General features: G+C 40.2%; 2 protein-coding genes across 8 annotated transcripts in view; both read left to right on the plus strand.

Moving 5' to 3' along the window:
* Positions 1 to 5950: 5950 nt before the first annotated feature.
* On the plus strand, positions 5951 to 114287 carry PUM2 (pumilio RNA binding family member 2). 7 transcript variants are annotated; one of them, XM_047782571.1, is made up of 21 exons: positions 5951 to 6098; positions 34466 to 34534; positions 43180 to 43288; positions 47913 to 48100; positions 48671 to 48840; positions 51962 to 52232; positions 52477 to 52570; positions 59612 to 59737; positions 62272 to 62414; positions 64696 to 64825; positions 73520 to 73663; positions 73783 to 74070; positions 78183 to 78419; positions 98318 to 98585; positions 100523 to 100652; positions 102186 to 102320; positions 105481 to 105618; positions 106250 to 106375; positions 106614 to 106735; positions 108979 to 109171; positions 111276 to 114287. In XM_047782571.1, exons 2-21 carry the CDS (start codon positions 34484 to 34486, stop codon positions 111405 to 111407), a joined length of 3195 nt encoding a protein of 1064 aa, XP_047638527.1. In that variant the 5' UTR covers positions 5951 to 6098; positions 34466 to 34483; the 3' UTR covers positions 111408 to 114287. The 7 variants fall into 7 exon arrangements, with proteins under 7 accessions (XP_047638527.1, XP_047638530.1, XP_047638531.1 ...); XM_047782574.1 differs by having other exon boundaries at positions 102186 to 102314; XM_047782575.1 differs by having other exon boundaries at positions 62326 to 62414.
* A 22355-nt stretch (positions 114288 to 136642) lies between these two features.
* Positions 136643 to 144179, plus strand: part of SDC1 (syndecan 1) — a 24532-nt gene continuing 16995 nt past the window's right edge. The window contains exon 1 of the mRNA XM_047782579.1: positions 136643 to 137006. Within this exon, the coding sequence (XP_047638535.1) occupies positions 136941 to 137006 (66 nt within the window). The 5' untranslated portion in view covers positions 136643 to 136940. The remainder of the gene's footprint in view (positions 137007 to 144179) is intronic.

A 144179-nucleotide genomic window follows, 5' to 3' on the forward strand; every position in this document is an offset into this window, starting at 1 on the left:
GCTGATTTGATCCTTGGCACTGGAACTTCCATATGCTGCAAGTGTAACTGACAAAGAAAAAAATTTGTAATAAAAATAAACAAAAATTAAGATGCAAGGTGTTCCCGCTGTGGCACAAGGGGAACAGTGGTGTCTCTGCAATGCCAGGATGCAGGTTCTTTTTTTTCTTTCTTTTTTTTTTTTTGTCTTTTTGCCATTTCTTGGGCCAATCCCTCAGCATATGGAGGTTCCCAGGCTAGGGGTCCAATCAGAGCTGTAACCGCCAGCCTACACCAGAGCCACAGCAATGCAGCATTGAGCCGCGTCTGCAACCTATACCACAGCTCACAGGAACGCCGGATCCTTAACCCACTGAGCGAGGCCAGGGATCCAACCCGCAACCTCATGATTCCTAGTCGGATTCGTTAACCACTGAGCCACGACGGGAACTCCAGGATGCAGGTTCTATTCTTGGCCTGATACAGTGAATTAAAGATCTGGTATGCCACAGCTGTGGTATAGATCAAAACTGTGGCTCAGATCTGACCCCTGACTCGGGAACTCCATATTCCACTCGGTGACCAAAAAAAATTAGATGCAGGAAAAAAAAAATGACAAGAAGGCATGGGAAGTTGTTTTTTTCTTTAATTTTTATGTCCGCACCCACAGCATATGGAAGTTCCTGGGCCAGGGATTAAATCTGAGCCAAAGCTGTGACCCATTCCACTGGGGACAGAACCCACACCTTGGCAGTGACCCAAGCCACTGCAGTTGGATTCTAAACTCACTTTGCAATGTTGGGAACTCAAGATTTTTTTTTAAGTCGCGTTTCCTGCAAATGCTTATACCAAATATACTTTCATGACATGACTTCAATAAATTCTAGACGATGATGCATCAGTTCAGGTCCAATCAAGAAAACAGAGATGACATTAATAATATATTTTTTCTTTTTTAGGACCGCACTTGTGGCATATGCAAGCTCCTGGGCTTGGGGTGGAATCAGCCAACCTATGCCACAGCCAGAGCAATGCCGGATCTGAGCCATGTCTTTGACCTACACCACAGCTCACGGCAACTCTGGACCCTTAGTCCACTGAGTGAGGCCAGGGATCAAACCAGCAACCTCATGGTTCCTAGTCGGATTCATTAACCACTGAGCCACGACGGGAACTCCTCACATTAATAATTTTAACAGATAATTCAACAGAGAGAATTTGGCATTCAAGAGCTGACAAAGCAAAGGCTTAGTGACATGGCAGAGTTAGTAACATCACCCTTGGGGAAATAAAGGAAAGAGGCAAAAGTTAGCTGAACTTAGAAACAGAAACAGTCCCACAAAGTGGGGCCTCAGTCAGCTTTGAAAAGTATACCTTGGTGGCTCCTACTAGAGAAGTCTAGAAAAGCAGCCTTGGGACCTGGGCCTTGGACCTCTGGGTCTTAGACCACAAAAAACAAAAAACAACAAAGTTACGAAAAGAGTTTACAAGAAGTTTCATGAGCAATCCTAGGGGAAAAGCAATACTGAAATGGCATTATGCTGTAAAATGTGATTTAAGCTGGTATTTCTCAATGGCTACATAGTATAACCACTGAGGAACTTTTATAAAATGTGTCCAGAAGTTTCCTGGTGATGGGGGTGGGTGGGTTTTTAAGGATCCAGCATTGTTGCTGCTGTGGCTCAGGTTCCACCTCTGGCCTGGAAACTTCAGCATGCTGCAGGGACAGCCCGGGGGTGGGGTGGGGGGGAATGTGTCCAGACTTCTGCCCAAATCCATTAAATCAAAATCTTTGTGGCATTCCCACTGTGATTTAGCAGATTAAGAATCTGACACAGTGTCTGTGAGGATGCAGGTTCAATCCCTGGCCTCACTCAGAGGGTTGAGAATCCAGTGTTGCCACAAGCTGTGGCATAGGTTGCAGATACAGCTTGGACTCAGTGTGGCCATGGCTGTGGCATAGGCCTGCAGCTGCAATTCAACACCTTGCCCAGGAGCTTCCATAGGCCAAAGGTGTGGCCATTTAAAAAAACCAAACAACAACAACGACAAAAACACCTCTAGGAGGGGGCCTGGAAATTGATATCTTTAAAATGTTGCCCAAGTGATTCTGATATGCAACTCTGGTTGAAAACCACTTGTCTCAACAGGCCTTATAGACACATTCCTAACATAATGTGTGTTGCTGCAAAGTCTAGGGCACTCACTTCCACCCTATGCTTCTTCCATCCCATGGGAACATCCACTGGTCCTATTACTCAGGAAGAGGAGAATGAACACTCTGGGTAGGCTCCTGGCAGTCTTGGCCACAATCTAGGTTCACTTGTGGTCACAAGATGTTTGACAGCAGGAACTGAGGCAGTGTGCTGTCTTGCAGCCTTGTTTACATCCAGGAGAGACTGGCTTTTTTCCTCCCAGATGCTCTGAGCTGGCACCTTGGTGTTTCACTGGCTCAAAATGGATGGCACACCCATTACAGAAACAGTCCCTATCAAGATGGAATTATTGTGATTGGCTCACCAATGCTTCTTAAACTTTATTGTGTAGAGGAACTGCCTGGGAATCTCAAGTTTCTGATTCAGAAAGACTGGAGTGGGGCCAAAAGTATGCATTTCTAATAAGCTCCCAGGTGATGAAAATGGCTGTCTGGCGTCAATGTCAATGGCATTTATAATACCCACCTTAAACATCAAGTTACACCTGATATTTATAGTAGCTGAGGAGTGCATTCTTTCCTGGTAGGTAAATCTACAAGAGAAGCCAATTATAACAGGAAGATGTTTAATGATCAAGGTTAGATCGCAAAGCATACCTGAAGGTACAGAGGAAAGAAACCACTCACCATGCATAGGGGATCACGAGCTGGAGATACACAGAGTCAAATCACTAAAGGGTTGGGCTTCAGTCTTGAGTTCTGCAAAGCACAAACCCTCTAAAAGATCTGCCACGAAAAAAATGTCTTCTAGAATCAGATTTGCTCGGGAAATGTTACATACCATGTCCCTCACTTGGATATTTGCAAAGCATATTGTTATTTTATTTTTGGGGGGCGGCACCTTCAGCATATAGAAGTTCCCAGGCCAGGGTTCTAATCAGAGCTGTCGCCGCCAGCCTACGCCACAGCAATGCTGGATCTGCCATCTTCGACCTACAGCATAGCTCATGGCAACACCACATCCTCACGGAGTGAGGCCAGGGATTGAACCGGAGTCCTCGTGGACACTAGTTGGGTTCGTTACCCCTGAGCCATGATGGGAACTCCACATATTTTGATTTGAAAGGTGCTAAGCAGTCTGGTAGTAAAGCCTTTTGTTAAACAGAGATAATCCCTCATAGACGGGATAGGTTATATAATTTGTGGAGCCCAGTGCAAAATGAAAATGAGGGAGCCCTCTTTTCCAAAAACTAATACTTTCTCAATGGCGGAGTTGTGGCACCACGGGTTATGAATCTGACTGCAGCCGCTAGGGTCGCCTCAGAGGCCAGTGTCCAATCCCCAACCCAATGCAGTGGGTTAAAGGTTGCAACATGGGTTGTAGCTGTGGCTCAGATTCAATCTCTGGCCCAGGAGCTTCCATATGCCTTGGGTGCAGTCATTAAAAAAGGAGAGAGAGAGAGGGAGACTCTAAATGGCAAGGACAAAGCATTAAACCAATTGCAGCCCTGTCTAAAGCTTGAGGCCTTGTGGGACTGCACAGGTCACATGTCCATGAGTCTGTTCTGTTTTATGGGGATATTAAATGAGACATGGAAAATGCTTTAGAGCTTGCATATTGAAAGCACTAAATAAATAATAACTATGGTATACATATGGCTTTTAGTTAGAACTCTTGGTTGTAATAGAAACTCTTTATTTAGCTTAAGCAAAAAAGCAGCAGTATACGAATCAAGGCATTTGTTTCACAACCCAAGGAAAGAGGCTGCCAACAAACTACAGGAACAAAGGGAAAGAGAAATATCAGAGCTTTCTTCTCTCTCAACTCCACTCTGTAGGTTTTCTGTCCATATGGTGGGACAAGTCAGCTCAGAGAGCCCAGGTTTAAGAGACTTCTCAAGGGGGGACTGGGGTTTCCTAGTCCTAATTCCAAATTCTGAGGGAGTGCCTCTGACCAGTACACCTATTTTCATGTGGACTAAGCAACAGTAAAGACTCTTGCTATTATCAGCCCAATGGGAGAAGGCAGACAGTATGTACCTCAGTGACTTCCATACTTGATTACGGGATATTTCTTTTTCTTTTTGCCTTTTCTAGGGCTGCTCCCAGGGCTTATGGAGGTTCCCAGGCTAGGGGTTGAATCGGAGCTGTAGCTGCCGGCCTACACCAGAGCCACAGCAACCTAGGATCAGAGCCGCGTCTGCAACCTACACCACAGCTCACGGCAACACCAGATCCTTAACCCACTGAGCAAGGCCAGGGATCGAACCCGCAACCTCATGGTTCCTAGTCAGATTCATTAACCACTGTGCCACGACGGGATCTCCTACGGGATATTTCTTAGAGGAACACCTATTCTTACTGAACAGAACACACCTGGACATTGCAGTGTGGGTAACAGCGTGAAGCTGAAAGCCAGGGTGAGTGCCAGGAAGGAGATTTTCATTTTAGATGGCAGTCACCAGCTGGAGGTAGTGAGACTGAACACAGTCTCAGGAAGTCTACATAAAAGCCTGCTACAGAAATCCAGACCTGCGGGGTTCCCCGCCTTGCTCAGCGAAAGGAATGTGACTGGCATCCATGAGGACGCAGGTTCGATCCCTGGCCTCGCTCAATCTGTTAGGACTCCAGCATTGCCCTGAGCTGTGGTATAGGTCGCAGATGTGGCTCAGATCCCGTGTTGCTGTGGCTCTGGCGTAAGCCCGCGGCTACAGGCGGGTGCGGCCCTAAAAAGACACACACACACACACACATCCCGACCTGGGTAGCAGCGCACACACACACACACACACCCCGACCTGGGTAGCAGCACACACACACACACACACACACACACCCCGACCTGGGTAGCAGCACACACACACACACACACACACACACCCCGACCTGGGTAGCAGCACACACACACACACACACACACCCCGACCTGGGTAGCAGCACACACACACACACACACACCCCGACCTGGGTAGCAGCACACACACACACACACACACACACCACACCCCGACCTGGGTAGCAGCACACACACACACACACACACATCCCGACCTGGGTAGCAGCCAGAGTGAGCATCACTGGCCTACAGAACCACCTGAGCTTACTTTGTTTACCGGGCCAGGCACCTAGGGGTGGCAAGCTGCTGAGCTAGTTCCACTTGCCCTCGGAGCAGTCCTCTTAAGGGGTTCACTTTTCCTCCCCAATGCGTCTCCACCGTCATGGTGCGGGGAGAGGGTAAGGATGAAACCTAAAGGCCTAGATTACTGAGCCATTCTTGTGAATGCCAGCACCCGGAAAGCGAACTGCGAGTACACCACGAGCGAGGACGCCGACACCGCACAGTTAGGGGAGAACAATGAGCTGTGGCCCAGGAAGCTGAGGGTAAGCGAGTTCAGAAGATGAGGCCCCACGCGGTAACACAGAGACCGAAGCAGCGTAGATCGGAAACACCACTCCCGCGCTGCCCTAGCCCGGCGCGCGCTCCCGCCTGGCACCGCCCCGATGTCAGAGCCGGCTGCATGCCCGCAAGGTGAGGGCGGTGGAGCGCAAGCCGAAGGGACGGCCGAAACGCGCGAGCGTAGAGAGCGTGCGCACGCGCAGTGTTCTAGCTGGCCGGCGTGCAGAGCGCGGGAGAAGCGTCCGAAGCCTCAGCGAGGAGCCGCACCTCGGTGAGCGCCCCCCCTTTCTCCCGGAGTGCTTTGCGCGCGCCCGGTGGGCGGGGGGGAGGGGAGGGGAGGTGGCGGTGGCAGCCATGTTGTTGTGAGACTGTGTCTCACCCTCGGTACTTCGGTGGTTCGGAGGAGGAGGGGGAGGAGAAGGAGGTGGGGTGGGGGGGAGGGAGGTAGGTGGAGAAAGAAGATATTGCCGCCACCGAAGGCGGAGGAGGGGAGGACGGCCAAGAGCGACGCCGCCGTGTGCCCAACGGTCGGTGTCCCCGGCTGAGGCAGCGCGGCCGCAGCAGCCCCGTAAGTCAGTCGCGTTTGCACCCTCTCCCGTGCTCTGACGCCGCGGGGCTGGCTCCCCGGGTATTGTGTGACGGCCTTGGCGGGGGCAGCCCTCCGGTTGGAGGGCGGACGGGGCCTGCGGGGTGCCTCGGACGGCTGCGGCCTGGGGCCCGCTCACACAATGCAGGGGGAGGGGTGCCGGAAGGGGGTGTGCGCCCAGCGGGGGGGTTGCTCTCGGCTTTCCCGCTTCCTTTCCTCCCCCACGTCTCAGCCTCGCGGCGCTGAGGGGGCCCGCCCGGCTCTTGCTCGGTTTCCGCGCGTGTGGGTTTAGAGACCGAGCTGTTCGTCCTCCCAGCCCTTGGGTTCGGGACCGGGAGAGAGGCCGGGTGGATCCGGAGGAGGTGCGAGTTGCAAGTGGGCGAAGAGGAAGGAGTGGGTTTATGAAAACAAGTGTGGGAATTCTAGAGGACCCGAGTGTGTCCAGGAAGAGCTTCCGGTAGACAGGTGTGCTTATGAAAGAAACGGCGGCTTGGGTTTAATGTATTAGGTGCCATTAGTAAGGAATGTTTTGTTTTTGTTGTTATTGGAGCCGATTTTGATACTCGGGAAGATATGTAAATTAAAACTAAAGAATAGATTAGAGGCTTCACACATTTTTAGCGTTCGTTTTGTATCTGAACTGGGTCAAATTTGGGGAAAATAAATTTGTTAGAGTTTTATGCTCAAACACGCGTATAAAAGTTAGTGTTAATTCTGAGAATATAGCTAGGGAAACCGACCTAGCTTTTCATTATAACACATTTAAGCATTTGGGTGGGACATATTTGATGTGTAATAAGACAATCATGTTAAAATCTGGACTTAGTACTTTCTGAGATTTTTAACTTAAGAAAACTAGTTACAGACTTTTGAAATAAAGGGGTTTTTTAGGGAAAGCTTAATTAGAAAAATACTTTTAAATACGTAAGAGAAATATAATACTTGTAAAGGTATCATATGTAAAGTTTTAATAAAGGGTGTTACCTAAGGATTTTAAAAGCTTGTTTACTGCTTAGATTCCTGTTTAATAGGTGACTCTTCACCATGTGACCTGGAGCATTGGAAGATGATTTAAGGATTTCTGGCTAGGGATCAGATTTAAAACACACAAAAGTTTTAATTGGCTAAGCTTCTTTTCTTAGTCTTTAATATCTTGCTTTTAAAAAAATGATTTGCTTTATCTGCACAGTTGTCATAAGTAGTTGTCTGCATTTCCTTTATTTCAAGAATGTCTTTAAAGTCCAATTTTTGGTAAAATTGAGTTATTTAGATTTGTCTTTTCGTATCCTTGAGGGTGGTTTTTATATGCAGAAAACTTCTTTGAAAATTGAAGTTATTTTCAGAATTCTGATTCTTAAGTTTTTAAAGTTCAGCTTTTTTGTAAAGTTCATTTTTGTTTGCTCGAGTCAAAAGCTTTTATCTTTGAGTTAGACTTGCTATTAACAAACTTAAACACTTCAATTTAAACTTAAATACATGGTTTTCTTAATTTGAGTCTAAAGTTCCGTTAGATGTTTCAATATTTTAATAAGATTTCAGATTTTTAAAAAGTCTAATTACTGCCATGTTTAAATTGGTCTTACAAGGTTGTCACTTTAACAGGCTAGTTTTTCTTAAGCATATGCATACAAGCTAAACAATACAGTCTGAACACAGATACTAATAGTAGGATTTTGTTTAAACTTTCCATGCTTTTTTATAAATCATTTTAGTGTTGAAAGATAGTATGTCTTCCTGTGTAAGTACTTATCCTAGTTTGCAGAAAAAAATTATGGTTAGAGATTCGGGCCAGATATGACATCCAAAGCCTATCTTCTCAGTGACCAGACTGTCTCCTGAACTCAAGTTCTTTGTAATTTCTAATCAACAACCTTTGAATACGTTGGGCTTCTACGATAGGGAAATTCTGTATTTTTTTATGTTCTTAAGACTTACGGTTATGTTATTTAAATATCTGAATGTTTGTACTTCATGTCTCTGTCTGGCTTGCATTCACAGTTTGAGGCCATTTTACTGACAGGTGTGATTAAGATTAAAAAAATACTTGGAACAATGTAAATTGGTTAGTGACAGACTTTTTGCTGTTTTGAAGAAGACATGAAAATAGTCTGACTTGCTCCTATTGTTCCATCTCCACACTCTTCCCGTTGATGAATTTGTAAAAAGGAACTGGTCAAGCCCCTTTCCTCTCTCTTTGGGAGTCTGCCCCCTGCAGAAAGCATTTGCTCTGCTACTTCTTGAGACCACCAGAGATAAACTCTGCCCCTTTCTGGAGGAGGACCATAGTTGTCTTGTGCCACCTGTGACTAGATTAGGATAATTTATGGGGTGTGGTGTTAGGAGGCCCTGTTGGCCTAGATGTAGATTATGCTTCCCTATAGTGGGAAGCATTTCAGTAATAAAAGAGCTATTTGGATTACCATCAGGCTGACTCCTATGTTTCTCATTCCTAAATTTTGATGTTGGAAAAGGTTTCTTCAAACACTATCATTTAGAAGCTAATATTTAGTGATTTCTATATTTAGAAGAGTTTTTTAAGTTTGACACTTTTATAATGGAAAAGGTGAGTTTACAGAGAAATATTGTCACGCTTTTCCAGTGAAACATAAAATTACATTATAGATTACAAAGCATACAGGATATATGCTTGCTTGCTTTTTTTTTTTTTTGCTTTTTAGGGCCACATTTGTGACATATGGAGCTTCCCTGACTGAGGGTCAAATCAGAGCTACAAGCTGCCAGCCTACACCACAGCGACAGCAGGGCAGGATCCATCCGATCCCTGTCTGCGACCTACACCACAGCTCATGGTAATGCTGGATCCCTGACCCACAGAGCAAGGCCAGGGATTGATTCTGCATCCTCGTGGATACTAGTCCAATTCTGCTGCTCCATAAAGGGGACTCCCAGATGTATGCTTTTTCACTCAGAATTTCATGTAGCAGTATGCTTAGAGACATAAGGTTAAGGATAATTTTTTTCCTTAGTGACCTTTCCTTTTAGTAACTCAAAAGATTCAGTAACTTTTTTTTTTTCTTTTTTTTGGCTGTGCCCATGGCTTATGGAAGTTTCCAGGCCGGGAATTGAACCCATACCACAGCAGCAGCCAAATCTGCTTGAGCGAGTACACCAGATCCTTAAACAATGCACCACAATAGAACCCCCCCAACTTATTTATAAATGAAAAATTAAGACTTGCCTAGGAATTTCTCTGTAGCTCAGTATGTTAAGGATCTGGTGTTGTTACTGCAGCAGCTCAGGTCACTGCTGTGGTGTGGGTTTGATCCCTGGCCCCGGGAACTTAGACATGGCTGCAGGTGCAGCCAAAAAGACCAAAAAAAAAAGAGGCTTGCCTAATTGAACAGAAGTGTCGCTTTCCAGATAGTCATTTTATTTTTTTATTTTTTTGGTTTTTAGGACTGCACCCATGGCATATGGACATTCCCAGGCTAGGGGTTGAATCGTCAGATAGTAATTTTAATTTTTAATGAAATTGCAGCAACTTTGTTGACTTTTTTTAAATGAAAATTTTATTTGGCCTTTCCTTGGTTCATTTTTATATTTTTCTAAAGTAGATTAGGAGTTCCCATTGTGGCTCAGTGGTAATGAACCCAACTAGGATCCATGAGGACTCAATTCTATCTCAGGGATTGAACTCAGGCCCTGCTCAGTGGGTTAAGGATCCGGTGCTGCTGTGAGCTGTGGTGTAGGTCCAAGATGTGGCTTGGATCAGGTGTGGCTGTGGCATAGGTCGGCAGTTGTAGCTCTGATTTCAACCCCTAACCTGGGCACTTCTATATGACGTGGGTATGGCCCTTAAAAAAAAAAAAAAGGAATGGTTATTCAAGTATGTGGGCAAGAGAATTTCTTTAGTATGGTCTCACCTCTGCAAATAGAGCTTCTGTAATCCCATCCATTTTTACTTTACATATTACTGGTTTTCACTTACTCTCTTACTATTTTTCTTGTGAAGAGAGAAAGGATTTTAGAGTACTAGAAAAATCCAGATGTGTACACACCTTATGTGCATATCCCAGAATTCATTGTAGCTGTCAAATACAAAAAGGGGAGAAATGTGAAGGAAAAAGGTGTGGCTAGAGTGTCAGAATATTTTGATTGACTGCAAGTGGCACAGGAAAAAAGACAATCATTATCTCCTCCCTGTGTGTGTGTGTGTGTGTGTGTGTGTGTGTGTGTGTGTGTGTGTGTTTGGACCACAGAAATCTGCTTCCTGGAAGGGATTTGCTGAAATTGAGTATAAAAGGTACACCAGGAGTTCCCGTCGTGGCTCTGGGGTAAATGAATCTGACTAGGAACCATGATGTTGCAGGTTCGATCCCTGGCCTCACTCAGTGGGTTGAGGATCCGGCGTTGCCGTGAGCTGTGGTGTAGGTTGCAGACACGGCTGGGATCCTGCATTGCTATGGCTCTGGGGTAGGCCAGCAGCTACAGCTCCAATTAGACCCCTCGCCTGGGAACCTCCATATGCCGCAGGAGTGGCCCTACAAAAGGCAAAAAGACACACACACACTCGAAAAAGTAGACTAGTTGAGAGAAATCTTTGTGGTTTCTGTTGTACTGGACATTTTATGTCAAGAATAATGAGTTCTATATCAAAGTGGTAATTTCTGATTTTAGGCACTGTTTCTGAAAGGCATATTAGGGATGAGTGGGAGATAGTCTTAACTATGTAAGATGGTTTTATTCATTCAGATATTAAAAGAAGGTAAATGAGTGGTGGAGGCAGGCTAACCCTAAGTGTAGGTCTTTGCTAAGCAGTCAAATGAGGCAAATTGTAGGTATAGAAAAATATAGACTATGTTGTATGATTTTGTTAAATATCAAGAAAGAATTGTATGCAGATAGGAGTTACTTGTGTCTTTCATTTTGGTGACCAGATCATTTATTTCACATCTACATAGTATTTTATCAGCACTTTCAGCATGATTATATATAAAACTTTTGCACTGTCTTTGGCAAAACCTGAATCATTTAAAACATAAACAAAATTAAGATTTGAAATTTAGAGAGGATATCTCCAGGTTTTGCATTTTCTTGGACTGCCTTGCATTTGAGATATAAGTGAGTGCTTTTTCATCCAAAGGTGCCTTCATTTTATCTCTAAATTATGTGGCTCTTACACTAGCGAAAATAAGATTACTCAAGCATCTTGCCAGAGATAAGCTAATTTTTATTGTAGGTCTGGTTGAGAAGATATTCATGGGTTATTATTTGGCATTCAGTCCATTTGTTAATCTGGCTGTTCTAAATTGTATCATTTCATCAATCTAGACTACAAGAAGTTTGTACTTATTTGAGCTTTGCAGGCCTGTTATGTCCGACTGTCCTTAGATGTTGGTGGTATAGTGATCCTTGTTCTCATAGTTTTGGTATAACTGTAAGCTTGTGTTTATAGTGGAGAGAAAGATGATTAAAGTTGTGTTTACAGTGCATACACCAAGTACCACTGGAGGCAGTGTTACAAAAGTGCTGTGGACTCTTGTGGGTAGACGCTGTAAGAGGTCAGGAAAAGCTTTCCAGGAGAGGTAAAGTTGACTCTAAAGTTAATTTAGTCGAGATGGATGAAATGGCATTTAGCCAGAGGGTTAGTAGGTGTAATGACCCCCGGTAGAAAAGAACTTAAAGTGGAGATAGGGAGGAGAAGAGATATGATATATAGGGGTCCACTAGATTTAAGAGCCTTTTCTAATACAGGACAATTCTGAAGAAGACTTCAAAGATCTAAGATTATAACTTGGGAAGATTTAGACCATATTGTCCAGGAACCTTGACCATAATTATTGTGAATTACTTTCCCTGGATTGTGTTAGAGGAATTAAGCATGACTTTCCTTGAGGGATTAACTCTAAATTTGAGATTATGAAACCTCGCATCTGTTCAGTGTCATTGAATGTATTTTCTATTACATTAGTGTCCTCTGTGATATTCCATATAAAAATTTTCTTTTAGGAGTTTCCGTTGCACAGTGGTAACAAACCTGACTGGTATCCATGAGGACTTGGGTTCAATCCCTGGCCTTGCTCAGTGGTTTAAGGACCCAGCATTGCCGTGAACTGTGGTGTAGGTCGCAGACATGGCTTGGATCTGGTGTTGCTGTGGCTCTGGTATTGGCCGGCGGCCATAGCTCCAAGTCGACCCCTAGACTGGGAACTTATATATGCAGTGGGTGCAGCCCTAAAAAAAAAAGACAAAAAAATTTTTTCTTTTAAAGCTTAGTGCCAGAAATAAGGTTGTCTCCAAGGAATTGGATAGTGAGAATTTATGCAATTTACTGTGTTCACCACTCCCCCTCCCCTGTCCCTCAGCCAATCTTTGTGTCTTCATAAGTTAAATTCAGGAGTTGCCGCTGTGGTGCAGCAAGTTAAGGCTCTGGCATTGTGTCTGCAGCAGCTGGGGTTGCTTCAGAGGGGTGGGTTTGATCTCCAGCCCCACACAGTGGTTTAAGGATCTGGTGTTGCCACAGCTTATGGCATATGTCTCACCTGTCCCTCAAATTTGACTCCTGGCCCAGGAACTTCCATATGCAGTGGATGCAGCCCAGAAAAGAAGTTACTCTTTATCATTTTTGTTATTTAATATTTGCTTAATTATTTTCCTAAGATTAATTTTTCTTTTATTGTGTATATATTTCCTATGAATTAGTGTCCCTTCCACACATTTTTAAGTGAATATAAATTTCATTTAAATTATTGACTGTTTCTACTGCAGACACTTTTGGTGTATAACTGAATGCTCCTTGAAACTAACACATATTTGGTTTCTCTTTTAAGACACTGCAGTCTAAGGGTTTGGTTTTTTGGGGTTTTTTAATTGTTTTCTAAGAAACTACTTAGGTTTTTTTTAAATCTATATTCAGGAAATTGATTTGGTCATCTCACTTTAAAGTCATTGGGAAATAGATCACCAATTGAAGTTTGTTTTTTTCCTTTAAATCTGGCTGCCCTGTGGCATATGGAGTTCCCAGGCCAGGGATTAGATCTGAGCTGCAGTTTTGACCTAGGCCACAGCTGTGGAAATGCTGCATCTTTTAACCCACTATGCTGGGCTAGTGATTGAACCTGCATCCTGGTGCTGCAGAGCTGCCGCTAATCTCATTGCACTGCAGTGTTAACTCCTCAAGGCTTGTTCTTGAATGTTTGCGGAATTTTTTTTTTTTTTTTGTCTTTTTAGGGCACACAGAGGTTCCCAGGCTAGGGATGGAATTGGAACTGCAGCTGCCGGCCTACACCACAGCCACAGCCACATGGGATCCGAGCCACATCTGCTACCTACACGACAACACTGGATCCTTAATCCACTGAGTGTGGCCAGGGATTGAACCTGCATCCTCATGGATGATAGTCAGATTCGTTTCTGCTGAGCCACGGCAGGAACTCCTATTTGAGGAACTTTAAAAAAAAAAAAAAATCACAATTCTTACTCATCACTTAAAAGATTTCCTCAGTTATTTAATTCAGAGATTTGTACTGCTTATATTTTGCTTACTATTCATATGATAATACTAATAAACTAAACATTTTAAAAACTTAACTGTCACAGGTTATGACTCTTCCTAGATAAAGGTTGAGAACTCAAGTTGAAGTATATAAATTATTTTTCCTGTTCTTGGAAATGACTAGAAATGACTGCTTCTCAAAATAATCATCTTTTGTGTTAACATATTTACAGAAAGTTACAATAATACTGAGTTAAAGTTAAGCAGTTTTAGTTGTGAGACTTCTTGGAGCCTTTACTATGCTAATGACAGAAAATGAATTCCAGAATTGACCATGTGCTCAGCCTGCAAAAGAAAAGTGGGTGCTGGGTTAGCAGCATATCTGAAACGTATTGGACAAGAAGTCTCTTTATTTTAAAGAAGGCTTAAAGTTGGTGATTAAAGTACATAGTTTGGAAAACTTTTGTCTAAAGAAGAGAATCTTTTAAAAACTGCTATGTAAAATGGTTTTTATTTTTTACAATTGTGTCAGACCAGAAATTCAAACGATTTCCTTCAGCTCTCTGTTACAACGTAATTAACATTTCTTAAGTTATTTCTTCTTTGTGCTATATTGATTCTAATTGATAATGTGTAACAATTGAAAATTACTAGTTAGCCATTTGAGACAGGTCTTGGATTGTTTTGCATTCAATCTAGTACTAATATGAACTGAAAAATAGCACAAGATTGCTTGTACTCTTCTATGATAAAGCCTCTTACCTGTAACACATTTAATCTATTCATGTAAGACCCTTTTTTAAAAAAAACCAAACTATTTTGCTAATGTCAGTAAGCCCTTACAACATAGAGAAATACAAAGTTGAAACCAACAGTACCTCCTCTCCTATTTATTTATTTTTTATGTTCACGCCCATGGCATATGGACATTCTGGATCAGGGGTTGAATCCAAGCCACAGCTGCAACCTATGACTTACATTGCAGCTGTGGCAACACCGGATCCTTTAACCCACTGCACTGGGCAGGGGATTGAACCCAAGCCTCCACAGTGACCCCTGATGCTACAGTCAGATTCTTAATCCATTGTGCCACATTGGGAACTCCCATTTTTTTCATACTCCGCAAAACATTTCTTTCTCTCTTTTTTTTGGGGGGGGGTCTTTTTTTTAGGGCCACATCCACAGCATATGGAAGTTCCCAGGCCAGGGTTCAAATTGGAGCTATAGCTGCCAGCCTACGCCACAGCCACAGCATCACCAGATCCCAGCCATGTTGCTGCGACCTACACCACAGCTCATGGCAATGCTGGAACCCACTGAGTGAGGCCAGGGATCGAACCTGCAACTCATGGTTACTAGTCAGATTTGTTTCCACTGAGCCATGACAGGACCTCCTGGCACAAAACATTTTTTGTTAAACCAAATTGGGCAAATTATGCATCTTAGGCAACGTGGTATTTTTATTTAATATGGACATTTTATTGTGTTAGTACATATAACTTTAATTTTAATAACAATACTTAATGCGTGGCTTTTTATTTTGTTGAATTTAGGTTGTTTACTTTCTATTTTTAAACATTACAAGCAATGCTGCAGTAAATGTCATCATTCAGTCTATTTTTTTATGTTGGTATTATTGTTTATGTGAGGTAAAGTAAATTCCTAGAGGAGAAGTTACTAAGTCAAAGGATTTTATATTGAGTCTCAAACAGAATAAAAAATATGTTCACTTATTATGGTGAGTTAATACTTTACAAAAGACTTACATTGCAATTTCACATGTTATCTAATTTTACTCTTCACAATAACTCTCCGAAGGAAGGAGCATTGTTATTCTCAACTTGCAAAAGAGAAAACGGGACCAGAGTTCAAGTGGTCTGAGTTCATTCAGCTAGAGGCAAACACGGTACCACATTCTAGATCTTTTGATTCTGGTTTCTGTTTTTGTTACACCATGATGAATGATAGAAATTTTTTTAGTTGGAAAACCATTAGGGTGTTTGTGAATATATTCCTTGGGTAGTATGATGTGTATAAGGGTCTCAGTTCTGTCTGCACAGGAAAGCATTACCTGGAGAGCTTTAAAAAATACTAATAAAAATCTATGCCATTTTCCTTGCCCACACTAATTCAGATAAGTCTTTTTTTTTTTTTTAATTAAAAAAATTTTAAACCACTTCACCTCTTTTTCCCTAACCTATCATCAAAGAATATTTACAAAGCAAAGAACAATACTGTGGGAGTTCCCATTGTGGCTCAGCAGTTAACTAACCCAACTAGTATCCATGATGACGTGGGTTCAGTCCCTGGCCTTGCTCAGTGGGTTAAGGATCCTGTGTTGCTCTGGCTGTGGTGTAGGCAGACAGCTCCAGCTTCAGTTGGATCCCTAGCCTGGGAACTTTCCTATGCTGGGAATGCATAAAAGTCCTAAAAAAGACCAAAAAAACCAGTACTTTGAAAGCTAGAAATATGTAATTCATGTTTATTATAGCATATTGTCAAATCTTATTGTTTAAATATATGATTTGGTTGGCTCCATTAAAAATTTTTATTGAAGTATGGTTGACTTATAATGTTGCTTCAGTTTCTACTGTACAGCAAAGAGACCCAGCCATACATTTTTTTTTCATACTATCTTCCATCATGTTCTAACCCAAGAAACTGGATGCAATTCTCTGTGCTGTACAGTAGGATCCCATTATTAAACCTGTTCTAAATGTAATAGTTTGCATCTACCAACCCCAGACTCTCCATCCATCTCTCTTACCCCCTGGAAAACAAGTCTACTCTCCAGGTCCGTGATCTGTTTTTGATAGATGGGATCATTTGTGCCATAGTTTGGATTCCACATATAAGTGATATCATATGGTATTTGTCTTTTTCTTTCTGACTTACTTTGCCTAGTATGAAGTATGAGAATCCCTAGTTCCATCCATGTTGCTACAAATGGCATTATTTTGTCCTTTTTATGGCTGTGTAGTATTCCATTGTATATATGTACCACATCTTAATCCATTTATCTGTCAAACATTTTGGTTGTTTCCATGTCTTGGTTATTGTGAATAGTGCTTCAGTGAACATAGAGGTGCATGTACCTTTTTGAATGAAAGTTTTGTCTGGACATATGCCCAGGAGAGGGATTGCTGGACCATATGGTAGTTCTATATTTAGTTTTCTGAGGAACTGCCGTACTGTTTTTCATAGTGGTTGTACCAATTTACATTCCCACCAGCAGCAAAGGAGGGTTCCCTTTTCTCCACATCTTCTCCAGTGTTTGTTATTTGTTGACTTGTTAATGGTGGCTAGTTGGCTTTACTTATTTATTTTTTTAGCACTTTGAGGAGTATATCAAAGAGTAGGGTATAGAACTAACCTAGGTTTAAAAAACTTGTGCTAACCACAAGCACAGTTTCTTTAAGTCAAGTGATGAGAGAATATTTAGATCTGCAAATTGGATTTTGCTTTTTTTAAAACCCAAAGTTTCATGAAGGTGTGGCTAGAGATATTTACTATAGTAGGTAATAGGTATACATGTAAATTCCTTTATATCATCTTGAACACCCAGAGTTCCCTTGTGGTTCAGTGGGTTAAGTATCCTACTTTGTCACTGCTGCAGCTCTGGTTACAGCTATGGTGTGGGTTTGATCCCTGGCCCCAGATTTTCCACATGCTGTGAGCATGGCCAAAAAATAGGGAATTTTTTCATTTAATACGTATTGAGCATTTTGATGGCTGAGACACAGTTCCTAGCCTCTCTGAGTCCAAAGCTTAATTTCTACTATGGCTTTAAAATAGAACTAATTATAATACTATGAAAATGTAATTAGTGTTATATGCTGGTGCTTTAATACTATTTATTGTAGTTCTAAATGGTTTTTGCCTCCCAACTTATTTTTTTTCCTCTCCTTTGGTTTCAGCATGTGGAAATTCCCAGGCTAGGATTTGAATCCAAGCCATAGCTGCAGTAACACCAGATCCTTAATTCACTGTGCTGGGCTGGGGATTGAACCCTAACTGCCATAGAGACAATGCTGATCATTAACCACTGTCCCATAGTGGGAACTGCCCCCCCCCAACTTATTTTTTAGAGTTTTAGGGAATTGGATCAGATATTACCTGAGAAAATAATGCATATTCTTGGTTCTTTACAGGAACTATTTGTAAACCTTTTGGATATGCATTGATAAATATGAAAACTCACACAACTAAGTTGTTATTTGAGGTGCTTTATCTATTTTTCTCATATAAGTAATAATGCTGTCTATAGAAAAGTTAGCTAATATTGTTCAATTTTAGAACTTACAAGACCCTGTTCTTTCTTTCTTTTTTTTTTTTTTTGTCTTTTTGCTATTTCTTTGGGCTGCTCCCGCGGCATATCGAGGTTCCCAGGCTAGGGGTTGAATCGGAGCTGTAGCCACCAGCCTACACCAGAGCCACAGCAACGCGGGATCCGAGCCACGTCTGCAACCTACACCACAGCTCACGGCAATGCCGGATCGTTAACCCACTGAGCAAGGGCAGGGACCGAACCCGCAACCTCATGGTTCCTAGTTGGATTCGTTAACCACTGCGCCACAACGGGACCCTGTTCTTTTGCTAGGAAACAAAGAATCATAACCTGATAAACTGTAACTTTTATGCAGATTTACCTCAACATTACACAGGTCTTGGCCATGAAAAAGGTTTTATTATTTAGTTTCTATATTAGCAGATTCTCATTGCTTAAGGAAATAGTATCAGGAAATTTCATGGCTTAATAATGCAGACCAAAAAAAATTGAAGACAGACTTTATATCCCTAAGCAGTTCTGTGTACTGTAATTCTTGGATACATTTTCTTCAAGTGAACAAAATCAGTTCAGTATTATATAACTGATTGCTAGATACACCATTACATGTTAGAAGAAGAGATTGTTCTTTTTCTCCCTAAGATCTAACCATACAGGGGAGAGTTGTTAAATGATGTCCAGGTTCTTCCTCCTTGTCATCAGGTAGCTGATGACATTTGTAGCTGCATAGGACATAGTGGTTTGCAATAATGATTTGGCATTTTGCAAAAATATTAAAGTCCTTTTTACTGGCATATGTGTATCCTCTACTCCCTCAGCTTCATTACAGTTAATATGGAAGTTATTGCAAAAAAATTGAAACAGTATTTATTTTCTTTCTGTTGCATTGTTTTGCCCACTTCACCATTCTCTTTCTCATGATTAAAATAAATACTATGCTAAACTGGAAAGCTGAGCTTGGATACTTTGTGGGGTTTGTTTTTGTCTTGTTTTTTAAGTTTTCTCCTTGTAACTTGGTCATAGAAAGAAAATAATAAAGTCACCTCTGTTTAAATGTAATCCGAAATCCCCATTTATTTATTAATTTGTTTATTGCTTTTTAGGGCCACACCCATGACATATGAAGGTACCCAGGGTAGGGGTTGAATTGGAGCTACACCTGCCAGCCTACACCACAGCTCACAGCAACGCTGGATCCTTAACTCACTGAGCGAGGCCAGGGATTGAACCCACAACCTCGTGGTTCCTAGTCACATTCGCTTCTGCTGCACCATGACGGGAACTCCCAATCCCCATTTATCATTCAAATAAAAAATATTCATTGGGTGAACATAAATGAAAAAATTGTAATCAAAGCTCTGATGTTTAATTTTGAGTTGCTCAAACTTGAGAGTGAATGATCTGTATTTTATTTTTTGTGGAGCAGTCAAGACTAAATGCACTAGAGCAAGGTCAGCAAAGTTGGGCCCATAGGCCAGCTATGGCCCACCACCTGTTTTGGCATGAACTGCTCTCTAGAGTTGGTTTTTAGAATTTTTCAATTGGGGGAAAATATCAGAAGATTTTTTGACACATTAAAAAAACATGATAGAGTTCAGTCACACTGCTGTGGTTTGAGTTGCTGCAAAACTATGAGTTTAATCCCCAGCTGTGTATAGTGGGTTAAAGGATCCAGTGTTGCCACAGCTGGGGCTTAGGTTGCAGCTGGGACTTGGATTCAGTCCCTGGCCTGGGAACTTCCATATGCTACAGGTGCAGACCTAAAATTTAATAATATCTATTGGGGAGGATTAGTTCAGATTTCAGTGTTTATAAATAAAGCTTTATTAGGATACATCCCTGCTTATTCGTTTCTTTTTTTTTAATTTATTTTTTTAACGATTTTTATTTTTTCCATTATAGCCAGTTTACAGTGTTCTGTCAGTTTTCTACTGTACAGAAAAGTGACCCAGTCACACGTACATATGTACATTCTTTTTCTTACATTATTCTCCATCATACTCCATCATAAATGACTAGATAGAGTTCCCAGTGCCATACAGTGGGATCTCATTGCTTATCCACTCCAGAGGCAATAGTTTGCATTTGTTAACCCTAGATTCCCAGTCCATCCCACTCCCTTTCCCTCCCCCTTGGCAACCACAAGTCTGTTCTCCACGTCTTTTCTGTGGAAAGGTTCACTTGTGCTGTATGTTAGATTCCAAATATGTGATATCATATGATATTTGTCTTTCTGACTTACTTCACTTAGTATGAGAGTCTCTAGTTCCATCCATGTTCCTGCAAATGGCATCATTTTGTTCTTTTTTATGGTTGAGTAGTATTCAATTGTGTATATATACCACATCTTTTTTTTTTGTCTTTTTGTCTTTTTCTAGGGCCGCACCCACAGCATATGGAGCTTCCCAGGCTAAGGGTCTAATCAGAGCTGTAGCTGCTGGCCTACACCACAGCTCATGGCAACGCCAGGTCCTTAACCCACTGAGCAAGGCCAGGGATCAAACCCGCAACCTCGTGGTTCCTAGTCGGATTCGTTAACCACTGAGCACGAGGGGAGGTCCTTTTTTTTTTTTTTTTTTTTTTAATACCACATCTTAATCCATTCATCTGTCAGTGGACATCTGGGTTGTTTCCATGTCTTGGCTATTGTGAATAGCGCTGCAGTGAACATACATGTGTATGTGTCTTTTTCAAGGAACGTTTTGTCCAGATATATGCTCAAGAGTGGGGTTGCTGGGTCATGTGATAGTTTTATATTTTGTTTTCTGAGGTACCTCCTTACTGTTTTCCATAGTAGTTTTACCTTGCTTATTTATTTTCATAGTGTCTGTGGTTGCTTGTGCTCCAGATGCATAGTTGAGAAGTTGAGGGGCCATATATGGCTTTTTTTTTTTTTTTTTGGTCTTTTTAGGGCTGCACCCACTGCATATGGAAGTTCCCAAGCTTAGGTCTGATTAGAAGAGCTGCTGGCCACGGCCACAGCAATGCCAAATAGCTGCATCTGCAACCTGTGTTGCAGCTTGGGGCAACATAGGATCCTTAACCCACTGAGCAAGGCTAGGGATCAAACCTGCGTCCTCATGGATACTAGTAGGGTTTGTTACCGCTGAGTCACAACGGCAATGAACCCTCATTCATTGATTATACAGATTTATCCTAGAAAGATAATAAAATAAAAATAGATGGGAAAAATTGATGTGCCTTAATCAGTTAAGGACTGTATAGATAATGGTTTATTTCCATTTGCTTTTAACATGCTGTTATAAGCATTTTCTTATAAACTCAAATATTTGTAATAGCTACATATAATACTTCATTTTATAGATGTGTTATATCACTTAACTATTGTGACATTGTTACACAGTGTACAATTTCAAGATCTGCAAGCAGTACTACTACTACAAACATCTTTGTACATAAAGCTTTTTTATGCTTAGGTTTTTTTTTTTTTTGTCTTTTGTTGTTGTTGTTGTTGTTGTTGCTATTTCTTGGGCCACTCCCGCGGCATATGGAGGTTCCCAGGCTAGGGGTTGAATCGGAGCTGTAGCCACCAGCCTATGCCAGAGCCACAGCAACGCGGGATCCGAGCCGCGTCTGCAACCTACACCACAGCTCACGGCAATGCCGGATCGTTAACCCACTGAGCAAGGGCAGGGACCGAACCCGCAACCTCATGGTTCCTAGTTGGATTCTTTAACCACTGCGCCATGACGGGAACTCCTATGCTTAGGTTTTTATTCTTACGATTGATTTTCAAAATTGAGGAGTCTGGTTCAAGAGATATGAACCTATATATATGATGCTAAATTACTTTCCTAAGAAAAGATTATGATTTTAGAATGTGTTTTCGTTAGAGGTAGTTTCTTCTTACATACAGCCTTTTTACTCTTAGAAATCTACTTGGATATCTGAGGCTACAGATTACTGCAAATTAAAGCAGCCAATTAGGAAGGTCAGAAATGGTGCTGTTAATGTTCAGGTCAAGTAATACTTAACCTGACAGCAAGACTGGAGACTGAAATACTAACAGAAGCATGCAAGAGACACATACAGAAGGTATCGGTTCTCTCTAGAGTCCTGTGTAAGGATGTCTCAAAAAGTACCAGTTCTCTCTAGAGTAGTATGTAAGGATGCTCTTAATAATAACTAGTATTTGTTGAGCACTTTTTATTAATAGGGCGCAAAACACTTTTGGATACATTTTCTCATTTGGTGTTGACAACAGATAAAATTTAGAGGTTAGACAACTGGCAGAAATTAAAACTTCAGCTTTTATATTCTGAATCTAAATCACATACTATTGGTACCCTACCACATCTTACATACAAAATTTGTCCACTGTGCTTTCTTCAGAAGAATAATGAATCCATTTTAGAGCTATTTCCATCCTAAATAATAAAAATCTTATGTGTTTGGCGCTCGTAGAATAATTGTGATAAAAAGGATAGTCTGTTGGCAGAGGATAGAGATAAATAAGATGTCACATAGAGTTTTTTTTTTCCTTAAATAACTGTAATTGGTATGATCTTTGTATGTTCAGCCACAAAATTTCAGGGCTTAATATCATTTAATGTATGTTTATAAATTGAATTATGAAGTCAGAATTATATGGCTGCATTGTCAAGTTGGTGGCATTTAAATTTGAAGAATTTTTAAGAAATTAGATCACCTCTTTAAGTGATTGAAAATACATGATTCCTAATAACATGTTAGCAGTAACCTGAAGCTTTCAGATGATTGACTATTAGGTTTGTGAAACAGTTGATGCTTGGAAGAAGTTGGGGCTGTAATGGGATGTGGGATCTGGAAAATACAAGGTCTATAAAATATAAGATTTAAGAAACAGTGAAATCATAAATGTAAATCATCTAAGGAAAAGAATATAAAGGACATAGGGTCTAGGACAATTTGAGAGATTCTATGAAGTACTTATAGAAAAATGAAATTTAGGAGATTTTAAGGAAATAATAGAAATTAAAGATCGTTTGAGCAGACTCTACCAGACATTAGAATGAATTGTCATATTAAGATGTAGAACTTGGTGTAACTGAGAAGTGTAGGACACATTTAGACCAAGATTCCTTTTCAGATAATCAAGGGTTCCTCCAATATATCTATCTATATGACATTTATATGTATTTATGGGTGTAACAGTCGTCCCTCAGTATCTGCAGAGCATCGGTTCCAGATGCCTCCTCAGTCCAGTACCAAAATCTGAGGGTGTTCAAATCCCTTGTATGAAATGATACAGTATTTGCATATAATCTCTGTGTACTAGGGTATAACTAAATCACCTCTAGATTACTTATAATACTTAATACAATGTAAATGCTATGTAAATGGTTGCCGGCCCTCAGGGAATTTAATTTTTCTTTTTGGATCTTTTTTTTTTTAATATTTTTGATTTCTGGTTGGTGAAACCTGCACGTGTGTGGAATCCATGAATATAGATGGCTGACTTGAGTATCCTGTGTGATAGAGGAATATTTTGATCTCAAACTAGGTTTTGCTTTAAATCTGTAATGGTATGGCTAAGGATATTTACTCTAGTAGGTATTGGATATGCATGTAAATTGGTTTATATGTTATTAAACCCACAATGAAATTATTGCTTTAAATAGCCATATGTAGTTTGAAGAAATTAATGGGGAAAAGTAGTCCTTTGTACTTCTGGTGCTTTCTGATCTGAGCTTCTGTCTGGTATCATTTCTCTTTAGCCTAAGAATTTTTTCTTTAATTTTTAATTTTTTTATTAAAGTATATTTACTTTACAATGTTGTGCCAATTTCTGCTATATAGCAAAGTGGCCCAGTCATTCATGTATATACATTCCCTTTCTTGTATCATCTTCCATGGTGGTCTATCCCAACAGACTGGAGGCGTCCATCCCACTCCCTCCCTCCACCTCTCTGTTCTCTGTGAGTCTATTTCTGTTTTGTAAATAGATTTACTTGTACCATATTTTATTTTATTATTTTATTTATTTTTTTATTTTTTTGCCTTTTCTAGGGCATTTCCTGCGGCATATGGAGGTTCCCAGGCTAGGGGTCCAATCGGAGCTATAGCCACCAGCCTACGCCAGAGCCACAGCAACTCGGGATCTGAGCCACATCAGCGACCTACACCACAGCTCACGGCAGTGCGGATCCTTAAGCCACTGAGCAAGGCCGGGATTCGATTCCACAACCTCACGGTTCTTAGTTGGGATTCATTAACCACTGAGCCACAACGGGAACCCCCTACCATATTTTAGATTCCACAGATAAGTGGTCTCATATGGTATTTGTCTCTTCCTGACTTCACTTAGTATGAGAATCTCTAGTTTGCATCCATGTTGCTGCATCTTTTTTTTTTTTTTTTTGGTCTTTTTAGGGCCATATGCATAGCATATGTAAGTTCCTAGGCTGGGGGTTGAATTGGAGCTGCAGCTGCCAACCTACGCCAGAGCCACAGCAATGTGGGATCCGAGCTGAGTCTTCGACCCACACCATAGCTCACGGCAATGCCGGATCCTTAACCCACTGAGCAAGGCCAGGGATTGAACCTGCAACCCCATGATTCCTAGTCGGATTCTTTAACCACTGCGCCACAACGGGAACTTCCCCTTTTTGTAATGTTTTTCCTTGAGCTGTTTTCAGGATTTTCTCTTTGGTTTTCAGCTCTTTCATTATGATGTGTGGGGTTTTGGTTTTGTTTTTCCTTTTTTTATCTTGCCTGGGGTTCACTGAGCATCTTGAACCTGTAAATTTTGCTTTCATCAAGTTAGGGGAATTTCTGGCCATTGTTTCTTCAGATAATTTTTCTACCTCATTCTTTCTCTTTACTTCCCTCCCCCTAACTATTCTAGCAAGTTAAGAGAAAAGGGGAATTTCTGGCCATTGTTTCTTCAGATAATTTTTCTACCTCATTCTTTCTCTTTCCTTCCCTCCACTAACTTTTCTAGCAAGTTAAGAGAAAAGAATAGCTTATTTGCTATCCATATATCTTGGGCGGGGGGAGGGTTGGCCACCCTGTGACATACGGACTTCCCAGGGATCAGATCAGATTGGAAATCAGTATTGGTCTGTGTTCAGATTTGTTTTACCGCCAACTTACTGTTAAATGCATCCGGTGGGAATTTTTAAAGATATTTTTCAGTTTTAGAACTCTGTTATTTATAGTTTTGCTTTTTTTCCTTGCTGAAATTTTTATTTTTTTCACTTTTTAGCAAGTTTTTCCTTTCATCTTTGAGCACAGTTATAATAGCTGCTTGAAGATCTTTGCTACTTCTAACCTGGGTCATCTTGGGATTGGTCTTTTATTCATTGATTTTTTTTTTTCCCCTTTAATCTAGGTCAGACTTTCCTGTTTCTACATGTCTGGTAATTTCAATTGTGTTCCAGTATTTATTATTAATACATTGAAAATACTCTAGATTCTGTTTATGTTCCTATGGGGAATATTATTTCTTTTGTTTGTTTTTTGTTCTCATGGAACTCAAACTCCAAATTCCTGTAACTTTTGTGGAGGTCAGCTGCAGACATTTCTACTTAGTCCTTTTAGCCATAATTGGGCTGCTTGGAGTCAACCCCACATGTATACAGTTCATAGATTGTTTAAAAATCTGAGCAGAATTTAGTATAGAATTTATGTACAGTTCGTTTTCCATTGCCTTCATTTTATATTTTGTCCCAAGTTTATGGTTACCTGCAGGAGGGTTTGGTCTGATAGGAACTACTTCTCCAATTACAAGGAAATGTATGAGATTGACTAGAACAGTAACTATACTTTAATTCATTTTTTTCTCTACAAAATCTTTCACATTGAAGTTGCTTAGTAAAAGCTTACCGAATTAATGGAAAGATGAATGTTCCCTCACTTTGTGAGAATTGTTAATGAATCCAGCTTTTCTAGCAAGTTAAGAGAAAAGAATAGCTTATTTACTATCCATATATCTTCCATATATCTTGGGGGGGGTGTTTTTTGGCCACCCTGCTACATATGGACTTCCCAGGGATCAGATCTGAGCTGTAGTGGCCAGCCACCTAAGCTGCAGTTGCAGCAATGCTGGATACTTACTAACCCACTGTGCTGGGCAGGGGATTGAACCCATGGGTTCTCCTGTGTATCTTTTTTGATGTAGTATTTGTTTAGACCTTTGGCCCATTTTTAAAGTGGGTTGATTATTCTCTTATTGTTTTTAAGAGCTTTTGATATATTCTAGGTACAAATCCTGTATCTGATGTGATTTACAAATACTTTTCTCCTGTGGTTTGCCTTTCCTTTCTCTTATCAGTATCTTTTGTAGAGCTTGTTTTTGTTATTAAAGTCAAATTTTTAGACTTCAGTTTTTCTTTATGGACTCTGCTTTTGATGTTGATTAAGAAACTCATTACTGGAGTTCCCATCGTGGCTCAGTGGAAACGAATCCGACTAGGAACCATGAGGTTGCGGGTTTGATCCCTGGCCTCACTCCGTGGGTTAAGGATCTGGTGTTGCCATGAGCTGTGGTGTAGGTTGTAGATGTGGCTCGGATCTGACGTTGCTGTGGCTGTGGTGTAGGCCAGCAGTTGTAGCTCTGATTAGAACCCCTAGCCCAGGAACCTCCATATGCCTCTGTGCCACCCTAAAAAAAGGCAAAAAATAAAAATAAAAAAATAAACTCATTACCAAATTAGTTCCCTGGTAGCCTAGCAGTAAGGATTCGGCTTTGTCGCTGCCATGACTTGAGAACTTTTACATGCTAAGGGCATGGCCAAAAAAAAAAGACCCTCATTACTAAACACAAAGTCACACAAAACTTTTCTGTTTTTTTAGGTTGATAATGTTGAGTACATTTATCTGTATGATGAATTTGAGTTAATTTTTATATCAAGGTGTGTATTGAGGTTCTTTTTTTGCATGTGGACATCTAATTGTTCAGGTACCATTTGATGAAACAATTGAAGAGTTCTTTCCTTTCTTTTCCTTTCCTCCCCTCCCCCCTTTTTTGGCTGTACCTGTGGCATGTGGAAGTTCCCAGGCCAGAGATTAAACCATAACAGAAGCAGTGACAACATTGTGTCTTTAACCTGATGAGCCACCAGGGAACTCCCAAGAGCTTTTTCTTTTCTTTTTTTTTTTTATTTATTTATTATTTATTTTTTTATTTTCCCACTGTACAGCAAGGGGGTCAGGTTATCCTTACATGTATACATTACAATTACATTTTTCCCCCAGCCTTTCTTCTGTTGCAACATGAGTATCTAGACAAAGTTCTCAATGCTATTCAGCAGGATCTCCTTGTCAATCTATTCTAAGTTGTGTCTGATAAGCCCAAGCTCCCGATCCCTCCCACTCCCTCCCCCTACCCCTCCCATCAGGCAGCCACAAGTCTCTTCTCCAAGTCCATGATTTTCTTTTTGAGGAGATGTTCATTTGTGCTGGATATTAGATTCCAGTTATGAGTGATATCATATGGTATTTGTCTTTGTCTTTCTGGCTCATTTCACTCAGCATGAGATTCTCTAGCTCCATCCATGTTGCTGCAAATGGCATTATGTCATTCTTTTTTATGGCTGAGTAGTATTCCATTGTGTATATATACCACCTCTTCCGAATCCAATCATCTGTCGATGGACATTTGGGTTGTTTCCATGTCCTGGCTATTGTGAATAGTGCTGCAATGAACATGCGGGTGCATGTGTCTCTTTTAAGTAGAGTTTTGTCCGGATAGATGCCCAAGAGTGGGATTGCGGGGTCATATGGAAGTTCTATGTATAGATTTCTAAGGTATCTCCAAACTGTTCCAAGAGCTTTTTCTAATAGCTATTTTTTTAATGTTTATGTACCCAGCACTGTTTAAGTGTTTTATGTTATATAATTCAGTTTTCATGGCATATCATGTGGAAGTTGCTACTGCTATCTTCCCATGAGGAAATAGAGGAAAAATAATGTAGGTTAGTTGTCCAGAGTTATAGAACTACTAGCTACCAGAATTATAATTTGAATACAATTCTGTCCTCCTGAAGCCACATTAAGGAGTTTGAACTTTGAGTCAAGGATTAAAATACAGGAATCATATGACCAGAGTACAGTTTAGGAAAGAGATGTGTTACATTTTGGAAATTAGATTGTAGGATGGGGAGATAGAGGATTGCAGTATTTTAGGTTAGAGATGATGGTGGTCTGATCAACCAAACAAGTGGAAAATGGATAGATTTGAGAGGTAGGAGGTTGACATAAGAAAGGGAAGAATTAAGTTATAAGTGGACAATAAAAAAGAGTAAGGTTGAAATTTCCTGTGGTATCTTCAGGGAATGTGAGGAAGGTGATAATCAGAAATTTGAAGAGGAGAGAGATTTGGTTTATAAATACAAATGTGGGCATGAGGTCCTAAGCATTATGCAGTCCTCAAAGCACTGGGGAATGAATGAGATTTCTTAGGATAAATGATGGTATTCTAAGAAACACTAGCATTTAAGATTTGAGTGGAAGATAGGAGTAAGTGAAGAAGCAACTAGACACATAGGAGAGTAAAAAGAATTGTAAGAGAAAGCCTAGGTAACTGAGCAGTATTACAGGAAGGGAGGAGTGCTTTGTAGTGTCAAGTATTATGCAACTGGAGAGAGAAGGAGAGAGAGGGGGAAGGATAGAGAACTGACTGGGGAAGAGAATAAATGGGATTATATGGTAAGGGCCCCGAATTTGAAGGCAGTGAATTTAGTGGCTTCATTTTTTTTGTTTTGTTTTGTCTTTTTGCCTTTTCTTGAGCCCCTTCCGCGGCATATGGAGGTTCCCAGGCTAGGGGTCTAATCCGAGCTGTAGCTATCGGCCTACTCCAGAGCCACAGCAACGTGGGATCCAAGTTGCATCTGCAACCTTCACCGCAGTGCACAGCAACACCGGATCCTTAACCCACTGAGCAAGGCCAGGGATCGAACCCACAACCTCCTGGTTCCTAGTCAGATTCATTAACCACTGCGCCATGACGGGAACTCCTAGTGGCTTCAGTTTTGAATGGTTTTCTCCAGCAGTACTTAACACTAGGAGGCAAAGAGCCTCTGACTCAAGAAGGTATTAATTGTCATATGAAAGGTAAAAAGCAATTTAAACTGTTAGAAATGCTTAGAAAAATCTGCTTTAGTTTGAGAAGGGAAAAGGATTATTCTTCTTTTTAATTGAAATATGATTGATTTGCAGTATTAATTTCAGGTGTACAGCATAGTGATTCATTATTTTTACAGATTTAACTCCATTGAAAGTTATTACAAAATAATGGCTATAATTCTCTGTGTTATATGTACAGTGTATCCTTGTTGCTTACCTATTTTATACATGGTAGTTTGTATTTCTTTTTTTAAATTACTCAATGAATTTTACTACATTTATAGTTGTACAGTGATCATCACAACCAAATTTTATAGCATTTTTATCCCAAACCCCCAGCACATCCCCTGCCCCCTCAACCTGTCTTATTTGGAAACCACAAGTTTTTCAAAGTCTGTGAGTCATTATCTGTTCTGCAAAGAAGTTCACTGTATCCTCTTTTTGATTCCACATGTAAATGATAGCAGTTGATGTTTATATCTAACTGTCTGACTGATTTCACTTAGCATGATAATTTTTTTTCAATTTTAATTATTTTTATTTTTTTCCATTATAGCTTGTTTACAGTGTTCTGTCAGTTTTCTACTGTACAGCAAGGTGACCCAGTCACACATACATATATACATTCTTTTTTCTCACATTATCATGCTCCATCATAAGTGACTAGATATAGTTCCCAGTGCTATACAGCAGGATCTCATTGCTTATCCATTCCAAAGGCAGTAGTTTGCATCTATTAACCCCAAGTTCCCAGTCCATCTCACTTCCTTGCCCTCCTCCTCGACAACCACAAGTCTGTGCTCCAAGTGTATGATTTTCTTTTCAGTGGAAAGGTTCATTTGTGTCGTATATTAGATTCCAGATATAAGTGATATATGGCATTTGTCTTTCTCTTTCTAACTTACTTCACTTAGTATGAGAGTCTCTAGTTCTATCCATGTTGCTGCAAATGGAATTATGTTGTTCTTTTGTATGGCTGAGTAGTATTCCATTATGTACGTACCACATCTTCTTCTCCACTCCTCTGTTGATAGACATTTAGGTTGTTTCCATGTCTTGGCTAAATAAAATGGCAATAAGAACATACATATCAATAATTACCTTACATATAGATGGACTAAATGTCCCAACCAAAAGACATAGACTGGATGAATGGATACAAAAACAAGATCCATATATATGTTGTCTTCCAAACTGAAAGTGAGAGGATTGAAGAAAATATTCCATAAAAATGGGAATCAAAAGAAAGCTGAAGTAGCAATACTCATATCAGACAAAATAGACCTTAAAATAAAGAATGTTATAAAAGACAAAGGACATTACATAAATGATCAAAGAAAGGATCAATCCAAGAAGATACAGCAATTGTAAATATATATGCACCCAACATAACATCACCTCAATATATAAGGCAACTGCTAACAGCCTTAAAAGGAGAAATTGACAATAACACAGTAATGACAGGGGACTCTAATACCCCACTTACAGCAGTGGACGGAGCCTCCAGATAGAAAATCAACCAGGAAACACAGACTCTAAATGAAGCATTAGACCAGATGGATCTAATAGATATTTATAGGACATTTCATCCAAAAGGAGAACACACATTCTTCTCAAGTGCACACAGAACATTCTCTAGGATTGATCACATTCTGGGCCACAAATCAAGATTCAGTAACTTGAAGAAAATTGAAGTCATATCATGCATCTTTTCTGACTACAGCGCTATACGACTGGAAATCAACCACAAGAAGAAAACTGCAAAAAAACACAAACTCATGGAGACTAAACAACATGCTACTAAACAACCAGTGGGTCACTGAAGAAATTAAAGAGGAAATTAAAAAATACCTAGAAGCAAATGTCAACAAAGATATGACACTCTAAAACCTATGGGATGCAGCAAAAGCGATTCTAAGAGGGAATTTTATTTTATTATTTTTTCTTTCTTTCTTTCTTTCTTTCTTTCTTTCTTTCTTTCTTTCTTTCTTTCTTTCTTTCTTTCTTTCTTTCCTTTTTCTTTTTCTTTTTTTTTGTCATTTTGCCTTTTCTAGGGCCGCTCCCGCAGCATATGGAGGTTCCCAGGCTAGGGGTCAAATTGGAGCTGTAGCCACCGGCCTACGCCAGAGCCACAGCAACACTGGATCCGAACTGCATCTGCAACCTACACCACAGCTCATGGCAACGCCAGATCCTTAATCCACTGAGCAAGGGCAGGGACCGAACCTGCAACCTCATGGTTCCTAGTCAGATTTTTTAACCCCTGCACCACGATGGGAACTCCTAAGAGGGAATTTTATAGCAATACAAGCCTACCTCAGGAAACAAGAAAAAGCTCAAATAAACTAACTTTACATCTGAAGCAGCTAGAGGAAGAAGAACGGACAAGACCTAAAGTTAGCAGAAGGAAAGAAATCATAAAGATCAGAGTAGAAATAAATGAAATAGAAATGAAGAAAACCATAGAAAAGATCAGTGAAACTAAAAGCTGGTTCTTTGGAAAGATCAACAAAATTGATAAATCCTTAGCCAGACTTATCAAGAAAAGAGAGGACTCAATAAAATTAGAAATGAAAAGGGAGAAGTTACAATGGACATCACAGAAATACAAAGGACCATAAGAGACTACTGCATGCAGCTATATGCCAATAAAACAGACAGTCTAGAAGAAATGGACAAATTCTTAGAAAAGTACAATATTCAAAGACTAAACCAAGACAAGATAGAAAAGATGAATGGACCAATCACCAGTACTGAAGTTGAAACTGTGATTAAAAAACTTCTAGCAAACAAAAGTCCAGGACCAGATGACTTCACAGGCGAATTCTATCAAACATTTATCCCATGTATGCAAGGATTCTTCAGTATCCGTAAATCAGTCAGGGTGATAATACCACATAACAAACTGAAGAATAAAAACCATGTGATCCTCTCAATAGATGCAGAAAAAGCCTTTGGCAAAATCCAACACCCATTTCTGATAAAAAAAAAAAAACCCTTCAGAAAGTGGGCTTAGAGGGAACCCTCCTCAACATAATAAAGTCTATATATGACAAACCCAGAGCTAACATCATTCTCAGTGGTGAAAAGCTGAAAGAATTCCCACTGAGATCAGGAACAAGACAAGGATGTCTGTTCCTGCCACGACTATTCAACACAGTTTTGGAAGTCCTAGCCACAGCAAAACAGAGGAGAAAAAGAAAAGGAATCCAAATTTGAAAGGAAGAAGTAAAACTACCACTGTTTGCAGATGACCTGTCGCTATATCTAGAAAATCCTAAAGATGCTACCAGAAAACTGTTAGAGCTCGTCAATGAATTTGGCACAGTCGCAGGATACAAAATTAATACACAGTAGTTTGTATATTTCACTAGCATAATATTCTCTAGGTCCATCCATGTTGTGGCAGGTAACAGAATTTCATTCTTTTTATGGCTGAATAATACTGCAGTGTATGTATATACAACATCTTTATATCTATTAATCTGTTAATGGGCATTTAAGTTGCTTCCATATCTTGGTTATTATAAATGGTGTTTTTATGAACATTGAGATGCATGTTTCTTTTTGAATTAGTGTTTTCCTTTTTTCCAGTTAGATACTCAGGAGTGGAATTGCTGGATCATATAGAAGTTGTCTCTTTTTAGTGTTCTGAGGAACATCTATACTGCTTCCATAGTGACTATACCAAATTGCAGTTCCCACCAACATTGTACAAGGGTTCCATTTTTCCACATCTTTTCCAACATTTATTTGTAGACCTTTTGATAGCCATTCTGATAGTTGGGAGGTGATATCTTGTTTTGATTTGCATTTTCCTAATAATTAGTGATGTTTAGCATCTTTTCATGTGATTGTTAGCCATATGTTATGTCTTTGGGAAATTGTCTATTCAGGTCTTCTGCCCATTTTGTTTGTTTGTTTCTTGTCTTTTTAAGGCTGCACCTGTGGCATATGGAAGGTCCCAGGCTAGGGGTCAAATCAGAGCTGTGGCTGCTGGCCTTCACCACAGCCACAGCAATGCCAGAGCCTTAATCCACTGAGCAAGACCAGGGATCAAATCTTCGTCCTCATGGATGCTATTCACATTCATTTCCACTGAGCCATAACGGGAACTCCAAGTCTTCCCAGTTTTTTGTTGTTTGTTTTTTGTTTTGTTTTTTTTTTGGAGCAGGAGTTTATTGATTTGTATGAGCTGTTTAAATATTTTGGATATTCATTCCTTGTCAGTTACATCATTTGTAGATATCTTCTCCCATTCTGTCTTTTTTATTTTGTCCGTGGTTTCTTTTGCTTTGCAAAAGCTTTCAAGTTTCATTAGGTCCCATTTGTTTATTTTGGCTTGTATTTTGTTTTAGGAGACAGATCCTAGTTTATGTCAGAGTGTTCTGTCTATGTTCCCTTCTAGGAGTTTTATGGTTTTATGTCTTACATTTAGGTCTTTAATCCATTTTGAGTTTACTTTTGTATATGGTGTGGGGTAATATTCTCTAATCTCATTGTTGTACCTGTAGCTGTCCAGTTTTCCCAGCACCACTTGTTGAAAAGACTCCTTCCTTTCCATTGTATATTGTATTGGCTTCATTTGTTACAAATTAATTGAGCATAAGTGTATGGGTTTATTTCCGGATTCTCTCTTCTGTTACATTGATCTATGTGTTTGTTTTTGTGCCAATACTGTGCTGTTTTATTTTTGTAGGGAAAAGAATTATTCCTAAGGAAACCTCTGAATATTGTAATTCCTCTCACAGCTGATTAATTAACGTGTTGCTTTGAGGTAGAACTGGTTCACTACTTAAGTATTCTTTTTTTTTTTTTTTAACATTTATTTATTTATTTGTTTGTTTTTGTCTTTTTGCTATTTCTTTGGGCCGCTTCTGCGGCATATGGAGGTTCCCAGGCTAGGGGTCGAATCGGAGCTGTAGCCGCCGGCCTACGCCAGAACCACAGCAACGCGGGATCCGAGCCGCGTCTGCAACCTACACCACAGCTCACGGCAACGCCGGATCGTTAACCCACTGGGCAAGGGCAGGGACCGAACCCGCAACCTCATGGTTCCTAGTCGGATTCATTAACCACTGCGCCACGACGGGAACTCCCTTAAGTATTCTTTTAATCATTGAGATAAGATCTACAGATAATGAATTTCTGAGAAATTTTGAAAAATCTTAACTGAAAGAAGTAATGCAAAATAATTTTGTAGTAGGAACTACAGCATTTTTTTTCCTCTTTAAAGATAACTCTATTTTAGTACTTGAGCTCACTTCTGCTGTTCTTTACTTTCCATCTATTCTTTTGCTCAGAAAACTGGTAGGGGTTTCTTTTACCACACAATAATCCAAGAACCCTTGACCCCAGGTTTTCCGACACACTTTTGTGCAGAATGCTAGCCTGTATTCTAATTGAGAAAACCTGTTTTTATAGGGAAATAGATTCTTGCCCATTTCGGCTCATGCTGTAATATCAGTAAAGCAATAAAATATAAAAAAATTGATGCAGTTCTATTCTAATTTTTCTAATTTTTCTTTTTGTTAACAGGTTTGATCTGTGGATGAAATGAATCATGATTTTCAAGCTCTTGCATTAGAATCTCGGGGAATGGGAGAGGTAAATATTTATCAATACTAAGAATGTGTACCCCACTTTGAGCCATTAAGACTTTTTTTTTTAAACCATAAATCTTGAAAATAGTGGTTATACCTTCCAAATGATATGGGCTTTTAAAATCTTTAGTTGTGGGATTTTCAGCTTTATTAAAAAAAAAACTTTTAGCAGTAATTTTGAGTGAGATTGTTTTTGTCTGGTTGATTTGATCAACTTGGTTAGGTAATGTCTTATATTTTGGTAATGGACCATAATTACTTAGATTAGAAAAGAGCCTTCCTTGATCTTTGTCCTGTTGTTTTATATGTGTAAGCTGTGTTTGCTTTAGCCATACTAAATAGTTCGCTATTTTCTCTTCCAAAAATTTCTCCTTGTTTATTGTGTGCTTAATAAACTCCTAATCCTCTGCAGGACTCTACTGAAAAAGACTCTTTATCTATTGTCCCATTGCTGTCTGCAGTAGAATTAATTACTTCCTCATCTGACTTCTCATGGATCTTTATACATACTTTATTATGTTACTGATTACGGTTTGTTTTATATTAGTCTCCTCTATAGACTGTTAGCTTTGAATGGCTAACACACAGTGGGCACTCTAAATTTTTGAATGGATTTTATCAGTCCTCTTTATCTATGATTTTCATCGGGGCATCCCATTTAACCTCACCATTACATAATTTAAGGCATCAAAAATAGTTTTCCATATACCTAATGAGTATTTAGAAAATTTTAATTGATTATGAAAACCCTTGTCACATTTTTATTTTGTCATGTTTTGTAGTATTAACATAGTGTGGACTTTGATAATAGAAAATAACCATGAATATATAGACCTAAGATGTGTGATTAACTGCTTGCTCCTGGAGATTATTTTACTTTGGTAGACCTTCTTGAGACTCACTCCATCCAATGCTGTGCTCTTCAGATGCAGAAAAAGAGTCCAGTCACTCCTCTGGGCCACAAGAGGGCACCCTGCAGCTAGCTAACCCTCCCCTTCTTCAGAACAGCGTTTTCCAAAGAGTTTGTCATTTTCAGAGGACTGATTTAAGGGTGAGTTAAGGTGCTTAAGCATAAGTATTGCCAAAGTAAACTTCTTAGTCCAGTGCTTAAAGTAAAACTCTGGGCCCTAAGAAAATTTGAAAGAAGGGATACTTTTTTAGTTCAAAACCAACAACAAAACAACTTTGCAGATTTCAGTGGCTACAGAGCCGTTATTTACACTATGGGTGAATAAAAAGAAGCAGGTAAAAAGGGTTTTCTTTTTTTCCCTGTTACTTGTTTTCTTTGATCTTTAGAAAGCAGAGTGACATATCTTACAAGCAGGTTTGAATAGTGTTTCAGCCTATTTTATTGGCAAACCAGAACTTGATTTTTGTTAAGACCAAGAAAGTCACACCCTTACCTTTATTTAGACTCCCAACACTATGTAGACGACCCATATCTACATTGTGTATATATTTACATTGGCTTTTTTCCCCTCCCTTTCTAAGTAGTATTTGATAAACCCAAAAACATTTTTTTGCATTTTTAAAAAATGTCATGATCGGAAACAGTAGTTGAGACAGTTTAGTTATGTGGGGGTGGAGGGCAGGGTATTTGAGGTTTTTGGAGAAGAGGCTGGGTTGAATAGTATGTTAAATGATCTAAGCTTAAATCTAAGCTTTTCTTAATGGAGATGTCAGATATGCAGAGTGAAACTAGCTAGGGTGAGGCTGCCTGCATTTTCGGCAGATACCAGATCAGTGCCTCTGTGACCTCCATCTAGTAGAAATGTATTTTTAAATAAGCTGTTATTCACTAATTAAGTTTTTTTCTTAACAGTTTACCAACTAATTCTGTTACCTCTAAGAGAGAGCTAAGAACCTACTCAGATTTCTGTCTCTGGGTTCTCTCTCCCACAAGCCTTTCTATCTTTCCTCATCTCACAGGCAGCAGGGAACCTTCTGGGATTTCCTTCTTTGCCTATCTCTCTCTCACCAGTCTTCTCCTCCTTTCCTGACAGGTGAGGTTTTTTGTTTTATCCCAGAATTCATTCATTTTAATAAATTAAAAGCGGCCTTGAATTTCTGGCTCTTGAGTTTTCTAAAGTTGCTTGTTTGTTTTTTTAATGTTACATCCTTTTCTAATATATTGCCCTATCTAGATTTTTTTCTTTAAAAATAACCTTTACTTATTATGTCATAAGTTGTAGATCTGTAATGTACAAAGCACTGCATTACATATAGTGTTATTTTCAAGTGTACTGAGTGTTGTAGTTCATAATAGCTTTTACTGACCCATCATCAGAAGGGCAGTTTTTTTCTAGTTGTTGATCCAAAATAGGAACAGATTTATATTCATCCATTCATAAACTCATCCGTTCCAATTTTTTCCATACCACATTTTTGTCAAAAGGCCTATCATTTGCATTATATTGTATGGCTTCAAAAGAGCAGAGCTAATTAATAGGAGGTTGAACTCAACTTCGTTAGTATGGTGTTTTAAAACTATGCTACAGAGACACATACCTATTTATCTATATGAAAATTAGACAGGAACTTTGTGTGTATATGAGTGTATATATACACTTTTTTTTTTTTTTTTGTCTTTTTAGGGCCACACCCAGGGCATGTGGAGGTTCTTAGGCTAGGGGTTGAACCGGAGCTGTAGCTGCTGGCCTACACCACAGCTTATGGCAACGCCAGATCCTTAACCAGCTAAGCAAGGCTGGGGATTGAACCTGCGTCCTCATGGATGATAGTTGAATTTGTTTCTGCTGAGCCACAATGAGAACTCACCATATACACTTTAAAGTAAGGATAAAGAGGCTCCTGCTTGAAATTTTTTAGGGAACCCAGATTTTAATTTTAAATCACCGAGTTAATGTGTTTGGGGAGAATATTTTCTAGCTTAGTATGATAAAGTTTCCTCCTTTCTTTTCCGACACAGTAACATTTAAAGAAAACATTAAAGAAAATTTATGTACTAAGACCCCAGGTAATATGGTGAAGTGAAAAACATACTAGATAGAAGAGTAAAGAGACCTCTCTTTCCTCTCAGATCCACTGCAATGACCTTGAGGAAGACTGGCTTTTTTGAAGATGTAAAAATGTCTTTTTGTATGAATCACATATATCTTTCAAATACACATTTGATCTGAGCTATTAGGGATGACTGAAATGGAAACCAGCTGTTTTAAATAGTTGATCATAGTCATGTCTATAAATCCATGTCTTAACAATTTTTTCTTAAACTTTACCCACTGTAATGAATATCCACATTATATGGTCTGAATATCATGATGACATCTGTATTTATTTTTTTTGTCTTCTGTCTTTTCAGAGCTGCACCCACAGCATATGGAGGTTCCCAGGCTAAGGGTCTAATAGGAGCTACAGCTGCCGGCCTATGCCACAGCCACAGCAATGCCAGATTGGAGCTGTGTCTGCAGCCTACAACGCAGCTCACGGCTTAACCCAGTGACGAGGCCTGGGATTGAACCAGCAATGTTATGGTTCCTAATTGGATTCATCTCTGCTGCGCCACTATGGGAACGCCATGATGACATCTTTAAACTGTTTTATTTATTCATTATAGCTAGCAGTGGCCTAGTACCTGGATATTTTTAGAAATATTGATGAATTAAACTGTGATTGGAAAGGACCATCTTCTGTGGTAGTAGTGTAAAGAATTAAATAGGTAATGGTCTTAGAATTAAATAGGTAATGGGTTCAACACCTAATGTTGCCATTTACTAGCTGTGTAATCTTATATGTAATCCTGGATACTTTATTTAAACCTCTAATTCTGTTTCTTTATGCAAATGTGACTATATTAGGCAACTTTTTTTTATAAGTAGTGCAGTTTCATGGTCCTCCTAGGATACTCAGACTAATAAAGAAGGCAAATAGCTATAGACAAGATTTTTGTAATGAAAGATATTATAGCCCTTTAAAATAATCAGCCAGTTAAATGTGCTGGCCAGCATGTTACTCATGTTTTGTAATATTAAAGGATTCATACTTCCAATAGTAAAGACACATAATATTTATGTCTGCTATGTGCTAGATGCTATTGGAAGCAGTCTATGTTATTTTATTCTAGCTTCATAGAAATTCTTTAACAGTAGCTTTATTATTATCCTGTTTTACAGAGAAGAAACTGAGGGTCAGAACTGTTAACTAACTGACGTAATACCATGTAACAGTACTTGAACAGAAGTTTGAACTCTTGAGTGCCTTGACTGTTTATAGTACTGCTTACCATTGGAAATTATGACATGTAATAATACTTGCTGGTGATATTAAAGGATGCTGGAAATGGAAAGTTGGAGAAGTAGTATGGTTTGAAAAAATTAAGAAATATGTCTTTTATTAAAGTAAAGATTAAAGTCTGGAAAAGCACCATTCTGGAGTTCTAGGGACTTCCCTGTGGTTTCTCTTTTCTACACAGTTATTAGCATCTATGCTTATTTTTAATGTCCCAGTTTGAATGTTCTATGAACAATATAATGTAGACATAGAGCCTTCAAGTCCTTTTAATTCCTTTTTTCTTTTTAGGGCTGCACCTGTGGCACATGGAAGGTCCCAGGCTAGGGGTTACATCAGAGCTGTAGATGCCAGCCTACACCACAGCTCACAGCAATGCCAGATCTTTAACCCACTGAGCAAGGCCAGGGATTGACCCTGCATCCTCATAGATATTAGTCAGATTTCGTTACCGCTGAGTGACAACAGGAACTCCAGGTTCTTTTAATTCTTAGGATTATATTAATTTGGTTGGAATGGCGATTTTACATAAGTTTGTATTAGAAAAATTTGAAGTGTAAGTGCACTTCATAGTATGAATTCTAGCAGGAATTTGTTATTTTTTTTGAGGCAGTATATTAGGATGTTGACTGATTTCTTTGGAGGTGAGAAGGGCAGGGCATAAATGTTTCTTGGAAGAATTAATGGTGGATAGTAGGGGGTGAATTTCCATTTCTGATTTGGAAGGACAGAAGAGTAGATTGATATGAAATGCTCAGTTGCTTGACCTTAGTTTAGAGCTTTTGTGAATTAGGGAACTAATACGAAGGCTCGGATAATGTATTTTGTAGATCTTCAAGATCTCTTGGCCCTTGTTCTTTGTAATATACTCCCCTATTTCTGTTACAGTGGAAGAGTCTCCAGGGGCAAAACACTATTTTTGTTGTTCTTCCAACCAGCGTACCAATCTTTTTTTTAAACTATTCTATCCTGAATCATTAGCTTGCCCTGTATTTAGTCCATTTTAACTAAATTCTTGGTCACAAGCTATTAGTTTCTCTAAAAGTATTTGAAATTAGTGTCTAAACTGTCATCACCGTTTCTGGGATTGTGCTAAAGGCCTATGTTAGGAAGAGTTAATTTCATTAATTACTAAATTGTTTGCCTGCAGTGATAACTTATAAATCTTTGCAAAATGAAGCATGGTACAGTGCTTGGCAGAAAATAGGCACATTGCATTAAGTGCTTGACATAGACTTTCCCCATAGGTTTACAGTTTGTATTTGAAAGCAGTGATCTATGAACTACTATTACTGCTACAGCACTGCATGGTTCTTATCGCAAAAGATTGGAATAGTCTTCTCTGAGATTCTGTTATTTCTACTACCTCAGATTAAATTGTTTCGCTTCCATGTCTGTAATAAATGCTTCTGTTAAGTTGTTATAACTTTATTTTTTTCTTGTCTTTTTATTTCTTGTCTTTTTAGGGCCATACCTGCAGCATGTGGAAGTTCCCAGGCTAGGAGTCGAATCAGAGCTGTAGCTCCTGGCCTATGCCACAGCCATAGCAACACCAGATCTAAGCCACATCTGCAACCTACACCACAGCTCACGGCAGTGCTCGATCCTTAGCCACTGAGCGAGGCCAGGGATTGAACCTGCATCATCGTGGATACTAGTTGGGTTCGTTACCACTGAGCCACAATGGGAACTCTTATAACTTTGTTTTTGATTCCTTATTTCCTACCCTAATTTTAATATGAAAACATTTTTCTTTTATGGAGTATGTGATAAAAGCATTATCATCTCAGGAATCATTTTGTTTTGCCTGAAATGGCTTATTTATATGGTACTTCAAAAGGATTAAATTGGATTTTACCGTGAATAAATGTTCAATTATTTAAATATATCAAGTGCAACATTTTAGTGTTGTATTATCAGCTTTACATTCTGTTTGATTATTTACATGAAACTTCTATAGTGAGTTTTTTAAAACTCGCAACAAAAGAGGTTGTATTTTTATCAGGATCTTTCTTTGTTAGAGCAGATTATTGTTTAAAATGTCTGTACTTAAGGAGTTCCCATTGTGGCTCAGCAGTTAATGAACCTGACCAGTATCCATGATGATGCAGCGAGGCCAGGGATCAAACCCACATCCTCATGGATACTAGTTGGGTTCATTACTGCTAATCCACAACACGAATGCCAAATACTTCTCTTTTTTAAAATAACAAGTTGATTTCCTTTAAAATTAACAGTAATTTGAGTTCCTCATGTGCAGCAGGTTAAGGATCTGTCACTGTCACTGCTATGGCTCGGGTTCAGTCTCTGGCCTGGAAACTTGTGCATGCCACAGCCATAGCCAAAAGACAAAATTAAGAGTTTTAGTTTAGGGAGTTCCCTTCATGGCACAGCGGAAGCGGTTCCAATAGATCCTGAGGTTGCTGGTTTGATCCCTGGCCTCACTCAGTGGATTGCGGATTCAGCATTGCTGTTAGCTGTGGTGTAGGTCGCAGATACTGCTTGGATCCCACGTTGCTGTGGCTTGTGGCGTGGGCCGGCAGCTGTAGCACTGATTCAGCCTGGGAACTTCCATATGACACCAGTTCAGCCCTAAAAAGCAAAAAAAAAAAAGTTTTTAGCAAAAGATCAACAGATTAGGGATATGCCCAGATTGAATTTTTCCCCTCCCTTCAAAGTTGCTTCTCCTGGTTTTTTGTTTGTTTGTTTTTAATTTCATTTGGTATTACTCTCATTTACCTCCTTACCCAAATTTTAAAGTTTTATCCTTTTTATCAGCCTCCCCTTATTTTTATTCATATCCTATTAACTCTCCTAAATGTCTCTCAAATCCATTTTATTTTCTCAGTTCTTTCTGCCAGTACCCTGTTTTAGTTCTTGTCATCTTGGCCCTTTTGTAATTCTCCTTAACCATCTCCTTGCCTCTAGTCTATAATAATAATTCATTGTTCATGGAACTTGTAACTTGAATTGTTTTCCAAAACATAGTGTCTCTCTTGCCATCCTCTCTTCATTCCTTTTGCTTCATTGTAATACACTGTGTTTTTGACACGTCTTTAAGGTTCCTCATAGTCTTCCTAGACAACTCTAACAGCATCAGCATGACCTTCCCACATCTGTTCCTCCACGTCCCACCCTGTTCTACAAACGATGTGTTTTCTCACAGTGTGTGCCTTTGTTCATGATCTCCTGTGTCCTCCCCACCTTTCATTCACACTTTAAACACTCAAAACACAGTCTTATCTCTCAGACCAAATTCAGGTTTCACTAAACTCATTTTATCATGATTAGTTTATATTTGTGAGCTCCCTGAAGATAAAATCACCATGCCTTTAAGGAGGCAAACACAGGTGATTTAGTGTGATAAGTATAATATAGAAGTATATATAGGTTTAATTATGAGCACATAATGATGGGCTGAAGGGGGTGGGTGTCTTACAAATGCTTATTTAAAAAGTCAAATGCATGTTTTAGAACACCAGTCTATTCTTTTTTTTTTTTTTTGCCTTTTTGCCATTTCTTAGGCCACTCCCTCGGCATGTGGAGGTTCCCAGGCTAGGGGTCGGATCGAACCCGAAACCTCATGGTTCCTAGTCGGATTCGTTAACCACTGAGCCACAACAGGAACTCCAACACCAGTCTGTTCTTTTCAAACAAACATCCTCAGTTGGCCTCCTCGAAGTGTCAGAGAAGGTAGAGAGGAGAGACCTGGATGAATATTAAAAATCTCATTAGGAATTGGCCAAGTGTGCATTTTGAATAATCATCAAATGGTTATGTCAACACAATTGTTATATGCTTGTGTATGTTACAATATAGGTTGGAGCACAGGGCTTTGAGATTATCTCAAAAAGTATCTAAGGATCTTTCTGTGCGTCGTTTCTACCATCCATGGCTTCCTGATTTGAGATCAATAGATTGCTAGTATTGAGAACCCAAGAAAAATAAAAATTGTGAAGTTCCCACGTTGAATATGTGAAGTAAAAATGAAAATTTTCTGTCATTGGAGCTGTAGGATGGGAAATGATCTAAGGGCAATACTTGGAAGTAAAGGAAAATTTTTTTATCATTTTTATAGATTAATTTTACTGTATTATCTATATTGAGTAAGAAATTTAGTAAGTCTTTTGAAAAAAATATTGATAAAATCACATGACAGTAAACTTTGAAAAATGTAGAAAAATCTGAAGTTGGCTTTTCAGGTCTGGAGTTGTTAGAGCTAGTTCCCAAGCATTAGTGGGGAGTTACTAACTAGGCAAATTAGGAAATAGATTCTTCTGAATTTTCGTTAGCATTGAAAACTGACTTGTGCTTCTCAGTGGTAAGTTTGCTTTCCCCTATGTCTTAGCTCTTTGTGATTAGAATAAAATTTAAATGTAATATTTTTTCCCTTCCAAATAGCTTTTGCCTACCAAAAAATTTTGGGAACCTGATGATTCAACAAAAGATGGACAAAAAGGCATATTTCTTGGGGATGATGAATGGAGAGAGACTGCATGGGGAACTTCTCGTAAGTTATTGGTGTATGTGTGAGTTATGAATTTGCCCAAAATTTTTTTTAATCTTGCTGCCTCCAGACACTATTTAGAGAAACTTTGTGATATCTTTGAGGATTTCATAAATCATTGTAATGTACATTTTCTTATGTAAGATAACCTATAAGTAATGGTTCACTTACTGATTAGAAATGTTTATCAGAGTAAGATTGTTAACTTTTTTTTTTCTTCATTGTTGTTTTTTTTTTTGTTATTTTTAGGGCCGCACCTGTGGCATGTGGAGCTTCCTAGGCTATGGGTTGAATCAGAGCTATAGCTGCTGGCCTACACCACAGCCACAGCAACTCAGCATCTGAGCCGCATCTGCGACCTACACTATAGCTCACGGCAGTGCCAGATCCTTAACCCACTGAGCGACGCCAGGGATCCAACCCACATCCTCATGGATACTAGTCAGGTTCATTAACCACTGAGTCATGATGGGAGCTCCAAGATTTTGTTAAGTTTTATTTGAAGTTATATCTGATTATAAAATTCTGAATTTCTGTTGAAAAAGAGCACATTACTTTAACCATAGGCATTTTCAAGCTTAAATTATATTAATGAACAGTGACTAATTTATATAATTGTAGTTCAGTCTAGTTTTATTAGGGTTTAGCCACATCCGCAAAGGAAATAAACCCCTGTAGTAATTTAGAATTCCCAGACATGGAGCAAATTTTGAATGTTTTTTATTTTTATTTATTTATTTTTGTCTTTTTAGGATGCACCCATGGCATATGGAGGTTCCCAGGCTAGGGGTCTAATCAGAGCTACAGTTGCTGGCCTATAACACAGCCACAGCAAAGCAAGATCCAAGCTGTGTGTGCGACCTACACCACAGCTCATGGCATCGCCAGATCCTCAACCCACTGAGCGAGGCCAGAGATCGAACCCACCACCTCATGGTTCCTAGTCGGATTCGTTTCTGCTGCGCCATGACGGGAAGTCCAGATTTTGAATGTTTTTAATATCTGTAAGTAGTGAAAAGAGAGTTTGGTCCAAGAAAGTCTGAAAGGAAAAGGAATTAGGATGTAAGGAGTATAACTTACCGGGGTGACAGTATTTATTGGTAAATTAAAGAGCATCATTATATTCTTAAAATAGTACTGACTGTATTTTTAAATGTTTCCAATTAGTAATATTTGAGAGATGTGCACATGGAGCTTTCAGCATATTTTACAAATAAGTTTTCTATTTTGGTACTGTTTGGCAGCTTACTAAAGCTGTGCAAAATGATCAGAGTAATATAAAAACAAATTTCTGAATGGTAATTATCAAATTAACCTTATATTTAGAATGTAAATTACTAGATACTTTTTTATTCTCCAAATTATTAAAAAGGTTTATAAGTCCTTCATAGTTTTAAATTTTGTAAAGATGAAATAATTGTTTAAAAATTAGGAAATGCTAGAAAATTTTAGTAATACTGTTTTATGGCCAAAGTCTTGAAAAATTGAAAACTTCGTTAACTACTAAATCATACTTGGAATTTTTTGTTGTTGTTGTTTGCTCGTTGCTTTTTAGGGCCGTACCCTTAGCATATGGAAATTCCCAGCTAGGGGTCCAGTCAGAGTTGCAGCTGCCTGCCTAGGCCACAGCCACAGCAATATGTGGTTTCTCAGCTGCTTCTGCGGCCTACCCTACAGCTCACAGCAGTGCCAGATCCCTAACCTACTGAGCAAGGCAAGGAATCAAACCTGTGTCCTCATGGATACTAGTCAGGTTTGTTACTGCTGAGCCACAACAGGAACTCCAGAAATTTTTTTAATTCAACTAATATGTAATATAATATGCCTGGTTTAGAGAGTACAAAGAGAAATGATACATGATCCTTGCCCTCGGGAATTTTTTTTTCTAGATTGAAATAACCTATATTAGATTGGACTCATAATTTAAATTATTCACTTATTTGGACTAGGGTTCATTTTTCCCACAAAAGGTACTTTTCTTGTTAAAATAAAAACAGCATGTGCTTGGGCGTTCCCGTTGTGGCTCATTGATTTAAGGACCTGACATAGTCTCTGCAGGGATGCAAGTTCAGTCCCTGGCCTCGATCAGTATGTTAAGGATCTGGCATTGCTGCAAGCTGCGGTGTGGGTCACAGGTGCAGCTCAGATCCAGTGTGTCTGTGCCTGTGGTGCTGGCCTCAGCTGCAGCTCCGGTTCAACTACTAGCCCAGGAGCTTCCATGTGCCGTGGGTGCAGCAATAAAAAGAAAAAAAGAGGAAAAAACCATGTGCTTGAAAACTTGATTTGTAGACATGTTTTGATTTTTGTTTTGAAGCTTGAGTTTAATTGCTTTACTTGCAGGACCAAATATTTTGTAAAGCATTCCAGAGCAAACCATTTTGAGCATAACATGGTAATGAGAGATATTTTCGAGATGAATGATAGGGAAATATTTTTGGTATGTTATATTTGGAGGACAACTAGTACCAGCAATAAAACATTTAAGCAACTGTTTATTCCTGATGTATCTTTTCAGTGTCAAGTTTATAATTTTAGTTAATTCCTTGTACTACCCCCTCTCCCAACTTCACTTTTAGTTGTATAGATAAAATTTTGAAGACGAATTCATCTTTACCAAGAGAAATGAGAAAATTAGAAATGAATGTATTAGTTTACTGAACAAGCATTGACTGAATGACAAGCATGTACAAATACGAACAGTACATTCTTTGTGCTAAAGGAATTATCATTCTGAAATTCTTAAAGTGTCTGTAGGAAATTTTATAATATACATATTTCCTTATCAGCTTAACTGAATTAGTTGTGATTGTTAATTTCATTGTGTTCTCCTGGCACTTTTAGGCCTTTGAACATGCTGATTTTTCTAACCGAAATGCTCTAAGACTAGGAAGAATTGGTGCCCTTTCTTTCTGTTTCCGGTATCCTGGATTGTTTTTATTTAAGTACTTTTGCTCTATAATGATTGCCTCCTGTCAAATTATAGTCTTTTTGAGGTCAGGGACTATCTTTTATTTCTTTTTGAATTCTCCATAAATAGCACAATGCCTAGCATAAGAGAGATAGTAAATCAGCATTTGAACTGTTAATGAATGGATGGGTGAATGATTGAATGAAAAAATATAATGACTCTCATGGATAAAGGTACTGACAGGGAAATGTTTTGATGTGGTTTAACAAAAATTGCAGTCGTTTTTAAATTACTGCAGTTAGGAGTTCCCATCGTGGCACAATGGTTAATGAATCCGACTAGGAACCATGTGGTTGTGGGTTCGATCCCTGGGCTTGCTCAGTGGGTTAAGGATCCGGCGTTGCTGTGAGCTGTGGTGTATGTTGCAGCTGTGGCTTGGATCCCATGTTGCTGTGGCTCTGGTGTAGGCCGGTGGCTACAGTTCAGATTTGACCCCTAGCCTGGGAACCTCCATATGCCGCGGGAGCGGCCCAAGAAATGGCAAAAAGACAAAAATAAATAAAATTACTGCAGTTAGTGGAATAATGATTGAGTACCTCTATGATAATTCAACTCTTTTATCATTATTATTATTTATTTATATTTTGGCTTTTTAGGGCCATACCCACGGCATATGGAGGTTCCCAGGCTACAAGTCGAATCAGAGCTACGGATGCCAGCCTATGCCACAGCCACAGCAATAGAAACATCAGATCTGAGCCACATCTGTGATCTACACCACATCTCACGGCAATGCTGGATCCTTAACCTGCTGAGTGAGGCCAGGGATTGAACCTGCAACCTCATGGTTCCTAGTCAGATTCGTTTCCACTGCGCCACCACAGGAAATCCTGCTGTCAGATTATAAATATTGCTTTTTCTTTCTGTCACATAAATAAGTAGCAAAAGTATTCATACTAGATGGATGATTTTTTTTTTTTTTTTGGTTGCCCTGTGGCACATGGGTTCCCGGGCCAGCGATTAGGTCTGAGCTGTAGGTGCAGCTTGCCAGATCCTTAACCCACTGTGACCGACCAGGGATCAAACCTGCGTCCCAGCACTCCCAAGATGCCGCCAATCCCATTAGGCCACAGCGGGAGCTCCATTTAGACTAGAGGAGATTTTTTTAAAAATAATCTTTAAATAAGTAATACTTAGTTTTTACTCCGGGAATAGAAAATTCTTTGCTATTACTAGTTTTTCCAAACCTACTTGTTTGTGTTTATAGTGGTACAGCCATGTGTTCTGAATCTGTCCAGTACAGAACTATGAGCTTGAGAAGTGCCTCTGCCAATTTAGGAGTTATTTTAGGTTTTATCTCTAAAGTTTTTGTTTTCAGTTGTTCTGAATGGTCAATAGAGCATTTTAGTAAGATACTTACAGGCAGTGTAGATTTCAAGTTAGTTTCTGTCTCCATTGACCTTTGGGTTTGACTGTTACTCGCAGGCTTTTACCTGTTTTTTTTTTTTTTTTTTAACCAAAAGGCTTTGTGACCTGTATTCTCAAGAGATGTACCCAGGCCAGTGGATCTCATCAGAATGAAGGGAGATCTTCTTATAAAGACTGCAGCAATATTCAAAATATGTGGATTTTCGTTTGCTTTAGTATACTAATTTGTGTACATACATTTTGGTTAGCTTAAAAATACAGGTTTGTAATTATGTCCTTTCTTCCAAACAGACCATTCAATGTCCCAGCCTATTATGGTACAGAGAAGATCTGGACAGGGTTTTCATGGAAACAGTGAAGTAAATGCGATACTGTCTCCGCGATCAGAAAGTGGAGGCCTTGGTGTGAGCATGGTAGAATATGTATTAAGTTCTTCTCCTGCTGATAAATTGGATTCTCGATTTAGGAAGGGAACTTTTGTAAGTATTTTGCATAAAGAAATATTTAAATATTGCTGGATGGTTATTTGGTTATCTTTAAGTCAGTTTCTTTTTCTAGTCCTTCCTAGAGGTGAAGGAGATTTTGTGGCATTTGGTGCTCTTGTTTTCTTCTCTTAGCCACTTCTTAAAATACATGAAATTGTCAAACCACTGGGAATATTTATAATCTTAACCATTTATCAAAAAACCCATGTTAATTTAAAAACATTGTTTTTAAGGTTAATATTGCATCTTTGTGGTAGTGCTTGATATGAAAGTTAACAAAACAAAATCATCTATGCATTAAGTAGAATTTTAATCTCATTTGTGGTGTTACTGCTTTTCCAGCACCGCTATAGTTAAGGTTGCCTTAGCCCTTCTGTTATAAATCACTGGTTTGTACTCAATTTTTTGGCCTTTGATAAAAATAGTTGACTGCGAAATTAAGATAAAATAAGATCCAATGCTTTTATTGTTTACCTGCACTATAGTGTAGTTTTAGGTCACCTTATGGTGCCTCTTTTTGTGTTCTATTAATTATTCAGAATCAAACAGATTCTTTTTCCTCAGGGCACTAGAGATGCTGAAACAGATGGACCTGAGAAAGGAGATCAAAAAGGCAAGGCTTCTCCATTTGAGGAGGACCAAAACAGAGATCTTAAACAAGGAGATGATGATGATTCTAAAATAAATGGCAGAGGTTTGCCAAATGGAATGGATGCCGATTGCAAAGATTTTAAGTAAGATTTTAACTTTCTCAAGAAGAAAAGCATATCTCTTTAGGGATTATTGCTACTAGCTGATGTAATTGATTTAGACATTTTTCCAATTTTGGTTTATTTCATTTCCCTTTGTACCTGTTTTAATCTGGAGGAAGATTTAAAAATTTTTCTTAGGGAATAGTAGTTAATGATTATGAAATATCTGAAACAGTGCATTCCATTGAAGGAGTAATGTTAAAGCTGCTGTTACCTTTCTATTAATATAGTAGTCTAAATTTTAACTGTTTCCTCCCTGATAAAATTTAGAGAATTTTAGGTTTAATTTGTGATTTTTCTTGGCAAACTCTTCTTGGGTTTGCTCTCAAGTACCTTTCTGTAGTTTCCTCTTCCTTCTATCCCTGTATTGCAAATCCTATTCCCCATCCTTTATCTCTTGTTCTTGGAAATAAAGAACCATAATAAGCTTAGAAGATATGACCTTTCTTCTTATATGAGTTTATGCTAATACTTAATATTCCTGAGATTAGGAAGGGGGGAACATGTTAGAGACTTCAAAAAGTTAGTTTTAAGTTCAGTTGTAGATTTTTTTGTTGTGTCTTTATGGAAAGTTAAATAAGTGTTTCTTTAGCCTTCGGTGGTCTTAGATTAGGCAATGCACATTTATCTAAATATTTGAGAGTTGTTTCTTCATACTGATTTCCTATCAACAGTTAGATGCTTTGGGGCCTATACTTGAAAAATGAGCTGTTTCTTTGGAATATTACGAACCATGGAATCTCAGTTAAGTGAGTTATAGGTACATGTGGGTGGTTTATTTTTACATTTATTGCATTTAATTATCAAAAGCAGAGTAAAAATTCTTAAAAATAGTGCCATTCGTATCTGTTCTAAATTCAAAAAAGCATCCAAAACCAGTAAACCTCTTTGGACAAGAAATAAATTTAATGCTCTTCAGTTTGTTTTAGAACCTTATCCTGATTTTGATCTTCTACTATTACTTAATCTGTTTAAGTCAAGGGCATGCATTTAAAATTGAGTTGATTTTGAACCCTTCAGAGTATGCATTTATAATTGAAGTGTTAACACATCATTAACTATAGCAAGAAAATAGCACCACTGATAGCATAATAACTTTTCTATTGTATTCTGTACTTTTTGCTTTGTTTGAGTTTTATATGAAAGGCTGTACTTCTCCATGTTAATATGAATTTTACATTAAATAGCATTCTAATTTGATTCCGTTAAGTTTGGGGTGTATATTTAAAATTGTTTATAAATTATTTTAGATACAGTATTGTCCTTAGCTATATAAAAACATTCCAAATAGCTGTGGTCATATGGTCATTATGGCAGTACATCTTTATTATATACATTAACTGATATATCATCAACATGTATATGTTACTGGAATAAAACTAACAAGAATGAAGGAACTATAGCTGGCTTTCTTTTTAAATTGGTTGATTTTTTTTTTTAATTTTTCAATTTTTTTTGCTTTTTAGGGCCGCACCGGCAGCATTTGGAGTTTCCCAGGCTAGGGGTCCAATCAGAGCTACAACTGGCAGCATACACCACAGCCACAGCATTGCAGGATCCAAGCCACGTCTGCGACCTACACCACAGCTCATGTCAACGTCGAATCCTCAACCCACTGAACGAGACCAGGGATTGAATCTGCAACCTCATGGTTCCTAGTCGGATTCATTTCTGCTGCGCCATGACAGGAACTCTAAATTGGCTGATTTTAAAGAAGATCCTTTCAGTTTTATTAGCTTTTTCTTCCTATATATTCTGTTTTTTGCTTTTGTTTTTATTGAGGTTATTCCTGCAGCATATGGAGGTTCCTAGGCTAGAAGTTGAATTGGAGCTGTAGCTGAGGTCTACCCCACAGCCACAGCAGCACCAGCTCTGAGCCACATCTGAAACCTGTGTCGCAGCTTGCAGCAATGCCATATCCTTAACCCACTGAGCTTGGCCAGGGGTCAAACCCATATCCTCACGAACACTATGTCAGGTTCTTAACCTGCTGAGCCACAATGGGAACTCCTCTTTATTTCTGATAATTTAAACTGGAATAATTTGGTATGATAAAAATGGCTTTTAGAGAGCGCAGAAAGTTTTCATGGTAGCTTTTTCATTTTTATTATTTGGAATCATGTGTCACCTCTTCAATCTCAATAAGGGAACTGAGGTCTTGAAGATGAAATGAATTTGCTCAAAATAATATATAATGATAGAGTCCTGGAATGCCCTGGTGGCTTAGCAGTTTAAGGATATCTGGCATTATCACTGCTATGGCTCAGATTGCTGCGGTGGCACAGGTTCGATCACTGGCTCAGGAACTTCTGCATGCCATGGCCACGGCCAGTGAATAAATAAGTAGAGTTAGGAGTTGCCTTTTGTCTTGGTTCACTGCTCTTTTCTGTTATACCCTTAAGTCATGGAGACTATGGTGATTCTTCTTGTCCAGTTGTGGTTTTTTTTTTGTTTTGTTTTTTGGGTTTTTTTTTTTTTTTTTTTTTTTGACATATTAAGCAAGCTGTTAGGCACTTGTATGCTGGTGGCCAGGACAGGAGTATAGTAGGTGGATTTTGGTTTTGAGACTTCCCATGTTTGTCACTTGATAGTCTGTTATCATTCCTACCATCCATTTTGTCTGTGATTTGAGACAAAAATTTCAGGTATGGAGTCCCCTGGTAGCTCAATGAATTAAGGATCCAGTGTTATTACTGCTACAGCTCAGGTTGCTGCTGTGGCAAGGGTTCTTCCCTGGCCTAGGAACATCTGCATAGCATGGGTAAGGCCAAAAAAAAGTTTCGGGTAGTCTAAGCCTAAATCATGATGTTGGCCAATTTTCTTAGCTGTAAAATTGTATCTTTATGCTATTTAAATTGGGGACATTGGTCATTCATAGTATAAGAAAAAAGAAACTGTCAGCTCTTAAGAGGAAGCTAGATTAGACAGAAAAAAATATAATAAAGCAGAATGGTTAGTGACTTAGATCTAATTTGCCCTCTGTATGCATCAGGAGGAGACAGCTCCCAGGCTCTTACTAGTGCAGGGCTGGCCATTTGTCCAGATCTCCTTTTGGCTGACTTGTTACTTTTACTCATAATGCCTTTCTCTTTTCTTTATTTAGTCGTACTCCTGGAAGTCGTCAAGCCTCTCCAACTGAAGTAGTTGAACGCCTGGGCCCCAACACTAATCCCCCAGAAGGATTGGGACCTCTTCCTAATCCTACAGCTAATAAACCACTTGTTGAAGAATTTTCAAATCCTGAAACTCAGAATCTGGATGCCATGGAACAAGTTGGTCTGGATTCCTTACAGTTTGACTATCCTGGTAATCAGGTACCAATGGACTCTTCAGGAGCTACTGTAGGCCTTTTTGACTACAATTCCCAGCAGCAGGTAAAGTTTGCCTCTCTTTCAAAGATGTTCCTCTTACCTGTGTACTAGTGTAGCCCGAAGTAGCATGAAGCACTGACATAAATAATAGGGGAGTTTTTGAACGATTAATGTTTTATTGAATAATATGTCCTTAATAGTTGAGAAGGTGATTTAAATAAGTATTTAAAATATTCTATTCCCAGCTTTCTAAGCAGAAATTAAATGCTTTGAGACTGATCTTTGTATTAAATATTTTCCTTAATAGCTCTTTCAGAGGACTAATGCGCTAACAGTTCAGCAGTTAACTGCAGCTCAGCAGCAGCAATATGCATTAGCCACAGCTCAGCAGCCACATATAGGTGAGTCTTTATAAGTTACCATTGTTATTACACTGTTAGAAAATCTTCTGTTAAAGTGTTAAGAATGTTTCATTTTTATTTACTGATGATTGGTGTAATTTCATTACTTTTTGAAACATCTCATTGAGACCAAACTTTAGTAGATGCCATGTATGGCAAGAGTAAAGATTAACTAGGAAAGGAGTTCCAGTCGTGGCGCAGTGGTTAACGAATCCGACTAGGAACGATGATGTTGTGGGTTCGATCCCTGGCCCTGCTCAATGGGTTAAGGATCTGGCATTACTGTGAGCTGTGGTGTAGGTTGCAGACACGGCTCGGATCCTGCGTTGCTATAGCTTTGGTGTAGGCTGGCAGCTATAGCTCCGATTCGACCCCTAGCCTGGGAACCTCCATATGCCGTGGGAAGCAGCCCTAGAAAAGTAAAATAAATAAATAAATAAAAAGATTAATGAGGAAAGAACAGTTTTATTTTTACTTGTATCCTTAGTGAAATAAGAATCTGTAACTTGATAAAGGCTGTCAGCACATGAATTTTCCTCAGTGAAGTCAAGATGTCAAACTCTTGGAAATTCAAATGTAGTTATAGGTGCCCACATCAAATCAATGCTTATTTTCAAAATGGTTTGGAAAGAGGGATCCCAAGGAAATTTCTTTAAATATTTTCTTCTTACTTCATTAAGCTCCTTGTTCTTTGATCTTTAGTCTTTTTTTTAGGGGCTGCACCTGATTCGCAGGCTAGGGGTCGAATCACAGCCGTAGCCGCTAACCTACACCACAGCCACAGCAATGCCAGATCCGAGCTGCGTCTACACCACAGCTCACATCAAGGCCGGATCCTTAAACCACTGAGCGAGGCCAGGGATAGAACCTGTGTCCTCATGGATGCTAGTCAGATTCATTTCCGATGAGCCACGATGGGAACTCCATTTTAGTCTTTACTGTAACGTGAAGTATTACAGTTACATATTTGTTACTGCTAGAGTTTAAGCATTAGTGTGTGTGTCTGTCCATGTTATGGTTTTTGGTTTGTTTTTTGACTTGTTTTTTGGAATAATTACTGATTCACATGATGTTGCAAGGAGAGTACAGGGATTCCCCACCTAGTTTTCCCTAAATGGCTCTATCTTATATAATTATGTACTGTAGTTATGTAAGTACCAAAGGCAGGTGTACACACTGGTAAATATGTATGTGTAATATTTATGTCATTTTAGCCCATGTGTAGATTCGTATAACCATTTTTACACCCGATTCTGGCTGACCTTGATATCCTGTTTGGAAAAGTTGCGAACACACTCATTTTATTTTCGGTTTTAATCAGAGTTGACCACACATTTCTAGATGGCTTCTAAAAAACTCTAGACCTGTTTTTTCCTCTTTTCCTCGGCTTCCTTTATCCCTGTACCTAGTCCTTTCTCGGTGTTAAAATCATTCTGATTGCTGTATGTTCATGGGCCAGTATAACACTTTTTATTCCTTGAGGCTTTATGGTAAGTTTTATATGTGGCAGGCTAGGATACCCATTATCACTCTTCTTTTTGGGAGTTGCAAGTTTTGGTTCTTATTTGCTTTTTCATGTGAAGTTTCTTTTTTTCTTTTTTCTTTTCTTTTTTTTTTTTTTTGTCTTTTGTCTTTTGTCTGTTTGAGGGCCATACCGAAGGCATATGGAGTTTCCCAGGCTAGGGATAGGGATCTAATCGGAGCTGTAGCTGCCAGCCTACACCACAGCCACAGCAACAACATATCCGAGCTGTGTCTGCGACCTATGCCACAGCTCACGGCAACGCCAGATCCTTAACCCACTGAGTGAGGCCAGGGATTGAACCCGCAACCTCATGGTTACTAGTCACATTCGTTTCCGCTGCATCACGACAGGAACTCCTTCATGTGAACTTTTAAATCCTCTAATTTACTACCAGGTAAGGTTAAAATTTTAAATTAATTTAGGAAAACCAACATCTTGACATTAAATATTCTTATCCAGGATCTGGTAGTGTATTTTTACTTTTTGTTCAAGTCTGCTTTGGTATTTGTGAGTGCTTCAAAATTTTTCTCATTTAAGTTTGCATATTTCTTAATAAGTTTGTTTTTTGGGAGTTTCCATCATGGCGCAGTGGTTAATGTATCCGACTAGGAACTATGAGGTTGCAAGTTCAATCCCTGGCCTTGCTCAGTGGGTTAAGGATCGGCGTTGCCATGAGCTGTGGTGTAGGTCGAAGATTCGGCTCGGATCCCGTGTTGCTGTGGCTCTGGCGTAGGCCAACAGCAACAGCTCCGATTAGACCCCTAGCCTGGGAACCTCCATATGCCCTGGGAGCAGCCCTAGAAAAGGCGAAAAGGCAAAAGGCAAAAAAAAAGTTTCTTCTTTGGTATTTTATCTTTTGCTGTCATTTCACTTGGTTTCCTTTCTGTCATTATATCTTTCTTTATAAATTGGTACCTATGAAAGCTCCAAATTAGTATTTATTAAATTTTATGAATGATATTTTCCAGTAATTGAATCATTCCCACATTCTGAGAATCTGAGTTGTGTATAATTACTTTAATGAGCTCTTTTAGTTTCCTAATATTTTATTTAAGAGTTTTTAATAACATATAAGTGAAATTAGTCTTTAATTTTGTGTATGCATTTTTTTGCTTTTATTTTGTTAGATATTGATACCAAGATATTGATACCAGTGTACTTGTGTCATAAAAATAATTTAGAAATTGTTCCCTTATTTAATGCCTTGGGAATATTCTATTTCTGCAGTACCAGTTGAGATTTCTCCTTTTTCATGCCTTATTTTGTTTTCTTCAGTTCCCTCTCTTCTTGGTAGTTTGGCAAGAGGTTTGTCAATTTTGTTTACCATTTCAAAGAACCAGCTCTCGGTTTTATCTTGGGGTATTTTAAATTACAGTGGACTTACAAGATCTTTAAAGATTTGTCAGAACTTAGAACTTATTTGTGGAGTTCCCGTAGCGGCTCGGTGGTTAATGAATCTGACAAGGAACGATGAGGTTGCAGGTTGGATCCCTGGCCTTGCTCAGTGGGTTAAAGATTCAGTGTTGCCATGAGCTGTGGTGTAGGTTGCAGACACAGCTCGGATCCAGCAGTGCATAGGCCAGCGGCTACTGCTCCAATTAGACCCCTAGCCTGGGAACCTCCATATGCTGTGGGTGCAGTCCTAAAAAGACACAAAACAAAAAAAGAACTTCTTTGTGAAACTGTCTGGGAAACTATGCAAATAAATTTAAAAACTTGAGTTTAAATGAAAATATTTCAAAGAAAGCATAACTTACCAAAATTGCTCCCATCCTTTCATCTTTGTTCCACTGTTAAATATATTTATTGTTGATTATCAGTCCTTTTATCTAGGTTTGCTGGATCATCTCTTAGCTAGCAGATACTTATTTAGAACAGCACTGTCCCACCAGAAATATATGTGCCATATAGAATTTAAAATTCTTTAGTAGCCACTTTTTTTATTATTACTATTTTTTGGCCACACCTGCAGTATGTGGGCGTGGACCAGGGATTGAACCTGCGCCACACCAATGACAGTGCCGGGTCCTTAACCTGCGGGCCATCAGGGAACTCCAGTGGCCACATTTTATCTGTTTTTGTTTGTTTTGTTTTGTTTGCTTTTTATTATCGCACCCACAGCATATGAAAGTTCCCAGGCTAGGGATTAAATGGGAGCTATAGCCACTAGCCTGTGCCACAACCACAGCAGCACCAAATTGGAGCCACATCTGTGACCTGCACAACAGCTCATGGCAACCCTGGATTCTTAACCTACTGAGCGAGGCCAGGGATCAAACTTGCATCCTCGTGGATACTAGTCAGATTCGTTTCCACTGATCCACACTGGGAACTCCTGTTGGGGAATTGGCTGTAGCTTAGGAAATTGAGAGGAGAGCCATAGAAGTACCATGTGGCCTGCAGAGAGCTATAAGAGGGATAAAAAGTAAATTAGTAGAGACTTGGTTTGACTTCTTCACCTTATAGTGTGTAGTTGGCAACTGTGATGAGTAAGTGTAAGAAGATCTCTCATGTAAGATAGTATCTCAAGCAGAAATTACAGTGCAAATAAGAAAGAGCAGTCAGAGGGCAGTCACATAACACACAGAGTTTATACCCCTGATGTAGAAATAAGCGAAATTTAAGTTCTGAAAAGAATTTTTAAAGTTTATTTAGAATATTGAAAGACTTAAGCCATCAAAGATCAGAGCTCTTGAAACAGTAAAATGATGTGAAGCAGACCACTTCAGATTCTTGTCAATAAAAAGATATGGGTGGGCTACATAATTAACTACCTATCACCTAGGATTAAATGACCAGAAAATAAAACTTTTAGGACGTCTTTTAGAACACTGAAATATAACCCATAGTAATCAGGATGTGGAGAGGAGTAAAGGGTAACCAAAGATGTGCAAGGCATATGTTTAAAAAAAAAAACTATAAAGTTTTTCCGAAGGCTTGAATAAATGGGAACACATGCCCTTTGGGGGAAACTCAGTATTATAAAAATGTCAATTCTCTTTAGATTTAATTGTGGATTTAATGTATTGATTGGAACCCCAACAGGATTTTTGGGGGGAACTTGAAAGTTTGCTTTTTTATGTTTGTTTCAGAAAAGTAAAACCAGAAAAAGTTAATCAAACACTAAAGTGAGAGATGGGCTTACTCAACGATACTTCAAAACAGTTATTATCAACAGTGATTAAAACAGTGTGGCACTTGCCTAGAAATTATATAAGTAGATCAGCAGACAAGAAGACTTTGAAATGGTTTGTTTGTGTTTGGGGTACAGGAGTAGGGTGATTTTAACCTTGACCTTGTAAATTAATTATAAAAATATCTTTGGGAAATAGCTTGGAGATAATTGGGTCATATTCCTGATGGATTAAAAATTTTTGTGTAAAATAAAGATATACAAGATTTGATGTTTTGCTTCTTGATAGCACTGTTAATTAAAACCAAAACTTTTTTTTTTTTGTCTTTTGTCTTTTCTGTGGCCACACCCAAGGCATATAGAGGTTCCCAGGCTAGGGGTCAAATCGGAACTGCAGCCACCAGCCTACACCTCAGCCACAGCAACTTGGGATCCAAGCCGGATCTACGACCTACACCACGGCTCACGGCAACACCAGATCCTTAACCCATTGATCGAGGCCAGAGATCATACCCGCAACCTCATGGATCCTGGTGGGATTTGTTAACCAGTGAGCCACAATGGGAACTCTGAGACCAAAACATTTTCATGGTTTTATTTTACCTCTCACATTAACAGCCTTTTAAAAGTTTGATAATGTCCTATTTTGGCAGGAATGTGAGTGATATTTTCATATACTCATGACAGGGATGTAAATTGGTGCAACTTCCCTGGAGAGAAATCTGGAAATGTGGATCAAGAATTTATATGTATTTGTCCATTTAAGTGAATTTTCATGGAGATATGATGATAGTGTAGTATACTTAAAAAATAATAGCATTATTTATTTATAGCAAAAAGTTGTGAACCATTGTAGTAAATGGGTTAAATCATCTTCCTTTTTACATAGTAGGATACATACTGTGCAGCTATTAAAAGTGAATTAGATTGATATCACATAGAAAGGGCTTTATGGTTAATTGGCAAATGAAAAACATATTAAAATACCATTATACACTAAAATACAAAATGTATGAATGTGTGCAAATATATACACATTAAAAACTTAAGAAAGATATGGCAAAATGAAAAACAAATTGAAGTTTTCCTGTGACATGGTGGGTTAAGGATCTGGTGTTGTCACTGCACTAGCTTGCCTTGCTGCTGTGGTGGGGGTTAGATCCTTGGCTCAGGACCTTCCACATGCCTCAGGTGCAGCTAAAAAAATTTAGAAGGATATATATTTATGCATTTATATGCATGTGTAAACATAGATTCAAACATACATGTTTATGTATACCCACACAAGCATATTGTTTGATGTCTAATATGTTGTAACTATTTATAAATGTATCTATGTATAAATGTGAGCTTAAAATAAGTTTTTTAAGCATGTTTTTTCAGCAGAAGCTTTGATGTATATATCCACTAGATCATACTAATTATTTTTCAAATATTTGAAACTCTACTTTTTATCTGCTTTGTAATGTAAATATTGAGAGAGCTATATTAAAATCACTTCTAAAATGGGAAAATACTTTTTAGAAGGCTATAAACCAACTGTTACTAAGGATTACCTGAGGCTTTTAGCTTTCCACATTTTCAAAGTGATTTAATAGTACCTTATGGTAAAAGGTCTATATCCTGACTTGTGCTCGGTACCAGCAGTTGTATTCTCTAATAAGTACTGCAGTGCATATTTTAAAATCTTTCTGAGCCTTTACTGAATCCATATTGGCGTATATTAGGCTCAGAAGTGGTCATTCCCCTGCTCTTCATTGTTTTCCTTTTATTTTCAGGCTAAAGTCCAAACTGCTTAACATGACTCAAAAAGCTGTTCATGAGGCTTCATTACCATCATATGTCCAGTTTTATCTTGTATGCTACAATCCCACTCCATTTTACCCAAAGCTCATTGGATGCCCCTCCTCTCTGTGCTCCTAGCACTTTTTATAATACTATATTCTAATTGCCAATTTACTTGTTTATTTTTCTCACTAGATAGAGTGATTTGTGAGGGCAGATCACATCTGTCTTCCTCACTGTTGAATCTCTAGCTCATGGTATGGCTTAATAAAGGTTGAATGGAAAACCACTATTGAACAATAGTACTAACTCTATAAACATTTATCATGTGCCTGTTATGTGCTTGTACTGTACAGTCACTTATTTAATTCTGACAAAAATCACTATTGATAACACCTGTTACATAAACAAAGAACCTTGGGGTCAGGTTGTGTTATGTATCCAAGGTCACTTAGTTAATAAGAATTTGAGCTATTATATACCCTCTCCCCTTCAACCCCAGTTTCAGAATAGAAACTTTTGTGTTTTTCTTTGTTTTAACCTAATGAAGAACGTTATATGTGTTTTTATTTATTATTTCTCCCTCTTTAAAATACAGCTGGTGTATTCTCAGCAGGCCTTGCTCCAGCTGCATTTGTGCCAAATCCATATATTATTAGTGCTGCTCCTCCAGGAACTGATCCATATACTGCAGCAGGATTGGCTGCAGCAGCAACATTAGCAGGTAATACTGTTCATCTTTGTTGCTTGTTACAGAGTTAGTTTTAATTTGGGGATAAGCTTTATTTTTGTCTGGGCAATTTGAAGTTCCTAGGAAAAACTGAAGCATTTTTCCAGAATGAACTGAAGTTTCCAGAGAGTTTATTTTTTAACTGTAATGCTACAGGAGAAAACCTAATTTGATGCTCCTGTACATAGTTGGTTTACATTTTAGTTCAATAGTTTCAAAAATCTTAACATTACCAACCACAAATCTTTACTCTTATGAGCAATCCCATACCTACAGAGACAATGCAGAGTAACTTCTCAGAAAATATAGTGGGAGTAGGTACTGTAAATACCCAAGTCAGGAGAGAGTAGAGGTAAAGAGGTTCAGCACTCTTGAGAGAATGTCTGTAAAAAGTAAAGTTTAGCTAACTTAAAACATGCAAGCAAGCTGAGGGACAAGAAAGTGAGACAGGGTTGGAAAGAACTTACTAATAACTATCAAAGCTTGGTACCAACCCTCAAAATCTAAAATAAAGCCCCAAAGTCCACAATGTCACATGTCAATTGTATCACAGTAAACCTGGGGAAAAATTTTTTTAAGCCAAACTGTTATTTAATGAAGGAGAGTTGTGTACTGGTTAGGCACAGTCTTACTGAGCAAATTGATTTACCGATCTTCTGTAGGGTTTTGGGGGAAGGTTGTTTTAGGTTGAGTTAATTAAGGACAGGAATAAATTTAGTCTTAGGCATGGTTTATGTTGGTTACCAAGGCAGGAACATAGCAATATCAACTGTAAAAGTGTGTTCATTGGGTTGAGTCTGCTGATTGGCTGACTTTTCATAATTTTAAGCTGCCACTGATTTTTTTACTTTTAGAGATAATTTCACTGAATTATCACCAATCAGTTAAATAATTTTAAATCTGCTTGTAGTTATATGTTATCATGACTGTAGAACAGTCAGTTATTTGTGAGTTTTGTTTTGTTTTTTAAATACTCAAGTCTTTAACAAGTGGAAAAAAAGTTAGAAAAACAAGAATTTTCATCATAGTTGGCGGGCCGAAACTAACCTATCATATTCAGTAGTTTTCACGTGATTCCACGAGGATGTGATTTTTTTCTGGTACCATTTAACTAGTCATCATTAAGTCCTTGGTTTTAAGATAAGCATTCCAGGCATTCTGGACTTACTTAGGCTTTCTAAAATCAACACTGTCTTGTAGAAACAGAAGTGAGCCAGATAATACAACTTAGATTTTTTTTTCTAGTAACCACATTGTAAAAGTAAAAAACAGGTAACATTAATTTCAGAGGCATGTGTGATAATAGCCCAGTATATTATTATCAATATTTTAAAAATTATTAATAGTTTAGATTTTTTTAAAAAATGCTAAGTCTTCAAAATCTGCTATGTATTACATACTTATAGGACATCTCATTCACACTATCCAGCTTTAATTGTGTAGCCACAGGTGACTTTAGGCTGTTTTGGACGAAGAATAGATGGATGTCAGCGTGTTCCTTCTTTTTATAAATCTTCGGTGTTTTAACAGTCTTTAGAACTATGTTTTACCTTTAAACTTTTTAAAGATTTTCATTTTAGTGATTCGGTCATTTACACTGGGCTTTATTTTCAAATCAGACTGAAACCAAGAGTTTGGCTTTGTAAAGTATACACATTAGATATACTAAAATATTGGTGGGATTTAGAACATCAGTCAGGAATCATGATATATATCTTATTAGTTTAATAACAGGGCTTTTTTTTCATGATGCTATTTAATGTCCAGAAATCAAATGTTATCTTGAATAAAGTAGAATACAGCAAAAACTCATTCTATTTTTCCAATTTACTTTTTTATGTCTCTATCCCTCTATGATTATATTACATAGTTCTTTCTTGTCTTAACTCACTAGTCCCATTTTTCATTTCTTTTCATGTGATTTTCAGTTGCTTTTTGAAAGTTGTGACTCTGTTTCAGATGTGAAAAATATTTTTAAATTCAGTGATTACAGTTCAGACACAATTGTAGCAACCTGGGTACCAGAATATTCCCTAGTTTTATGTTGTATATTATAAGTGAAAAGGCAAAAGTATTTTTTTGTTTTCAATAGAAGAAAAGTATCCTTTTTAAAGAAAGTAATGAATTGAGCATGGGAAATCTTACGGTTTTGTGGTGTCTGATGTTCCTGTTGGCCAGTATCGAACCCATAAACTAGATTTCAGCAAATGTTGAATAGATGGTTGAGTGTCCTGTGAATTCATTGGTCTTCTTGAGTTTATTTTCATCTCTCTCCATTAAGGCTACTGCTACACTCTTGAATATTTTGTTTTTAATAATCTATAGCTAGATGACACTTTCTTCCTAATGGAATTGGAAAAAAGAGAGGGGGAAAAGCAATTGTATCTGGATAGGGGATTGTAAAGACATCTGTTCTAAGCCTTATGCACTGTCTCTTTTTATGATCTAATGGTAGCTGACCTTAATTATCTGTAAAATGTAGTGACTTTTAAAATTTTTTTTTTGGGGGGGTGGGGTATGGGGTTTAGGTCCGGCAGTGGTTCCACCTCAGTATTATGGTGTTCCATGGGGGGTGTATCCAGCCAATTTATTTCAGCAGCAAGCTGCAGCTGCGGCAAACAACACAGCAAATCAGCAAGCAGCTTCACAAGCTCAGCCTGGACAGCAACAGGTATAGGCCTGCCTTCATTAAATAATACCTGAAGTGTCTTTAAAATTGTGTGTGAGCACCTTGCGTTCAAGATCTGTGTTCTCTTTTTATTTTCCTCTGTATGTAGCACAGTACCTATCATATATATGTAGTTGGTGCACAAGTATTGGTTATGTGGGATTTTTTTTTTCCTCTAGTCATAATTATAAAAATTTAAAGATTTGGTTGTATTCCACTTCCACATTTCTCTTATTGAAACAATTTTAAAATCTCTAGCAACTTTTAATTTTCTGGAGTTCCCATTGTGGCTTAGCAGTTAATGAACTGGACTAATATCCATGAGGATGTGGGTTTGATCCCTGTCCTTGCTCAGTGGGTTAAAATCGAGCATTGCTGTGAGCTGTGGTGTAGGTCACAGATGCAGCTTGGATCTGGCATTGCTATGGTTGTGGCGTAGGCCGGCAGCTGCAGCTCCGATTGGACCCCTAGCCTGGGAACCTCCATGTGCCACAGGTGCAGCCCAAAAAAGACAAAAAAATTTTTTTTTAATTTTCTTTTTATCCCTTCTTAAAGTGTGCTAATACTATTCCTATCAAAATAATTATTTCATTTTCTTTTGGATGTTTAAATTACTGTTTTAAATATTAACTTAATAAATTTTTGACCAGAGGAAGATTACTAGGAGATTACTAGTAAGGAGTAAGGAGATTACTTATATTTTAAACAAGGAAAGATGAAGTATTTTCACTAAAGGTTGGATTTAATTTCTTAAAACAAAAAAGTTTATCTGAAAGATTTTTTTTTAAATTTTAGCCTCTTTCCTGGAACTGTTTTTATAGTTAAATGTAAAAGAAAAATTCTGTTAAAAATGCTAGAATTCTGGTTTTCAAGTTTATCATATTTATACCAAAGAAGCAACTTAATGACAAGTATTGTATTTGTTACCTGACAGTTGAATTTTCTTCTATATTAATATTCTGTTAAAAATGTCCTTTGACTAGGTCCTTGTAGAGTATACCACAGCATCATTTAATAATTCTTTTAAAATCTATACCTTCATTGGGCAAACAAAAATATCATATTGCCTGAACTATATGTACCTGTGTGTGGTGCTTACTTACAGAGATAAAATGAATCCTGCTTATCCTAAATTGTTTGAATATTTACCTTTGTGAAATTAATGTGTATCATGCTTATGTATAATCACACTATGTACTGCAAAGTAGTAAAGTTTGACCAACCTTAAGAATTTCCATTTTTTTATGAAGTCTTCTGTTCCCTTTTTAACTCAAAGGTTTTATAGTAAAAAGCATTTTTTTACTCACTTTTATTAAAGCTTCTAAGTTGGCTCAGATTCAGTTTTCACTCTGTACCACAATCTCATAACAGACTAATTGAATAATCATATTTAATTTAGTCCCTTAAGCTTCCTGTGTTGTAGTTTTTGGTCTTAGGGAATAATAAAATTTAATTTTTTTATCTTTAAGATTTTGCCATTCCTCCCTTTCCTCCAAATAAATCTCTCTCATTTTAATACTGCTTTGGTAAGTAAAAGAGCACAAATACTAAAAATGACTTTTTCTGGAATTCTGTTGTGGCTCAGTGGGTTAAGAACCCAGCTATTATCCATGAGATGTGGGTTTAGTCCCTGGCCTCATTAAGTGGGTTAGGGATCTGGCGTTGCCATGAGCTGTGGTGTAGGTTGGCAGCTGTAGCTCTGATTTGTCCCTTAGCTTGAGAACTTGCCTATGCCACAAGTGTGGCTGTAAAAAGAGAATAAAAATAACTCTTTCTGAAGACCTTCTAGAATCTCCATGTTGCTTAATACGTTTTTTTGTTTGTTTGTTTTTTGTTTTTGTTTTTGTTTTTGTTTTGTCATTTTGCCTTTTCTGGGGCCGCTCCCACGGCATATGGAGGTTCCCAGGCTAGGGGTCTAATTGGAGCTGTAGCTGCCGGCCTGCACCAGAGCCACAGCAATGCAGGATCCAAACCGCATCTGTGACCAATACTACACTCATGGCAACCCTGGATTCTTAACCCACTGAGCAAGGCCAGGGATCGAACCCGCAACCTCATGGTTCCTAGTTGGATTCGTTAACCACTGAGCCATGACAGGAACTCCTAGGTTGTTTTTGATGTTAAGTAATTTGTGCTTTTTTATGCTCAAGTGATATTTCATTAAATGTAAATATGTTCAAAGAATAGTCAGAGGCTATTTGTGATATATGCAGAGTGTCCAAGATAAATTTACTTACCTATTACTCATAATTTCGTTTTTAAGGAAATCATTTGTCCTTTGTAGGTTCTCCGTGCTGGAGCAGGTCAGCGCCCTCTTACTCCCAATCAGGGCCAGCAAGGGCAGCAAGCTGAATCACTTGCAGCAGCAAATCCAACTTTGGCTTTTGGTCAGGGTCTTGCTACTGGCATGCCAGGTATATAGTTAATTGTGGAAATTTGAATAGATGAATGTTACATATAGATTCTCACACTGAAGAATGAAAACAAATCAGAAGATATCTAAAATCTTGCCTATTTTGGAGTGAATCATTGAGAACGTGTGTGCCAATAGTTGAAATCAGTATTGTTTGGGAGACTTAATGACAGATATGTATTAGAATTCTCAAAACATTTTCTTAGTCTATTTAATTCTTAATGGAGTGCTCTAAGAAATAAAACCATTTGGTGATATGTAAAACAAAACTTTAATGCCATTCTTGCCTTATAAGGATATTTAATCATTTAATTGGTTAATGTTGAGAAGTGTACAGCTAAAATTTTCCACTTAGGACGTTGTTCACTCTTGTTTAGCACATTTATAGTATTAACCTAATGTTATTTATAACCTAATGGCAACAGTATTTACTGAAATTTTCTGCCCATTACCACAGCACAACTTTTAGAAACAAAATAGATTTTTTGTGAAGTAAATTCGTATGAAACTAAGTACAAAATTACTACTTTAATAAATAGTGGAAGATGGAAGGGAAAGTATTTTTCTTAAGCTAGTAAAGCAGCACTTGTTACGTTTTTAAAGTGAAATTTAAAGACATTTGAATATCAGTAGATAATGCATTACTTCCCCTTCTGTTGCTTAATTCTCTCCACTTCTGAAGACTCACCTTTAATGAGTAGTTACTCCTATAACTATATAGATTACAGTGGACCCTTGAACAACACAGGTTTGAACTGCCTGAGTCCACCTATGTGGATCTTTTTTGATAAACATGTACTACAGTTCTGCACTGTCTGTGGTTGTTTCAGTCCTGTGGATGTGGAATATTGGATATGGAGAGTTGACTTTAAGATATATGCAGATTTTCAGTTGCATGGGAATGGGGGGAGTTATTCAAGAGTTAACTAATTAATGAAATATGTGTTCCAGTTTCCATTTAATTGCACTTAGTTAAATGTTCTATTTAGATTGTTTAGGTAATGTGTTTAATGTATTGGAAAAGATCCTGACTTAGATGATTGACGACTTCTTTAAATGCTGCTAAATATTTCTGTGTGTTATTTTGGAGATTTCTCTATCAATTACATTCATTCTGTTCTCTCTGAAATTCTAAGGTCTGATTATCACCTTGTCTAGCCCTCTGAATGGAAATAAGATGTTAATATTGCTGTCCTGACGTACAGATGATGGTAGAATGTAGGCATTATTTTCTTTTTTTTAACCCCAGCCATATCCTTGCGTTATGGAAGTTAGTGTCCCAGAGCACTGTATATTAGAGACCCTGACAAAAGCAGCCCTTTGAGAAATGGACTGTGAAGCTGAAGTTGTTGTAGGCATGTGGAGGGATATCATATAGGGCCAAAAAGAACTAAGCTGGGAGTTGATAAAAGCCACTGCTAAGACTACTCTGGATTCCTCTTGTGTTTCAGCTATAAGTAGAAAAGGGAGCAGTCACGGAGTACAACAGTCCAGGCTTACTAGATTCTAAAGTAGAACTTTGCTTTAAGATTGTGCATCTGGCCTATGTATATTTGCTACTCTTTGTAACTATTGCGTAATTTTCTAGGCTTTTAGTGCTGTCCTATTATTCATTTCTTATAAATGCCTTTGCTCCCCTTCTTCATATTCAGCTCGTGTTCTTATTTATTAAAAAAAAAATCAAGGTATTGTGCTATTTTATCAACTTTTGTCTTCTCAAAATTTTATGTTCACTTCTTTTTGTTCTCTAAGAAAGCTCTTTGATGCTTTTTTGTTTTGTTAATCAGTGAAATCTATGTTGAAAATCCTAAAAGAATTTTACACTATATTTGCCTAAAAACAGTTGACTATATCTTTGGAATAATGAGAAAATTTAAGACAGGTAAAACATTTAGGGGAAAAAAGATTACTTTATCTAACCTTCTGAGCCACAACATTTAGTCCCTTTAAAAATAAAATATAAAATCATTTTTATAAAATTAATTTTTATAGAATTAATTTTTATCTGCCAGAGTGACTTGTTAACTGTTCACTTGATTCCCTTACTGTAAAACTTTTCTCTGATATCTTCTGTACTTTATTCTGCTCAGGACTGTGATGAAATAATTCTCCTTTCCTTATTCAAATAATTACATACTTACAAAGCTTAATGTGCTAATATAGAAGCTCACTTAAGAAAATCGGTGTTTGTTTCTTTAAGTCTTATACAGTCTAGCTTTTCCACTTTATGTCCTTTACTTCTCATCCATCAAATCTCTGGTCCTCATGCTATACTCGTCATGTGCTTTCAATCCTTCTGCTTGGTTATGTATTGCCATCTGCTGTTTTTGTAGTCGTGTATGTATTTTCAGTCTTTCTTCCTCTGCTACCCCTCCTTTCCTGCAATCACTATGCTAGTTTGCTCCTTCATCCTAGAAAACGTTCTCTCTCTTGTGCTCCCCTCTTGGACTACCTTTCAAAGTTTATATTGTACCTCACCCTTTTAACCCCTGTCTCCACAATTCCTTTTTTTTTTTTTTCCTTTTTCTTTTTCTTTTTATAGCTGCACCTGCAGCATATGGAAGTTCCCAGAGCAGGGATCGATCCCAGCCGTAGATGTGACCTATGCTACAGCTGCAGCAGTGCTGGATTTATAACCCACTCACCACAGCAGGAACTCCCAGGTCTTCTTTTTTTATCTCTTTTGTTTTATTGAGCTCTCTAAGTAACAAACTTTTGAACTGAATGATTATGAAAGTGCTGCTTATTTAAACTTAGGGACAACACCTAAGACAAAACATAAAAGAGGAGTTTATAGGCTTGGGTGCATACATTAGAAAATAAGTTTCCACATGGGAACCATAAAAGGAAGAGAATAAACCCGAAGAATTGTGGAGGGAACCCAGATAATAAAGATAGGAGCTGATGTGGATGAAATAGATGACAATCATACAGTTGAAAGAATCAGATTATCCCAAAAGTTAGTTCTTTGAAAAGACATAATAAACCTCTGAGATGATCAGCAAAAAAAGGAATTAAAAAGAGGGCAGATCGTATTGTGGCTCAGCAGGTTAAAGACCTGATATTGTCTCAGCAAGTTAAGGAGCCGTTGTTGCCGCAAGCAACAATGTAGAATGCAGCTTGGATCCATTGTTGCTGTGGCTGTGGTGTAGGCCCTAGCTACAGCTCTGATTTGACCCCTGGCCTGGAAGTTTCCATGTGCCGCAGGGGTGGCTATAAAAAGAAAAGGTAAAGAGAGAAGAGAAATTGGAAAATATAAGCAAAATAAACAACTAGAAAAATGTAACTAAACAGACTCAAGGAGAGATATATAGATACACACACACACACACACATATATATATATAATTTTTATTTATTTTATTTTATTTATTTATTTTTTTTGTCTTTTGTTGTTGTTGTTGTTGTTGCTATTTCTTGGGCCGCTCCCGCGGCATATGGAGGTTCCCAGGCTAGGGGTTGAATCGGAGCTGTAGCCACCGGCCTATGCCAGAGCCACAGCAACGCGGGATCCGAGCCGCGTCTGCAACCTACACCACAGCTCACGGCAACGTGAGATCGTTAACCCACTGAGCAAGGGCAGAAACCGAACCCGCAACCTCATGGTTCCTAGTCGGATTCGTTAACCACTGCGCCATGACGGGAACTCCTATTTATTTATTTTTGTCTCTTTGTCTTTTCTAGGGCTGCACCCATGGCATATGGAGGTTCCCAGGCTAGAGCTCTAAATCAGAGCTGTAGCTGCCAGCCTATGCCACAACCACAGCAACTTGGGATCCAAGCTACATCTGCAACCTACACCACAGCTCACAGCAGTACCGGATCCTTAACCCAGTTAGCGGAGGCCAGGGATGGAACCCACAACCTCATGGTTCCTAGTCAGATTTGTTAACCACTGTGCTACGACGGGAACTCCTATGTATAAAATTTGAAGTCTGTTACTTTTATTAAGAAATAATGATTGTGACCAAAAATCTTCCAAGAAAATTCCAAGCCAACTATAACTTCAGTGGAGAATGATACCAGGCATTCAAGGAAGAAATAGAAGTTCCCATCATAGCTCATCAAAAACGAATCTGACTAGTATCCATGAGGACGTGGGCTCGATCCCTGACCTTGCTCAGTGGGTTAAGGATCCGGCATTGCCGTGAGCTGTGATCTAAGTCACAGACGAGGCTTGGATCCTGAGTTGCTGTGGCTGTGGCTAGCAGCTGTAGCTCCGATTCGACCCCTAGCCTGGGAACTTCCATATGCCGCAGGTGCAGCCTTAAAAAGAACAAAAAGCAAAAAAGGAAGAAATAACCTTAGCAATCTCAATTTTTTAAATTCTAGAGAATAGAAAAGGAGGGCGTATCCCCCAAGTCATCTTATGGTATGAGCATAATCTTGATATTAACACCTGATAAGGAGTTCCCGTTGTGGCTCAGCGGTTAATGAATCTGACTAGCATCCATGAGGACCCAGGTTCGATCCCCGATCCCCGGCCTTGCTTGGTGGGTTAAGAATCTGGCATTGCCATGAGCTGTGGTGTAGGTTGAAGATGCGGCTCTGATCCTGCATTGCTATGGCTGTGGCATAGGCCAGCGGCTACAGCTCCAATTCAGCCCCTAGCCTGGGACCCTCCATATGCTGCAGGTACGGCCCTAAAAAGCAAAAAGAGAAAAGAAAAAACCTATCAAGCATAGTACAGAAAAGGAAAATTGTAAACCAGTCAGACTTATGAACATGGATTTAGAAATCCTTGACTACTTATTAGCGAAGCAGATCTAGTGTTATAAAGCAGGATAACATATCATGAACAAGTTGATTTTATCCCAAGAATGCAAGGTGAACATTAGTAAATCCACAGCGTAATTTGCCATGTTTTTTAAAAGATTATAGGATAATAAGCATAAGAACTTCTCAAAAGATTCTGGAAAAGCATATTTGTATATTGACTTTAAAAACAAAACCAAAAAACACCTCTTTAAGGAGTTCGGTGGTGGCCTAGCATTTTAAGGATTGGTGTTGTCACTGCTGTGGTGCAGGTTCAATCTCTGCTCTGGGAACTTTCAAAAGCCATGAGCACAGCTTAAAAATCCCAAAACAAACAAGCCTCTTTAACAGATATGAACTCAATTACTTTAATATACTAGAGGGTCCAGAGGGAATTAAATACCCCACCCCCACCAAAAGGATGACAGACTTCCTCTTTATAGGAAATATAAAAGTTTTCCCTTTAAGACTGGGAATAAGACCAAGAGTTTCTTCTTTAACATCTTAAAGATCTTAGCCGGTGTTATAACGTGGGAGAAATTCTAATAAAATGAAAGCGTTTTGTAGAGGGAGAACCACAAATGTCATTTGCAGAAAATGTGATTATATACTAACTGAACCTTCAGATAAAGTATTAAAATTAATGTTTTGGTTAAGGGTTTTGGATATTAAAAAGTCTGTTAACAGCATAATGTTTTAAAATGAAAAGTTTATCATACTAGGAGGAACCTAGAAATAAGTCTGACAAAAAGTGTGCACAGTTTCTGTGAGAAACAGCTTTGTTTAGACATTAAAGGAGACCTAAAAAAACAGATACCATTGGACAACTCAATATTTTAAACATGCCAGTTCTCCCCATATTAACTTATAATTTCAATGCATTCCCAATCAAAACTCCCAATGGGTTATTTCTCTGGTTCTTTTTAACAGCTGATAATTAAAATTTAATGAAAGTGCAAAGAGCCAGGATTAGCCAAGACACACTTAAAGAACAAAAATAAGTAGAAAGACTTTCTCTGTTCTGATTTACACTCTAGAGTTAGATTTACTCTAAACTACTGCACGGAAGGACAGACTAGTGGAACAGAATAGAGACCCCAGAAGAAATGGCCACTTAATTACTAACAGAGAAAACAGTACAAAGTAGTAGAGAGGAGTGACTTGTTTTGTAAATAAGATGAAATAAAATTGATTATTTGGGCAGCAAATTAAACCCTGCCTTACTCTGTGTTGAGTAGTCAACTGCATTTGGATTTTAGACCTAAATGTGGGAAAGTGGGATTTTAAAGTTAATAAAGATAATATAGGATGGGGTTCCCATCATGGCTTCCAGGAGAATGAAAGATATTTGTAATACATTAAAACAGCATAAGACTTAATTTTACATGCATCAAAAATTTTCATCACTGGGGAGTTCCCATCATGGCGCAGTGGTTAACGAACCCAACTAGCATCCATGAGGATAAGGGTTCAATCCCTGGCCTCGCTCAGTGGGTTGGGGATCTGGCGCTGCCGTGAGATGTGGTGTAGGTCACAGATGCAGCTCAGATCCCATGTTGCTGTGGCTGTGGTGTAGGCTGGCAGCTACAGCTCTAATTTGACCCCTAGCCTGGGAACCTCCATATGCCTCGGGTTGTGGCTATAAAAAGACACACGCGCGCACACACACCACACACACACACAAATTAAAAATCCCTAAGAAAAGGCAGCCAATAGAAAAATGGGCCAAAGATATTTGAATTTTCCAAGAGGACCTCGAAACGCTTAATTAGCATCTGAAAAGATCCTCAGTCTCCTTAGTAATGGGGAAGGAAAATCAAAACCACAGCAGAATACTGCATATCTTCCAGATTGGGCAGTTTTTAAAAGTGACAATATCAAGTATTATTAAAGTCATGGAGGTGTTGCCGATGTGGTGCAGTGGGTCAATGATCTGGCTTGTCTCTTTGGAGGGGCTGGTTCTGTCCCAACCCCAGTGGGTTAAGAATCATGCATTGCTGCAAGTGTGGCTGAAAAAGGAAAAATAGATAACGTGATAGAGCAGTGGGAACTCCAGTACTGACATGGTAAGAGTGTAAATTTGCACAACCTCTTTGGAGTTAGTTTGAAATTGTTTACCAGAGTTTGAAAATATGCATACCCTGTGGTTCAGGATGTCAACTACTAGATATATACCTTAGATTGGAGAAACATGTACACATAATACCAGAATATGTGTACAGGAATGTTTATGGCATTATTGTTGTCAGTAGCCCCAAACTGGAAACGGTAAATACAGAATGGATAAATTCATTGTGTTTGTCCATTGAGATTCTGTATAGTATTGAAAATGGAAACTGAAAGGTCTGTAATAGAACTTGGGTGAATTGTACATAAAAATTTTTTAATAATTAAAACCAAATTATTGTTTAGAGAGAAGTATTTATGGAAAGTAGAATATTGTGTAACTCTGAGGGAAAGAAAAGATTGTGATAGAGCAGGGATTTATGAAAGGTGTTGCTAGGCAGTTTTCTGTTGAGCACCTTAGATGGTGGTTACACTTGTGTGTTGTCATTATTGTGTACTGTTGATTTTTGTAATTGTGTGTTTTATTTCATAATAATAAAGTTTTTAAACACTTAAGTATCATGCTCTGCTAATCACATTTTCTGATTAAGAAAAAAATTATTCTCAGCTCCCTTTCTGTAGCTCCCCTCTGGTCCTTATCACAGCAAAACTCATCAAAAGCTTTTCTGTACTTGTTTGTGTTTCTTCACTCGTTTACTAAACTTACCACAGTTTGGCTTTCATCTTTACCAGAATGGCTTCGGTGTTGCTAAATCCATTGGTCAGGTTCTCATCTCTTAACCGGCTTTTAGCATCCTTTGGCACAGTCGATTACTTAGTCTTCACTCACATTCTTCTTGTTCTTTGGCCTCCAAGCGACCACATTGTTCCAGTTTTCTTTTTTCTCACTGGCTGTTTCCTCTCAGTCTCAGTCTCTTCCTGGTTTCTCCTCTCTTCAGCCTCTTAATGTGAAGTACCTTCAGTCCATAGGGCCTACCTCCTTTTTATTTTCTTGGTGATTTCATCCTTTTTATTTATACTGTTCTTATGTTGACTACTCCTAGATTTTTAATTCTAGCCTGAACCTCTCTTGTAAACTCTAGGTTTCTATGTCCTATTTGATAATTACAGTTGGATATTTAATAATCTCCTCAAATTTATCATGTTAATTCCATAAGGAGAGGGCTGGAAAGCTCTACATCCCCTGCTAGGTTTTGCCCTATGCATTTGACTGGTCCTCCTAATTCATATTCATTATAATAAAACTGAAATTGTGAAGCATAATTACTTCATTTAATCAAAGCAACCTTTGCATGGGAAAGGTGGCATTTAAACTTAAAAGGGTCCGAGGTTGCCAGTACATTTTTGCAAGTGGTTGTTGGATTTTTGAGCTGGAGTCCTTGTTACTGTATAAGACAGCCTTTCTCAACCTCAGTTCTTGGAGAAAATCCCTTTGACCTGTATAGTTAGTTAACTTACTCTCCCATGCATCTAGAGTGGTACTTGTTATACATCCTTGAGAAAATTGGCAAAAACATCACTTTTCTGTTCAAAATAGACATTTTCTGTTCTGTGATTCAGATGAGGATCCCTTCTGAGAAAGGCTACTAAGAGAGAAACTTCACTCCTATAGATCTGAGTAATGCAGATCGTCACCTGCCTTGTGTTCAAGGCTGTAATAAAACTAATGCTTATGTGTACGATCCTACATTTTCATATATTTAGTAATACCTTCTCAGATGTGTTTGGTCTTTATGTGGTAACTATTTAAGGATTTTTATATTAACAGTATAAGTAGCTCTGTTTTCTGATTGATAGAAACACAAGTGGGGGAAATACATGTTTTCTATAATAAATATTTTCATTGGTGAACATTTATTTTAATATTATCTAGGCTATCAAGTACTAGCTCCAACTGCCTATTATGATCAGACTGGTGCCTTAGTGGTTGGCCCTGGAGCAAGAACTGGCCTTGGAGCTCCAGTTCGATTAATGGCTCCAACACCTGTTTTAATTAGTTCAGCAGCAGCACAAGCTGGTAAGTATAACTGATGTTTTAAGGGGTAATATTTTTCTGGTGTTGTTTGAGATATTTTAAAAATAGAAAATGGTTTTCTGGGTAGTTTTAAGAAGTATCTGAAATTTATTTTACCACAGCGGCGGCAGCAGCTGGAGGAACTGCAAATAGTCTAACAGGCAGCACAAATGGTCTATTCCGGCCAATTGGCACTCAGCCACCACCGCAGCAGCAGCAGCAGCAACAGCCAAGCACTAATCTGCAGTCTAATTCATTTTATGGGAGCACTTCTTTGACTAATAGCTCCCAGAGCAGTTCTTTATTTTCTCACGGACCTGGCCAGCCTGGAAGTACATCTCTTGGCTTTGGAAGCAGTAGCTCTTTGGGTGCTGCTATAGGCTCAGCCCTCAGTGGATTTGGTTCATCAGGTAAGTTTCTTTTTAAAATGAGTGCACTCTGTTGATTGGACCTGAGGTATACGTATTTGTTTTTAATATTAAGATAAACAGTAATAGCTTATAGTGCAGAAAAGACAGGAATAAGATGCCAGTTGATTGGTTTAATTTTGTAGAAGAAAAACCACCTCCTGCAACATTTATAAGTGTTTAACTCATTTCAAGCAGCCCATCCTTTACTCAAATATAATACATTTTCCCTGGCTTTAAGAATTATATTACTCTAATTCTGGTTTTAGTAAGGTTTGTCTGGGACAACATATATTATGCTAATTACTAGCTCTTCCTTTTTCCCTACATAATATTGCTTAAGGAAGTAAGCATTTTGCCATCTTAAGTTTCTAGTGTTTTTAAAATAATAATTATCTTTGTGTGCTCATCAGATGATTTATTATTAAATGCTAATAGTTGTTTATGGTCTTTGCTATAAAATATAATGGAATGTTCTAAACAGATGCCCCTAAGAAACTACCTTAGGCTTATCTTTATTTTAAACAGCTTAGCCTTTATCACTAAAAATTCATTGAAAAGGATTTTTTTCCCATATTCTCGTTTTATGTTCAATAGTTAAGAAATCCAAATTTAAATAGCTTCACAAAATAAATAATTTACCCACACAAACTGATTTTGTAACTGAGGAAGCACCAAATTCAGAGACCCACATTGATACCCTTGTACATACTCTGATATTCCCCGAGTATTTGAGTATTTAGGAAACATGGGGAAAGACATCCTCATTTTCTTGGCACGATTGATAGCCTTTTCTTTATGAGGGGCAGGACCATTTAGTCAGACTTCAAGGGATTTTTTTTCCCCCCTGGTGTCCCAGAGACTTAAAATCTGCTTCTTATATATTTTCCCACCACATTAAATTGTATTCTTCTCTGGTGTGGAAAATGGCAGAACACGTGCTAGTCATTACTAACTATGCTTGCCAGTATTCTAAGAAAACAGCTTCTGAACTTTTTAAACATTTCATATTTCTAAAAGGGATAGCCTAGAACAGCTATACCCTTTTAGTGCAGAATGCTTTTTTTTACAGTGAAATACAGCAGGGGAATATCATGTTTGCCTAATACAAAATTACGTAAAGAATGGGCATAGGAACTTCTGAGGGAAAATCTAGTGATTTGAGACTACTTAGTCCTTTAATTTTCCTGTTTGAATTTTTTCACTCCTTTTGGAACTCAGTATTTTTATCTCCAGTCCAAGCACTCCCATAGACGCATTTTTTGTTTCTCACACAGTTGACAAGCATTTTCCCCAAATAATCCCAAATTGCTAAAGCAAATTGAAAGGACCTATAACTTTAAAAAAGAGAAAAAAAGCTTGATGGAAATAACTGGTTTCTGAACAATACATTTTAGACCTTTAAATGAGCCAGTAAAAATAGAGAAAAGGTTTGATAAGTCTTATGTTCCCTTTTCTAATAAAATGTCACTTATAGTCTGATACAGATTTGTAGCCCCCCCTTACCCAGTTCTTCCAAATTCCTATTTGTCCCTTAGTTAAGACGCATCCCCCTGCATTCAGGAACTATGTTTATATGCCCATGTACACACACAGTAGCATGTACACAGTCATTCTCTTACCCATATGATGAAATTATAAATGCTTAACACTGTTAAATACTCCAGTTTATAACACAACTTGCCAGGAAGCTTAGCCATTGTAATATAGTAATTAAATCATCCTTTCTGTGGCCCATTATTCAGAATGTTCTTTTACATTCGAAAGTTTGTAATTTAACTTCTTATACGCAGTTGATAAATGATTAGTGACTCCATTGTCTGTCTAGCCTCTTAGATATTTTAGGTATATTTTGTTTTATATTTTATAATCATACCGTTGCAGATAATTGAGGCATTAGATAATTTAAGTAGCCAGCCAGTTTATGTGTAAAGCTATTTCTGCAGTACTTTTAAATGTTTGGCTAAGCTTTTCCTTTTTAGAATAAAATAATACTGCATGTGTCAAAGCTGGTTTCTTTGGTTATTTGCCAGGAGAATGATAGTGCTGCTTCTCCCATTAGAGAGCTATTGTCTTTTTACTTGTCTGTTAAACTGTTTTCTGAAATAAATAGAAATTTTAAATGTAGCCATGTTTTAGAAAAATCACTTTGACAGTGTCCTTTTAAATTAGCATAGTTAATGTAGCATATGTTGACAATTTTGCCAAAACCATCTCAAGAACTATTTCTTACAATAGTGTTTATTTTACTTTTTGCTATTAAAATGCATATAGTTACTTAGTGTTTCCCTACAAGGTGATATCTTAAAAAGTGAAAATTTCAATAAAACATGATCAGTCTTTCAGAAACCACACTGGCTATTTTTAAATGTTGAATACTGTTTATATAATATTTTACTTAATGCAGTAGCGTGAGCCTGGTTTTTTTCCTTTATAGAATTTTGAATTTGGTTAAACCAATGTAATTAAGTTTCCTATCTATATTAATGAGCTTAACTTGGTCTACCATCATATGCTGTCCTTAATTTTTCTCTTTAATCTATACCCTTATGACCTATTTATAATTGACTTGGAATTAGAAAACCAAGACCTAATGGAGACTTTAAAATTCTCTTGAAGAGAATTAACCATATTGGTCCGAATATAGAGCTTGTTCTTAAAAAACAAACAAACAAAAAAAAAACAAAAAAAAAACTTGACAGGTTAAGAAATGTAATAGGAAATTACCTTAAGTATGAAAGACTCCAGTTTAAAAAGGCTTGAAAACCATAAAGAACATAACTTGAAAATAGGGTCTCTAAGTGAGACGTAAGAATTAGGAGTTTTGGACAGTCCTTTTAAACACTTGGTAAAGAATTTGATTATCCTGGAGTTCCCGTTGTGGCTCAGCAGAAACGAATCCTGACTAGTATTCATAAGGATATGGGTTTGATCTCTGGCCTCGCTCAGTGGGTTATGGATCCGGTATTGGCTTGAGCTGTGGTGTAGGTCCCAGGCACAGCTCGTATCCCGCATTGCTGTGGTGTAGGCTGGCAGCTATAGCTCCAATTCGACCCCTAGCCCGGGAACTTCCATATGCCACAAGCGCAGCCCTAAAAAGCAAAAAGAAAAAGAAAAAAGTATTTGATTATCCAAATATATGTTAATTAACAGCCAGATCTTAGGTTGCTCTTTCTGAGCATGCATAGCTACATGGTAACGTGAACCTACCATCCCTGTGTGATTTTTCGGAGTCCAAAAAGAAAAAAGGACTTGAAAGTTGATAGTTGAATTAGGGATTCAGTTTTTTTTTTTTTTTTTCAAAAAATTCAGTGAGTAAGGGATGTGATGTAATTGTATACTGATCAGTCTTTACTTGAGTTAAGGGGCTCACAAGGCCAGTAATAGAATCTTAGGAATTGGAAGATCCTGAAGGGTAAGTGAACACATGTCTTTGGTGGATAACAGTAATGAAACAAGCTATCGGTTTTCTACAAGGAAGTTTGGTTTTTTTCATATATATTTTGTAATTCAGTTGTTGAAGGATAGGGAGAATGTGTAGTGTGAAAAGTACTGTGAGGAGTAAGCTGCCATCTATATTTCACAGCTGACTGATATTCGGGCCAATATGGATAAAGGACTATGGTTTGAACACAAGTGAAAGCCAAATCAAATGTGAATGGCGAGGGAAATGTATTAATATTCTGTTTATCAGTATAATCTTTTCTTGGCATTGAGTTGAAGTCTAAGAACCTGGTTCCAGAGATTAGGACACTACCAAAATTTAACCTTATTGGAATTTAATCTCTAGCATATCCTAAAGCAGACAATTTCAGGGTTTATAAATCATACCAGGGTATTAAAGCACAGTAATCGTATGTATCAATGGTAAACATGTGTGAAATAGTGAACATATGACTGCTCTGTTAAGTATTTGGTTACTTTATTGGGGTGCATTTATACCCTTTTATGATTAATAAGTTAGTGTATATGTAGTTATCACAGTAATTATCTTCTCTATAATGTTTCTAAAAATAATTATTGTGATCACTCTTTTATTTCCCAGCAAGAGTTGGGGATAGGTTTTATTCAGTTAACACTGTATGTAATTAGGGTTTTTTTTATTTCTTCTTCAGTTGGCAGTTCTGCAAGTAGTAGTGCCACAAGGAGAGAGTCTCTATCTACTAGCTCTGACTTGTACAAAAGATCTAGTAGCAGCCTAGCACCCATAGGGCAACCATTTTACAATAGTCTGGGATTTTCCTCCTCTCCAAGTCCAATAGGCATGCCTCTGCCAAGCCAAACTCCAGGACATTCACTTACGCCACCGCCATCACTTTCATCACATGGATCCTCATCCAGTTTGCATTTAGGTAAAAAAAAAACCCAAAACCCTTTTTATTTGTATGTATACATGTAAGTGTATTTGTGTGTGTGTTTTATAATATGTGTAAAATATTTAATGTTGGATAAAACATGCCAAATTGCTTTTGCTTTTAGATATTAGCCTTTTGAAAAAGTGCTACTTTCCTGAAAATTCAAAGTGAGGGTCTAATATACAGTAAGGTAAAGACCCCTATTATATCTTATGTTCCTTTTATGAAATACAGTGGTGTGTTTTTTCTTGTCTGTGCTTTTTGATTTGTGTGTGTTTTAGATCATCTGAGAAGTCAATTATTTATACATGATAGTGAAACAAGTTTCATGATCAAAGGTTAATTGCACCTCAAAAGCAAAACATTAGTCACATAGTTATTGAACTTTAAATTAATTTAGTTTAGTACAATGGTTTTTACTTTGGCCTTTGAATGCCTGGCCATTTTACCAAAGGGTTATATTAACGGTATATGAATTATGTTTGTGAGTTAGAGAATCTTACTATGTATGGGTTTGGTCCATATACTTCTTTTACTTTTGAATATGTTGTTTAAGAAAAAAATGTTCTAGGCTTGTACCCTTGAAGTTGGAATATTTAGAACTTCGAATTATATCTGTATATTAAAATTGCCCCCACCCCAAGATTACCGAATTGGCGGTCACCTTTTTCCCACTCCGGGAAGTATTTAACCATGTAGTTAACAGTATATTTTGAAGGGCATTTGGATACTAGAGGCTGTGTATGAATCCCTATCTCTTCAAAGAAAGTATTTTATTAAAATTAGATTTTGGATTTTTATAATTGTAGTCATTTCAACCAAAACCAAGGGATTCTATTGATGATTTTTATGTCCTTGGAAAGATTTAAATCAGCTTGTGAGTTAAAAAGTAATGCTGTTTTTGTAAGCAGATATAAGCTGTAATCATGTTTGGACACCCCCACCTCCACCCCCTGTCAAAGCTATAGCACTTTTTTTTCCTAAAGCTCAGTGATATAGTAAGTGTCCATGTAACAAAAGTATCTTCTATTGTTACCATCATTTAGATTTATGTTATTACAAAGAGGGCTGGATGTCTTTTTTAAAGACTGGTCCACCCCAAATTCTGGGCCTTATTACCTCTTGGGAGATATTCAATATATACATCCAGTTAATTTATTTGTGGGGGGAGGTCCTAAGATCTGCTTTGCAGCACTATTTGTGTAAACTTAACCAGTTTGTAGTCTACAACCTTCATTTATCTTTCCTTAGTCACAGGAGCTACTCAGTTCCTTATTTCTATTCAGACCCACTCCTTCCACTCCCATGTAAATATGATGTTGAGACTTTGAAATGGACACAAAAATTTGGAACAAAACAAATCTAAGAATAGACGTTTCATAATAGTTTGTGTTTTATTCGTTAGGATTATATTTGTCATGTCCTGTCATTTTCTTCATAGGTAAGTTTCAGATCAGATTCTGTCAACTGTTTCTGCTTATGTTGTGCTTTAGGGCCTGTATAAATGGCATTGTTCTGTATAGCTTGGTTAAAAATTGGATTATAAATGACTTTTTAGATGTCTCTAATTAAGCAGCAATCTAGATTTTTTTCTTTATACCATAAAGAATCCAGACATATACATGCTTACAAAAGGAATTCTAGTCAGTTAAGAGAAGTATTCATCATGTGGCCAGCAGTTCTGTATTATAGCTCAATACTTTTGTACCCATAGTTGAAGCTAAACTCCCTTATTTTAGCTCTAGCTTGAAATGTGGTATTTTAATACACTTTGATCAGAGTTCCCTGGTGGTGCAATAGGTTAAGGATCCTGCATTGTCACTGCTGTGGTGTGGGTTTGATCCCTGTCCCAGAAACTTTCCAAATACTGCAGGTGTGGCCAAGACAAAAAATACACCTCTGATTGAAACTATCTATAGATTTTTTTTCCTTTTGTGATCCCTCAGTTTCATTTAGTTTTAGTTGTAGTGTAACTGGCAGTGTTGTGTATTAACAAGGAATATATCCTGCCAGGTTGAAGATAATTTAGTAGATTTCATAAATTTTTTCTTTGCGTAGTATTTATTGAGGGATATAATCTATCCTTTGATTTCATGTCCCTGAATCACAATGCAAGACTTATACACTCTCTGGTTTAAAAAAATATTTTAAATTATATATCCTTGAAGTGAATTTCCTCATTGCGGGAGTCCTGGTTGTGGCGCAGCAGAAAAGAATCTGACTAGTATCCATCAGGATGTGGCCAATCCCTGGCCTTGCTCAGTGGGTTGGGATCTGGTATTGCCTTGAGCTGTGGTGTAGGTCACAGACATGGCTCAGATCTGGAGTTGCTGTGGCTGTAGTATAGGCCAGCAGCTGTATCTCTCATTCGACCCCCAGCCTGGGAATTTCCATATGCCGCAGGTGTAACCCTAAAAAGCAAAACAACAACAAAAGAATTAGCATAGCCATTTAAAAAATCTTACTTAGCTCACGTATTAGGATATAATGTCAAAAAAAGATATTCTTGGTTTCATTGGAATTGCTTTGAATTAGATTATTATGAGATTTTATGACATATAACCATTTTAGTTCTTGATAAGTCCAGATATCTATATTCTTAAAATATTGAATGAAACAGGTAACTTTTTTTAAACTACCTCTGCCTTTGCCTTTGCTCATGCTACTACTTGACTCACAAAAAAAGATAATAGCAGCATTGTGTTTCTGTCTTTCCAACAAAGATGTTCCATTTTTTTAAATAATTGTTCTTTAATCAACATAAGTGTATTTAGCAGGATGACTGGCAGTCTCTTTCTGATTGAAGAACAAGTGTTGATCTATAACCCAAAATATTTTTAAGATTTGCAACCTTGTTACTTTTTAAATACATTAAAGTCAGAAATATGATAAAGTAATTTTATTTTCCATATTCTAGGATGAAATTTCTGAGAGATTCCTTTTTAAAAAACAATGATAGCCATAATATCATCATCATACCTTATAAAATTTATAATTTCTCATTACTGTAATTTCCCTAATTGACTTAAATGTCATTTAAAAAAAAATAGTTGTGTTTGAATCATTGTCCAAAAAGGCCCATCATTTGTTTGATATGTCCTTTGATTTGGAACCATTTCCCCATTCTCTCTTTTTTTTTCTTTCCATTTATTTGTTGAAGGAATTTTGTCCTTTTGAGTATCCTACATTCTTAACTTTTGTGATATTTTTCCCATGGTGGTATTTAACATGTTCCTCTACTTGGAGTTTCCCGTAAAATGGAATCAAATTAGAGTTTCTGCCACAGTGCAGTGGGTTAAGAATCCGACTGCAGCAGCTGGGGTCACTACAGAGGTTCAGGTTTTATCCCAGCCTGGCACAGTGGATTAAAGGATCCCATGTTGCTGCAGCTACAGTTTAGATTGAAGCTAGGCTCAGATTCGATCCCTGGCCTGGGAACTTCTGTATGCTGCTGCAAGTGTGGCCATTTAAAAAGGGGTGAGGGGGATTAAATTTAGAGGCTTGATCTGGTTGTTAGTTTGCTTCATTATTTGATTTTTTGTTTATATGGTTTTGTATTTTCGTTTTGCACTATACCAGGAAACACATGTCTAATTATTTCCATTGTGAGGTTGTCAGCCAGGTCCACCTAACAGCTTAGCAGCTTTTGATCATTGCCTAAATATTTCTTCAGAGATTGCAAAATCATTGTGCACTAATTCTGTCATTCCTTCTACATTCATTAGCTGGAATTTTTCTATGGAAAAGAACTTTCATCAGTTGTGAGGTTACCCTGAAATACATAGTTCATATAGGTGTCACAATAATGCTTGATTTCTTTTCCTTTATTTTCTGGAATGAATTGATGCCCTAGCAGCTTCTAAAGGTAACTTGTGGGGGTTTGTTTTTGTTACCTGCAGATTGATGGATTTTAGGATAATTGATGTGTTTCAGTACATTGCAGTCTGAGATAACACAGTTTATATCTTTTCTTGATCCTAAAATATTACCGTCTTTGGCCATTTGGAGTCCCTTCTGATTGGTTCCCATGTTCACTACAACTTTTAAAAAGCAACATTTATGAGGAAAAGACCAAGAAAAGAGAACAATTTTAAGATTATTGGGTTTTATCTTGAAATGCAAAAAGCTGTGTCAAATTCTGCACTTCAAGTTCAACATTGAATATTACGTGGATTCTTTTCTCGTGTTTTATTGACTTACAAAGATGTTGTCAAAAACTTCTACCTGAAGTTGTTTTTTAAATTATTCTCTGTGATAGAAGTCAGTCTCTTATTTTGAGGTACTTCACTCCCTGTGAAAAAACATTAAATGTTTCCAGTATTGTTTTATTTTTTACTCATCCACCTGGAGTAGCTAACTAGTTCTTTTTCTTCCTTGAGTAAACATTTAAAATATGTTAGTGATTTCTGATTTAATCTTTATGCTCATAGTAATTAGATTGATATGGAACTTCTTGAGTATAAAGTAGCATTTTGATATTTTTGTTTGACAGTCTAATGGCATCTTCTCTTGTTACCTCTTCATTTTTGAACTGGCTTTTTTTTTTTTTTTTCCATAAGAAAGGGGTATTAGAAAGTCTGATGTAAGCTTTGAACTCAGTGAAATTAGTTAACCTGAAGGTGGCTATCACTTTTGAAAATTCATTAATGTCATGTATTCAGTAATCAAATAGTGGTTTGTAGTGGTTTTATCTGTTGAAATTGCTGACTTTTGGCAGATTTGATCACCTGCTTTTCTTAGAATGAGTTGTTTAAGAATTAAACAAGAATAGCCTTATTGGTTGTAAGGCTATGTGCAGTTTTTCTGAGTTTTCTGAATGGTCCTTAAAGCAGAAAATAATATAAATTATTTTAAAGTTTTCATTGAAAGCATTATCTTTTAAGTAACTTGTTCTCCTATAACTTAATAACATTTGATAGTTTTCTAAAGCACCTTCATATTCATTATTTCATTTCATCCTGATTGTTAACATAGACTGGCTGAGTGATAAGCCCATTAAAGATGAGAAGGTTATAGGTCATATTAGCCCAAGAGATTTGCCCAGACCAGTAAACGACAGAAGTGAGGCTAGAACCCTGTTCTGACTCTGATGTTATCTTTTTCTTTTCTGTTACGGCATTCTATTAATGAATTGAACAATTTTACAGAGTATGTCAATAATAATATTCTAGTCAGCCTCTCATACCTCACTTCACAGTGGCATAGGTTATATATTTTTTTAAATATAAATGTAAGGTTTGAGTTCTGTTGTGGCTCAATGGAAACGAATCTGACTAGCATCCATGAGGACGCAAGTTCGATCCCTGGCCTCGCTCAATGGGTTATGGATCGGGCATTGCCATGAGCTCTGGTGTAGGTTGCAGATGTGGCTCGCATCTGAAGTTGCTATGGCTGTGGCGTAGACCAGTGGCTACAGCTCCAGTTCAACTGCTAGCCTGGGAACCGCCATATGCCACGAGTATGGCCCTAAAAAGCAAATATATGTATTATTTGTCTAGTAAGGTTACTAGACTTCTAGATCCCTTTCTTTCTTGATTATTCTTGAGATTTATAGAGAAGCTCTTGCCTGGACGTTTTTAAAGTCCAAATATGTTATTGACTCTAGGAAGTAAGAATATGTGTTACTCATAAGGTAAGCAACTCAGGGACTGGCTATAGATAGGACAACATATTCAGCTCTCAACAGAATACTATTTACAAGTTCTTTTGGTGGTATATATGAAAGTACTGCTTCAGCCCATTGATGTGTCTAAAAGTCATTTATTGTTGAGTATGAAATACTCATGTAAAGAAGTTCTAAATTACTAATGTGGAAGAATTTGTTTCATTTCTGTATACAGCGTTATCAGTCTTAGTAGTGGTGTGGGGTCACAGTGATTAATTTTTGCCCTTAAGTTTTGTTCATTATCATTTAGTGATAGTTTCTGTTACTTTGTGTTTCTAATGACTGAGAATGTTTTCACCAGTTAATTCAGTTAAGATAATCTCAGATTTGAGACTAGAAAATACCTGAAGATCTGTTTCATTGGTTCAGCATGTCAGAATTACTTGGAGTGCCTGTTTAAAATAGGATGAGGAGGTGAACAGTTTGGAAATATATGGCATCAGTTTTTGCTTGTTACAATGATGTTGGGATTCTGTTAACATTCTGTTAACATTAATTAGCCAGCAGCCAGACGCTAAACTTTTCATTTAAAAAAGGATTATCCCACTGAAATTTCTAGTAACAACACTCACATGGAGAGACACACCTTGGAACAATTTATAGTGGACATACTACAGCATTACTCTAGTTCATACTTCTTTTTAATTCATAATTCCTGGATCTGTTTTGTGTTATATGTGCCTTTGATTTTGTCCCCATTATCTCCTTACTGCATTGTTCTTCTTCCTGCCTCTGTCCTTCCATTGACCTGAAGTCCCCTTGCCATTGCATATTTTAAATTTTTGAAAAAATCTTATTGGGTGAGAGAAAAATAGAAAAGTCTGGTCTCTTACTGTGTATGTTTTTAAATTCTTTTTTCCCTTGATAGGTATTTTTGCAAGTTGTAGCTTTTTCTTTTTTTAATTTATTGTCTACAATTCTGTGTATCATTATTTACTATCATTTGTTTTCCTTTTTATTCATTGGCCCTACCTTTCCTTCATACTTGCATTTCAGCTCCTCATTCACTTGTTTCTCTACCTCATCCTTCCTACTGGTAACACATAAGCTATCATGTGCCTTAAAAATTATTTTAATCTACCAAGAATTCACCAGGACCTCACATCATTGCAGTGTTTATATGCTAAATATGTATATTAAGTAAACATAGGATCAGAGGACTAACTCTTAAAATACAGGCAGATGTGGTCCATCACAGATCAGTGGCCTTAGCCACATAACTTTTAAAAATGGAAGCAGCAAGGGTTTCATGGGGGTGACATGGAAAATTGACCTATCTTCCATGTTTAGAATATTTTTACATGAGACTGTTTCTTAACCAGGAAAAAGTCTATTGCAAGAAGGGCAAGATCATTACACTATAAACTATAAAGCATAACCAAAGTTAAAGACAGATAAATGGAAGGACCTGCAAGTTTATGACTTGAAAGACTCAGTACTATAAAGATACCATGTTGGGAGTTCCCTTTGTGGCTCAGCAGTAATGAACCTGACTAGTATCCAGGAGGACGTGGGTTCAATTCCTGGCCTTGCTAATTGGGTTATTATTATATTCTTGAGATTGTATTATCTGAGCTGTGGCTCAGATCTGAAGTTGCTGTGCCTATGGTATAGGCTTGTAGCTGTAGCTCCAAATTCAACAACTAACCTGGAAACTTCCATATGTAGCATGTGCAATCCTAAAAAAAGCAAAAAAAAAAAAAAAGATACCACGTCTTTTGTTTTCAGGCCATACCCACAGCATATATTTTCCTGGGCCAGGGATCAAATCTGAGCCACAGCTGTAGCCTACGCCCTAGCTGTGACAACACCAGATTTTTAACCTGCTGTATCAGGTCAAGGATCAAACCTGAGCCACTGCAGAAACAACACTAGATCCTTAAACCACTGGTCCACAGCAGGAACTCCCCAAGTGTCTTCTAATTGATGTATAGATTTAGCACAGTCTGTGTAAGAATTTTTCAGGCTTTTTAAAAAAATTGACAAGCTTATTTACTTCATGTTAATGGAAAGAGAATCAAAAACAGTCAAGACAGTCTTGAAGAACAAAGTTAGAACTTAAAAACTTTGACAGATATCAAACGTTTTATAAAACTACAGTAACTAAAATTGTGGTATTAGCACAAAGGTAGAGAAATAGATCAATGGAATCCAGAAATAGACCTGCTAATTTAGCTGCCTGACTCATGGCCACAGTGCCAGTCTTGTGTATGTGGGAAGGATGGCCTTTTTTACTAAGTCGGACTAGAGCAATTAAATATCCAAATGGGGAGACAGCAGCCTTGACTACTCTCTCTCTCTCTCTCATTCACATACAATTTCATTCTCAAAGAAATGAAGAAACTTGCTTGTGGTCATGAAGTTATTAGTAAAGAACAAAATTTTTGAGCCCACTTGTCTCTGGTTCATTCCAAGATGTCACACTACTTCTCAAAGGATGTTTTTATTTGTCTACTATCTCTCTGAAGAAAGAAGGGATCTTTTCCTTTCCCTAAGTTTAGAATTTTTGTGAGCTTTTTATGAAGTTATGGAAAATATAATTTAGCCTGTTGTGAGTTGGTGGAAAAAGTGAATTTGAATGTCAGTATATCGGTATTTTTCACTTGTCAGTAATGACTTTTAATATAAAATAATACTTTTTTTTTCCTTCAAGGGTCTCTTAAAATATTACTTATTTCTTTTCTTTTTTTTGTCTTTTTTTTTGTCTTTTTTTTTGTCTTTTTGCCATTTTCTTGGGCTGCTCTCGCGGCATATGGAGGTTTCCAGGCTAGGGGTTGAATCAGAGCTGTAGCCACAGGCCTGCGCCAGAGCCACAGCAACGCTGGATCTGAGCCACGTCTGCAAACTACACCACAGCTCACGGCAACGCCGGATCCTTAACCCACTGAGCAAGGGCAGGGATCAAACCCACAACCTCATGGCTCCTAGTCAGATTGGTTAACCACTGCGCCACGACGGGAACTCCAAAATATTACTTATTTCTTAAATTAGAACTGATGAGGAGTTCCCGTTGTGGCGCAGTGGTTAACAAAGAAGTATCTGTGAAGATGCGGGTTTGATCCCTGGCCCTGCTAAGTGTGTTAAAGATCTGCCACAGGTGTGGCCCTAAATACCAAAACACTGATCGAGAAAAGGGTCCATACATGGTATTTTAAATAGAATGTTGATAAGCTTGATTTATACTAAAACTAATCCCTATTTTATATTTATCTTTTTGAAGGGGCGGGGCACACCTGCAGCTTGTGGAAATTCCTAGAGAGAGGCTGAATTAGAGCTACTGCTGCCAGCCTACGCCATAGCCACCCACAGCAGCACCAAGTCCGAGCTGCATCTACAACCTACACCACAGATCACAGCAATGCCAGATCCTTAACCCACTGAGTGGGGCCAGGGATCAAACCCTCGTCCTCATGGATATTAGTCAGGTTTGTTACCACTGAGCCACAAAAGAGAATTTCTATGTTTATCTTTTGTGTATACTTTTATTGGCCTCCATTTATGAATTATAGGGTCTGAACAAAATTTTTACATATTAATTTATTTAGCCAGTGTCAGATACCTATATGCCTGACAGCTTGACTGGAGAGACACTGTTGAAAAAACATAATCCAGAGTTCCTGAGTGGCTCAGTGGAAACAAATCTGACTAGTATCCATGAGGACACAGGTTCAGTCTCCGGCCTCAGTGGGTTAAGGATCTGGCGTTGCCATGAGCTGTGGTGTAGGCCAGCAGCTGTAGCTCCAGTTCGACCCCTAGCCTGGGAACTTCCATATGCCATGGGTGCAGCCCTAAAAAGACCAAAAAAAAAGGAAAAACATTCTACACACGTCATATTTGCTTTTTTGTTGTGAAGTAAACCAGCAGTTACAGTATAAATGATTGTAATGCTATTGCCTTATTGCACTTTATTTAATAATTCCATCTTATAAAAACATATTCTCTGCATTAGAATTATTACCTTTCCTTCATGGTTTTTTTTTATACCAAATTTACCACAGACTGAATTATATTAGAGTTACTCCTGGGTTTCCTCTCCTCATTAGATTAGAAACAGGAAAGCTCAGACATTTCTGCACAGCTGTAAGAGTACAGTTGACCCTTGAACAACGTGGGCTTAAACTGCCCAGCTCCACTTATACATAGAGTTTTTTCCCAAAAATCGGGGGGTGGGGGGGAGTTTTAGAGATTTGCGACAATGTGAAAAGATTCACAGGTTAACCACATGGAAATACTGAAATACTGGAAAGAAAGGAAAATTTAGGTATGTTGTGAATGCATAAAAGTATATTTAGATGGACATACATAAAACATAAAATGTGTTAATCAACTGTTTGTTACCACAAAGGCTTCTGGTCAATAGTAGACTATTAATAAAGTTTTAGAGGAATCAAAAAAAATATACATATTTTTGGGGCATGGGATGGGAGTCAGTGCTCAGCCCCCAAGCTGTTCGGAGATCAGCTGTACTCAGATCTCAATCTCAACAAAATGTCTGAGCAATTGAAGTTAAATAGCTTTCTATCTATGTCGTTGATGAATTTATTTTTGGATACTGGATACTTATTTTAAAATTACTTTACATACATAGATTTACATACACTTTTACCTTAAAGCATTGTTTGACTGTTGTACTCTGTGTTCTCCCATCAGTGTGTTTGTTGAGATCCTGCTCTGTAGAAGCACTTTGAAAAGTTTTAAGGCGGTCAGTTGTGGACTTCTTATTTTTGCATACTTGTGTTTTGTTTTTTTGGTTTGGGGAAGATTTAGGTTTTATTTACTTTTTTATTTAGTTTTGCTTTTTAGCGCCATACCACAGCATAATACGGAGATTCCCAGGCTAGGGGTCAAATCGGAGCTGTAGCTGCTGGCATACACCACAGCCATCAATACAGGATCCAAGCCGCATCTGCAACCTACGCCACAACTCACGGCAACACCTGATCCTCACTGAGCAAGGCCAGGGATCAAACCTACGTCCTCATGGATGCTAGTAAGATTCATTAACCCCTGAACCACCACGTCAGGAACTCCGGTGTAGGTTTTTAGAGTGTCTTTTTATTAGAATGTATTTAGAGTGTCCTCATGTTCAGTAATCACACAGGTAGTTTTCATTAAAGATATAAGATCCAGGCAGTTCTTAAAATCATGCAAGCCTTTTTGTATGATGGAATAATGGAAATTGGCAAGGTGAGTAGAGATAGAAATGATATACTAGTCTGAACTACATAGTTCATATGTTAAAAATTCAGTGTTTAAATGCTCTTTGATGAAGGAGAGAAGATTATTAAATGTCTTTTGTCTCCCTCTTTATATTTTTTAAAAGTTTAAGCATTAGATACTAAAAAGTAAGGTTAATTACTTAGTTGCTTTTAGAAAAAATTATGAGAAATAGAAATGAAAGCAGATTTTTATTTTGGTTTGTAGTTTGCATCTGATGTTGTTTGCTTATGTCTTGTCATAAAGTGTACAGATTTAAAGTAGAATACTTGACATATTTATGCTTTTTGCTTTTTATATTAGCCCCTTAGGATGGTATGGAAGATTATGCTTTTTATTTTATGGCCACACCTGCAGCATGTGGAAGTTCCTTGGCCAGAGATTGAATCTCAGCTGCAACTGCGACAACTCTGGATACTTTAACTATACTTTTAACTGGAATTATGTTGGTTTTTAAATTGATTGATGGAGTTCCCATTGTGGCTCAGCACTAACGAACCCAACTAGTATCCATGAGGACATGGGTTTGATCACTGACCCTGATCAGTGGATTAAGGATCTGGATTGCCATGAGCTGCAGTGTAGATTGCAGACAAGGCTTGGATCCCGCATTGCTGTGGCTCTGGCATAGGCCAGCGGCTACACCTCAGATTTGACCCTTAGCCAGCAAACTTCCACATGCCTCAGGTGCAGCCCTAAAAAGACAAAATAAAATAAATTGATTGAAGTCTCACTCTTTCCCCAATAAATTTTTGTGTCTTTGTATGGCAGATATATAGTTTAAAAATTTACGTGGTTTATTCCCCATGTAACCTCAAGCATATCCCAGATTTAAGAATGAAATGTGTGCCATAGGAACAGCCCTAGTAAAGGCAAAAAGACAAAAAAAAAAAAAAAGAATGGTATGTGGCCTTAAGTGTTCTTCATGGGGTATAGCGGAGTATAACTGAAAGCTTTAAATGAATTATTCAGATATCATAGTAAAAAAAAGTAAAATTCAGGCTAGTTATTAGCTATGCATCCTTGTATGAGAATTTACCAAGTATTTAGCCTCTTTAAATCTATTGTGTCACGAGTGAAATGGAGATAATATCTCTTTCTTAGAGTGTGGTTAAGATGCATTATATATTAGTGTTCTAGGGCTGCTGTTACAAATTACTACAACTAAATGGCTTAAAGCAAATTTATTGTCTCACGGTTCTGAAGGCTAGAGGTCAAATTAATGTATCAGGGCCATACACCCTTTGGACCACCTCTCCATCTTTGGACCTGCGTAACCTAGAAAACAAGTTACCTGCTTCCAAAATGCAGTCATATGATAGGCGTAGGATAGACATTCCTATCCGCAAAATGCAGAAATTAGAAGGATGAAAAGGCTTTCTAATTCCAAGGAAATCTGAAAGCCAGCAGAGCAAAGTCCATTGTTTCAAGGACTTAGAATAATCATCTGTGGCTAGGTGCTCACTCTGTGCTCAGTATCTCCTGAAGCAGTCCCTTCACCCATCTGGCCATTTATGGCTCTGACCTAAGAATCATTCTTTTTCATTTTGTCCCATCTCTTTCCTTTTCAGTCAGTCCAGTCTGGCAGTGCTTCTGCTGATAGAAATTCTCAAAAACATTGTTGGTCTTCCATTAATATCAAAGGATTGTCCAGTGACATCCACTGGCTGTTTCCTTAGCACTTTATCTAGATAAGCTAAGACTTCACAATCATGTGCTGGTTTTCTTTTGCTCATTAACAGTTCTTTCTTCTCATTATCTCCTTTCTCTCTTATTGTATCATAAGCAACTAAAAGAAACCAAGTCATGTCTTCAGCACTGTGCTTGGAAATCTCCTTGGCTAAACATCTCCATACAAAGTTATGCTTTTCACCCAGTATGTTATGTTTTAGCCAAGTTTTCTATCACTTTATAATGAAGATTGCTTTTCCTCCAGTTTCCAATAATATGTTCATTTCCTTCTGAGACCTCACTTGGAGCATCTTTAGTATTCATATTTCTACCAACATTGTACATGATGATGTATTCTCTAAGATGATAAAGCTTTCTCCATTGTATTTCTCATATGTGCCTGAGCCCTCACCAGAGTTGTCTTCAATATCCATGTTTCTACCAAAAACCTCCTCAAGGCTGTCTAGGCTTTTTCTGTTATGTACCTCAAAAGTTTTCCATCTTCTGCTTATTACCTAGTTACAAAACCACTTCACATTTTCAGGTGTATGTTATAGTAGCACATCATTCGTGGTACCAAAATTTATATTCATTTTCTAGGGCTGCTGTGGTAGGTTACTACAACTGAGTGGCTTAAAACAAAGCAAGATAAACTTTTGTGGAACACAATTATTACATCATTTTATGTAGAGTTGACTATCTCGATGTCCAGTCAAGAATGCTCAAGTGGGAGTTCCCATTGTGGCGCACCAGAAATGAATCCAGCTAGGACCCATGAGGTTGCAGGTTCGATCCTCAGCCTTATTCAGTGGGTTAAGGATCTGGTGTTGCCATGAGCTGTGGTGTAGGTTGCAGACACAGCTTGGGTCCTTTGTTACTGTGGCTGTGGTATAGGCAGACAGCTGTAGCTCCAATTCGATCCCTAGCCTGGGAACCTTCATATGCCTCAGGTGTGACCTTAAAAAGCAAAAAAAAAAAAAAAAAGAATTCTCAAGAGGTAGTTGCCTTTTCCTAGGTTGAGTTAGACTCACAATAGTTGCTTTTTTGTTTATCAACAAATTGATATATGTCATGGACCCTTAGGGTGTCTAGCCTATAGTATCAACCATGAATATTGTCATTAATTGGTCTTTCCAAAGTAGGTAAAGAAATTGATTATATTGAACACACAAAACCTATTTAAGACAGGATTCCAGGGAGTTCCTATCATGGCGCAGCGGAAGCAAATCTGACTAGGGACCATGAGGTTGCACGTTCAGTGCCTGGCCTCACTCAGTGGGTTAAGGATCCAATGTTGCTGTGAGCTGTAGTGTAGGTCGCAGACTTGGCTTGGATCCCAAGTTGCTGTGGCTGTGGTGTGTAGACCAGAAGCTACAGCTCCCAATTGGACCCCTAGCCTGGGAACCTCCATATGCTGCAAGTGTTGCCCTAAAATGACAAAAAAATAATAATAATAATAATAATATATATATGGGATTCCAGATCTCAAGACAAAGGTCAGACTAACATGATCCTTTGGAAGATTACTTTCCTTTCTCTCTCTCTTTCTTTCTTTCTTTCTTTCTTTCTTTCTTTCTTTCTTTCTTTCTTTCTTTCTTTCTTTCTTTCTTTCTTTCCTTTAGGACCACACCTGCGGCATATGGAGAGGTGCCAGCCTATACCACAGCCACAGCAATGTGGGATCCAAGCCACATCTGCGACCTACACCACAGCTCATGGCAACCCTGGATCCTTAACCTGAACGAGGCCAGGGATGGAACCCGCAACCTGATGGTTCCTAGTCAGATTCGTTTCTGCTGTGCCATGATGGGAACTCCCAAAAATTACATCTTTAATATTAGAAATGTGTTTCCTCAGGAGTTCCCATCATGGTTCAGCAGAAACAAATCCAATTAGTATTCATGAGGTTGTGTTTGTAGGTTGCAGACACAGCTCATATCTGGCGTTGCTGTGGCTGTGGCATAGGCTGGCAGCTGTAGCTCCAATTTGACCCCTAGCCTGGGAACTCCATATGCTGTATGCGCGGCCCTAAGAAGAAGGGAAAAAAAAAAGTGTGCAACCGGATTGGTGGTGCCTCTGGAACAAAGGCTCAATCCCTGGCGCAGCGCATGAGTTAAGGATCTGGCATTGCCACAGCTGTGACATAGGTTACAACTGTAGCTCAGCTCTGAAGCCTGGTCCAGGAACTTCCATATGCTGTGGGGAAGGCCAAAAAAGTGTGTGGGGGGAGAGAAATACGTAAGCAGTACCCCAAAATGATTTGTGTGCATATCAAGAAGCACTGCTCTGAAATCTTGTTTCCCACTAAAGTCTGGCATCATTCAGATAAATGTACTAGCAAGTCAAATTATCCATGGCTCTTACAGTCTACTCTTAAATGTTCCATATGCTTCTTTTGAAAAGCAATCAGGAGAAAAAAAAAAAATGAACTGAGATTACTAAGTGGATTGGCTTATGAGCTAGAAATGACTGAAGGTAATCCCTTCAAGTGTAATAGACCATCTTCATTTTAGACTTTTTCCAGCTATTCATTCTATATCATTTATTCTTTGTCTGCTCCAACTAGGTAGTCATCTTTCATTGTCATCTTACCATCTTGAGCTTTCCAGAACCTTGCCCTCTGAAACAGATTCTGCCTGGCAGCTTATATGTAAAATTGTACCCTTTTCAGAACCAGAATCTACTTGGATTACCATTTTTATTTGAAATTAGTGGTTGACAACCTGCTCTAAAATGAAACCTTAAATGAACTTGATTCTAATTGATTAACCTCCAAACTTCTATCCAGATAATCTTAAGATAATCTTTTTGTAATAAAAACTATCCGCTTAGGGTAATTCAGTAAGTCTTGGACAAGGCTCAAGAATCTGTATTTTTAGGAGTTCCCATCATGGCTCAGTGGTTAACAAACCCTACTAGTGTCCATGAGGATGCAGGTTCGATCCCTGGCCTTGCTCAGTGGGTTAAGGTTCCAGCGTTGTTGTGATCTGTGGTGTATGTAGGTCATGGGCTCAGATCCCGTGTGGCTATGGCTGTGGCATAGGCCAGCAGCTTCAGCTCTGATTGAACCCCAGCCTGGAAACCTCCATATGCCACATTTGCCTCATTCAGCTGTCATGAATGAACTTGATTGATAACAAATAAATAACATATAAGGGGCAGCACAGTACTGTGATTAAGTTCTGACCTAGGAGTCCTGGCTGACTAGCAGCTGCATACATGTCACTTTTGGACCATATTGACTCCGTCTTTGAAATTGTAATGCAGATCTCCATGTCCTATACAGTCTTATTCAGCTAATGATTAAGAAGTGATAAATGATAGGGGTGATATCAGTGATTAATTGAAGGGACTGTTAATCCTTTAATGCATTTGATATAGGACACATCTGCTTTTGGACTACCAGTAGCAGTGGTATGAATATAGATAGTCTATTTGTATATTTGTTTTTAACTAATTTTGGAATAATTTCAGACTTAAGAGAACGTCATTAACAGTAATAAAAAAAAAAAAATCCCATTTATCCCTCTCCCAGATTCTCCAAGTGTTATTTTACTGAATTTGCTTTATCATTCTTTCCCTCTTTCTCCCTGTCTCTGCATTTGCCTGTCCCTTCACAGCCATTTTTTTTTCCTGATACATTTGAAAGGAAGTTACAGGCACAATGTCCTTTACTCATAAACAGATTATTGTGTGTTTTTCCTGAAAATAAGGACATTCTTTTATATAACCACAATTATCAAAGTTAAGAAATTAACAGTGATGCAGTACTACTGTCAACTCAGCTGACTTTATTCAGACTTTGCTAGTTGTCTCACTCATGTCTTCATAACAAGGCAGGGGGAACGTACAGAGAGGGAGATATGGAAGGAGATCGGCCGACTTGGGGGCTTGTATGTGACATTTATTTGTCATGACTCTTTATTGTATTATTATTATTATTATTATTACTTTTTTTAGGGCCATACCTGCAGTGTATGGAAGTTCCCGGGTTAGGGGTCGAATCAGCTCATGGCACCGGATCCTTCACCCACTAAGTAGAGCCAGGGATCAACCCACATCCTCATTGATGCTAGTTGGGTTTGTTACCCACTGAGCCACAATGGAAAGTCCCCTTTGTTCTTCTTTAATCTTGAACTATTTCTCAAGTCTTTTATGACCTCAACATTTTTTAATGTTAGAGGCCAATTTTGCAAAATGACCTTCAATCCCAAAATAGATTTTGGATCACATATTGTCAGTGTTTAAAAACAACAAGTTTTAAATGTTTACTGTATGTTTTTAAATTGGGTTTAATGCTTATTTAGCATTCCTGCTGTGCCACAACAGGATCAGATTGGCAGTGTCTCTTGAGAGAGAGGTGGGACACAGGTTCAATCCCTAGCCTGGCACAGTGGGTTAAGAATCTGGTGTTGCCACAGCTGCAGTGTAGGTTGCAGGTTGCAACTGTGGCTTGAATCTGATACCTGACCTGGGAAGTCCTTATGCCATGGGGTGGCCAAAAAAAAAAAAAAAACTTAATTTGTAAGGAAACAGAGGTATCCTGGCCCTCTGCAAAATTAACCTTTGAACTATATAAGTGAAAATTATAACTAGTCTTCTAGAACTGAAATTCCAAGATTTTTAAAACTCAAGGCAGTTTAACATTATTAGGCATTTTACGTTGTCAAAGAGTGCATCAGGAGTTGTGTATTAGGAGCTAATGAATGTAATCAAAATATATCTAGACTTGGGAGCAATTCCTGTTGGATATCAGCAGGACTACTGGGAAGGTATCACATAAAATTAAAATGGTCATTTTCTGGGGTAAGTATGTACTTTCAATTTGATGTTGAAATCTTTAGTGCATCAAGGATAAAGAGGTAGGGTTAGGCCTTATATTTGAAGTAGTGATAAACAGTGTGACAGAGATTGTAATGAGTAAGAGGGAGAAGTGAACAGTTAGGGTACTATTAGGAAATGTATGTGAGGAATAGTTTTAGAATAATGCCTTGAAAAGTAGGCTGAGAAACTTAGAGGAGGTACTCTAGCAGGATGCTGATAGGTTTCTAGTGTAAAATGACATCATCAAAGTGGCCTTTGAATAGGAAGATATAATTGTAGTATATAAAAAACAGATTGGAATGATAAGCAGAGTGCCCCTACCCTACAAAAAGGGTAAAGAATTATTAGAGGCTCAGATCCTGCGTTGCTATGGCTGTGTCGCAGGCCAGCAGCTGTAGTTCCAATTCAACTCCTAGCCTCAGAACTTCCATTTGCCACAGGCGCGGCCCTAAAAAAGCAAAAAAAAAAAAAAATGTTTTTTTAACTTAAAAAATGAGTGATTACCGACTCAGAATGGGCTAGTAGTGATCAGGTGGTGTTATGGACAGTTGATAGTACTATAAACAAATAAAAATAAAGGACCAGAAAGGTTAGTAATGAGATCAAGAAAGTGTTAAAACACTGAATTCTTTTACTTTTGAGATTTTTTCATTTGTGATCACAGAGATAGGTAGAACTGGCATAAACATGATAATTTGATGTTTAGTCACTTTGGTATATAAAATGGCTTGTTAAAATTACATACTTTTTTTTTTTTTGGTCTTTTTAGGGCCACACCTGCAGCATATGGAGATTCCCAGACTAGGGGTCAAATCAGAGCTGTAGCCTCTGGCCTACAGCCACAGCAATGCAGGATCTGAGCCACACCTGTAACCTACACCACAGCTCATGGCAACGCCGGATCCTTAACCCGCTGAGCAAGGCCAGGGATTGAACCTGTGTCCTCATGCTTACTAGTCAGATTCGTTTCTGCTGAGCCATGACAGGAACTCCCAAAATTACATACTTTTAAGAAAGATGTCAGAGGGTGGTCCCTAGTGGCATAGTGGGTTAGGATTGGTGCTTTCACCACCGTGACCCAGGTTCAGTCCCTGGTCTGGGAACTGAGATCCCATATCAAGCCACTGCACACTGCAGGCAAAAATGAGAAAGATATTAGAGAGCTGAGCCTTAGGCAGTTGACATTACATTAAAGTATTTATGAGTGTTTGTATACTCACTGTCAGATATTGTTTTAAGAAACAAATCTAGCATGTAGATGAATGTAATTTTATGACACTTAATTGGAAATGGAGCTGAGGATTCAGATAATAAATCAGTATCATCATATACTGGACGATGGGAAATTGAGTGAAGAAAAATGAAGCTAGGGCAGTGGAGACTGAAAGTAAAAGAGGAATATTCTAATTTGCTTCACTTTCCAGGATTATAACTTTTACTGCTCCTTGTCCCTGTAACTCTTTTTGGCCTTATTCAGTGCCTATCTATAACTTTACACTGACAGTGTGTCCTTGGCACCATCTGTACCTTGTGGCCTGAATTGTACATATAGCATTACTCTAAGCAGAAGTGATGTATAATGGTATAAAGCTGATTGTGGGTTTTGTTTATGTGAACTACTAAATTCGCATTTTGTAGTTTTCTGTACATATTTCTTTTTTAAAAGGACACTGTCAAGTACTTTTAAACAGTTATTTGTAGTAGTAACAATTACTTGCTTGTATTTATTTTTATCAGCTGCCCTTTAGTTTTCTTCTTTGGAATGGGATATAAGTTAAAGAGGCTTTTTATTCATTTGTTTTAAATGATCAACATTAAAGCTCTAGGAGTAGTCATAAATATGTTTACTGCTACTATTTCCTGTCTGTAAAGCAATAGTATTTTATGGAGAGTTTTTTAAAGTGTGTGATTTGGATTGATTTTCTGATATTGTGGGTTTTTAAAGTTTGAAATTTAATCAGTGGATTAACCAAGAAATCATTTTTCTTTATATAGAAGTATATATACTTAATGATTTTTTATATATTCCAAAAATTACAAATTTAGTTGTTGGTGTTCCATTAACGCTAAAGTAAATCTCAGTCAAACTTTTAGTGGCTTAAAATCTGACTTTGATAACTGTTTGTAACTTGTTTTTTAATAAAATTGAAAATTTTGTTGGTGGTTTCAATATTCTGGTATTTATATTAGTATTATGACATTAGTTGTAATTATGTTTACTAAGATTCCAAAGAACAAATACAGGTTTTGGTGTGATATTAGATATTTTTAAACTGAACTACCAGTAGTAAATACAGGTTTATTTTTCTAATATTTTCTAGTGTCTCATTTATTATAGCCATATATATTAAGTAAATGTGTAAGATTTCCCCTTCAACTTTTAATTTCCTATAGATCATACAGGAATTAGCGGGGTGAATATTTATTTATTTATTGGCTGACTTTTTAGTTTAAGTGACTTTTATTTGAGGAATGTCTTGGTTAAAAATATTTGCTGACCACAGCTACTTTGTTGTAGGAGGACTGACAAATGGTAGTGGTCGATATATCTCTGCAGCACCTGGAGCAGAAGCAAAATATCGAAGTGCTTCAAGCACTTCCAGTCTATTTAGCTCCAGCAGCCAGCTCTTTCCTCCTTCTCGGCTTCGGTATAATAGGTCTGATATTATGCCTTCTGGCCGAAGTAGATTATTGGAAGATTTCAGAAACAACCGCTTCCCAAACCTTCAACTTAGAGACTTGATTGGACATATAGTTGAGTTTTCTCAAGACCAGCATGGTTCTAGGTAGGTGATTATGATTTATGATACCTTGCTTGTACTGCATTTTTGCTTTGAATGAGCCAAAACTTTTCTTGACTGGAGTTATTTGTATAAAAGAATCTTTTTAAAGATAAATTCCCATTATGAATTTTTCTTTCATACTAGGATAAATTATAAACTACAGCTTTTTAATTTTTATGGTTCTTCGGTTTTCTATAATGAAAATATAGCAATGCCTTTTTATTAATAGATTATTTTATTTCATGACTGAATACATTTCTTTTTCTTCTTTTTTTTTTTTTTGGTCTTTTCTAGGGCCGAACCCACGGCATATGGAGGTTCCCAGGCTAGGTGTCTAATCGGAGCTGTAGCCACCAGCCTACACCACAGCCACAGCAACTCGGGATCTGTGCCGCATCTGTGACCTACACTACAGCTCACAACAAAGCCAAATCCTTAACCCGCTGAGCGAGGCCAGGGATCAAACCCAAAACCTCATGGTTCCTAGTTGGATTCGTTAGCCACTGCACCATGACGGGAACTCCACATTTAATTTCTTTTAAGTTCCTTTTGAAAAGTGTTCTGAATTGCATTTATAGACTTACGTCCCTGAATGTATATCTAAAAAAATTTTAAAACCAAGTTAAATGCTTTGTTTCCCTCTATAGATGTATATTCAGTGTGACTTGGCTTAAATTTCACTTTTGTTAAAGGAAAGAAATGGTGCTTTTTACATTAAATATAATATGCATACTGTAAGATCTAAATTTTTTTTTAAATCATTTTTTATTAAATAGTTGCATACACATTTTATCTCCCTGTGGTTGAGAGTTCCTTAAAACTCTCAAATGGACCTTGTATCACTCAAAATGGCCAGCTTAGTTAGGAATTGTATTTGATGATTATTTTTAATTACTCAATTTTATTGCATTTGAGGTGTACAACAATCATCACAACAAATTTTATAGCATTTCCATCCCAAACCCTCAGTGCATCCCACCTACCCCCCACTTTTTTTTTTTTTTTTTAAAGGATGGAGCCTGTGGCTTATGGAGGTTCCCAGCTAGGAGTTGAATCAGAGCTGTAGCCACTGGCCTACACCACAACCACAGCAATGTCAGATCCAAGCCGCCTCTGCGACCTACACCACAGGTCACGGCAACACTGTATCCTTAACCCACTGAGCAGGGTCAGGGATGGACCTGTGTCCTCATGGATGCTAGTCAGTTTCATTTCTGCTGAGCCACAAGGGAACTCCAAATTTCATTTTTAAGGGTTTCTTTTATGATAGTCTGAAAGTAGAGACTTTATTTAATACTGTAATTACAAAAAATAAATGACTAACCAGTAGTATCTTTGTAGTTTTTTTAATTGATTATAATATAACCAGAACTAGTTTAAGGATTAAGCATCTTTCCTGGGTGTTTTTTTTGTTGTTGTTGTTTTTGTCTTTTTGCCTTTTTTTGAGCTGCTCCTGCGGCATATGGAGATGCCCAGGCTAGGGGTCGAATTAGAGCTGTAGCCACCGGCCTACGCCAGCGCCACAGCAGCACTGGATCCGAGCCGCATCTGCAACCTACACCATAGCTCACGGCAACACCGGATCCTTAACCCAGTGAGCAAGGGCAGGGATTGAACCCGAAACCTCATGGTTCCTAGTCGGATTCGTTAACCACTGCGCCACGATGGGAACTCCAGATTAAGCATCTTTCTGTACAGATTTTTTGCCAGTCTAACTAGAAGTTATTTTAAATTAAGGTATTAACAAAGAAATACTTTGTAACTTTCCTTCTTTTTATTTTAAATTGGCTGTCTATAGTGTAAGATGTATTAGTACTGTTTCTATGGTGATTTTATTTCTATGGTTGTATGTTGGGGTGTGTAATACTCAAGTCAGATACAAATTTTGCAAGAGCTTGTTATCAATATATTGTCATGGCATTAAAATTTTTTCCACATAGATTCATACAGCAAAAACTAGAGAGAGCTACTCCAGCTGAGCGACAGATGGTATTTAATGAAATTCTACAAGCAGCCTATCAATTAATGACAGATGTTTTTGGCAACTATGTTATACAGAAATTTTTTGAGGTAAGCATGCATGCATGTTTGCATATGCTTAATGCTTAGAAAAGCTCTAAAAGTTGGTTGAGTTATTTTCATATAAAAATACATGAACATGGGAGAAAATGTTTAGAGATTACATATCTGATAAAGATTTCATATCCAGAATATATGAGGAACTCTCGAAATTCATCAAGAAAAAGCTCAATTAAAAAACAGAAGGACTTGAGTAGATGTTTCTCCATTGAAGATACCCAAATAATGCAGTAAGCACATGTAAAGATGCTCAACATCCTTAGTCATTAGGGAAATGCAAATCAAAACCACAGTGAGATTCTGCTTTGCATCTCCTAGGATGGCTGTAACTTAAAAAAATGAAAAGTAATTGTTGGTGAAAATGTAGAGAGAAATTGTAACCTTTGTTACATTGCTCATGGAATGTAATATGATGCATCCACTACGGAAATCAGTTTGGCAGTTCCTCAGAAAACTATACATAAAATTACCATATGACCTAGCAGTTTTCACTCTAGGTTTGTACCCAAAAGTACTGACAACAAGGACTTGAACACCAGTGTTCATTTTCAGCATTATCTACAATAGCCAAAAGATGGAAACAACCCAGGTGCCCAAAGGTGAATGGATAAACAAAATCTGGTATATACATGCAGTAGAATATTGTCTAGCCAAAGAAGAAATGTAACTTTGATACATGCTACATATGGATGAAGCTAAGTGAAATAAGCCAGATGCTAAATGACAAACACTATAGAGTTCCATTTACGTGAAATTCCTCTGGCAAATTCATAGAGACAAAAAATAGACTGGGACTTACTTTTTGGGTTATTGCTTAATGCATACAGTGTTTATGTTTGAGACGATAGAAGAGACTTGGAATCAGATTATGGTGGTTATTACACATAGTGAGAATGTAGTCAGTGCAGCTGAATTAAAAGCAATTAAAATGACATGTTTTATATTTTATTATATATTTTTAAATGTATGGGCCAACTTTAAGTGAGAAGCTTGATACTTGAAATATATTTGAAAATATAAAGTATTGGGAGTAAGTCCTACATGAAGCAGTTGATGAATAGTGTAACAGTCTTTATTTGGATTGGTTAACTGTCATTTACTTTGTAAATTTAGCTAATTTTTTTGGTTTAAACAACTGTGTGGTACCTTGACTTAACAGGTTTCCTCCACAGTCAGAATATAGTTGGGAGTTACATGGTCTGAATATATAGCTCACAAGATTATTTTATTAAAGCTGGGAGTTATTTGAAGTGAAAAGTGAAGATGTTTACTTCAGAGGAAGTAATGGCTAATATGTTGGTAAAAAGGAAATAATAGAATGACCTACCCCAAAAAAGTAATGCAGTTATTTCCAGCATCTCTGGGTCTGTCTTAATTAGCTTTTACCCGAATGCCTCTTCCCTACATACTTGCCACATGTGGTATTTTAAAAATAACTTCAATAGACTGCAAACAGTGGGTTATTCAGGTTTAACAAAGTAATATTATAGTCTTTTTTTTTTTTTTTTTTCTCCTGTCTGTCAGTTTGGGAGTTTGGATCAAAAATTAGCCCTGGCTACTCGTATCCGTGGTCATGTTCTACCCTTAGCACTGCAGATGTATGGCTGCCGTGTTATTCAGAAAGCATTAGAGTCTATTTCATCTGACCAGCAGGTAATTGTAAGTTAAGACAAAATTTTGTATTACTTTATTCAATTTTTAAATTTTATCTTATAGTAATCTTGGAGTGAAATGTTAAATATTTTCGCAGGTTAAAATATTTTTTAAAAATTATCTCAAACAGTACATTATAATTGAAAGTTACACAACAAATCTTTATTCATTTTCTTCAACATCTTTTTATCTAAATGAAAATATTTGAATACCTACTGTATTTTAAGCAGAGTGCCAGGTGGTGGGTATTTCTACTACTACTTATTTAGTTTTCTGTAATATTAATATATTTTACTATTTCTTATGTTTATTTGGATTGTATTTATATTTGTCATAAGAATAAAAATTCAAAAACCGATTACATTCCTATATATCAAGGCTTAAAAATTTCACTCAATAAGAAAAGTAATGTAAATCCTTTTAACAAGATTTAGAGTTTAAGAGAAGAGAGAACACATAAAAATTAAATGGGAAATATACCATGTTCTTGGATGGTAGGGTCTAAATATTTTAAGTTAAAAAGGGCTTAGTGCTGAGTTCCCATCATGGCTCAGTGGTTAATGAATCCAACTAGGAACCATGAGGTTGCGGGTTCGATCCCTGGCCTCACTCAGTGGGTTAAGGATCCGGCGTTGCTGTGGCTGTGGTGTAGACTGGCAGCTGTAGCTCTGATTCGACCCCTAGTCCAGGAACCTCCATATGCCGGGGTACAGCCCTAAAATGACCAAAGGGGTGGGGGCAGGATTAGTGCAATTCCTATTTATTATGTACTCAGGAATTTTCTTTAAATGGTCAAAATAAATTAAAAAAAAAAACTGAGGAGTGAGGGCATATTAACCATGAAGCATTACTAATTAATTGGTATGGTTTATGCATAAGATAAATAGACTTGGGGTTTTGGGGGTTTTTTTTTGTCTTTTTTGCCATTTCTTGGGCCGCTGCCACGGCATATGAAAGTTCCCAGGCTAGGGGTTGAATCGGAGCTGTAGCTGCCGGCCACTGCCAGAGCCACAGCAACGCGGGATCCAAGCCACGTCTTCAACCTACACCACAGCTCACAGCAACGTCGGATCCTTAACCCACCGAGCAAGGCTAGGGATGGAACCCGCAACCTCATGGTTCCTAGTCTGATTGGTTAACCCCTGAGCCCCGATGGGAACTCTGGTTTTTTGGGGGTTTTTTTTTAGGGCCACACCCGCAGCATATGGAAGTTCTCAGGCCAGGGGTTGAATCAGAGCTGCAGCTGCCGGCCTGTACCACAGCCGCAGCAATGAGGGATCCAAGCCTTGTCTGCTACCTATTCCACAGCTTATAGCAATGCTGGATCATTAGCCCACTGAGTGAGGCCAGGGATCAAGCCTGCGTCCTTACAGATACTAGTCACTTTCATTTCTGCTGAGCCACAACAGGAACTCCTAAATAGACTAAATAAATAGACTTTTAAAATGACTTTCATAACCCCAAATACAGCTACTGTTTTCAGTATAACTGGTTTATGCAGTACAATGAATCATAATAATAGTAAAGAAAATAATTTATTTCTTAAAAGGTGTGTGTCATTAGTTAAGTTTAGAAAGAGATTGTCTTTGGCTCTTAACCTACATACGTACAATAAAGTAAATCTCAGAATTAAAAACAGTTATATGGGGAAATGAGTATTATGTGTGTATGTATATGCGTTTATCACAGCAGTGAACATCTGTGAGAAAGTAGCATTATTCCTCTTAAGGAAATTCTGAGTTTTAGAGTAATCGAAGATAAGTCACAATGGAGAAAGATCAGTAGTTTTGACATTATAGATGCTTAGAACTTCTCTAAGTGTCAGAATGGCATAAATACTTTGAAGATATTTTAAATATCTTAAATATTTAAAAATAAAAAGTAGAGTTCACATTGTGGCTCAGAGGAAACAAATCCGACATATATCCATGAGGATATATGGGTTTGATCCCTGCCCTCACTCAGTGGGTGGGGGATCCAGCGTTGGGTGAGCTGTGGTGTAGGTCGCAGACGTGGCTCTGATCCCACAGTGCTGTGGCTGTGGTGTAGGCTGGCAGCTATAGCTCCAGTTCAAACCCTAGCCTGGGAATTTCCATGTGCTGCAAGGCCAGCCCTAAAAAGCAAAAATAATAATAATAATAAATAAAAAATAAAAAAATAGAGCATTGAGAGTAAGCTTTAGATGAACCAGTTCATGAATAACAATATTCCATTCCCTGTTTGGATTCTTAAGTGCATTTGATTTTGTCATTTAGTCATATTTAGCTTATAGCTAAACATCTATGTTATATCTTGACTTCAAAGATTCCTGTTCATTTATTTCAGAATACATTTGAGAGTTCTTTTGAGTGAGAGTTTTTTTTAAATTTCTTATAGTTGATTTACAATGTTCTGTTAATTTCCTGCTGTACAGCAAAGTGATCTAGTTATATATACACATTGTTATTCCACATTATCTTCCATCATGTTCCATGACAAGTGACTAGGTAAGTTCCCTGTGCTGTACAGCAGGAGATTTGAAATGTGAACACCACCTTTACACTGTATACTCCATTTCTTCAGAATACCATTTCCTGTTGCACTGATAAGGCACTCAGATGATTGTTGTGGCTGCCTGTATTTTTCCCTAAGGATTAAGGTGCTTATTTTTTGAAGTCTTACAAATTTATGAGGATAATATTAAGATTGTTAGTTAAAAGAAAATGCATTTAGTAAATAAACCTTACTGTAAATAAGTATAGCCTTATTAATAATCAAATTTAAATTGAAAAGCAAAAAAAAAAAAAAATTGAAAAGCATCGTTTTTGCCTGTTAAGTGAGCAAAAAACCTAAGATATCCTGAGAGTCTGTCCCTGAAAGTATCAGATGATAAAGGGAAGCAATATCAAATTAAGTTGTTGTTTTTTTTAATTAAGTTCTTATAAGTTTATTTAAAAGAAGAGTAAAGGAGTTCCCTCATGGCACAGCAAGTTAAGGATCCAACATTGTCACTGCTGTGGTACAGGTTTGATCCCTGGCCAAGAAACTTCTGCATGCAAAGGAAGTGGGCAAAAATAAATAAAATATTGCATACAGAAAATATTGAGCATATTTTTGTTCCCATCTCAGTAATTTTGTTCCTTATATATTGTTTGGGGAGGTAATGTAAATGTCTTCTCTTTTGCAGAGTGAAATGGTAAAGGAGCTAGATGGTCATGTACTCAAATGTGTGAAAGATCAGAATGGAAACCATGTTGTACAAAAATGCATTGAATGTGTTCAGCCACAGTCACTGCAGTTCATCATCGATGCTTTCAAAGGACAAGTACGACTGATTTTTGACTTCTAATTAGTTACAATTTGAGTGTTACCACGTTTTTTTACAAGTCACAAGATAGTACCCAGTACTTTCATACAAAAATAGACAAATACTGAATGTGCCTTAATTTCTGCCTCTTTCATAGAGTGAGTCGATCGGTAGCTTCATTGTTTGCAGTTGAAAAATGTAGAAATAGTTTAATTAAGTTACTCTAAGAAGTTAAGATAACTACTATTAGGATTCTGAGTCCAACATTGTTTTCCAAATTTCCTGGGAGAGGGAGAGGAGGAAAGAAGACTTAAGACTGTGTAATAAAAGACAAAAAATAAATACCAGTTAGTAACTGATACATAATAATGAATAGTTCCTAATTATGGCAATGCACTACCCCTACCCCACAGTCCATTCCTTCTCATTATTACATGCCATCCATTTTCTGATCGGGTTCCTTTTGGTCAAAATAGCTCTTAGCTCCTAAATTGAGTACCCCGCTTCCTAGTGTGCAAAAACATGGCAGCTGTCATGTTAAATGTGAATTCCTTGGTCTTCTATTTTGAATTAATTCAGCATGGTTCTAAACACCTATCTTTCCAAAAATGTCACAGAATAGTTATTTATTTCTCCTAATTGTTTTAAGGTGTTTGTACTTTCAACTCATCCTTACGGCTGCAGAGTGATCCAGCGCATCCTAGAGCACTGCACTGCAGAGCAGACCTTACCTATCTTAGAAGAACTTCACCAACATACAGAGCAGTTGGTACAGGTATAAACTCCCTCATATTTTGAAATGTTTATATATTTTTGAAAATGATTTTTTTTAAAAAGGAAACAATTTATTGTCAGCACATCATAGAAACATACAGTGAGACAAAATGTTGTATCCTCCTAACTCTACTATTGGATTTTTAGGAAAATGATGAGTTTTGGTTTTTTTTTTAAAGAATTACCCTTATTCTGAAGGAATGACTTAAGAAAAGTAATTTTTAAATATCTGCACTTAGGATCAGTATGGCAATTATGTTATTCAGCATGTGCTGGAACATGGTCGACCTGAGGACAAGAGCAAGATTGTTTCTGAAATCAGAGGAAAGGTCTTAGCCCTGAGTCAACACAAATTTGCCAGGTATTGCATTATCTTCTAATTCCATGGGTCAAATCTGAACTCTCTAGCTTTTATTAGTAAGCATGGAAATGCATAGAAAACATAGCATTGGAATATAATCTATCTTTTTTAGTAGAGGCAAAAAGTACATAAAATGTTGCTTTTGTTCTTAAAGAATCTCTATGACAGATTAGTTTTCCCACATATATCCATTTTTGAAATCTGTATTTGAAAAATTATTTCTCCTCAAGATATGTGAGTAGGGAGTTCCCGTCGTGGCGCAATGGTTAACGAATCCGACTAGGAACCATGAGGTTGCGGATTCGGTCCCTGCCCTTGCTCAATGGGTTAACGATCTGGCGTTGCCGTGAGCTGTGGTGTAGGTTGCAGACGTGGCTTGGATCCCGCGTTGCTATGGCTCTGGCGTAGGCCGGTGGCTACGGCTCTGATTCGACCCCTAGCCTGGGAACCTCCATATGCTGCGGGAGCGGCCCAAGAAATGGCAAAAAGACCAAAAAAAAAAAGATATGTGAGTAAATGCAAATTTAATTTATTATTTAATTATAATTTTACAAGGCATGTAATTAGATTTCCAGATGTTCAGTATGGGTTCTGATACTGATTTATTTTAACTTTTTATTTTTTTAATTTACATATAGTTGGTATGTATTTTTTTAATTTACTTATACATATATGTATATGTATAACTGAATGTGTATAGATTGTGTGTGTATACACACACACTTTTTTTTTTTTTTTTTTTGCTATTTCTTGGGCCGCTCCCACAGCATATGGAGGTTCCCAGGCTAGGGGTCGAATCAGAGCCGTAGCCACCGGCCTGCGCCAGAGCCATAGCAACGCGGGATCCAAGCCACGTCTGCAACCTACACCACAGCTCACGGCAACGCCAGATCGTTAACCCATTGAGCAAGGGCAGGGACCGAATCCGCAACCTCATGGTTCCTAGTCGGATTCGTTAACCACTGCGCCACGACGCACAGACTTTTTTTTTCATTGGCCACACCTGTGGCATATGGAAGTTCCCAGGCCAGGGGTCAGATCAGAGCTACAGTTGCAACCTACACGCAGCTTATGGCAACGCTGGATCGTTTAACCCACTGAGCGAGGCCAGGGACCGACCGAACCTACACCCTCACAAAGACAGCGTCAGATCCTTAACCTGCTGAGACACAACGGGAACTCCCATTCATTTCTTTTGCATTCTTCTCCATTATGGTTTCTCATAGGACATTGAAGATAGTTCCCTGTGCTACACTGGAGGACCTTGTTGCTTTTCCCCTCCGTGTATAATAGCTTGTATCTGCTAACCCCAATTTCCTACTCCATCCTGCTCCCAGCTTCCTCCCACCTAATCACAAGTTTGTTCTCCTTGTCCATGAGTCTGTCTCTGTTTTGTAGATAGTCATTTGTGTCATATTTTAGATGCCACATAAAAGTGATAATATTTGTCTTTCTTTCTGACTTACTTCATTTAGTATGATAATCTTTAGTTCCATCCGTGTTGCTGTAAATGGCTTTTCTTTTTTTCAGCTTAGTAGCATTCCATTGTACATATGTAGCACATCTTCTGTATGATACTAATTTCTGTTTTAAACGTAATTATAAGAGAAGTTCCTGGAGTTCCCGTCCTGGCTCAGTGATTAGCAAACCCAACTAGCATCCATGAGGACGAGGTTTCGATCCCTGTCCTCTATCAGTGGATTAAGGATCCGGTATTGCCGTGAGCTGTGGTGTAGGTCACAGATGCAGCTCAGATCTGGCATTGCCATGGCTCTGGTGTAGACCAGAGGCTATAGTTCTGATCAGACCCCTAGCCTGGGAACCTCCATATGCCACAGGTGTGGCCCTAAAGAAGACAAAAAGACCAAAAAAAAAAAAGAGAGAAGTTCCTATTGTGGCTCAGCAGAAACAAACCCACCTAGTATCCATGAGGATGCAGGTTCAACCCTGCTCAGTGGGTAAAGGATCCAGTGTTGCCATGAGCTGTGGTGTGGGTTGCAGATGCAGTTCAGATCTCACATTGCTATGGCTGTTGCTGCAGCTCCAATTTGACCCCTGGCTTGAGAACTTCCATATGCCACATGCACTGTGTGGCCCTAAAAAGTACAAAAAAATGCAAAAAAAAAATTAGAATACTATTTTGACTCATACGTCTTCAAATGAATTGAGCGAGTTCTTTCAAGAGCCAAGGAAATTTTGCTATAAAAATGACAGTTTTTTTTGTGTGTACTTAAATATTTCAGCAATGTAGTAGAAAAGTGTGTTACTCATGCTTCCCGTGCTGAGAGAGCTTTACTGATTGACGAGGTTTGCTGTCAGAATGATGGTCCTCACAGTGCCTTATACACCATGATGAAGGACCAGTATGCCAATTACGTAGTTCAGAAGATGATTGATATGGCGGAACCTGCTCAGAGAAAGATAATCATGCACAAGGTAATACAGTTTATAGCCCTTAAATGATTTATTTTGTGTGACTTCAGGCTACTCACTTAACCTCCCTAGGCTTTAATTTCCTCACGTATGTTATACAACTGCAGAAAAAAAATGTAAAATTCAGTGGAAAGCCTTTGGCAGACATAGGTATGGTGCACCCTTTTATTAAGTTCTTAAGGTAATTTTGATAAAATCACATTCATTTCTCATTTATTTACCTACTATTAGCATTGTTTTTCCCTTCACCGTCTTATCTAGGTATATTTGATTTGCCACTGACTGAACATTGTTGGGGGTTGTTTTGTTTTGTTTTGTTTTGTCTTTTGGGTTTTTTGTTTGTTTTTTTGGTCTTTTCTAGGGCCGCACCCACACCATATGGAGGTTCCCAGGCTAGGGGTCCAATCAGCTGTATCTGCCAGCCTGCGCCAGAGCCACAGCACTGCAGAATCCGAGCTGCGGCTGCAACCTACACCACAGCTCACCGAAACGCCAGATCCTTAACCCACTGAGCGAGGCCAGGGATCAAACCCACAACCTCAGGGTGCCTAGTTGGACTCGTTAACCACTGAGCCACAATGGGAACTCCTAAACATTGATTTTTAAATGTAACTAGATTTTTTATTTTCTCGCTAACCTAACACATTTTCTTGAAAAAAAGATTTGTATTGTTTTTTAATCAGTTAAGCTGTTTTTTCTTTCTGTCCTCCGTCTAGAATCTAATGATTAAGAAATCATTAATTTCCACAATAAAACATTGTTAAAAGAACACTGAAAGAAATATTTAAATACTCACTCTTAATCCTTTTCTAAATTTATTCACTTTAGAGACAAGTGTCAAAAGAACGTAACTTCTTTAGACCTCTCCTCTTATGGAGAAGAGAAAATGATCTCATAAGATCACAGACGTATTTTTGGCTTCCTGATTTTTCTGTGTTTTTTAAATTTCAATATTTCTGTTTTAAAATATATACTCATAATAGACTCCCGTCGTGGCGCAGTGGTTAACGAATCCGACTAGGAACCATGAGGTTGCGGGTTCAGTCCCTGCCCTTGCTCAGTGGGTTGACGATCCGGTGTTGCTGTGAGCTGTGGTGTAGGTTGCAGACGCGGCTCGGATCCCGCGTTGCTGTGACTCTGGCGTAGGCCGGTGGCTACAGCTCCGATTCAACCCCTAGCCTGGGAACCTCCATATGCCGTGGGAGCAGCCCAAGAAATAGCAACAACAACAACCAAAAAAAAAAAAAAAATATATATATATATATATATATATATATATACTCATAACGTGTTTTCAGTTTTAACTACAGTGTTTAGCCAATATTATGTTTCTTTTTAAAATAATATATATTATGCTATACATATTATTAAATATATATTATGGTGCTATTTAATATATATTTAATAATGTATTTATTTTTAATAAATTATATTCTTAGCAGTGCTCTATATGAATAGCTTTGCATATTGTTTTTCTAAGGTAAATCCCTAGCTGTGGAACTGCTAACACACAATATGTGACCATGTTATATTTTAATAGATCCTGCCAAGTTACCCTCAGAAAATCTTGTACAAGTTTGTATATCTATCTAGTATTTGAGAATAATACCTATTTTACGATTATCTCATTGACACCAGTTATTATTTAAAAAAATCTTTGCCAGTCTGGATGGAAAAAATAATGATGATTCTTCTCATTTGCATTTTTAAAACTATTAGTGAGATATTGAACATCTTAAGTATAATAGCTGTCACGCATCTGATTGTTCATGTATTTTGCTTCACTTTGTATTGAATTTTTGTCCACTTGCTTAGAGTTAAAGAATTCTTTCCTCATAAACTTTATAAGAATATAATAGCTCACCAGTGATACTTCTCTGCTATGTTTGAAGCCCCTCTGCCGTTTGCATGTGTAATAGTTTATAGAAATAGAGCTTTGTTTATACATTGAACAATTTTGAGAGTAGAAGTTTGGAGAGATTGGAACAGAACTGCTTTTATAAACACATATAAAGTTTAACTAAATCACCTAAATTGGGGAGTGCTTTTTTAAGAAATCAGAAATGGAAATAACATTGATTTCCTAAGCAGATTAATTGTTTTTCAGATTCGACCTCACATTACTACTTTGCGCAAATACACATACGGGAAGCATATACTGGCCAAGTTGGAAAAATATTATTTGAAAAATAGCCCCGATCTAGGGCCTATTGGAGGACCACCAAATGGAATGCTGTAAAGGAAAAAGAGAAAGAAGATTATGTGACCATGTGAGAAGCACGTTTCTTTTGTGAATTATCAAAACACAACTCAACTATGACTCTTCAGATTTTTTTTTAAAGAAAACTATTTATTGACTTTATTCATCCATTTGTAAATTTTTTAAGGTTCTTGTGTATATTTGGGGGGTGGGAGTGGTGAATTATAAATTATATTCAGCCCTGAGAGGAGACCTATCAGATTGGATTGCTGGCAAAGCACAGAATGCCTGTATATGATGTAACTGTATCAAAAAATACTGTCACATATTTTGTAAATTTTTACCTTGTAAAGTCACAAAAATAGTTTTTAAAGGAAAAAGTACAGTATTCTTTTAATAAACTGGCTCGCAGTCTGGTAGGTCTACGGACCCCATAGCACAACAGGTTTATAGAGATGTATATAGAAATATTATAGTCCTTATTTTTTTTTGTCCTTTGTGTGAAGCCTTTTGTAACAGATTAACAATCAACTGCATAAATATTATTAATATTTTAAAGAGAAAGTTAAGTTGTATTTTGGTAATTCACAAACTATCATGCAAATAAAAACTCTGCACGTAAGATAAGAATTAAATGATTTCAGATGAAAAGAACTTGTGTTAATTTACAGTCGATGTGGTTTTAATACAAATACTGCCCTTAAACGTTTCTGGCAATGTACAGAAGTATTGTATATACTTAAATATGTAATTGTTGTAAGAGGTAGGAAAAACAAAATCATGGCAACACTTCCATTCAATTAAGTACACTAAACGAAAAGTTAAGTCCCCTTTTTTAACTTTTCAGTTTGGTTTGTGATGAGAAAGAGTGGAGGTTTATATACTGTTTTGCTTAGAGAATTATAAGGACATGTTGAGAAAGTGTTGAGCTTTATTTTGCTTTTTCATAGTAGATTCAGAAAGTAGGAACCAGATAGAGGTGAAAAGGGGCCACTGAAAAGTGAATTTGATAGCTCAGCATTTAAGCATGATTACTATTCAGATAGCTTTTTTGCTTCCTATAAATATATGCATTGTGTGTGTAGTAATAGATGTAAGTTTACACTTTGAAAGCAAATCTTATTTCAATGTTTATTATAAAAGCCTTGCTAATTTAGTAGTGATGCTTTCTTTGGTTGTACAGGTGTACATTTGTAAACCTTTATGCTGTAAATGGAATTTTGTCTTATCTCTTTGGGAAACATTTGCATTTTAGTGTACATTTATGTCCCTGCCCTCTGACCTGGCATATAGTGTTGTATAATGTAAATTTATTTCTCCAAATTGAGAGTGATTTTTTAAAAATTTTTTATCTTTATATGGTTTCAGGAGTATGAACCAGTTTTCTTTTATTATTGTGAAAAACATTTTGTTTTATAACATAATTGTTGACTCTGTTAATATGGGCATACTAGGATTTGGATCACTTTCAAGTCAAGAAGTCAGGGTATTGTGCATAATAGAAAGTGTTGGACTGAGATTTGGTTACCATGGAGGCCAATGCTTTTTCCATCTTATTAAATGTGATGTGACTTTTTTTCTTTGTACAGAAGAGTACTGTATTTTTGAATAGCCTACTCCCAAGTAATAGCAAATCTGTATGATAACATTTTTTTCTCTGGACATAAGACATAACAGTAACATGATGTACATTTACAAGCGGCCTTATGTACATTTCCCAACAATCTTTTTAAGGCAAAATTGTGACCATATGTGTATAATTAAAAATCGTTTTTAATCCTTTGCCTATGAAAATATTTTGGAAAAAAAAACTTGCTTTGTATATTCAGTTTCTGAAAGATAAAGAAAGTGCTTTGTATTTTGTTGAAGTCAGTATTTTGTATAAAACGTTTATGTTGACCCACTTATGTTTAGTGCTAAAAACTAATGAACCATGCTGTCTCTTTTGATTGAACATGTAAGGGATTTTTTTATTAGAGGTCTGCAGAAGAAAAGCAATCTTCTGAGCACAATATTGAATATAAAGGTTTTTTTCACTTAGCTATTCAAACCATGAATAATGGCATAAAGTTTGGGGTGCCAGGCATACTGTTCATGTTTGAAGTTGAGTTATTCTAGGTTTCTAACCCAACATTCCATGTTGAGGCCATTAAATCCAGTCACTTGTCACTGTCCCTTCTCTTAGTCCCACTGGTTCATCAGCATGTTCCAGTCCCAGTGGCAGTGCTTTTTTTCCTCTGTACAGAGCTGCTGTCTTCTACCCTTTCCAACTTTGTTTTGCCAGCCTCAGAATGTCTTGGCCCTATGTCAAACTTTTGTTCCCAGTATCAGCTCATGTTTTCAGGATCCAAGTTGCCCCTATTGGAGATTGGTAGTGACTTTCCTGGATTTGCACAGTTGAATTCCTGGTTTTCCTTTATTCTTCTGTTCACACAAGCAATTATTTCTGCAAATTTAGGAAGTCCTAGAGAATAGCACACTGGGAAACTAAACCATTTTCCTGGGTTCCTGATGTTGCCACGTGTCCCAATGTTAACAACCCAATCTTACCAATACTTTGGGGCCCTATTCTAGAAAAAGAACTGTTACTCTAGAAATTTCATGGTCTGCCTTTTTGGTGCCCAACCTCTGTGATTCTATCTTTTAATAAGTTGATATGGAGTTTTGGTATAATCTGAAAGTGACATTTCAGAATAAAAAAACTTAATTAAAGGGCAGAACCAGTTAGGCTTTACTTTTGGGTGTCTCCTTTTGATAATGGATTGTTGCTGGACCAGTTTGTTTAAGTCCTGGCTCTTATTGGTTCATATGAAATAATGTTATCTTCTTTGTATATTATGTATAAATTAGAAAATGATAAATGTGTGAATAACATTGTATGAAATAAACCTGGTCTTGTGTTTTTCTCTAGATAAAATACCCCTGTGTACCTCGATTACGATTCACACTGACCATTCAAATTTTCTCTGATTTATGGAAAACAAAAACATCACATGGATGTTAGTCCGGGGCCACTGATTATGCTGATGGTATTAATCCTGTCTTTTAATAGTCATGATCTCTGTCTAATTACATAGAGTGGTTACACACCTCATATTATGAAACTTTAAGCCTGCTTCTTCATTGATAAAATGATACTTATTCAGAGTTGTTTTTGAGGATTAAATTAAATCACATATCTTTACCCACAGGTGTTTGTTTCCTTTCCACGTGCACTACAGGAGACAGTGTTGTCTGAAAGTACGGTCTGGGTACAGGCATGGATTTAAAGTTAACCTCACTATTTACAAACCTTAGGAACTTGGGTATGTTAACTCATCTCAGCCTCAGTGCCTTCGTCTTTACTATGGGATGGAACTATTTTTAAATCCTTATTTGTGTTTTAAAGAACTGAAAATAGGAGTTCCTGTCGTGGCTCAGCAGTTAGGGAACCCAACTATCATCCATGAGAGTGCGGGTTCGATACCTGGCCTCACTCAGTGGGTTAAGGATCTGGCGTTGCTGTGAGCCGTGGTGTAGGTTGCAGACGTGGCTCAGATCCACACATGGCTGTGGTATAGGCCAGCAACTACTGATTGGACCCCTAGCCTGGGAACCTCCATATGCCACGGGTGTGGCCCTAAAAAGACAAGACCAAAAAAAAAAAAAAAAAGTGAGAATATATATAAAAAGATACCTAGAACCTAATTCTCAATCAGTGCTAATACTATTTCCATTTTCCTGTCCCTTCTATGGGTATTTTTTAAAATCTGTACAGGTAATTTGGTAGAGTCCAAAATGGAAATAAATGTACATGAAAGTAAATGGGAAAGGGAGTTGTTATCATACACATTATCCTCCATTTTAATTTTGTCTTGGTTTGGTTTGATTCCACACTGAAAGCAGCCCTTCTGGAGTTGCTCATCTGCCCTCACTTACAGTAATGAAATTAAAAATCCTAAAAATTACATCCTCCCAGCCTGGCTTAGCAACTTTAGAAAAGCAGTTTCTGAAAATGACCTGGGTAGTAGTCAATTTTCCCTGAAGATGGTGGTTTCTCAAGTTAGAAGGGTGTTGGGTGAATAGGGGAAGACATAGAAAGCACTTAAAAAGTATTTACTTGATTACCTGTCTAACCTGAAAGGATCAGATGAACAACTGATGGAATTTGGGTGCTGCCGATAATTCAGTAAATTCATCTGTAGCCACAGGTGAGAAGGAATAATGCATACTTGGAAGAGGCTGTAGTGCACTTCTGGAAGGGCCCTGCCAGGGAAAGGAGGAGTCCATCTGGCCAAGTCCATTGGGCCTTGAGGCATGTGGCTGTCTGGTAATCCTCTAGGTAGGTCTCTAAGTTACCTCTGTAAAGTAGGAATATCCTGAGTGCCCACAGAAGCATAGAACTGTGGTACCAGATATTAAGAACCTAACAACTACAGGATCTTAAGGGAAGCTTAAAATTAGGTTGCAGCACATGGAAGTTCCCAGGCCTAGGGGTCAAGTCGGAGCTGCAGCTGCTGGCCTATGCTAGAGCCACAGCAACACAGGATCCCTTGCGTCTGCGACCTACTCCGTAGCTCACTGCAATGCTGGATCCTTAACCCACTGAGCAAAGCCAGGGATTGAACCCGTATCCTCATGGTAGTTATTAGTTGGGTTTGTTACCACTGAGCCACAATGAGAAATCCCTAGGGTGAGTATTTATTGAATTTGACTACCTCCACATCCTGTAGATAATTTCTTGTTTCTTTCATGTTCCAGCCATACAACTTTCTAAGTATTTACCAGGAACTTAAGTGAAATAGCCCTGTATTTCATTCGATAGTTTAAGAAAGAAATTGGCTCCATTGAAATGCAACTTTTCTTGGTCATTAGAGTATAGTGGTTCAGAGTTTGGGCTCTGGAACCAGCCTGCCCAGGTTCCAAGTCCTTTAGTTTTACGTTGTTAGACAAGCAGTTTCGTCTTTTAAGCCTTTGTTTCCTCATATGTAGGCAAGAAAAAAATACCGACACTAAAATTAGAAAGATTAATTGAGAATATAGGTGACATGCAGAAGCAGTGAGTACTCTACTGCTTCTTACAGTCAGGGTGTTTGGGTTTTTCGTCTGTTTAGGGCTGCACCCGCGGCATAGGGAAATTCTCAGGCCGGGGGTCAAATCCGAGATGTAGTTGCCACCTGCACCACAGCCACAGCCATGCCTGATCCGAGCCTTGCCTGCGACCTACATCACAGCTCACAGCAACGCCCGATCCTTAAGCCACTGAGCAAAGCCAGGTGTCGAACCCACAACCTTGGGTTTGGATATCAGGTCCTCGGGTCTGTTACCGCTGAGCCACAGTGGGAACTCTGGGTGGGGGGTTGTTTTTAATTTGCCTACATAACGGCTTGAGGCTCATTAATGTTTCCGCAAATGAGCTCTTGATTCAAGTTGCAGATAAATCACTATAGAAGATATGATTAAGGGGCTTTACAGCATTTTCTTTTTCTTGATATATTTAATCTCTTTTTTTTTTTCTCCTGATACTAATATAGCTTTGCCCTGATGTGTCTATGGCTGCCAGGATGGAGGCAAGGCAAGAAAATCAGGCAGCATGGCGGAGAAATTCTCACACATGCACACACCCCTAGGAAAGTAACTAGAGACTCAGAAGCCACTGAGGTTTTTGGTCTCCACCTTTCCTCACACCAATCCCTTGCATCATTTACACTGAGCATTTGGAAGCCCTTGATTCTGGGATTACGCTTCAGTAAAAGGAGAGGTCTGCCAATATATTGACGTTTTACTGAGTTGCTTTGAATCATTTATGAGAGCTTTGACGGCTGAGCCATAGTGATAGCCAAGTAAGAAAAAGCCTTCTTAGTGGGTCCATCCAACTGACCTGAAGGAAACCACACTAATATTCTGCAATAATTTGAGAAAAATATGCCTGTCAGCCTTCTAAACCAATCCCCCCCAGCAACTGCCTGGGCAACAAAGTTAAGCAGGTCTCCCCAAGCAGTAGATATTTAGAAATTAGAAACCCAGAGGTTCTCCCTGCAACTCTGTCTTCTGTTTTTATGGCTGCACCTCTAGCATATGGAATTCCCAAGCTGTGTGTCGAATTGGACCTGCAACTGGCTCCCTCCACCACAGCCACAGCAACTCCAGATCCAAACCACATCTATGACCCATGCTGCAGCTTTCGGCAACACCAGATCCTTAACCCACTGAGCAAGGCCAAAGATCAAACCCTCATGCTCACAGGCACTATGCCAGGTTCTTAGCCTGCGAGTCACAAGGGAAACTCCTCACCTGAGTCTTGGTACCAATCATGGGATTCAACCTTCAGAGTCTGCCCAGTAACTCCTTGTGGACGTAGCCGTCTGACTTCCTAGGAAGTCCAGGGCTGCTTGAGAAGATTGTGATTTTCCCATGTCAGCAGACTTTTTAGGGACGGTGCTGGTGTCCATGCAAGCTGACTAGGAGGCTCCCTTCAAGTTCAGGATCAGGTCTTGGTATATTGTGTACCTGGAATCTGTCTAGGTCATGGCTAGACAGAGCTTATGGAAAGAATAATACAGTGGAGAAAAATCCACCATGAATCATTCCAAGATCAAAGTAAGATCATGCTGAGGAAGTGTTATGTCCCATTTATTGTTTGGAAAAGGAGTAAGCCTGAGGGAAAAAGGTAGTTTCCATCTCCATAGCTCTAAATCTATACAGAGGTCAAGATTTCCAAAGTAAACACTGGTGAGGAGCCCGGCATTGGATGAAGTGCCTTGGGCTGGGAAGGGAAAGGAGAAAGGAATAGACTTACACTAGGATGAGCAGGAGGAACTGGAAGGTTGGGGTTGAGGCTGTGCCATCAGCCGCCTTGTTTTCTTGAAGTTGTTTTTAATGAGCATCTCAAAGAATGAGGTCCTTGAAGCAGTGCTGTGGTTAACAATGGGAACCATCGTAAGTTCTTGAGCAGGGAGTGACAGGTGCATTGCTGGAAATGAGCCACCTACATGAAGGGCAAATCATCAGAGGTAGAGAGAAACTGGAGGGAGGGTAAAGTTAGCCCTGAGAGTTACAGGGTTAAGGAATCCCCATTTCAACTGCCAACTCCCATCTCCCGCCTCAGTCTTACCCAGGCCTTTTGTGAGATGGAGCCTTGAAAAGGCAGGAGGTCTCAACACCTGGTGGGTCCATCTTTCACCAAAGATTGGGAGGAAAGCTTCTGAGTCACCCAGAGGATGGGAGGGATGTTTGGGAGCGTCCCCTGCTCCCACTTCTTTGAAAAGCAGTTCTGGAGTTCCTGTCATGGCTCAACGGTAATGAACCCAACTAGTATCCATGAGGACTTGGATTTAATCCCAGGCCTCATTCATTGGGTTAAGGATCCAGCTTTGCCATGAGCTGTGGTGTAGGTCACAGACACAGCTCGGATCTGGCATGGCTGTGGCTGTGGCTGGCAGCTGCAGCTCCAATTCGACCCCTAGCCTTGGAACTTCCATATGCCATAGGCGCAGTCCTAAAAAGACCCCCTCCCCCAAAAAAAGAAACTCAGTTCTGAAATTACACAGGGCAAATTTATTGAATAGAATGCACTGAATAGAATTAGAAAAGGAGGCCAAAAGTCTATCTTAGAAATATATCTGGAGTTCCCGTCGCGGCACAGTGGTTAATGAATCTGACTAGGAACCATGAGGTTGCGGGTTCAATCCCTGGCCTTGCTCAGTAGGTTAAGGATCTGGCATTGCCGTGAGCTGTGGTGTAGGTCACAGACACAGCTCGGATCCCGCGTTGCTGTGGCTCTGGCGATGGCCGGCAGCTACAGCTCTGATTTGACCCCTAACCTGGGAACCTCCATATGTCGCGGGAGCAGCCCTAGAAAAGGCAAAAAGACAAAAAAAAAAGAAAGAAAAGAAATACATCTATTATTATAAATATATCTTAGAAATCTTTAAACTAGCATTCCCTACTACTCAGCCATAAAAAAAACAAAATAATGCCATTTTGCAGCAACATGGATGGAACTAGAGACTCTCATACTAAGCGAAGTAAGTTAGAAAGAGAAAGACAAATACCATATGATACCACTTATATCTGGAATCTAATATACGACACAAATGAACCTTTCCACTGAAAAGAAAATCATACACTTGGAGCACAGACTTGTGGCTGCCAAGGGGGTGGGAGTGGGATGGATTGGGAATTTGGGGTTAATAGATGCAAACTACTGCCTTTGGAATGATAAGCAATGAGATCCTGCTGTATAGCACTGGGAACTATGTCTGGTCACTTGTGATGGAGCATGATAATATGAGGAAAAAAGAATGTATATATGTATGTGCGACTGGGTCACCTTGCTGTATAGTAGAAAATTGACAGAACATTGTAAGCCAGCTATAATGGGAAAAAATTAAAATCTTAAGAAAAAAATAAAATGCTATTCCCAATTACTCCTAGGTAAAAGCACTAATCTAATCTGGAATCAACTATTTGGGCTAACTTCAAAATTAATTATAGTGAGAATGCTGTACAAAACCTGGAGGATTCAAGCCAAAGGCTATTCAGAGAAAACTGTTTAGCCAAGAATATATAAACAATTTAATTATTTATGAAAATAACAAAATAATTGCCATCAGTGAAGTTGTACAGAAACTGGAGCCCTGTGCACTCTTGGTGGGAATGTAAAAGGGTGAAGTCTGCTATAGAAAAGAGTGTGATGGCTCCTCAGAATATTAAAAATAGAACTGCCACATGATCTAGCAGCCCTGTTTCTAGTTATGCATCCAAAAGAATTGAAAGATGGGTCTTGGAGTTCCCATCGTGGCACAGTGGAAACAAATCTGACTAGGAACCAAGAGGTTTCGGGTTCGATCCCTGGCCTCACTCAGTGGGTTAAGGATCTGGCGTTGCCATGAGCTGTGGTGTAGGTCGCAGACGTAGCTTGAATCCAAGTCACTGTGGCTGTGATGTAGGCTGGCAGCTATAGCTCCGATTTGACTGGTAGCCTGGGAACCTCCATATGCCACAGCTGTGACCCTAAAAAGCAAAAAAAAAAAAAAAAAGAAAGAAGGGTCTCAGAGATATGTTTATAGCATGTTTGTAGCAGCATAATTCACAGTGGCCCCAAAATGTAGAAACAATCCAAGTGTCCAACAGCGGATGAATGGATTAAAAAAAAATGTGATACACGGGGAGTTCCCATTGTGGCACAGTGGAACCAAATCTGACTAGGAACCATGAGGTTGCAGATTCCACCCCTGGCCTTATTCAGTGGGTTAAGGATCTGGCATTGCTGTGAGCTGTGGTGTAGGCAAAGACTCGGCTCGGATCCTGCACTGCTGTGGCTGTGGCATAGGCTGGCAGCTGTAGCTCTGATTAGATCCCCTAGCCTGGGAACCTCCATGTGCCGTGGGTGCAGCCCTAAAAAGAACAAAAAGAAAAAATGTGGTATATACATACAACAGAATATTAACCAGCCTTAAAAAAAGGACATTTTGACATGTGTACAACATGAACAAACCTTGAGGACTATGCTAAATGAAAAATAAGCTAGTCACAAAAAGACATACTATATGTTTCTACTTAAATGAGGAAGTGTAAATAGTTAAATTCATAGGAACAGAATGGTGGTTGCCAGGGATTGGGTGGAGGGGAGGAATGGAGAGTTGCTGTTAATGGATTTGGAGTTTTAGTTTTGCAAGGTGAAAATGTTCTAGAGATCTCTCGCACAAGAGTGTGAGTGTAATCAACACTACTAAGTTGCACACTTTAAAATGTTCAAGAAAAAGGAAAGAAAAAAAAAGGTGTCAAAGGGATACCCTTAAAATAAAAAAGGCACAAGCTCATACTATTTTGGGGGGCAAGTTCTATAAATCTTCAAGAAGCATATAATAACTATTTTATATAAAATTTTTAAAGAGCATGGAAAATAATGAAGGTTTCCCAAGTTACTCTACAAAACTTAACCTTGAACACAAAAGAATGATGGTACACACAAACAATAACCACAAGATATTTTCATTTACATGGATAGATACAAAACCCCTAAGCAACGTGTAAACCCATTACGTCCAGCAGAGTCATACTTCATGACTAAGCAGAATTTATCGCACGGAATTTAGGATAGTTGAACATTAAAAATGTTATTCATAGAATTTAGTACATTGATACATGAACGGGAAAAACTAATCATATCAAATTGCAAGAAAAGCAATTGATACATTTCAATACCTATATCCGATAAAAACTCTTAACAAGCTAGCAATGTTGAGAAACTTCCTTAACCTAAAATGTTGTATCTATCAAAAGCTTTTAAAGCAAACTTTAAGCTTTTTAATGTTGAAACATTAGACGGAATCCCATTATAGACAGAAGCAAATAAGGATGTTCGCAACCATTGCCGCTATTCAACATTAAGCCGGGGGTCCTAGACAATGCACTAAGAAAAGCAGAAGAGGTATAAATACTAGGGGAAAAAAATGATAGAATGGTTTACCTAAAAAAATCCAAGAGAATCAACTGAAAACATTTTAAAGCTATTGAGTTCAAGAAATGGGTTAAGATACAAGATTCAAATACAAAACTAGTAATAGTTATAGCTAAATTAAAAAAAAAAAAATTTCATGATAGGAGTCCCCGTCCTGGCTTAATGGTTAACGAATCTGACTGGGAATCATGAGGTTGTAGGTTCAATCCCTGGCCTCGCTCAATGGGTTAAGGATCCGGCGTTGCAGTGAGCTGTGGTGTGGGTTGCAGATCCGGCTCGGATCCTGAGTTGCTGCGGCTCTGGTATAGGCCAGCAGCTACAACTCTGATTCGACCCCTAGCCTGCGAACTTCCATATGCTGCTGCAGGTGTGGCCGTAAAAAGATAAAAAGACAAAAAAAAAAAAAGGATGAATCTAAATATGTTGACTTGGAAATATACCCAATATGTGTTGTTAACCTAAATATTAACACATCCATGCCACTGTGTATGCATAGGAAAAAATCTGGAAGGACCCATAATAAACTTTTAACAGTAGTTACCCCTGAGGCTAAAGGAAAAGAACTTTCAAGTTTTATGTTATTTGCTTTGGTACTGATTGATTTTATTATGACTACCAAATATTAACTTTGTCCTTAAAATAATAATAAAGCCCATTTTCTAAGAAAGAGTTTGATGAATGAATAACCAAACAACTGAATGGATCAACGAGGTGGGGAAATTAAGAGACCCTTTGACAGGAGGCTGGGGCTCTTGCTCCTACCTTGTCTCCTCCACAAAGAGCACTTGTCTGGAGGCCTGGAGGGTGACTCAGACCCCCCGGGCCAGGCCAGAAGAAGTGCAGGAAAATCGTCTTCCCATCAGAGAGAGCTCTCCAAGGCCTGCAGGTGCAAGATCACCACCCAGAGCTGGCATTCACAACCCTCCATGACCCCAGCCCACTGCACTTTCCCAGCAATCTGGTTTCCAGTAAAATAGGGCACTTTCCCCCTCTGCCCAGTGTGTTCTTCCCTTTCAGCTCAGCAGTGACAAGGCCTACTTGTCATTCAAAGCCACCATCTCAGGGGTCTCCTCTGAACTCTGAACTCACCTGGCCTGACTGCCTGGCTCCTATTGAGCCCTGCATCTTATTTCTTTTTAAACTTTGTTTATTTACTTATTTATTTACTTATTTATTCAGGCAGTGCCCACAGTTCTGGGGCCAGGGATTGAACCCATGCCCTGCAGTGACCCAAGCCACAGTAGTGACAACGCAGGATCCTTCACTCGCTGTGCCACTGGGGAACTCCTGGAAATCTCCTTTTAAAAAATACTTCCCAGAGTTCCCACGGTGGCACAGTGGGCTAAGAATCTCACTGCAGTGGCCTGGTGCAGTAGGTTAAAGGATCTGGCATTGCCACAGATGAGGCATAGGTCCGAGTGTGGCTTGAATTCAAACCCTGGCCCAGGAACTTCCATATGCTGCTGGTGCAGCCATAAACAAGCACAAAAACAAACAAACAAAGCCCCACACTTGTACAAGCCAAATGCAGCCCTAGAAGCTATCAGTTTACAACCTCTACCTAATACAGTCTCTGTAATGCGTGGACAAAGAATGCTGTTTGTCTGCATTGTCAGTAAACGAAGGATGTCAAGGCCACCAAGCCCTTAGCCACTGCAGCCATTCCCCCAACTCCCTCTCATTGTACCCTGATGGGAACTCAGAAAAAAACAGAACACTGGCCCTAGGGAGTTAAGGTACATGTCAGAAGAATAATTTCAGTGAGTGAGCCCAGACTCTTGCATCCTCTCATAAATAGAAAAGCCCTAAAATCATTAACTTGAGATGTCTGGTTTTTGTTAGCAGTAATCTTTTTTTTTTTTTTTTTAATTTTATTTTAGGGCCATACCTGCGGCATATGGAGGTTCCCAGGCTGGAAGTCCAGTCAGAGCTGTAGCCGCTGGACTATGCCACAGCCACAGCAATGCCAGATCCAAACCTCATCCACAGCCTACACCACAGCTCACAGCAACACCAGGATCCTGAGCGAGGCTAGGCATCGAACCCGAGTCCTCATGGATGCTACTCGGGTTTGTTAACCACTGAGCCACGACAGGAACTCCAGCAGTAATCTTTCGAAGCCCGACTACATGGTTTTTTGTTGGTTGGTTTGTTTGTTTGTTCTCATCACCCTAGGGAGGCCTAGAGACTCTTTCTACAATGATATCGCTTTTTAAATTAAAAAAAAAAAATGTTTAGGAGGGCGGAGTGTAGTAGTTTGTTTGATGAGTGTGTCTAAAGCTGCAGTGTTGGAGTTCTCTGGTGGCCTAGCAGTTAAGGATTCAGCACTGCCACTGCTGAGGCTCAAGTTCCATCCCTGACCAGGGAACTTCCACATGCCTGGGGCTGGCCAAAGAAAAAAGTTGCTGAGCCTCCCAGCTCCCAGGAAGCACCATCCCCAGGGCCTTCCAGGCAATCAGTGTCCCCTTGCAACCATGCTCTAGGGATTTACATCCTATAGCGCTGGCCTGAATGGTGACCCCAGAGCTGGGCAGAGCAGCAGTGTGACAGCCGCAGGGGCACCTGCTGGGATCCGCCCCCAGCTCTTTGTTGGACATAGGAAGGTGAAAACATAAGGTTCTCAAGTTCCAGAAGTCTTTGGGGGAGAAACCAATATAAACAATCATTATAAAAGAAACGCATGTGTATTGATGGCTGGAGGGAACAGCTGATTTGGAATGCAGAGAAAAAGTTTCCCAAAGTTTCATGGCTCGGCCAGGGCTCGAGGTTGGGGGAACCATTAGAATCTGTCCTTAGACGAAAAACGGGTTTCTCGGTCTATTCGTTTTCTGTGGCTGGTGTAAAAAATTACTGCAAATGTGGCTGCTTAAAATAGCACATATTTCTTCTCTTAACATTTCTGGAAGGCAGAAGCCCACAGTCAGTTTCACCCGGCTGAAATCAAGGTAATCAGCAGACCTGCACTCCCTCCGGAGGCTCTCAGGGAGAGTCTGTTCCTCCCCTCTTCCAACTGGTGGTTGCCAGCGTTGCTTGGCTTGTGTCCCCGTCACTCCAATCGGTGGGACTTCCAGGCCTCTCCAAGGAGCTAGAACTCAAAAAGCCTCCAGCTGAGATAAGAATTACCAGACCCTTATCATCCCTTCGGTCTCACGTAATTGTTACACAACGTTCCTAAGGGCCTCTCCACCCACAGCAACTTGGCCCACTCCTTCCTGCCCCTACCAGTAAAAGTATGCGGTCCCCTCCTCCCCCGCCCCCTGCAGGGGCAATATAGGCCCCCAACCAATCAGCAAGTGTATCAGAAGACTCCAGCCTTCCCCAACCAATCAGCAAGTGTATCAGAAGACTCCAGCCTTCCCCAACCAATCAGCAAGTGCATCAGAAGAGCCCAGCCTTCCCCAACCAATCAGCAGGTTAACAGGTGTAGGGGCAGACCTTCCCTTTCCTTTATCTCTGAGCTATAAAATCAGACAGGACCGTGTGCTCAGTTTCTCTCCATGATTATCAGGAAGTCGGCCTGTTGTGTTAAAGGTGTCTCTTACCTCAATACACTTGTCCTTTCTTGACCTTGCTTTAAATCTGAAAAAGTCTTTTTCGACCTGTGTGCAGAGACCACAACACAACCTCCAAGTCTCTCTGCACCATCTTCACAAGGCCGTCTCATCTGCAAGTAGTAAAATCTTCTGCCTCCTCTTATAAGGATACACATGATCACCTTTAGTATAAACCAGGATAATCTTCCCATCTCAAAATGCTTAACTGAATCACATCTGCAAAAGATCCCTCCGATTTTTTTTTTTTTTTTTTTACCAGATAAAGTAACATTCACAAGTCCAGGGACTAGGACATGTCTCTCTAGGGACCATTATTCAGCCAACTACAGCCAGCTGCAGAGGACTGTCAGGTGGGGAACCCAGCAGAGAACAGGCAGGGAAGCAGCAAAGAGCTTCAGAATATTCTGGAACTGGAGGGAATCTGGCCTGGCCAGAGCACAGGCCCCCTGTAGAGCAGGGTCAGAAGTCAGAGGGAAACAGCCTTCACTACCAAGCCACGCCCAGGCCGGAGCACAGAGCGGAGGAGGGATTCAATCCGGGTGGCATGTTACCGCCATATGGAGGACGGGCTGCAGGCAAGGAGACCACTGGTTGGAACAAAGGGGAAGCCAGCAGAGAGGACAAGTCTGCCTAGAGGGGGTGGCAGTGAAGATGGGGAGGGGGCAGGATGGAAGACTACAAGGAGGTAGTGAGGGATGAGGCTCAGAGCTAGGTTAGGGAGAGGAAGTGTGCGATTCTGAAAATCAGCGGTAGCATCTTTCCAGAGGGCTCAGGTAAATAGCTCGCGTCAGTGTGTGATGTGGCCGCCAGGGCTGGGGCAGTGCCTGGCGCTGAGGTCACACGGTGAACCCCTTGTGGCTCGTGACTCAGTTCTGGGCCATCTCAGGAGCAGCCTTTGTTGGAGCCTTGGACAGGAAGCTCTCCCGCGGGCTGGTGTGCCAACGCCGGCCACGCCCGCCAGGTGCAGCCAAGCCGATTCATCCTGAGCCACTTCCCGGGGTGAGGCTGCTTGCCCCTGGCCCACACCAGCCCGTCCCCACGCGCAGTTACCAATGACCTGGTGTCTGAGAAGCCGCCAGCCTTTCTCTGACTCAGCCCGGAGTTGGAAAGGGGTTGAAAGGGGCCCTGAAGCCACTGCAGCGAGAGGAGCTGCGGGCCGAGTCCATCCCACCCTCCCCGGCAGCAGCTCTGTGCAATTTCCTCCCGCAAATTCTTAGCACCTCTTTAGCTGTGTGACCTTGGGCAAGTAATTTAACCTCTCCTGTGCTTTAATTTGCTCCTCTGTGAACTGGGGAACTACTCGTACATACCCCAGAGAGCTGTGGTGAGGATTAAATGAGATAAGCCCTGTGAGAGGGTAGGCAGGTGTCAGGCACAAACACGAATGCTCCCTGGGGGTTGGTGATGCTGAAGATGGGACGCAGGACTGAGCGAGGCAGACAGACTGGAGTTTGGTTAGCTTTCCAGCCTAGGCCCACGGGACCCGAGGCAGTTTCCTTAAGCGTTGGAAATCCAGCTATAGTGAAAACTGAATGCGAAAATGCACATATAGCGTTTAGCATCTACCTGGCATTAGGCCAAGTAAATAGAAATAATAGTTAAGAAGTTAAGCATTCTAACCCCCACCCCACCCCCGAGACCCTGAGATGGGCCCTGAAGAGAATCCTAAACTGGGGTAGAAGACAAGGTGTTATGTGGGTACAGGTACCTGTGTGTACACACGTGCATGCACACAGACCCCCCCCAACACACACACACACACACACACACACACACACACACACACACACACGAGCCTCGCCTCCAGCCCCAGGGTACACATGCAGATTCACTCCACAGGTAGAAACCGACTTCACATCCCATTTGTCCCCTGAAAAAAAATGGACAACCTAACAATTGTTAGTTACTTCTTTCGGACTTAAGCCTCTCAGGTAGCTCTGAGGGACGGGGCGGGGGCAGGAGGGGCGGGGGTTGTTCCCAAGAGGTAAGGAAGAGCCAGGATACAGAAGGGGTTTTGCTGAAAAAAACACAAAAACATACGGAGTTCCCAATGTGGCTTAGTGGGTTACGGATGCGACTAGTATCCACGAGGACTCGAATGCCATCCCTGGCCTCACTCAGGGAGTTAAGGATACGGCATTGCCCCAAGCCATGGTGTGGGTTGCAGATGGGGCTTGGATCCTGTGTTACCATGGCTGTGACCTAGGCCAGGCAGCTGATGGATCCCTAGCCTGGGAACTTCCATGTGCCTCGGGTGAGGCCATAAAAAAAAAAGTTTCCTCTCAGCACCAGCTGCGCTGGCCCCAGCTGCATCTCCGATTCAGTCCTTTGCCAGGGAACTTCCCTATGCTGAGGGTGCAGCCCTAAAATAAATAAACACAAATAAAAAGAAGATGAGGGAAGCTATATACTAGACATGGACAGGTAGGAGTTCTCTTGTGGTGCAGCAGGTTAAGGATCTGGCATTGTCACTGCAGTGGCTTGGGTCACTGCTGTGGCTCGGGTTCTATCCCTGGCCTGGGAATTTCTATATGCTTTGGACACAGCAACCCCCCCCCCAAAAAAAAAAATTGAAAAACTAAAAGAAATGATCAAGGCATGGGGGTGAGGTAGGGCGTGAGGATGGTAACGGAGAGGCAGGATGTCAAGCCCAGCACACTCGTAATGACTCGATCAGCCGTCGTTCCATGTCAGTAAAAACACGAAGCTCTCACCTTCTATGAGGACAAGCACATTAGCTGCTTAGAAGAAGCAAAACTGTCCCACAGCTTTTAGTTCTTCATGTCTCCCAGGGACTCAGACCCAGCCCACAGCAGATGTGGGTGAAGGGCTTCCTGCTGAGTCTCTTTGGAGGATGGGGCATGCCTGCCTGCCACTACCTGAGAGCAGTCGCCAGGAGCAGAATGGGGGTAGGGGTGGGGACAGAGGGAGAGAGAGGGGCAGAGGGCCAGCAGGGGCTTCAGATTCTGAAAACACCACTCACTCAAGATCTGCCTTGTCTAGACCTCTTTTTGGGGACGGAGCTTGTTAGGTGACTCAAGTCAATTTCAGAATTTAACTGATAGTCCGGGACCAGGAAACTTGGCTGGGTTGCCTCCTCTAGGTGCCCACCTTCCAAGCCAGTCTTCTTGGTCCTCCCTAGGCACAGTCGTCCTCCCTCCACGTCTTTGGGTCATGTGTAGAAGATTGACGAGATCATGGTATTTTTAGGACAGGATTCGCGAGTGAGAGATAGAAAGCGTAGGATAACAGTGAAGCAACGCAGAAGTCTGTTTCTCCATCAGGAGTATGTCCGGGCAGCCAGTCCAGGGCTGCTGCAGCTGCTTCCTGGGTTGGGGACCCACGCTCCTTCTAACCTGCTCCTTTCCCGTGCACGCCTCGCTTCCCAAGTTCACTTCAACGTCCAAGACGACTGCTCCAGCTGCAGCCATCATATCTGCATTCCAGCCCAAAGGAAAGAGGAAAGGGAAGGAGAAGGGCATGCCTCCTCCCTCTGATACCTCCCTGAGAGTGTACCTCCTTTGCTCATGTCTAATCAGCAAAACCCTGATCACATGAAAGATAGTATATTTCAACTGGCCAGGAGCCCAGCTGAAATTTAGGGGTCCCTTTCCTGAAAAGGAGGCAGAAAAGAGACGTGGCAGTAGCACCTGTCCTGGCAGTCAGCCGCAAAATGTTTCGGAACAGAAGGGCCAGTCAAAATCAAAATGATGATGAGATATCATTTTACCTGCATTGTATTGGCATGGTATAAAATGTCCAGTAAATGCCAAGTCATATAGAACGTAGAAAAATGGAAACTCATAATTACCGCTGGGAGTGTAAATTGCTGTAAGCCCTTTGGAGAGCAATTTGTTTAGAGAAGTTGCTTAGAGCAATTTCTAAGAAGAAGATAGTTATACCTATGACCCAGGAGCTCTACTTCTAGAAAAAGCCTCACATGCACTCAAGGAGAAAGGTATAAGAATTGACTGCAACGTTGTGCATAATATTGAAAAACTGGAAAAAAACAGATGTCCATGGATAAATTATGGTATGTGCATGCAATGAATTATAATAGCAATTAAGATAAACGACCCAGAGCCACATGAATCGACGTGGATAAATTGCAAAATATAAATGGAGAAGACTCAGTTGAATCTCTAATGTTTCATTTCATAAAAAAGAAAAAGGAGTTCCCATTGTGGCTTAGTGGTAATGAACCCAACTAGTATCCATGAGGATGCAGGTTCGATCCCTGGCCTTGCTCAGCTGGTTAAGGATCTGATGTTGCCGTGAGCTGTGCTGTAGGTTGCAGACAAAGCTTGGATCCCTGCATTGCTATGGCTGTGGTGTAGACTGGCAGCTGCAGTTCCGATTCCACACCTAGCCTGGGAACTCTCGTATGCCTTCTGCCCTAAAAAGACAAAAAAAAAAAAAAAGAGAGAGAGAGAGAAAGAAAAAGAATAAAAGATATCATGTCATTATTTGATAAACTTCATGTTCATTATATTATTAGTAGTATTATTATACAGGTGTTCATTATATTTTTTTTCAGGATTGCAATCGAAGGGTTTTTTTTGCATTCTTTAAAACATTTTTTATTGGAGTATAGTTGATATATAATGTTGTATCAGTTTCAGGGGTACAACAAAGTGATTCAGTTATACATATACATATATCCATTCTTTTTCAGATTCTTTTCCCATATAGCTTATTACAGAATATTCAATAGAGTCCCCCGTGCTACGCAGTTGGTCCTTGTTGGTTATCTGGTTTATGTGTAGTAGTGTGTATATATTAATCCCAATTTCCTAATTTATCCCTCCCACCAACATTTCTCCTTTGGTCACCATAAATTTGTTTTTGAAATCTGTGAGTCTGTTTCTGTTTTATAAATAAGTTCATTTGTATCATTTAAAAAATTAAATTCCATATACAAGTGATATTATATGATAGTTGTCTTTCTCTGTCTGACTTCACTTAGTATGATAATCTCTAGGTCCATCTCTGTTTCTGCAAATGGCATTATCATTTTTTTAATGGCTGAGTAATATTCCATTGTGTATATGTATCACATCTTCTTTATCCATTCCTCAGGCTATGGACATTTAGGTTGCTTCCATGGCTATTGTAAGTAGCACTTCAATGAACGGTGGAGTGCATATATATTTCTGTGTTTTTTTTTTAATTTTTAATTTTTAATTTTTTGGCTGCACTGGGCATGTGGAAGTTCCCAGGCCAGGAATTAAATTCATGCCACAGCAGCAACCCAAGCTGCTTCAGTGACAGTGCTGGATCCTTAACCTGCTGCGCTGCAAAAGAACTCTGTATCTTTTTGAATTATAGTTTTGTCTGGATATGTGCCCAAGAGTGGAATTGCTGGATCAAATGGTAGCTCTATTTTCAGTTTTTTAAGTAACCTCCATACTATTCTTCACAGTGGTTGTACCAATTTACATTCCCATCAGGAGTGTAGGAGGATTCCCTTTTCTCCACACCAACTCCAGCATTTATTGTTTGTAGACTTTCTTTCTTTCTTCTTCTTTTTTTTTTTTTTGTCTTTTTAGGGCTGCACCGGAGGCATATGGAGGTTCCTAGCCTAGGGGTCGAATCGGAGCTGTAGCTGCTGGCCTACACCACAGCCACAGCAATGACAGATCTGAGCTGCATCTGAGAACTACCCCACAGCTTATAGCAACGCCAGATCCTTAACCCACTGAGCAAGGCCAGGGATCAAACCCGCAACCTCATGGTTCCTAATCGGATTCGCTTCTGCTGCACCACAATGAGAACCCTCTTTTTTTTTTTTTTAATTTTTGTAGACTTTCTTTTAAAGTTTTATTGAATTATAGTTGATTTGCAATATTGTGATAATTCCTGCTGTTCAACATTGTAGACTTTTTGATGATGCCATTCTGACCAGTGTGAGGTGATACCTTGATGTAGTTTTGATGAACATGTCTCTAATGCTTAGTGATGCTGAAAATGTTATCATCTGTATGTCTTCTTTGGAGAAATGTCTATTTAGATCTTCTGTCTCCCCCCGCCCCTTTTTTTTTGGCCACGTCTGCAACGTGAAAGTTCCCGGCCAGCAATCAGACCTGTGGCAGCAGCGACCCAAGCCCAGACCCAATGGTAACACTGAATACTTAACACACTGCACCACAAGAGAACTCCATCTTCTGCCCATTTTTAATTGGGTTGTTTGTTTTTTAATAAAAGGTACAGCTTGGAGTTCCCGTCGTGGCGCAGTGGTTAACAATCCGACTAGGAACCATGAGGTTGCGGGTTCGGTCCCTGCCCTTGCTCAGTGGGTTAACGATCCGGCGTTGCCGTGAGCTGTGGCATAGGTCGCAGACGCAGCTCGGATCCCGCGTTGCTGTGGCTCTGGTGTAGGCCGGTGGCTGCAGCTCCGATTTGACCCCTAGCCTGGGAAGCTCCATATGCCGCGGGAGTGGCCCAAAGAAATAGCAAAAAGACAAAAAAAAAAAAAAAAAAATTAAAAAAAAACACACAAAAAAAGAAAAAAAAAGGTGCAGCTCTTTGTATATTTTGGAGATTAATCCCTTGTCGGTTTCATTGGCAAATATTTTCTCCCATTCTGTGGGTTGTCTTCATTTTGTTTATGGTTTCCTTTGCTGTGCAAATGTTTTTAAGTTTAATTAGGTCCCAATGTTTTTGTTTTTATTTTTGTTATTCTCGGAGATGGATCAAAAGAGACATAGCTGAGATTTATGTCAAAGCGTTCTGCCCATGTTTTTCTCTAAGAGTTTTATAGTATCTGATCTTACCTTTAGGTCTTTGATCCATTTTGAGTTTATTTTTGTGTACAGTGTTAAGAGTGCTCTTCTGTTTTTTCTTTTTAGGGCTGAGCCCACGGTATATGGGGATTCCAAGGCTAGGGGGCGAATTGGAGCTGCAGCTGCTGGCCTACGTCACAGCCACAGCAATGCCAGATCCGAGCCGCATCTTCTACCTACACTGAAGCTCACGGCAACACGGGATCCTTAACTCACTGAGCAAGGCCAGAGATCGAACCTGCATCCTCATGGATACTAGTCAGATTCGTTTCTGCTGAGCCACGATGGGAACTTTGAGAATATTCTAATTTTATTCTTTTGCATGTAGCTGTTTAGTTTTCTCAGCACCACTTTTTGAAGAGACTGTCTTTTCTCCATTGTATATTCTTACCTCCTTTGTCATAGATTAATTGACCATGGGCGAGTGGGTTTATTTCTGGGCTTTCGATCCTGTTCCACTGATCTATATTTTTGTTTTTGTGCCAGTACAATACCGTTTTGATGACAGTCTGAAGCCAGGGAGCCTGGTTCCTCCAGCTCCTTTGCATTCTTTTTTATTGTAAAATACATGTAACAAAAATTGTCATTTTAACCATTCTAAATGTACAGTTCAGTGGCATTAAGAACATTTACATTGTTGTGCAACAATTATTACTATCTATCTCCAGAACTTCTTTCATCTTCTCAAAACGAAACTCTATATCCATTAAACAATAAAGCTTCCTTCCCTCCTCCCTCCTGTCCCTAGCAAGCATCATTTTACTTTCTGTCTCGGTGAGTTTGACTACTCTAGGAATTTCATATAAGTGAAATCATATCATATTTGTACTTTTATGACTGGCCTGTTTACTTGAGCAGAAAATCTTCAAGGTTTATCAGGGTTGTAGCGCGCATTAGAATTTCCTTCCTTTTTAGGGCTGAATAATTTTCCATTGTATGTATACACCACATTTTCTTTATCCATGCATCTGTCAGTAGACACTTGGGTTGCTTCTACCTTTGATTCTAGTGAGTAATACCACAGGAACATGGATGGACAAAATATCTGTTTGATTTTAATTCTTTTGGGTACATATCCAGAAGTGGAATTGCTAGATCATATAGCAGTTCTATTTCCAATTTTTCGAGGAACATTACTTTTTATTTTATGTTTGAAATGGTTCACAAAAACCCCTGTTAAAAACTGTTTAAAATCTTTTAAAATGTTGGAGTTCCCATCATGGCTCAGTGGTTAACGAATCTGACTAGGAACCATGAGGTTGAGGGTTCGATCCCTGGCCTCACTCAGTGGGTTAAGGATCTGGTGTTGTCATGAGCTGTGGTGTAGCTCACAGACGCGGCTCGGATCCCTCGTTGCTGTGGCTCTGGTGTAGGCTGGCAGCTACAGCTCGGATTAGACCCCTAGCCTGGGAACCTCCATATGCCGTGGGTGCAGCCCTAGAAAAGACCAAAAAAAAACTTTTAAAATGCTTCATGATGGGAAGAAGTTACTCTGAAAAACGTTGTATCATCTTGAAATAAGAATGTGCTTACAAGCATCTGATACTCTTTAAGAAGTCAAGATATTTAGTGGACATGGCATTGACTCCCCCAAATCCAAGCTCCTAGGAGGTTAATCTATGCCCACATGGATACTCAAACTCCCCTTGCCATTGATGGATTCATGAAGGTGTGGGACACACTTCAAGCCAGAGAGATGAGGAGAAAAGTGTGTGTGTTGGGGGTAGGGGATTCTTCAGGGAGCTATTTCCTAACTCCTAAGAAAGACACTAGTGGAAGGTGGCCTCATTTCTGGGAGTGGCTGTGTTAGCTCTGTTGGCTAGAAACTATACTGGCATCTTGCCACCATCTCGAAGATGGAGCCACAAAGGAGATGACAAAGCCAAAGAGTGGGAAGGGCTTAAGTTCCAGTGCTGTGAGGTTTTTGTTGGTGAGTGGGTAATACAGGCACATGCAATAAATGTCTATTATTCAATACTTGAGGGGAAGCTAGCAGCTGAGGTCGAAAGCATCTTCTAATTTAAAAAATTAGACAAGCAGAAGTTACTGCTCAGCAGTAACGAACACCGACTAGTTTTTTTTGTTTGTTTGTTTGTTTGTTTTTGTCTTTTTGCCTTTTCTTGGGCCGTTCCCGCGGCATGTGGAGGTTCCCAGGCTAGGGGTCTAATCCAAGCTGTAGCCGCCTGCCTACGCCAGAGCCACAGCAACTCGGGATCCAAGCCATGTCTGTGACCTACACCACAGCTCATGGCAACACCAGATCCTTAACCCACTGATCAAGGCCAGGGACGGAACCCGCAACCTATGGTTCCTAGTAGGATTCGTTAACCACTGTGCCACATCGGGAACTCCCACAAACACCAACTAGTATCTATGAGAATGCAGTTCGATTGCTGACCTCACTTAGTGGGTTAAGGATCTGGTGTTGCAGTGAGCTGTGGTGTAGGTTGAAAACGTGGCTCAGATCCCTTGATGCTGTGGCGTAGGCAGGCAGCTGCCGCTCTGATTCAACCCCTAGCCTGGGAACTTCCATAGGCTGTATGTGCAGCCCTAAAAAGCAAAATAATAGTAATAATAATAACAACCCATATTAGGAACACAAATCAGAACAAAGGCCTTGCCTTAGTGCCTCCAGATGGGGGAGGGGGGGCTTGAGGGCCCGAGCTCAGCCAGACTTAACTCTTTAGTTGCCACATCTAAGGAGGTTTGGGGGATCCCAAGGATGGAACCGATGAGTGCAGACAGATTGGCCACAGCAGTGCAAACGGGCTGATGTTCCTGTGGCATTCCACGGGGCCACAGGGGTTTGAGGAGGCCCAGGTCCTGGGTACTATGGGACTTCAAGAGCTTCTGAGAGGGAGAGATTTTCCTGCAGAACCCGGGCTGGGAGAAGAAGCAAGCAGGCCAGCAATCAGCTGGGTCAAGGCAAACCCTGACCCTCTACCTCCACTCTCAGTGTACGTGTCCTCCTTAGGGCTCCTCCTCTTCCTAATCGGCCCAGATTTACTTTCAGCTTGAAAGAGTAAATTTCTAAATAATCTGGTCATTTTTATTTTATTTATTTATTTATTTTGGCTGCACCCATGGCATGTGTAAGTTCCCAGGCCAGGGATCAAAACCCTTGAAACCGAGCCATAGCAGTCACAATGCCAGATCCTTAACCCATTGAGCCACCAGGGAACTCCTTCAACTGGTCATTTTTATAATATAAAGAGGCTCTAACAAATATTCCTTGACCCCAGTTTTCTTTGTTTTGTGGAGGAGAGAAAAGCAAAATTCCAAACTGACCTATGTTTCTTCCATATTGAGGCGAAAGGGCTAGAGAGCTGACTTCAGACTATGAGCCAGCCCCTGGCAAACACCCTCATGGCTTTCTATTCAAAGGGCCTTTTAACCTGTCAGGACGCCCTGAACTCCTTGGAGAGGTCCTGCCTGGTGCCATGCGGTTAGATGATCCTTGAAATCAAGGCCTAAGAGAACTGCTTCAGGCCTTAAGAACCTGCAGGAGGCTCTGCAGGCGGAGATGGGGACGGTGGGTGGGGAAGTCGGTATCTTTGGTCTCCAGGTCCAAGGTCACATTGCAGGCAGGGCCCGGCAGGTTCTTCCCCTTTTCGTTCAAGGCCGTTTGCTCTACAGACCTTCCATGGTCTTTGAACACCTACACAGAGGCTCGGGATTGCTGATGGCACCACTGAGGTCTAAGGCCCCTCAGGGAATCACGAAGGAACAAAAATGCCAGTGGTGCTTCTCAGACCTGCAGGCTGGAAGTCACCTGGGCCCAAGGCTGTTTGCTTTTCCTTTTGACTCAGAGGATGAAGAGAGAGGGCACTGCTTTCTATAGAAAGACACTGAAAAGTCCTTTAAAAATTTTTAATTTTTTTAAACAACCCTTCCTGGGCGTGTCCAGCTGTTTAAAGTAAGGCCCCGAGTTTCCAGCACTGGCAGAAGGCCAGCGCATGTGGAAACTAGTGCTGGGGTGCAGGGTGAGAGGGCGCAGAGAGCACCATCCGCAGCCAGGGAAGGGGCCACTGATTTAAGGGCCCATCACTTCGGGCCCCCGCACAGCCTCAGAAAGTGTTCCCGCCCGGATCCGGGAGTCCAGCGCACCTGGAGGGGGCTCGGTGTTCACGCCCAGAGGGCGCTGCAGACTGGCGCCAGCAGTCGAGGACCAACTCCCGCCCCTCCCGCCACTCTCCCGGGCAGAGCCTCAAAACCCTTGGCCAGGGCGGTAGGGGGGTGCGCCCAGTCCCCAACCCCCGGGAACACCGGAGCAGCAGAGCCGAAACCCGGGGAACCGCGGCGCGCGGGGACCGTGGCCCTGGGGGTAGGCGAGGCTCCGCTTCCCTGGCGCGGTGCGGAGGCGGGGCTGGGGAGCCGGGCTTGGGGCGTTCCTTGGGGGCCGGGCCTGTGGCTCAGGGGGCGGGGCGGGGTTCTAGGGGGCGGGGCTCTAGGGGGTGGGGACTGGGGCTGGCCCCGAGACCTGGCGAGCTGGGGGTTGGGGGCGAGTTTTTTGCAACGGCTAAGGGCCTGCGGGTTTATTATAAGGCGGAGCTCGGCGGGAGAGGTGCTAGCGGTAGCTGAGCGGAGCCGGAGGAGTCTAGCACCAGAGCGAGGACTGCAGCCAGGGGACCTCGCAGCCCTCGCCTAGGACAGCAGCGCGCTTGGGCATCGCTCAAGGGAGCTGGGCGCAGCGCAACCCGCAGAGCCGACTCGGAGCCTCGCGCAGACGGCTCCGCGCCGCGCACCCCTGACCCGCGCAACCCGCTGCGCTCCCGCCGCTGGTCCGGGCAGCATGAGGCGCGCGGCGTTTTGGCTCTGGCTCTGCGCGCTGGCGCTGCGCCTGCAGCCGGCCCTCCTGGTGAGTGCGGCCGGGGGCTTGGCCGGGAGGTGGCGGGAAGCCGGGGCTGGCGGATCGGCCGATGCCGGCGACCGCACGTGGAGGGGGAGGGGAAGCGGGGACTTCCCCTCTTCCCGCGCTAGCAAGGCTGGCGGGGAGACTAGGAGCCCCGAAATCAGGGCTCTTGACCCAACTGCCTCCGCCGTCGGGGAGTGGCGGGGGGGGGGGGCGTGGGTTCCGCAGCTCCGGGAGGAGGCTTGGGGCGTCCCGTGGAGCAGAGCCTGCGCCGGGGCCCCGAGCTCAATTACGTAAAAGGGCTCCAGTGGCGAAAAAGCCAGCCAGCCGGCGGCGGCTCCTGGGGTCGCCGGCTCCCACCCAGTCACCCCGGGCACCGCGGTGGCAGGGCCCCTCGCCGGTGACCCAGGAGGATGCCGAGATCGCGGCTAATACGCCCCGCCCGCGGACCCTAATTCAAACCAGATCGGTCGAGCCGGGGCGCCCGGCCCCTCTGGCAGAGGCAAGTTTGGGAGCAGCAGAGTCGGCGCGGGAGCAGGCGGGCGTGTGCACTAAGGAGCCCCAGCCAGGGCTGCGCGGGCGACCGGGGCGGGCGGACAGAGGTGGGGTCTCGGCTGTCCGTTGGCTGGCCGAACGGAACCAGGCCGGGTGTAGCAGGAGGTTCCGGGAAGTTGGCCTCGGAACGCAAGAGACCCGCAGGAACCCAACTTCTGGGCTGTTGAAGTTGTGCTGCCTGCGGAGGGGCGAGAGCCTGCGCTGGGCACGGTCGGGGCGCGCGGGCTGCTTCCACGCGAGTGGACCCGGGAATGGCTTTACCCCTCCCCCGGCCTGGCTTTGTGCTGGAGCAGCGCGGAGGGAAGGCGGGTCCCTTGGCCCGCCCAGTGGAGCTAGAAGAAAAGGGGGACAAACGTGGAGCCCGAAGCTGGGGGGAGGCCGTGGGGTAGAACTCCAGCACCCACCTTTGGAGAGGGGTGGGTCGCCTCTAAAGAGGGATCTGGCCGACAAAGAGATCCGGAGGGTCCCCAGAAAGTGCTCTCCCGCCCCAGCCGCCGTCCGCTGGCCCGCCTTCCCCAAAGGGGGCGCTTTGTTCTCGGCCCCGGTAACCCTTTCCTGGGAACCGCCCCGCGGCTCCAGCCTACTATGGACTGAGACCTGGGCTGCCGCCAGGTGTCAGCGCTGGCCGCCGGGTGCTCACGTCCACCCCCACAGCCCCCACAGCCGGTGCCCGAGTCCCAGGGTCCTCTCCTCTGCTCCGTGGGAGCCAGGTCGGCCATCCCCGGGGATGGAGAGGGGAGGTGCGGACCCAGGGGGCTCGCCCCCTTCCGGAAGTGGCGGTCTCTCGCTACCACATCTGGACGGCTCACTTCCCCAGCTCTGGCAAAAGGAGGCACGTGGGAGGGCAAGGAGCGGCGGCCGGGGGTGGGTATCCCGGTCCTCCACTTACAGTGTATTTTCCGGCCAAGTCTCTCGGCAACACCAAGCCAACCCTCTGGAAGCAGGTCCCTCTACAATAATAGTAGCTCTAGTTATTGAGAGCCTTGGGGTATTTTACAGGGTCTGGCTCAGGCAAGGTGTTTTTCAGACCGATCTGTGAGGTGCCTTTCTTGCTTCCCAGGTGACTGCTGTGCTTGGAAGCCTTTCGGAGTCTAGGAAAGGGTCCCCGGTGCCTCGTGAATTGCGGATGAGTTGGAGTGTGTGCCTAAGGGGTGCCCTAGCTGGAGGAGCCTTGGGGGCAGATAGGATTTCTGAGCTGGGTCTCCAGGGTGCTCCTGGTTTTCAGGTGCTTTCAAGACATGGGCATTTGGCTTCTCCTTCGCTCGTGAAGGTCGTGTCTTCTGTGGGATACAGATTGCACCTTGAACCAGTAGTTATGCCCCCACTCTCTCCAGGCTCAAGCTGGGACCTCAGCAATACTTCACCAATTTCCAGCCAGAGTCAGGAGGAGTGGTGGTGGTGGTTCTGCTGCCTGCCTTCGCCGAGCCTGGCATGCCTCTGAGCTGGGATCCCAGAGCACCCTTTAACTGGGGAAGGCAAATGGGATTAAAGATTTTCTCTGGACGGTCTTCTCCAGGGTGTTTCTGTGAGCTGGGAAGGAGCAGATGTTGTTTTTTTCTTCCTTTCCTGGAAATTTTGATACTTTACAGAGAAGCAAAGCTCACAGCAGAGAGAGGTTGAGTTTCTAGGGGGAAAGGAGGGGCAGAGGAAGGCTCCTTAGAGCTGCAGTGGTGGGAGGGCTTCCTGGAAGGGGCGGTTGAGCTGAGCCTGAAAGCACTAAGCTTTGGGGTCAGACTCTTGGCTCAGAGCTGGGGTTTTCGTTTTCTTTTTTATAGAGTTTGGTTTGTCCTATTTTTCCCAGCTCTGTGCTTTGTCCTTTCTCGTTTACATTCGGTGTCCATATTTCCTTAAAAATGGCGACCTAGGAGTTGTCTTGTGGCCCAGTGGATTAAGGATCTGGCGATGTCACTGCAGCAGCCTGGGTTGCCGCTGTGGCGTGGGTTTGATCCTTGGCCTGGGAACTTCCGTATGCTGTAGGCTCCGCCAAAAAAAAAAAAAAAAGTGGGGACATAAAATCCTTTTCCAGAGCCCTTTGCTCCGCTCTTCCTAAAAGAAATAAGGCAGCGGGACTTGGTGAAATAGGAGGTGACCACCGGTTGCAGAGATCTGGCCTCTCCCAAAGGATTCACTTTGGCCCTGGTGGGAAGCAGGTCAGAACCCCCTGGGGACTAGTGAGGTAGGGTGTGATCCTGGGCACCTGACTTTGGATAAGGGAAGGCTGTAGGGCAGGAGGTTGCTCAAATCCACTCCCAGGAGACGAGAAACAGGTTTGTCTAAAAAGGTTTCAGTGTGGTTCTGTGTGTGAGAGATTCCGGGATCTTTTGTTTCTGCCAGGCGAGAAAAATTGCTTGTTCTGGAAAGTTTTTTTGCTATTTTCCTCTCTTTCGCTCTACTCTGTCTTGAAAGGCATAAAATCCCTTTTTGCCTTAATTATGGGGGCTAGTAGAGACATTTCCCGCCGGCCTGGTGGAGTGGGTGGGGGCTGGGGGAGGCACGAACTGCCTCTGCCTGGGCTCAGAGCCTTCTGGAATGATGTCACCCCTGGCTGCAGCTCCACAGGGAGGGTGGGGCTGGTTTAAGCCTCTACCTGTGGCTCTTGGTGGGTTCCAGTAAAACCTCATGAACCCAGATTGGTCGGGAGAGGGAAAAGAAAAGAGCGAAGCCTGGAAAGAATTAATGAAAAGCTTGAATTTTTGGAGTAGTTTGGAGGAATCTTTTTTTAGCAGTTTTGGAGGAATCTTTTTTTTTTTTTCATTGCAGCAGAATTTTGGATTCTGAGATCCCATGAGAATGAGGTATCTTTGGCATCCAGGTTTTTTCAGTAAGCTAAGAATCCGTCCTACCCTCAAAAGTATTCTTACTTTGGGCCTGACTCCCTGAAATATTTATTTCTCTTCCTTTATTAACAAAAGAATACTCAGCATAGTTTAACGCCAAGCTCTTCCTAGCTGTCACTGTGGTCGGTTAGGGCCCGTCTCCTGGGTTGATTGGGTTCTGAAGATCAATCACTTTGCCCCTGGCCCTGGTCCCTCCAGGTTGGCACATTCAGAATTTTGGTTTGCTCTTTTTCTTCTTCTATCCCTGTCTGATAGCAGCCCAAAGTGACATTTGTGGGCCTAAGTGTAACAAGCAGCTTTTCAGGTCACTTCTAATGGGCACTTTTGTCCAGGAGTAGAAACTAGTCCTCACTGTTAGAACTCTTTCGAAGACACGTTTTCAGCCCTGAGTAAGGGTCTCACCTCTGAATGACGTTTATGACCTGTACGTGGATTTTGTGCCTTCGTGGACCCACCTGGGACCTCTGTGGTACCCCCGTGGTACCTAGAATAACAAAGGGGTGTTGGGGAGGGGATGTCCATGACCTCTGGGAGAAGCACCTGATGATGACCCCACGTTTTTCCACCGGACTTAAGCTGTGACTCTGCCAGTCGCAGGTAGCCTGGACCCAGCAAGGCCCACTCGCCATAAATCCTGATCGGCCAGTGCCTTCGTTCTTAGCTTGGGTCCTGTCTCCATTTTCTGATCGAGTTTTATTTGGGTGCCAGTGCACCTGTACCATCTGGCAGGCTGGACACAGCTTTGGAGGCAGGAGAGCCCTGGGACAGGGCTGGTAATTGACGGCATCGTCTCAGGCGAGCACTTCACCTGCCAGTCTCGCTGCTGTCCTGTGTCAAGCGGACATCATACCAGCTCTCCCTGTCCTCATTCTGTCATTTGCGGATTCATTGCATAACAGAGGCGTGAAAGTGTTTGGGAATGAAAATGCCAGGGGGACGTTCACTGTGATAGAATTAGGGTTGCTTTTCGTCGAGCGCCTGCTCTTGAGTGCTAGGTGCTTCTTCTGCATCCTTATGTCACCTTTACCCCAAACTTTTACCATGTAGGTCACTGGCCCCATTTTGTGGATGAGGCCTGCCGAGGTGAGCCCCTCCGAGGGATCAGCCTGGAAGAACTAGGATTTGTACACACGTGTGTGCAGATGTGTGTGGCATGAAGAAACCGAGGGGCTGACAAGTCTGCTCTGGGAGCCCAGCCTGGGAGGCGGGCTGGAACCTGCCAGGCTGGCCCTTGTACTTGCCCCCAGGGCAGCAGCCAGCCTGCCCTGACTTTCATCTCGGGCACTGAGGAGCCATTTGTGGAAATTAGGAGATCCTTTTTTAAGCCTGGAAGGCAGGCAGCATGGCACCAGTGGGGCGACCAGAACCCTGGAGTCCTGGCTCCCATGCTGGGCCCACCTCCTCGCCCCCTCCGGTGCCAGGGCCCGCTGCTGGAGTGGCCACACGAGGGACGGCTCATGAAATGAGTTCTAGTCCTGGACCCCTAGTCCTGGGCTTTTTACAGAACAAACATTTCCCTGATGTCCTCCTCCTAGTCAATAACGAATTTTGGAGTCCTGGGTTCAAAGTCCCCCCCCACCCCCCGCCCCAGGGCCTGTGTAATTGTGTCTAGAGAGAGGGAATGGGATTAGCGGAGTTTGTGGAAAGAGGGCTTTTGGCGCCAGGATCCTGCACCCTGGAACAGATTCAGCACGGTGTCATTTCCCTCTCAGCTGTTCCAGCAGAGGCTGGGCTTTAGATGGGAGCCCGCATTCTGGACCCTCCCTCTGAGCAGCCACGCGCGCTGGCAGTGCCGAGGGAGGGCAGGCACGCTTGGGGTCCAGGCCAGAGAGGCGAGGCCACAGAGGCCAGCGCCTGCATTTGGGGTCCCTTCGGCAACTAGGCAACTTTTGGCTCCAGGTGGACAGGGAGCCTCCCCCTCCCCTGCCCCCCCCCCCCCCAAGAAGGGCTAGCTTTATCCGTGTGATGTTACCGCTTCTGCCTGTCCTCAGGATGCTGACATTGGGTGGGGAGTTGGCAAGAAAGTCCCCTGCATTTCCAGGTCCAAGACGGGGGCACCTGGTCAGCTCAGCTCGGTGCCCCGGAGAGGGGGAGCGGGGACAGGGAAGGGGGTGGCACAGGGGCACCCTGGGGGAAGGTGGTCTAAGCTTCCTCTGGAAAGGGTCCTGCTGCCTGTCCTGCCATGCAGGTTTGGGGAGCCAGGGGGTCTGGCGGGCCTGCAGGTGTGTGGAGGCGTGCTTACGGGAGGGGGTGCACTGGGCAGTTGTGGGGCTTGGGGCCACTGGGTCAGGAGAGAGAAGGCGTGAGGGGTTGCTCTCCTGCGTTTATACAAGGCTCTGTGGTTCTGCCTGATTATATATAGAGGCTGCTCCTCCTCTGGCCTAAAGCCCTGGGAAAAATATCTCCTCTTCCCAGTGACTCACCTGTGGGTTGCAGCCCCACACAAGCTGTGTGTGTGTGTGTGTGTGTGTGTGTGTGTGTGTGTAGTGGTGGGCCCCCTGCGTGGGTATAGCTGTGGCCGAGCTTTTCCTGGGCAGCCCCGCCGTGGTCCCCACTGGGCTTCCCTGCTGCCAGGCTGCGGTTTTGGGGAAACCAGGTTATAGCACCTGTCGGCAGCTTCCTCCTCAGAAACCAGGAAGCCATCTGTCTTCCTCTCTCCCTCCCTTTTAACTGCGGTCTTTTTCCCCTTCTAACTGTGGCGCTGACCCTCCTCCACCCCGGGGTTTAGAAGTCTGTGGAGGTTATTCCTGTAGACAAGGGTGACCAGGACACCTGTCCCTCCTGGTCTCAGCCTAACCTCCCCACTGCGCGACCTGGACTGGTCACTGCCCTCTTGCCGCGGTTCCCCAGGTGCTTAAGGAGCACCTTTCCCTGCTTCAGACCTTGTCCCGGGAAGGGTGCACGTGGCTCTGAGGGGACCTGGTGGGGGCTCAGGCATCTCCCTCATGACTCCCCTGGGGACTCGAGGGAGCACTGGGTGCCCGAAGGATCATCTGTGAGGGTGGAAGTCAGGGCAGGCTGCTTGGAGGAGGTGGCCAGAGGGCTCAGTCTAGGAACCAGAAGCGGATGGAGGCTCTGGGCAGGGTCAGGCTGGGAGTGGGGACCAGGTGATGTTCCCTGCACACACCCAGGCCTCCTGGCCACCAGCCCCAGATCCGCTCATCAGCAGGGACGGAAGCCGTGTCAGGCAGGTTGGGGCAGTGGGGAGGGCGGGCGTGTGTATTGCTCCGCTCATCAGCTGAGTCACGGTGCCAGGCCCACGGCTCCTCCCCTGAGACTCACCCAGCCTGGTCCATGAGCCCACTGTGTGCCGGGCACTGACCCTCCTCTTTACTGCTGAGTGACTTTGTGCAGCCTCTCAGTGAGTCCATCTGTGAAATGGGAGGAGGGTGTGAGAGGCTGAGGCAAGGTCATGCATTTGGGTCTGGCTGTGTCTCAGGACTCGTGGGCGTCTCGATGGGGCTCACCTCTGCTCCTGCTGCCCTGGGAGAGTTCTGCCTCAAGCCTGGGGGATGGCGATCCCTACCTGGCTTGACCAGATCTGAAGCCCGGAGCCTGGTTGCCTGCTGTGTGCACAGCCCCGTGCAGGTGGAAAGAGAGGGTGACTGTTCCTGGGACCAGACAGGAGGGTCGGTCTGTGCAGACAGGCCAGAGGGGCCGTGCCAACCAAAGGTCATTCAGCCTGAGAAAGGGATTGTCCCTGAGTCCCACGATACAGCAGTTTCAGATCAGGAGCTTAGGCTGTAAGGCAGGGCGTTTTCTGTTTGAGGGAAGGCGGTCCCCCTGA

The sequence above is a fragment of the Phacochoerus africanus genome, chromosome 5, assembly GCF_016906955.1.
Source record: "Phacochoerus africanus isolate WHEZ1 chromosome 5, ROS_Pafr_v1, whole genome shotgun sequence".
In the NCBI taxonomy this organism is placed as follows: domain Eukaryota; kingdom Metazoa; phylum Chordata; class Mammalia; order Artiodactyla; family Suidae; genus Phacochoerus; species Phacochoerus africanus.

Excerpts from the sequence above, each read along its gene's own strand:
- PUM2 (XM_047782571.1), top strand. The coding sequence starts at position 34,484 with ATGAATCATGATTTTCAAGCTCTTGCATTAGAATCTCGGGGAATGGGA. Across the intron at positions 52,233-52,476 it reads ACTACAATTCCCAGCAGCAG|CTCTTTCAGAGGACTAATGC; the intron begins GTAAAGTTTGCC and ends TTTCCTTAATAG. Across the intron at positions 78,420-98,317 it reads CTCATCCAGTTTGCATTTAG|GAGGACTGACAAATGGTAGT; the intron begins GTAAAAAAAAAA and ends ACTTTGTTGTAG.